Here is a 144,179-nt window from a genome sequence, read left to right as displayed (position 1 = left end):
TCAGTCATCAACGGTTAAGTGTGAAGAACTTGCACTATTCTTTAACAACAAAATAACCTTGATCAGGGCCAGCATTACTCATGATGGAAATAAAGTTGATTGCGGCAAACCGTGCAATGTAACCATGAGAAGTTTCACATGCATCACATTAGATGTACTCTGCAAAACTGTCTCAGAATGTAACTCCTCCACCTCAGACATTGACCCTATACCTACAGCTTTCTTCAAACGGGTATTTAATAGTGTTTCAAGCCCTGTGCTAGACATCATAAAAACGTCCCTTAGGACTGGTATTTTCCCGGATGCCTTTAAAACAGCAGTTGTAAAGCCATTACTAAAAAAACCTAACTTGGATAGTAATGAAATGGCAAATTATCGTCCAATATCCAACCTACCATTCATTAGTAAAGTACTTGAAAAGATAGTTTCAGTTCAAATAAATTCCTTTCTTGAAGAAAACAACATATTAGAAGAATTTCAGTCAGGATTCAGAAAATATCATAGCACTGAAACTGCCCTCACCAAAATAATCAGTGACCTCAGACTAAACTCTGACGAGAATAAGATCTCCATCCTTATCCTGTTAGATCTCAGTGCAGCATTTGATACAATCGATCACGATATTCTAATCGATCGTCTTGAAAACCATGTCGGTTTCTCAGACCATGTGCTAGGCTGGTTTAAAACATACATCAGAGGGAGGAAATTCTATGTTAAACTAGGAGATCACAAGTCTGATATATACGACAACAACTATGGAGTTGCACAAGGGAGTTGCTTAGGTCCTTTACTCTTCTCCCTTTACATGTTACCGCTGGGTGATATCATCAGAGAACATAATGTAGATTTCCATAGCTATGCGGATGATACACAACTGTACATATCTGCTGAACCAAATGATACAGCGATTAGCTCCATTACAGACTGCTTACTGGCAATAAATAAATGGATGAGTAAGAACTTCCTTAAACTAAACGAGAACAAAACTGAAATTCTAATTATCGGCTCCAAAACTAAAAAAGAAACATTAATAAAGAACCTGGGGGGACTAACTCCTTGGATCAAATCTGAGGTCACTAGTCTTGGGGTTGTCATAGATTCAGAACTGAACTTCAATTCTCATATTAGCAAAGTGACGAAAACATCGTTCTTCCATCTCAGAAATATAGCAAAAGTACGACCATTTTCACTTTTCACAGGTCTCCCTAAGAAAACCACAGAGAGGCTTCAGCTAATCCAAAACTCTGCAGCCCGACTGCTAACTAGAACCAAAAGGAGAGAGCACATTAGTCCAGTCTTAGCCGCTTTACACTGGCTTCCTGTAACATTTAGAATTGACTTTAAGGTCCTTCTCCTTACATACAAAGCTCTAAATGGACAGGGACCTAGCTACATCGCCAACACTCTAATAAATTACACACCAGCAAGAACACTGCGATCATCAGCTGCTGGACTACTAGAGGCTCCCAGAAGCAGTCAAAAGAGGATCGGTAATGCAGCCTTTATCAACTATGCCCCAAAACTATGGAACAAACTACCCCAAAACATCAGGGAAGCCAACTCGCTAGACATCTTTAAAAGACAGCTTAAAACCTATCTCTTTGCTCAGGCATTTCACTGATAGATATCTGCTACCACCTAGTGGCAAGAGGAAACATCAGGGATATCCTGACACAACTTGTATTTATTCTTACCCTGCCTACTCTTTTACACTGCCTATCAAATTCATGTGTCGGTTATTGCACTTTTTACCTCTTACTGATGACTATTTTTAAACTGAATCATTTTAAACTATTCTTATTATTTGCTATGCTCGCTCATGCCTGTATTTTTTATGTCCGTCGGTTATTGCACTTTTTAATTACTGAATAGAGAGCCTATTAGGATGCTAGATCCTAATGTGAAACACTATGCTTATGGCAGATCAATCAGCATGGATTGTCTGTAAACTTTAATACATGGCAGTTTGGTTTGTTAGAACAGACTGTAATCTTATGCTTATGGCAGATCAATCAGCATGGATTGTCTGTAAACTTTAATACATGGCAGTTTGGTTTGTTAGAACAGACTGTAATCTTCACTTGCTTATGGCAGATCAATCAGCATGGATTGTCTGTAAACTTTTCACTTGCTTATGGCAGATCAATCAGCATGGATTGTCTGTAAACTTTCGCTTGCTTATGGCAGATCAATCAGCATGGATTGTCTGTAAACTTTATGCATTGTTGTCACTTGCCATATCTTGCTATGCTCGCTCATGCCTGTATTTTTTATGTCCGTTCTATTTTATAATTTTTTATTTTATTTTATTTTATTTTTATTTTACTATTTTTAAACTGAATCATTTTAAACTATTTTTACTATTTGTGTTACTCAAAACTGTAAGCGGAGAGCCTATTGGGATGCTAGATCCTAATGTGAAACACTGTGATTCTACCTGTCTATCTTTTTATGCCTGTATTTTTTACTGTTGTGAAGCACTTTGAACTGCAACCTCTGTATGAAAAGTGCTATACAAATAAAGTTATTATTATTATTATTATTATTATATAACGTTGAGGAACAAATTATAACGTGTGTGGGTGTGTGTTTTTGTGAACATTGGACTGCAAACAGAAAATGCATCACAGTTACAGACAGTAGCTACTGTTAGCTGCCCTTCCGGATTAGCTTTGAGCTAACTATCTTTCCCGACCCATGTATTCATTCCATTCTAAACATAACGTTAGTTTACAAAACATGACCCGTCTATATAACGTTGAGGAACAAATTATATAGACGGGTAATGTTTTGAACAACTAACGTTACGTTTAGAATGGAATGCATCGGCAAAGATCGTTAGCTCAAAGCTATTCCGGCCAGTTTATCAACTTCCTGTCATTTAGAAATATGATTTTATAGTGAAAATCATTACCAAAACGTCCGGAAAAACCTCACGGGAGCATTATAGACTGTCATACAAATGTACAAATGCTATAAGGTGGCAAGAAATGCACTATAAACAATAATTTGCGGCGTCGTTTCTTGCGCTAGCTTCTGTTAGCCAGCATTAGCCTTAATTAGCGTGAGCAAGTAAACTAACAGTGAACGTTTTTACATGAAATACAGCCCAAAAACCCTGCTGACAAACGTTTGCTTATTAAATACATTCTATACTATAATAATACAAACGTTTCATTGCCTCTCTGTGACGACAAAGTTGTTTAAATAAGGGGAGAAAAGTAGCTAAAACCAATGTATTTGGATGGGACAGGAAGTACCATTCGCAACTGGAAGTCAGCCGGAAGTGCCTACTTTCAGGTTGTGCAAGTGGAGAATTAGTCACTTTCATGTTCCTGTCTAATTGTGTTATGCGTTATGTGTACTCCTGTGTTCCTTTCATGTCCGTCTCAATATATCTCTTGAATCTCTGTGTCCTTTAAAAAAATATATATATTTAATCACTTTCGGTATAATTATCTCGTATGTGCCTTATCATCTTCTTCCTGCATACGTCTCTTTCATGTTTTCATTTTCTTGTATTGTGTGCGTCATATGTATATCAGTCTAATGCAGTGTTTCTCAAAGTGTGGGGCGCGCCCCCCAGGGGGGGCGCAGAGGCATGACAGGGGGGGCCTTGAGATAATTATTTTTTCTTTTTTTCTTTTTTTTGGATTACAGAAAATTATCACTAAAGTGCTATCTGTTGCAGCTGCACTGTTCTCCATCAAAATACCATATTTGGATAAGTTTGACCATTTCTCAAAATCTGAAAATCATTATTTAATAAAACACAGAAAAGGATCACCAAGTTACTCTGGATAAAAAAAAACTTTACAGACAACATTGAGACAAAGCTTCCTGACACATCTCCATCCAAACTCTTGGAAGAACTCATTGAAATCTCATCTGATACCACCTGGAGAGCTAGTTTCAGAGTGTGGTGCTGAGTACCAAGTATCTCATGATGCAGCAGTTAAGGTGTTGATACCATTCAGCACCACATATCTGTGTGAAGCTGGCTTTTCATCCATGACAGCTCTGAAAACAAAATATAGGGCCAAGTTGAGCCTTGAGGATAGGGTGACCACCTGTCCCGCGACTCGCGGGACAGTCCTGATATTGGGCCGTTTGTCCCGCGTCCCGCAACAACAAAGCAATGTCCTGCAATTCAAAGATAAAAAAAAAAAAATATATATATATATATTTTATATTTTTTATTTTTTATTTTTTATCTTTCAAAGATTATTATTTAAATTTTTTTTTAAATGTTGTTAATTTAATGCCTCGTTCCAATACCCTCTTATATTTAAAATAAAAAAATCGGGCGACGTCACAAACCAATGCATTGCGCAGCCGAGCAATAGTATCCATCTGCAGGACCACAGCACCGACACATTTAGGACCGCGACACTTTGCGGACCCACACTCTCCAGACCCTCGCTCCCATTGGCTGATTTGGGTCACGTGACCGTCCCACCCAATGGCTGAGTGGAGAGTGTGGGTCCGCAAAGTGTCACGGTCCTGAGAGTGTCGGTGCTGTGGTCTTGCAGCAGGATGCATCTCCAGCCGAGGCTGCTGAGCAGCTCACTCGAGTCGCGCTGCCTGTCACCTGTCCGAGCCGGTGTTCTGCGAAATTCTACTACTCTGCTGAGAACTGCTGCCGTAGCGCGAATCGCCTATATGTTTGGACAGCTGGGTGACGTCACCCTATAGTTCACTCCGAATTCCAACAGGTGTACCGACATTTTATCATCTACAAATACATTCGGCTGCAAAGCCAATTACATGCAAATATTTACATGCATATACAGTTCAAAAGGTGCAATGAAAAACATATGTTTAAGATATTGTTTAAGATATATCAACAACAAGACTCAACAAGACGTTCGTCAGCAAGGTGGCAGGATATTGTAGTGTGAACGATTGTGGGTCATGCGAATGCGTGCGCCATGCGTGCCAGCAGGTATAGTAGAATTTCACAGAACACCGTTTCAGATGATCCCCAAAAGGTAGAATGCAGGATCTGCCACTGACAGGAGCTTCACCATCACACATGGAGGAGAGGGGGACGTCACATATAGTTGTTCAGCAAGTCTGGCCCGACTAATATTGAGAACTGAATCAATCAGAGGGTCGGTTTGTTATAATAACAGAATACACGGGGAGTATCGCCGGGACACTGTCCAGAGGGAAGGGGGCAATAGAATCCGGAGGCTAATATCCCCAAAACCGGAGGTGAGTTTAATAAGATTAATAACAAAATGAGCTATATATAGCCTACCGTCTGCGTCGAATATGATATATAGGCATTTAAATAATAAATACATGTATTTAATTTTAATTAGCAATAAAAAAAAATGTTATTTTTTTTTTTTTTTTTTTTCACCCTCAACCCCCCCCTCCCCCTCCTTCGTGTCCCGCATTGTCCCGCAAAAGCAGTGCTGCTGTCCTGCGACTGAACCATTTTGACCTGGTCACCCTACTTGAGGATGACATGCGTGTTGCCTTGTCAAAGACTGACAGCAATAAAGACTGTTTGCTTTTTTCCTATGTTCGCTTTGTAAATTCCCAGTCACTGAGTGAAGATCTGCTATTTTGCAAATATGTCAAAAACAGAGCGACAGCTGATGAGCTCTTCAAAATTATTGACAGTTACCTGACAGAACATGGACTGAAATGAGAGAACTGTGTGGGCTTTTGCTCTGACGGTGCGCAGGCCATGGCAGGGAAAAGGAGGGGGGTACAGGCGCTCATCAAGGGGGTCTCGCCAAATGCGCAATGGACGCAATGTAAATTCACAGAGGCGCTAGCGTCAAGACAGCTTAGCCCTGAGCTGAATGAGGTTTTGACAGAAGTTATAAACGTGGTAAATTTCATCAAAATCCGACCTCTGAAAGCGCGCCTGTTCTCTGCGCTGTGTGAGGAGATGGGAGCTGACCATTCTGCAGTGCTGTTTCACAGCAAGGCAAGGTGGCTCTCGTGAGGGAAGGTGTTGTCAATTTGAAAGGTCACGATATTGGTGTTATTTCAATAAATTTAAACATGGCCCATTTCATGACTATTTTGTTGGGGCGAGGGGGGGGGAGGGGGGGCCAAAATATTTTGGTCCGCCAAAGGGGGGCCCGACAGAAAAAGTTTGAGAAGCACTGGTCTAATGTGTCTCGAATCTCTATGTCCTCCTTTAGAATTTTTGGTTTAATTATCTCGTATGTACTTTACTATCTTCTCATTGCATCAGTCCTTCACCTGTTTACCTTAATCTGTATTGTGCGTGTATTGTACTTATCCTCCCTTTGATCACCGTGTCCCCTCTCGTCTCCTCTCCGCCCCCCTTCTCTGTGTCTTTGCGTCCTTCTCAGTTGATTTTCTTTGAATCGATTCAGATCTCCTTCACCTTCCCGTTCTCCTCGCCTCCTCCTCGCCTTTCGACTCTGGTCCATCTCCTCGCCCTCTCCAACCTCTGCAACAGCGTCGGTCTCTCGTCCTCCGCTCCCGGCACCTTCCATCCTCTCTGGTTCATGTCCCTCCCTGCCTCCCGCACGTCGCCGTACACCTTTACGCCTTCATTCCAATGGACCTTCAGCGTGGTCATTGGTGATTGAAATCTGATTCCTCCTTCCTTCAGTGTTTTTTTATCTGAACATAGCTCAGACGCTTTACCGCCACCTATGTTGCATAATCATGGTCGAAGGTTACTCTTTCCCTCCACCTCCACCCTCTTCTGCCAGGCTGCTCTAAGAATGTTCTCTTTGACCTCGAATTCCAAGAAGTTGACTATAACTGCTCTCGGTGGCTTGTCCCACCTCGGCTTCGGCGCCAGTGTCCTGTGTGCTCTTTGAATTCCTGTCTTGTCGAGTTCTGTCATCTTCAATTCTTTTCGAATTAGGCTGTCTACCAATTTGATCATCGAGTCTCCTTCCATCCCCTCTTTCAGTCCCCATATCTGTATGTTGTTTCTCCTCGACCTCCCCTCCAAGTCCATTCACTTTTCTCTCAACATGTTCTGTTGTTCGAGTGTCTCCTTTAGAATATCATGTATTTCTGTATTCCATTCTTCCGTTTCAGCTGTCCTTTCTTCCAACATCTTTGTCTTTCTCTTGTTCCTGTAGTTTTCCATCCATTGTCTCGAGTCCTTTATCCATTTCCCCTCTGAGCTCGTCCTGTCCCCTCTTCAACTCTTCCCTCAATCCATCAATGCTGCTTTGTATATTCTGCGTGTTCTCCTGGTTAGCCATTGCATTAGCTTGTATGCTAGTTTGTAGCTCTTGATTAGCTGTCGTGTTAGCCTGTTGGTTAGTCAACGCGCCAGCTTGTATGTTCTGCATGCTGGTTTGTACGCTAGCTTGTATGCTATTTTGTATAGCTTGAATAGCTTTTGCGTTGGCCTGTATGTCAGCCCGTAGTTCAGTCCGTAATTCTTGTACGCTGGCTATCATGGTCGCTACCCAGGTGGGCTCCACGTTCTCCACGCCTCTGGCTACCTGTGTCATGCTCGCCTGAGCCACCTCTTCCGTCTTTCCCTCGTGTCGAGATATTTCCTCCGGTGTTTGTACGTCCTCCGGAGTCTTCTTTCTCTCGCTTTTCTTGTGATCATCCTTCCTTTTCTCTTATTTCTTTGAATTACCACTTTTTATTTTGTTTTAGACAGCTTTAGATAGTTTTACTTCCTTCTTTCGATATTGTTTGACCGGCAGCTCTTTCAATGGTCGCCTACCCACACATCTCCAAACCGGAAGTCTGTTTTTATGTTTTAAACCTTTTTATTCTTATCTTTTTATTTTTATTAATTTGAATGTTTTCTTGTTTTAAACCTTTTTATTCTATTTTTTATTTAGTTTTCCTTCTGCTGTGAAGCACCTTGAGAGCTCACTGAGTTTAAAGCGTGCTATATAAATGAAATCTATTATTATTATTATTATTATTATTATTAGATGGTTTAGTGTGTCAAAGCAGTGCAGGGCTAGAAAAGCTTTTCCAATGTAAGTTGAAAGTGCTGCATCTCTACAGCTCTGGTCAAATCATGATGCTCATTAATCTTCTGTTGTTTCTCCTCAGGTCTCCAGGCTCAAACTACAAGCACAGTAACAGGTCAACCAACCGATAAAGCAACTGCTAACTCAACTGCTAACTCAACAGGTAACCCAACAGACAACACAACAGACAACACAACAGACAACACAACAGACAACACAACAGACAACACAACAGACAACACAACAGACAACACAACAGACGACACAACAGACGACACAACAGACGACACAACAGACAAAATAACAGACAACACAACAGACAAAATAACAGACAACACAACAGACAACACAACAGACAAAATAACAGACAACACAACAGACAACACACCAGACAACACAACAGACAACACCACAGACAACACAACAGACAACACAACAGACAAAATAACAGACAACACAACAGGTAACCCAACAGACAACACAACAGACAACACACCAGACAACACAACAGACAACACAACAGACAACACAGCACAACATTGATTGATTGATTGAAAACTATTAACAGATTGCAGAATGGGTACAATACAGTATGGCTCAATACAAACAACTGTAAGAGGATTAAGACTTTTGTCTTGTTTACAAGGGTCCTCCATTTTCAACACACAAACAAATGAACAAAGAAACAAAGAACCACAGGGATTAAGCAACAGTATGAAGACAAAGGACATACAACCACGGGTAACAAGTAACAGATACAGAGTCCAGTAGGGGAACAGTCAGGGAAGTAGGGAAACCGAGGGCGAGGAGGGGGAGGCAGGAGAGAGGAGAGAAAGTAGGGAAGGGGAGGGGAGGTGGTAGGTTGGAGGAGGGTGGTTATGGGTAGGGATGGTTGAATGCCAGGGAGAACAGGTAGGTATTGAGTCAGGATTTAAAGGTGGAGAGTGAGGGAGAGTCTCGGACAGTCTGAGGGAGGGTGTTCCACAGTCTGGGTGCAGCTCATGAGAAAGCCCGGTCACCAAAACGTTTAAGTTTGGATGACGGGACAGTGAGGGAAAGAGTGGAAGAGGACCGGAGGGAACGGGTGGGGCGATAGGGGAGAAGGAGGTCAGTCAGGTAGGGGGGGGCCATGCTATGGAGGGCTTTAATAGGGCTTTCAGATAACATTCTGAAGTTTCTGATACAATAGTGCTAATGAAATAGAGTAACATAGGTCTGAACTTGAGTTGTAGAAAATCTTGTTACTCAAGTTTTTCTGTAGTAGTTGCAATATCCAAAAGTATATATCCCTGGTATGAGCTGGAACCGCTGAAGGGATTTTGTTGCCTGAAACGGCAATCGACAGGCAACAAATAGGGCTTCAATTAGCTAGAGGTCGCCAAAGTGGCGTGTCGCGCCGGTGGGCAAATTGTCCTCAAGAGGGCCCGGAGCCGGGCCGTTTACAGACAAACCAACAGCTAAACCATTATGAATGTTTTGTTAGCAGAGTTACGTAACTCACAGGGCGGTCAGGTGGCATAGCGGAGATTTGCGCTCGTCACCAATGCAGGAGACGCTGGGTTCGAGCCCAGCTCTCGGCGTTGCTACCAGCTTGGCACAATGACTAATTGGGACGGGGAGAAAATCTGAGAAAAATAGGAGAAAGAGATAAAAAAATATATATATAGTTACATAACTCTATATTATAGTTTAATTAACAGTGTTACATAGCTCTATATTATAGTTTAGTTAGCAGTGATACATAGCTCTATATAGTTTAGTTAGCAGTGTTACATAGCTCTATATTATTGTTTAGTTAGCAGTGTTACATAATTGTATATTATAGTTTAGTTAGCACTAGCAATGTTACATACCGCTATTATAGTTGAATTAGCAGTGTTACATAGCTCTATATTATAGTTTAATTAAAAGTGTTACATAGTTTTATATTATAGTTTAATTAGCAGTGTTACATAGCTCAGTCTATATTATAGTTGAATTAGCAGTGTTACATAGCTCTAGTCTATATTATAGTTTAGTTAGCAGTGTTACATGGCTATATATTATAGTTAAATTAAAAGTGTTACATCGTTTTATATTATAGATTAGTTAGTAGTGTTACATATTTTTATATTATAGTTTAGTTAGCAGTGTTATATACCTCTATATTATAGTTTAGTTAGCAGTGTTACATATTTTTATATTATAGTTTAGTTAGCAGTGTTATATAGCTCTATATTATAGTTTAGTTAACAGTATTACATATTTTTTTATTATAGTTTAGTTAGCAGTAGGGGTGTAACGGTACGCAAAAACCACGGTTCGGTACGTACCTCGGATTTGAAGTCTAGGTTCGGTACGGGTTTTCGGTACAGTGGGGGAAAGTTTGGCTTTCCATGTTCCACTCAGGGGTGATGTAGTGTGCAGTAACTAATTGTACTTGTAGGGCTGACAACGAATATTCTATATTGAAATTAATAATCGACTTGTAATTATATATATTTTTTAAATAATTATATTAGATTGTGAAAAAAACAGCCCCCGGTGGGCGGTTGTTAGTGGTTAACATACCGTTGTATTCGTTCGGTACACAGCCGTTCGGTACGGTACGGTACACACTGAAACAATTTGGTACTGATACGTACCTTTACACCCCTAGTTAGCAGTATTACATAGCTCTATATTATAGTTTAATTAGCAGTGTTACATATTTTTATATTATAGTTTAATTAGCAGTGTTACATAGCTCTATATTATAGTTTAATTAGCAGTGTTACATATTTTTATATTATAGTTTAATTAGCAGTGTTACATAGCTCTATATTATAGTTTAGTTAGCAGTGTTAATTAGCTCTATATTATAGTTTAGTTAGCAGTGTTACATAGCTCTATATTATAGTTTAGTTAGCAGTGTTACACTTCTATCTAAAGCCCTAATAATAATAGTGATGTATTCAGGTAAACTTATATCTAAAGCCATAATAATAATAGTGATGTATTCAGGTAAACTTCTATCTAAAGCCCTAATAATAATAGTGATGTATTCAGGTAAACTTCTATCTAAAGCCCTAATAATAATAGTGATGTATTCAGCTAAATTTCTATCTAAAGCCCCAATAATAATAGTGATATATTCAGGTAAATTTACATCTAAAGCCCTAATAATAATAGTGATGTATTCAGGTAAACTTCTATCTAAAGCCCTAATAATAATAGTGATGTATTCAGCTAAATTTCTATCTAAAGCCCCAATAATAATAGTGATATATTCAGGTAAATTTACATCTAAAGCCCTAATAATAATAGTGATGTATTCAGGTAAACTTCTATCTAAAGCCCTAATAATAATAGTGGATGTATTCAGGTAAACCTCTATGTAAAGCCGTAATAATAATAATAATAATAATAATAATAATAATAATAATAATAATAATAATAATAATAATAATAATAATAATAATAATAATAATAATAATAATAATAATAATAATAATAATAATAATAATAATAATAATAATAATAATAATAATAATAATAATAATAATAGTGATGTATTCAGGTACACTTCAATCCAAAGCCCTAATAATAATAGTGATGTATTCAAGTAGACTTCTATCTAAAGCCCTAATAATAATATTAATAATAGGTATGGATACATGCATAAAATACACACAAGGAGGCCAGTTCAAAGTGACAAATCAGTAGGTAACACTAAGATAAGATATTCCTTTATTGATGCCCTTGGGGAACTGAGGGCATCATAGCAGCATGGGGGAGAGGTTCACTGTGTACCTTCACTGTCTGCCCCCTTGTTTCATTTATCTCTTTCGAGATTAACCTGATTTATTAAATTCATGTCTCGATTATGCTGGATTTTCTTTTAACAGACATCACATTTGATCACAAATACCACTTTTATTCATAAATGTGATCTAGCAGAGGTAAATGCGAAACCTTAAGCATATTTGCTTTTTAAATTGCTTGTAATTGAGATGAACATATATATCATCTATTTATATAAATTGTTATGGATTTATTGTTTTAAAATCCCAATATTGTTGTCGGTCCACCAGACCCATGAACTTTGGGTGAGTAACATAAATGCAAACACCATACAAGGGTTAATAGAGAACAGAAGTATTTTTTATTTTTTTTCCCCTCCTTTTTCCTCCGATTTTCTCCCATCCCAATGTTAGTCGTTATGCCAATTCCCAATCCCCTTCCTGGTCGCCTATAGCTTATTCCCAGCGGAAGAGTGCTGCCGAGTGCTTCCGCGCTGAGCAGGCGCCCCAACCGAACTGTAGGAGTCGCTGTTTACAACGACCCGGACCCACCCCGCCAGCTTTCCCACCCTCTAATACAGCCAATTGTATTAGTGTGAACGGCCAGCCAAGCTGGTGACAACGCCGGAGCTGTGAGCTGGATTCGAACAGGCGAATCCAGCGTCTCCAGTGTTGGTGACGAACGCAATCTCCGCTACGCCACCTGACCGCCCCAGAGATCAGACGTTTTAAATATTACGAAGATGAAGGTGATCTTTGATGTGTCAATCAAATGAGAGAGAAGGATGAAAATCAGTTTTATCAGCATTTAGGAGCAACACATTTAATGACATCCCATTTTTTATTACAGATAAACATGCCTCTAAATGTAGTCGTTTCTCTCTTGTTTCTGTGCAGAACATGATGATGTGAAGTTGGTGCACGGAGGCAGCCGCTGTGCTGGGAGGCTGGAGATCAACCACCAGGGAGTCTGGAGACCTACAGGAGAGTCCCAGTGGGAATCATCATCATGGACCATGAAGACAGCAGCTGTAGTGTGCAGACAGCTGGACTGTGGCTCTGCTGTTTCAACAGAATGGAGTTATGGTTCTAAACAACCTGCATGGAGGTTTCTCACTGTCTGTTCTGGCTCTGAGTCTGCACTGAGGGAGTGTAGAGAACCAGTGCAGTCTGCTAACTCCTCTGACATCCTGAACGTGACCTGCTCAGGTAACTCTAAACACTAACATCATATTCAGCTGCTGATCTTTACAGTCTCACATTCCTTCTGTCACAATGACTGTCAGTGGTTTACATCTGCATTGTTAATTTATTAGGTGACTTAGGTCACACACACTCTTGTCATCTATCGTATATATTCTTCTTTATTATTATTCCACCACTTTCTCACAATGCTACTCCTCCCAGAGTTTAGGATTGGCATTTGTTTGACAGTGACGCTACACATACACACATATTTCTTTATTTTGCACCATTTCAGCAAAACAGTAAAAATTAAACATTGACCATGACAGAAAGTGTATAAGGTGCTGAGTAGAGGCAAGAGACCCAGATGGGCCAATACGGGGCCTCAACTCATGAATGAAATCATTGGATAATTTTTGTGAAAGTAAAATAAGTTCATCATTTTTTTTTCATAATATTAAAATAATAATAATAATAATAATAATAACAATAATAATCGACGTAATATTAATAATAATAACAAAAACAACAACATTAATAATTAGTCAAAACAAATATTTAAGCCTGGATTTGAGTGATGAAATAGATTAGCACTTTTATATTATAGAGGGTTTTGAATTCCAAATTGTAGGAACTCTAAATCTTATACTGAACTGACCTAATGTTGTGTGGAAGAAATTATGATGAATATTATTTGATTGCCTCGTTGGATATGAACATTGGCGTATTTAGACCACTATCAGTAGGGCACAATCAACAGCGGGGTGTATTAGAAGGCTATGGTGAAGAGGTACGTTTTTAGCTTATTTCTGAAAATATTAAGAGATCTAGCTTCCCTAATGTCCATAGGTAGTGTGTTCCATAACTTTGGTGCATAGTTAGCAAAGGCTGCATCCCCGATTTTCTTTAGACTGTGGCTTGGAACCTTCAATAGTAGATGATCGCAATGTTTATACTTTGTATATAAGGAGGAGGACCTTGAAATCAATTCTAAATGTTACCGGAAGCCAGTGTAGGTTATTTACTTGTAACTTTGGGTTTGATCCAAGGAGTAAGTTGCCCCATATTGCTCTGTAACATTTCTCTTTTTGTTATAGGACCGACTAGTAGGATTTCAGTTTTGCCCTCATTTAATTTTAGGAAGTTGTTCGTCATCCATTTGTTTATTGCTAAGAGACAGGCGGAAATGGAGTTTATAGCTGTGTGATAATTTGGTTCAGCGGAGATGTACAATTGTGTGTAATCTGCGTAACTATGGAAACATACATTGTGCTTTCTAATGATGTCTCCTCAATGTTCAATGTTCAATGCAAGTAAAGCACTTTAAACTTTAAGTATGACTAAATGCTTTCTTGACTATATATATAGTAACTGTTCCAAAATGCATAGATTTCTATGTATTTTAGGGGTTTGGGGGGCTAGCTCTTTTTAATATAAATGTCAGATTGTTTTATTTATTTCATAGATTTCTATGCATTTCAGGAGTTTGGGGGGCTGGCTCCCCCAAATAATTAAATAACATAACCCTAACCTAACCCTAAAACCGAAAAAATTGTTACAAAATCCACCCATTTTCGCCCACAAACCGGCCACATTTTTGCTGGGTCTAGATACGCCCCTGGATATGAATGAATACTGGAGTTTGGCATGAAATAATTATGGAAAACAATCTAAATTAAAGGTGCAGTTAAACATAACAATACATATCTGGTATACAATAATATCAAAGATTGATAGTATTTTAAGTTGCCTAAAAAGAGGAGCAGATTCATTAGAAGTAGTGGCAAGCCTTATGAATTTATTTTGCAATATAAAAAGTTTATGAAGAGAAGTATGAAAAGTGCTGTCCCAAATAATATTACAATAGGATAAATATGGGTATATAAAACTATAATAAAGTGTCAAAAGACAAGAGCGATTCACAAGAGAAGAAATCCTTCTAATAATGCCATAATATATATATTGTGGGAAGTTGAAGGAAGAGGCGAATCAATAACGCGCGTGACAGGTCCTTCAGTGACTTCCTACTTTATTCATTCACAGAATCAACCACGTACACACACCTACTACTCCCCTATATCCCCTCCCCTGTGACGCGTCAACTCTGGCGTGAAAGACTCCCATAATGTGACACCACACAGGCCCCCCCCGAACACCCAGAGTAGACATACCCTGCAACCCCAACCCATACCAAAAAAAACCCCCCAAAGTACTCAGCCCCTCGTAGGAGGCCTGACTACCCGACCATAACGACTGCGCTTAACAGTCAGGGGGGAAGGGGGAAGGGCACGAGCCGGCGGCCGTCCGCGCCGGCGGCGAGGCTGGACTGGGGGAGAGTCCGGGTCTGCTGCCGGGGTAGAGGCAGACATGGGCCGCAAACTTGCGGCAGGAGTGGGGTTGGGTGGACGGCCGCGCCGTCGGGGCTGAGCCAGCTCCACCGGCCCGACCGGGTCCACGTGTGCAGGCTTCAAACGGTCCACCGATATCCGCTCCTGAAGCCCCCCTCTGTCCACCATAAAGCTCTTGGGTCCCGCTTCCAGGACCCGGAAGGGCCCATCGTATGGAGCCTGGAGTGGAGATCGGTGGGCATCGCGGCGGATGAACACGTACGGGGCTGACATCAAGTCCTTGGGGATGTAGGACAGGGGAAGACAGTGATGTGCGGGCACGGGAGCGAAAGTGCTGGCGGCGTCTCGGATGGCCAAGCGATGAGTCGCAGCTGACCAGGGGGCTGTGGCACCTGGGAGGAACTCCCCAGGGACTCTCAGCGGCTGACCCAACACGAGCTCAGCCGAAGAAGACTGCAGATCCTCCTTTGGGGCCGAGCGCAGGCCTAGCATGACCCACGGCAAACGGTCAACCCAATTACTGTCCGTAAGAGCCGCCCGGAGAGCAGCCTTCATAGTGCGGTGGAAACGCTCACAGAGACCATTTGCCTGCGGGTTGTATGCCACGGTGCGGTGGAGTTTCACCCCCAAACTCTCCGCCACGGCGCTCCACAACTCTGACGTGAACTGGGGCCCTCTGTCCGAAGTTAGATCCGCAGGGGTACCGAAACGGGCCACCCAGGTGGAGATGAACGCCCGAGCCACGTCCGCCGATGTAGTGGATGACAGGGGCACAGCCTCCGGCCACCTGGTGGTCCTGTCCACCATGGTCAGCAGGTGAGTGAACCCCTGGGAGGGGGGCAGCGGGCCCACCAGGTCCACGTTAACATGATCGAACCGTCTCTCCGGGATGAGAAATGGCCCCAGCGGGGCCTTAGTGTGCCGATGCACCTTGGCGCGCTGGCACGCTACACAAGAGGCAGCCCACCCCTTGACGTCCTTCCTGAGGCCCGGCCAGACGAACCTAGCCCCCACCAGCTTAACTGATGCCTTCACCCCCGGGTGCGACAAAGCATGTATAGCATCGTAAATGCGGCGGCGCCAGCCAGCGGGGACCATCGGGCGAGGTCGGCCTGTGGAGACATCGCAGAGGAGCGTGGCCTTACTGTCCTGGAACACCACATCCTCCAGTCTCAGTCCTGTCGTGGCTGTCCTGAATGCCTGGATGTCCATGTCCGTGCACTGGTCAACTGCCATGGCTGCGTAGTCCACACCCAGGTGCACAGTGTTGACCCGCACTCTGGAGAGGCAGTCAGCCACCAGGTTGTCCTTGCCCGCCACATGCTGCAGGTCCGTGGTAAATTCCGAAATGGCGGACAGTTGGCGCTGCTGCCGTGCCGACCATGGTTCCGTGGTCTTAGCCATGGCAAAGGTCAGAGGCTTGTGGTCCACGAAAGCGGTGAACTCCCGGCCCTCCAACAGGAACCTAAAATGACGCGTGGCGAGGAAAAGGGCCAGCAGCTCCCTGTCAAACGTGCTGTATTTCCTCTCATTGTCCCGCAGTGTCCTGCTGAAAAAGGCCAGAGGCTGCCAGGCGCCAGCCACCCACTGATCACACACCGCCCCCACAGCATAGTCCGAGGCATCGGTCGTGAGGGCTATTGGAGCGGCCGGGTACGGGTGTGCCAGCATAGTAGCGTTAGCGAGAGCAGCCTTAGCACTATCAAACGCCTGGACCCTCTCAGGGGACCAGTCCACCTCCTGATTGTCCTTCTTGCCCCTTAGTGCCTCGTACAGGGGGTGCATCAAGAGAGCCGCTCCTGGTATGAATCGGTTATAAAAATTGACCATACCGAGGAACTCCTGTAGGGGCTTGATGGTGCGAGGACGTGGGAAGGCAGTGATCGCCTCCACCTTGGTGGGCAGAGGCACAGCTCCCTGTGAAGAGATGTGATGGCCCAGGAAGTCTATGTCTGGCCGGCCGAACTGACACTTGGCTGGGTTAACAATCAGCCCATGTTCATTCAGCCGCTGAAACAGCTGTCGGAGGTGCAAACAATGCTCCTCAGCAGATGTGCTGGCCACCAGGATGTCGTCTAAATACACAAACAAAAACGACAACCCTCGCAGCACAGAGTCCATCAACCGCTGGAAGGTCTGCGCTGCCCCCTTGAGTCCAAAAGGCATCCTTAAAAACTCGAAAAGTCCAAACGGGGTAATAACGGCGGTCTTGGGCACGTCTCTGGGATGGACTGGCACCTGGTGGTAGCCCCGCACCAAATCCACCTTGGAGAAAATGGTGGTCCCGGCCAGGTGAACAGAAAAGTCCTGGATGTGCGGGACAGGGTAGCGGTCATGATCCGTGGCACTATTGAGGCGCCGGAAATCTCCACACGGGCGCCACTTCCCATCAGCCTTCGGAACCATATGCAAAGGTGAGGCCCACGGGCTGTCGGAGCGCCGCACAATGCCGAGCTGCTCCATTGTGTCAAACTCCCCTTTAGCGATGGCCAGTTTAGCGGCGTCAAGGCGGCGTGCGCGCGCGAAAACTGGCGGACCGGCCGTGGGGATATAATGCTCCACCCCATGTTTTGCGACCATAGCAGAAAACGTGGGCACAGTCAGAGCGGGGAAATCAGCGAGAAGCCGCTGGTACACGTCCCCCGTGGCGAGGATGTTGGCGAGGGCGAGCCGGCCCCCCCCCCCCAGAGTGCAGGGGTAAGTGGCAAATGACACTGCGTCAATTAAGCGACGGTTCGCCACATCCACCAAAAGTCTATGAGCACATAAAAAATCCGCGCCTAGTATAGGCATTGACACAGAAGCGATCACAAAATCCCAATTAAAAGCATGTCCATTGAAACAAACAGTCACTGACCTGGTGCAGAAGGTGCGAATCGGAGTTCCATTGGCGGCGTCCAGCGGGGGGCCGTGACTGCCACTCAAGCCGTCCGCAGCTGAAGCTGGCAGGATACTCCGCTGGGCTCCCGAATCCACCAGCAAGCGCCTACTGGACAACGTGTCCTCAATGAACAGCAGCCTCGTCGTATCGCCAGCACTCACAGCTGCTAATGAGCGCCGGCTCTGGCATTTCCCTGGCCGGAAAAAGAGCAAGGCTGCTCACATCGCCTGGCTTTGGCACCATAACGCCGATGAAAAAAACAAAGTTCATTCTCCCTCCGGCGATCCGATACCGCAGCTCCCGTCATCTCCCCCGCCGGCAGCGCAGCGTTAACGTTAACGCTGTAGTGGCGGGTTGCCAGCAATATCCTGTCAGCCTCTTCTGCCATCCCCCGATAATCCTTGGCTCTCACGAGCGGCGAGCTGGCCAAGGCAGTGCGTACTGGAGGTGGGAGCTGACGCAGAAATAACTGTATAAACAAAAATGATGCGTCACCTGAGCCGAGCAACGCCAACATGTTCTCCATGAGCTCGGTTGGTTTACTGTCACCTAAACCGTTCAGTGACAACAGGCGCTCCGCCCGCTCCGTATCTGACAGCTGAAACAGCCGTAACAGCTGTTGTTTGAGAGCGGCGTATTTCCCCATGGCCGGCGGCTCTCGTAAAAATCCCATGACGCGACGGGTGGTCTGTGCATCCAATGCAGCGACGACATGATAGTATTTCGTGTCGTCCACTGTGACACCTCGCAGATGGAATTGAGCCTCGACATGTTGGAACCATGGGTCCGGGTCGTGCTGCCAAAACTCGGGCAACTTGACAGACACCGCAGCCGCCACCGCAGCGGGCCGAACAGCGTTTTCTTCGTTATCACTCATAATAATAATAACAATAACAATAATAATCCAACGATCAGGGTCACCAATGTGGGAAGTTGAAGGAAGAGGCGAATCAATAACGCGCGTGACAGGTCCTTCAGTGACTTCCTACTTTATTCATTCACAGAATCAACCACGTACACACACCTACTACTCCCCTATATCCCCTCCCCTGTGACGCGTCAACTCTGGCGTGAAAGACTCCCATAATGTGACACCACAATATTATGATTTCATAACTTTTTTGCACATGAATGGACTCCCCACTGTAGCTGAATTCTCTTAAAGAGACAGGACCATGAATGAGCCTCATACACTTCCACTGGAGAAACACACAAACAACTATGGGACGTGTCAATCAACTCAGTACAGACTTATACATGAATTGGTCTGGGTTAAACACGCCCCTATTCTGAAACCACACCCAAACTCCCTTTCATATCTCATGAAGACTCAAGAGACTCGTGGGTGGCACCATTGGACTCATATCGGCTTTCATTGGTCTATGTTTGCGCCGGCCCTACACTTAAGTACCGCCCCTTTTCCGTATCTTGTGAATTGATTGTCATAGAGACTCGCGGGTGGCGCCATTAGACTCAGTGGGGATAGCTGCTTTCATTAGTCTATGTTTGCCCTGCCCCACGCAGATCTAGGTGTTTATTTGACACTCAAGAAGTCATCCACACAAAATATTGAAAATGTTGCACAAAGTATTCTCTCTTATTTCAGAAAGATGAGTCCAGGCATTTTAATCTTTCAGTTTAACTTTGAGTTAAATCCCCACACAGGGTTTCCATTAAAGGAAGGAGAGGAACAGAGGCTTTTGTATCACATAAATGTATTTAACTCACACTGTAAAAACATACAACAGAGCTGACAATGACAAAAGAGCTGCTTATTCTGTTAGAGGAAAAAGTGATCACAGCGGAACTTTAAATCAAAAAGACTAGACTGATCTGGGGAGCACACTAGAGTAGATAGAGAAACGATAGGAAATATAGAAATAGTTAAATATATAGAGAAGATATGCATTTCTTAGAGAAAACTCATTTCAATATATATATTCTTACTTCCGCACACTGCCAGCCAGCCTGTATGCGATGGAGAGATACACTTTAAATGTTGATGGAGAGAAGAGAATCTCCCGATTCAGATACAATTGAACACAAACATATATAAAATATATTTAATGTGTTTCTGCATTGGCAGTGATGATGACAATCATAGTATTTGATGCGTATGAAGCTTTGGTTTGAAGTGTTCTCACAACTTATCATTTATTGTGCAACTTGAATGAAAATCACCTATTGATGATTCAGTTGTGTAACTATGATAAAGAAAAATCTATTTTACATTTACATTTACATTTAGTCATTTAGCTGACGCTTTTATCCAAAGCGACTTACAAGTCGAACAGAGAAACGCAATGGTTTGAAAGCTCTGCATTGCTAATAAACATTTTAAATATTATTTTATAAACTGCTGGTCAACACTGCTCAAAACGGCTTTAGCTGACTGATGCGCCTTGTACGACGAGCGTTTCGCCAGTTCTTCAGAGTTAATTATGGGATTTTATTGTCAAAAGACAGAATTATTACAAAGAATTATATTACAAAGAATTATATTCTTATTCTTGAAATGGTAAATGGCTGTTTTCTTTTTTACAATTTGTGCACATTTTACCCATAGGAAAATCCTGCTCGTTGTACAAGTATCGCAGAGAAAATTCAAAGGTACTCACAGTTGCATGAGGGTTTCGGACAGAGAAACGCAATGGTTTGAAAGCTCGGCATTGCTAATAAACATTTTAAATATTATTTTATAAACTTCTGGTCAACACTGCTCAAAACGGCTTTAGCTGACTGATGCGCCTTGTATGACGAGCGTTTCGCCAGTTCTTCAGAGTTAATTATGGGATTTTATTGTCAAAAGACAGAATTATTACAAAGAATTATATTACAAAGAATTATATTCTTATTCTTGAAATGGTAAATTGCTGTTTTCTTTTTTACAATTTGTGCACATTTGACCCATAGGAAAATCCCATATTAACTCTGAAGAACTGGTCCTCTGCGAAACGCTCGTTGTACAAGTATCACAGAGAAAATTCAAAGGTACACAGTTGCACGAGAGTTTCGGACAGAGAAACGCAATGGTTTGAAAGCTCGGCGTTGCTAATAAACATTTTAAATATTATTTTATAAACTGCTGGTCAACACTGCTCAAAACGGCAAAACTAAGACAAAGTAATCATATTCGTAAGTAAAATGGTAAATGGCTTTTTTTTGTTTTTTTTTCTTTTTTTATACAATTTGTGCACATTTTACCCATTCACACACCGACGGCAGTGGCAACCATGCAAGGTGACAACCTGCTCATCGGGAGCATGTAGGGGTTAAGTGTCTTGCTCAAGGACACATCGACACGCTGCCCGGGGAGGAGCGGGAATCTCCGGATTGCCAGACGACTGCTCTACCTCCCAAGCCACTGTCGCCATGAAACTAGTACTTCCAGGTCTTACCCGAAAATGGAACCAATGAATACACTTTATGCACTCAAAATAACAAAAGAGGCGCAGGGACGACAGGAGCATGACAATTGTCTTTGCAGACCATTCAAAGTCTATGAGTTTCCGAAGAAGGGTGTTCACGTGAGGGGACGACAGGAGCATGACAATTGTCTTTGCAGACCATTCAAAGTCTATGAGCTTCCGAAGAAGGGTGTTCACGTCAGGGGACGACAGGAGAAGGACAATTGTCTTTGCAGACCATTCAAAGTCTATGAGCTTCCGAAGAAGGGTGTTCACGTCAGGGGACGACAGGAGAAGGACAATTGTCTTTGCAGACCATTCAAAGTTTATGAGCTTACTTACGAAGAAGGGTGTTCACGTCAGGGGACGACAGGAGAAGGACGATTGTCTATGCAGACCATTCAAAGTCTATGAGCTTACGAAGACGGGTGGTCACTTGAGGGTTGATGGCGCTTCGCTTCTTTGCCCTGGAGCCTTTCTCCGGGTTGATGCCCAAGAAGCACCTGTTAATAAGCAAAGATACGTTTCAGTTTTAAATAGACTCAGCATTTATCAAGGTGCTCACCTGTGTTTTTTACCACACCACACCTTGATGAAGACTGCTACTAGTTCAAACTTGTTGGATCATCCTCACAGTACAAATATTTGTTTAGCCTAGCAGAGTGCCTCATGGTACCTCTAACATAATGTTTACTTATCCGAATTTTGAAGCCATACTATAATGTGAATTAAACCATTATGTCAATTTCTTAACAAGATAGCACATCAACATCAAGTGCATTCCTGCAAGGACATGACACAGAACCCTGCAGTTCAGGTGACAGCACTTTTCTACTCCACCATCAGATGGGTATAGGCTATACTTATCAGGCTGTAAAAGCTTCAGAGTCCCTGTGCAGATAGGAAAATCCGGCTAAAGGACAAAGCAACTCCTAGCCCTCCGGTTACAAGCGCAGATGGAATGGAGACATGCCAGCTCAGGATATTATTTATAAGCGTCATATGTGTGCCGTATCACAAACTGGACTTGATGGGGGTGCGAGAGATGCAATGCCTTCTGTCAGTTTTCCCCCTTGATGCAAAGGAACACACAAGCTCTTTTTTAGTATCCTATACCTCATTGATAGTGGAGCAGAGTCTATAGCAGAGTATATAGCCACGCAGGTCGCGTGTATGCTTTACCCAACGCAGTTGTGTTTCCGGGTTCCCGTTTTGCGCTCTGATTGGCCACTGACCTACACGCGTACGCCCCCCTCGCTATCGCCTTTGGGGCGTGAGATATGAAGACAGATATAACTGGGTATAGGAAGCGAGTACCATACGAGCCGCAAATTGACTGCGACAACAACCCAATAATAAACACTCGAAAAACAGCTATTACCAGACAATTACAACAGCAGTGGTGCCTGCTTCAAATGTCACGTATTATAGGCTATAAGCCCATGTAGATCTATTCGGAATAATAAACATCGCCACCCTCTAGCAAAACATGACACAATGTGATCCTATCTCCGATAGAGCGGCTGGTCGCAGAGACGCGAGTTGAACGAACACATCGGGAGGAGAATGAATGAATGAGAACTTTATTATATTCTCCGAGAATGAATGAATGAACCTGATGTAAACAAGACAAGTCTTTCTCTGGTCTGCATCCCCTTAACAAGTGTGTGTATTGAGCCGTACTGTATTGTACCCATTCTGCAATCTGTTAAATAAAGTTCTCATTCATTCATTCATTCTCCTCCCGATGTGTTCGTTCAACTCGCGTCTCTGCGACCAGCCGCTCTATCGGAGATAGGATCACATTGTGTCATGTTTTGCTAGAGAGTTTCCCATTAATTATCTAGACTGTGGCGGCCCACCACAGTCTAATTAGTCCCACCACAGTTGTATAATGAACCAACTTTATTTTTTTTTATAAAAAAAAACAAGTTTTCAAAAAATATATGTATTTATTTATTATTATAATTTGTTTCAATTATTTTTAAATATAAAGTTTGCCAATAGGGATGTATCAGTAGTATTGGCAGTGGTAGTAGTCATAATAGTAATCCACTATATTTTTTTATTTTCTAAAAAATAAACCAGTTCAACACAGGTAACCACTTTTGCTTAATTTCTTTGATGGCTCAAATGTATGCTCTAGTCCAGGGGTTCCCAAACTTTTCAGGCCGCGACCCCAGAAATAACAGTGTCAGAGAGCCGCGACCGCCACTATTACAGGAGGTAAACATTTTTTTTTTAAATTTATAATTTTTGTGGAAATGTATGGTTGAAACATGCAAACGTTCAAACGTTCAAACGCACACACACTAATAAGCATTGGAGGCTTTTAACCAGGGCCAGACTGGGTAAATCATTCAGGCCAAGAAATATAGTGCGAATTATAGCCTCAGTCAAACCACTTTTTAAGCGGGGGTCTGGGGGTCCCCACCAGGACATTTAGTTACAAAGACTTCATTTCCTGCATTCTGGTGCAGGAATTGTTTTATTTGTACCCTTTAAATGCCAGTGTTTGTGATGACATGACTGAAAAAAATAAATAAATAAAAAAATAATTGGGATTTTATTATTATTATTATTATTTTTTAAATCATCTGGGGGGCCGCAAAATATCATCCAGCGGGCCGCAATTGGACCGCGAGTTTGAGACCCCTGGTTTAGAGGGTCTATCACAGTGTTTAGAGGGTCTATCACAGTGTTTGTAGGGTTTGTAATCACTCGTTTAGCATTTCAAATATTTTAATATTTAAATAAATAAAACTTACATCAACTCCGAGCAGCAGTTTCTCCGTAGGCTCCTTGAAGTACACCATAAGGAGTCTTCTCCGAAGCCTCTGGATAATATCTGGCCAGAACTTCCCTGATCTCCGGGTTGTCCAGTTTCTGGCAGAACTGCAGGATGGTCCGTCCTCTCTGACCCAGGGCATCTTGGATCTTTTGAAGGGCATCGGTGTCTGTCAGGAGGCCAAAGTGGGAGAAAAGCCCCGTCTGAGCGAAGAGAAAGGCCATTCTTCTTTGAGCTCCACCATCGTTGGTGCAGGCATTTTGTTCAAGAACCGCTGCAGGATGACGTAGGTCCTCTCCATAAGAACTTCTGCTCTCTGCCCCACCCATCCCGTCCTCTGTGTACAGACATACAAATACATGTAATGAGTACCCAAGTAACAACAATTAAATTTGATGTCGCCACCTCTGGGAAATTGACTGGCAAACCTTTAATTTCATGCTCTCTCATCATTACTCATTCTGAATATTAAGGTGGCCTTTTTGCTTAATGTGGGATGTTTATTCATGTGTCAATTCACCAAAAGTCAAGTAGATTGCATGCCTTAGTAGATGTTCCGCAGATCCCTTTTCAAAGCCCCCAAGGCTTCCTCTGTCTCCCCATCCGGTATGTCTGCTGGGCCCCACCTCACACACCTATAGGGAATCATAGGTTAACTCAATACTATTGGGGGAAATTATATTTTACAAAATCTATACATAATTTAAACATTCAATCCAAATAACCTAAGTTAGTCTAGCATGGCAGTGCCCCTGTAACCCCTAATTGCTCCCAATGGAGTGTGAATGGAGAGGACACTGGCGCTGTTTTGCCACCCCTACACATACCCGTATTGGTTAACAGGACCTCTCGTCAGTCTGGACTCTCCTGCCACTCCAGTGTGTCATCTTCCTCTCTGCGGCGTCTAGCCTTCTTTAAATACAAGGAGACTAACACTAAACAGCAAAAAAAAATATGATGCTGTTAAATTAGTTTACAATTTGACTGTAGACCCCTCTACCATGAACCTGAAACACAGAACCAATAATTTCACTCATCACTGCAGTGTTGAGCTTACTTCTGTTCATCACCTATGGGGCATAAGATCTCTCCCTGTGCAAGCTGTGTAAGGATGATGAACCTTCAACCTATTAAAGAAAAGAAAAAAAATGTTAGAATCAGTGAAGCAAATGTGACCACTGTGTTTCTGTCCTGTGTGAATAACGGACACAGGAGTCGAGATGGATGCAGCACTTCTCTTTTACTGAGCTGTGAATGGGACACACAACCAGCAGTTTAACCTGTTCCACCCGAGTGTTGCATAAAATTTGCGTTTTTAATATCAAACGTATTCAAGTATTAACATCACCAACATGTCACAAAAGCATGTAGAATGTATATTATCATCAATACGTTAGTTTAGCAATAGGTTAAAAGTGCCATTAGATAGATTTAACTTTTCGATTTGCTGAAGTATATTCTGAGAGGGCGACCATTTTGAAAACATTTTACCGTGGGAATTTTTCTGAACTACACTTCCTGGAAGATTATAATGGGATTCAAGGTTCAGAGTTCTGTATAAATTATTTCAATAACTGTTATTATTCGGGATAATAAGCCACAAAAGGTAACGTTTTTGACAAATTTTAAAACGCAGTTAGTTTATCTTCCCTCTTGTTAACATGTAGGAACAATTAGATCTGAAATTAGTTTCAAAACGGTTGCACTGTGGGAGAAATAAAAAAGTACAGTCGATTACAGTAGATATCAGTATCTGTTATTATGCACGCCTGGTGATACTAAATCCAAATTGAACTCGGGCATTTGAAAGATACTATATGTATATATATATATATATATAAATGTGCGAATTGGCTATAATAAGGTCATGTATAAGCATATATTCTATAATAATATTTCAAATAGCATTGGTCCGGATGGGAGAATTCAGTACTGTATCTACAGAACCTTCGGTTTTATCATCTTCCCTTTATTAATTTCCTTAGATTTTTTTGTACACATGATCTCAAGAGGGTACTGAACGAGGTCAGTGTCAGTTTTTTTTTACTTTGGTCATTATTATCATGGTGTTATTCACTGTCAAAGATGCAAAGAAAAATCATAATTCATATTCTCCTTTGTTTCATCACAATTTACTCATAGCATATTACCAGACACAATATTAATAACACTGGGAATACATTCCCTGAGTTCCATAGATGTTCCTAGATACCAAGAACATGCAAATGGTCCTTGTAGAACTGGAGCAATCTTCCCTTTTACTTGGGTATGTAGGCAAATTTTTGAAAAATTCCTGTCAAACAGTACTGGATGAGGTGATTAATCTCAGGTGTACTGCACAGAAAACAATAGTCTATAAACTACGATTATACCCCCCCCCCCCCCCCCCAAAGCACCTTTTAGCAAGCAAGCATATATGGTATAGCAATGCTATTAGGCCCTGTCCACACAAGAGCTGGATTTAATATAACCGAAGTTTGAAAAAAATAAAACTCCGTCCACACAGGTGAACACAGGTGAACAACCGTGTATAACTGCGTACCCACGGCACCAGCAACCGTTACATGTAGTACAATGCCAAAACAGTAGGCGGCGATGTTGTTCAGACATGAAGGCCATTTCAACCAATCAGAAAAGGCTGAACGCTCACTAAACTTCCTGTTTAAAAACACAGCTGGACCCTTGATCATTTTGCCAACGGAACATATATTTTCAACAAAGAAAGAAACTGCAATAAACAAACGGATACATTCACTGTGTGTTCTGCCTCTCATTTTGTTTATGAAACAAAACCACCAGCAACACAATTTACCACCAAGAGCGGATAGTTTAGTCTCACAAAAGACCGCCGGTGTTGTTAGCTTAAATGCTAACGTAATGTGGTAACGTTACCGCTATGAATGGATGCAAAACGTTATTTAACACATTGCAGAATGGGTACAATACAATACGGCTCAATACAAACAATTGTTAAGGGGATGCAGTCTGGACTGGGTTCCTTATAACAATAACTTAACACATGAGTTTAGTTTAGCCGCAGCTACATTTTTACTCTCAGCGTCAGGTCAGGAATGCGACAACAGACATCAGTCGATCACAACACTCTTCAACACAGACGATACGTTTCGAACAAAAGTTTGTTACAATCATTTTCATATAACGCTACTTGGGACAGCTCTGCTGTAAACACTGGTGTAGCTGGCTCTGCTTAATCTCTCTACCCCGCGGTCTGCCGTGAACATGGGAAATAATTGCGACAGCTCTGCTGTAAACACTGGGAATAACCTCGGTTGCTATGCCCACACGCAACCGCAAAACCGCAAAACTTCACCCTGGCCACCGGTTTTCAAGGCCGTGGTTGTAGTGTAGCAAATCCCCGGTTGTGTGTGCCCGAACAGTGCAACTGCGCACATACAATCATGGTTATATTAAATCCAGCGCTCGTGTGGACGGGGCCCAGGCTTGGGCCTACTACTACAGTTAGCTCCCAACGATAGCCACGTTAGTTAGCCAGCGTCAGCCAGCTACTACCGTTAGCTCCCAACGATACATTTACATTTACATTTAGTCATTTAGCTGACGCTTTTATCCAAAGCGACTTACAAGTTCTGTTCATGCACTACTCACGTATTATTGGTCTTAACAATGCAGAGAGACACGAGGATACGGCAATCCAGGAAGTTAGTTGCAGCACAGCGAGGTCCATTATGGGAGGCGGGGCACAGATGTAGTGCGCATTCTGGGAGGCGCCCAGGAAGCTGATACGCTGCACGTGTGAGGTCTGGACAAGTCTGAACATGTTTGTACTCTACTATAGTGGCCCCAATACGCAGGTGCAGAACGGGTACTGATTGATTGATTGATTGAAAACTTTATTAACAGATTGCAGAATGGGTACAATACAGAACAGCTCAATACACACAATTGTTAAGGGGATGCAGACCAGAGAAAGACTTTCGTCTTGTTTACATCAGGGTCCTCCATTTTCAATTCATCAGGATAGACATACATCATCATCATCATTTATTTATTCGTACATGGAATTACCACAGTCCAACAGTACATATTCATATAATTCACCAAATACCATGGCCGAAAGGAACAGGAAGAAGAAAAAATCTTATATATACCTGCCCCTACACACACACAACACACCAATAGACTTATTGTGTAAAACCAAACAGAATATACCCATTTTGCAAAAATGGAAACATCAACACAACCAAATTAAATCAACATAAATAAACCCATTTTGTGCATCTATCAGCAAACTACATATTTCGGTTCATTCATTTACACACACACACACACACACACACACACACACACACACACACACACACACACACACACACACACACACACACACACACACACACACACACACACACACACACACACACACACACACACACACACACACACACACACACACATACATGACATACAGATAGACAGTACTGCTACATCTATACATTTATGAAACCGTACATTAGGTGTGGTGGGGGGGGGCTGTACATTGGAGGTGGTTGGGTGGGTGGGGTGGGGGGGTTGGGTAGGTTGGGTATAGGAGGGGTGGGTGGACACTGTACAACTGTACAAGCACATTGGAATATTGACAACCATGTTTGGTAATTTACTGTACATTGGAGGGGGTTGGGTTAGGACATTTACAGGGGCCAGTTTCGAATTGCAGTCTCCCGTATAGGTGTTCTTTGAGAGCGGTTTTGAAAGTGGGTAGTGATTCACATTCCTTTACAGCTTTGGGTAGGGCGTTCCACATTGATGTGGCATAATTGTGAAACGTGTTTAGTCCCTGATTGAGCCGAATCTGGGTACCAGGCCCATTGCAAGTTGCTGTACTCTGTCGTCTACTCTAAGCCATCCTAGGTTGTCAAAGTGGGCAGGGGTGAGGTGGGTTCTAGGAGTAAGGTCAAGCATGTAGTCTGTCCAGTTTGTTTTGAGATGTTTGTGTAGCAGGGTGGATTATCCCTACTTTATGAGAGTAGATGTACACTTTCACCAGGTAGGGGGAACGCAGCATGCAGATCTGAGTCCAACTGAATCCCTGACTTTAGTGCAGGAGTAGAGTGGAGCTTTAGCAGAGGGAGTGGATGGGGCCTATAGGATTTACTAACCTAGGGGTAGTGCGCTGGTCCTTCTTGCCCTCCAGGGTGACTCGCAGTAATTCCCCACACACCCACACTTCTCCTAATACTACCCGCACCCTCCCACACCCGGTGGCAGTAGTGATAGATGATATACTTTCTCCCCAAAGCAGTACCTTTCCTTGCTGATGAGCAGAGACCTGTCCCAATGATGCCTAGGCTCCCCTGTTAGGGAAGTTTAGGCTGCAGAGGACTATGATGGTCCAGTTCTACACTGCCATCATCCAGTCCATCCTCACCCTCTCCATCATCACCTGGTTCCCTGCAGCCACGGTCAGGGACAAGGCCAAGCTGCAGCGGGTGATACGATCAGCGGAGAGTGTGATCGGCTGCCCCCTTCCCTCCCTCGAGTCCCTACATTCCTCCAGGGCCTTGAGGAGGGCGAGGAAGATCATGGCAGACCTCGCCCACCTGGGTCACGACCTCTTCACCATGCTTTTCACCCTAGCAACCACCTAGAAACACCCTAGCAACTACCTATAACACCCTAGCAACCGCCTAGAAACACCCTAGCAACCACCCATAACACCCTGCAACCACCTAGAAACACCCTAGCAACCACATATAACACCCTAGCAACCACCTAGAAACACCCTAGCAACCACTTATAACACCCTAGCAACCACCTAGAAACACCCTAGCAACCACATATAACACCCTAGCAACCACCTAGAAACACCCAGCAAACACTTATAACACCCTAGCAACCGACTAGAAACACCGTAGCAACCACATATAACACCCTAGCAACCACCTAGAAACACCCTAGCAACCACTTATAACACCCTAGCAACCACCTAGAAACACCCTAGCAACCACATATAACACCCTAGCAACCACCTAGAAACACCCTAGCAACCACTTATAACACCCTAGCAACCACCTAGAAACACCCTAGCAACCACATATAACACCCTAGCAACCACCTACAACCACTGCAACTGGCGCTGCTCTGATGGCTGCCTTTCTGATCGCTCCGACGAGACTGTGCTTTATTTTGTTAATTTTTATAGTATTAGGAGTTTTATTTGCACCAACTGTTGGTGCATTATATGTGTATGACCGTCAGTCAATCATTGACATTGGATTAAGAAAAACTTACCGTTTGGATTGCTCTCTGGATCGGATCGCTGAACAGCAGAAATGGCCCGCCGAGATCCTTTGTTATGCCGGCCATGGCCAAGACCAGAAGCCGCGAAGACGAGGAAAGAGAGCCGGGGTCCGGAACAGACTGAGGTCCAAACGACACAGAACCACATTGCCCAGCATATTGTTGGCCAATGTGCAATCGATAGGAAACAAATTGGACGACATCAGAGCAAGGATCCAATTCCAGAGGGACATTCGGGATTGTAACGTCCTCTGTTTCACAGAAACTTGGCTGAGTCCAGATGTCCCGAATCACGCAATAGAACCGGCAGACCACTTCTTCGTTCTCCGCAAAGACCGGACGGCAGAAGAGTCACTAAAGACGAGAGGAGGCGGCATTGCCTTCATGATAAACAAGGAGTGGTGCGATTTAGGCAACACAAAGGAACTGTCTAACCACTGCTCCCCAGACCTGGAGTTTATCACGATAAAATGTCGACCCTTCTTCCTCCCAAGAGAGTTAACGTCCATCATCCTCATCGGAGTGTACATTCCACCACACGCGAACACTGGGGTCGCACTTTCAAAACTTCACGACGAGGTAAACAAACTCCAGGCAGCTAATGTTGACGCTGCCATTTTGGTCTTGGGGGATTTCAACAGCGCGCGTCTTAAAAAGGTGCTGCCGAATTTCTATCAGCATGTGACCTGTCCCACCAGAGGCGAGAACATATTAGACCATGTATACTCGCAATTTAAGAATGGGTACAAGTCACAGGCTCTTAGTCCATTCGGTAAAAGCGACCACGCCGCCATATTCCTTTTGCCAAAGTACAAACAGAGTCTCAAGCGAACGCCGGTGGTCTCGCGAGAGGTTAAGCGTTGGGCCGTGACGTCAGTGGAGTCACTCCAAGCAGTGCTGGGAAGCACAGAATGGAGTGTATTCCGTGATAACACAGCCAATATTAACGAATACACCGAAACGGTGATTGACTATGTCTGTACTCAGGTAGAAGTAATAATCCCCTCCACCAAAATTAATATCTACCCAAATCAAAAGCCCTGGGTAGACAAATCCGTCCGTGAGGCTCTGAAAGTGCGCACATCAGCATACAACACCGGGCTGGTGACAGGCAACATGGAAGAACACAAGATGGCAAGATACAACGTCAGGAGAGCAGTAATAGAGGCAAAACGGCGTTACAGGGATAAAGTTGAACTTCAGTTTGAACAGGCTGACCCTAGAGGCATGTGGCAGGGCCTCAGAACAATGACAGACTACAAAGGAACCCCCCTCAAACTGAACAGTGACATCTCCTTAGCAAATGATCTCAACTCCTTCTATGCGAGGTTTGAGGCTGTGAATAACAACACCAGCCTACAAACCACGGCAATGGGGGGGGGGGGGGTCTGCTGATGGAGACTCAGTGTTCAGGGTAACAGAGCATGAGGTGAGACGGATCTTTAAAAAAGTGGATATCAGGAAGGCAGCAGGACCGGACGGCATCCCCGGCCGCGTCCTAAAAGTCTGTGCCGACCAACTGGCCCCGGTATTCACTGACATCTTCAACCTGTCCTTGGAACAGGCCGTCATCCCCACCTGTCTGAAGAAGTCCACCATCATCCCTGTACCCAAAAAATCTACGCCCGCTTGCCTCAACGACTACCGCCCTGTAGCCCTCACCTCCATAGCCATGAAGTGCTTTGAGAAGCTAGTGAAGGGCTACATCTGTTCCTCCCTCCCCATCAACCTGGACCCTCTGCAATTTGCATATCGCCCTAACAGGTCCACGGAGGACGCCATAGCCCATGTGCTGCACACAGCAGCATCACATCTGGACAAGAGGCAGGGGAACTATGTGAGAATGCTGTTCATCGATACCATAGTCCCCTCCAAACGCATAGCCAAGCTCAGGGACCTGGGCTTGAACTATGACCTGTGCCAGTGGGTCTTGGACTTCCTGACGGGCAGACCCCAGGTGGTAAGAGCCGGCAACTGCACCTCCTCATCCATCACGCTCAACATAGGGGCCCCCCAGGGCTGTGTTCTGAGCCCCCTCCTCTACTCCCTGTACACACATGACTGCGTAGCACAGCGGAACAACAACACCATCATCAAATTTGCTGATGACACAGTAGTGGTGGGCCTGATCTCTGCCAACGACGAAAGGGCCTACCTGGAAGAGGTAGAGAACCTGTCACAGTGGTGTCAGGAGAACTGCCTCTCCCTGAACGTCAGCAAAACAAAAGAGATGATTGTGGACTTCAGGAGGTCGGGGGTCAAGGACTACAGCCCCCTCAGCATCGACGGGGCACCAGTTGAGAGAGTGAACAGTTTCAAGTACCTCGGAGCCCACATATCCGAGGACTTGACATGGACCACACACATTGACAGTGTTGTGAAGAAGGCACGACAACGCCTCTACTTCCTCAGGCGCCTAAGGAAGTTCCAAGTCAGTCAGAAGATCCTTAGGAACTTCTACTCATGTACAATAGAGAGCATCCTGACCGGCAACATCACCTCCTGGTTTGGGAATAGCACTGCACAAGACCGTAGCAGACTACAAAGAGTGACACGTTCAGCCGAACGCACAATTAGAGGGGGGCTTCCCACCCTCCAGAACATTTACAACAAGCGGTGCAAGGGGAAGGCTAAGAGAATTATTAAGGACTCGAGCCACCCGAACAACTGCCTCTTTGAACTGCTGCCGTCAGGCAAGCGATACCGGAGTCTTATGGCGAGCACAGAAAGACTCAGAAGGAGCTTCTATCCCCAGGCCATCAGGCTGCTAAACGAACAATAATCGCTAAACGAACAATAATCACTATGCAACAACCATCAAATGCACACAGCACACACACCCACACGCACACACTCACTCAAACAAACAACACACTGCAGCACCCACTCTCCACACTTTAGATCACACAAACACACTTACACTTTATATTTATTGATAAAGGATTTGCACTACAACTCGTACACCTACTGTGAATTGTACCTAAACTGCACCTCGTCCATTTATGCCTTGCACTATATAGTATTGTATATTAGTACACTGCACAGTATTGTATATTGTATGGTAACTACGTCTACGAACATTGTACATATGTCTAAACTGAACACTGTGACCTCTTTTTTTACTTCTAATTTTTACTATGTTTTTATTTCATACTTATCTTGTCATGCACAGTCTCTGGAGCGCAACAGTAAGAAGCATTTTGTACAAAAGTATTCTGTACTTCTGTATGACAACTATTAAAGAAACTTGAAACTTGAAACTTGAAACCTAGAAACACCCTAGCAACCAGCTATAACACCCTAGCAACCACCTAGAAACACCCTAGCAACCACTTATAACACCCTAGCAACCACCTAGAAACACCCTAGCAACCACATATAACACCCTAGCAACCACCTAGAAACACCCTAGCAACCACATATAACACCCTAGCAACCACCTAGAAACACCCTAGCAACCACTTATAACACCATAGCAACCACCTAGAAACACCCTAGCAACCACATATAACACCCTAGCAACCACCTAGAAACACCCTAGCAACCACATATAACACCCTAGCAACCACCTAGAAACACCCTAGCAACCACTTATAACACCCTAGCAACCACCTAGAAACACCCTAGCAACCACTTATAACACCGTAGCAACCACCTACAAACACCCTAGTAACCACATATAACACCCTAGCAACCACCTAGAAACACCCTAGCAACCACTTATAACACCGTAGCAACCACCTAGAAACACCCTAGCAACCACATATAACACCCTAGCAACCACCTAGAAACACCCTAGCAACCACTTATAACACCCTAGCAACCACCTAGAAACACCCTAGCCACCACATATAACACCCTAGCAACCACCTAGAAACACCCTAGCAACCATATAATAGAATCAAAAGAAGAAAACAACATTGTGCAGTAACAGGTAACAGGTAACATGGAGTGACATCTCGGTATCTGTACATAGTTATTTACAGAGGATGTGGGACATGCTAGTTAGCTTTGGTAGTGCAATACACTGTTCCTGTTATTCTAATTTAAAGTGTCCTTTCCTTTGGCCATAAGTGTGCGTGTGTGCGACATGAGTGTGTGCCCGCTCATGTTAAAGTGTTAAGTGGCTGCTCGTGTGTGAGCGTGCACAGTGTGCGTGTCGTGTGTGTGTTCATCTGTGCTTGTGTGTGGACAGTTCAATGTTCTGAGCACTCAATGTTCATTGTTCATGGCTCTGATGGCCTGGGGGAAGAAGCTGAGCCTAAGCCGCTCTATCCTAGTAGCTGGGGTTCGCACGCGTCTGCCTGACCTCAGCAGCTGAAACAGGCTGTTATTGGGGTGGTGAGGGTCTTTCATTATCCTGCAGGCTCTGGATTTGCACCTCTTGTTGTATAGAACCTGCAGGGGGGGTAGTGCAATACCCGTGGTACGCTCGGCTGAGCGCACCACTCTCTGTAGGGCCTTCTTGTCCTGTGCCGTGCTGTTTCCATACCAGGCAGTGATGTTTCCGGTCAGGATGCTCTCTACAGCTCCTGAGTAGAAGGACTGGAGTATCTTTCCCAATACTCTGAACTTCCTTAACTGTCTCAGGTGGTAGAGACGCTGTTTCGCCTTCTTTACTACTGTGTCTATGTGTGTTGACCATGTCAGGTCCTCTGAGATGTGGACCCCCAGGTACTTGAAGCTGCTCACCCTGTCCACGGTAGCCCCGTTAATCATCAGTGGTGTGTGCGTCTCCTGCTGTCCTCTCCTATAATCCACGATCAGCTCCTTGGTTTTACCAATGTTCAGGAGCAGGCTGTTGTCCTGGCACCAGCGTTCCAGTACCTCAACCTCCTCCCGGTAGGCCTTCTCGTCGTTGTCCGAGATCAGCCCCACCACCACCGTGTCATCTGCGAACTTCACTATGGAGTTGGAGCTGAACTTGGCCACACAGTCGTGTGTGTAGAGTGAGTACAGCAGGGGGCTCAGAACACAGCCCTGGGGGGACCCGATGCTCAGGGTGATGGTGTTGGAGGTCTGACCCCCCACCCTGACCGCCTGGGGTCTTTCGCTCAGAAAGTCCAGTACCCAGGCGCTCAGGGCGGAGCTCAGACCTAGCTCGATCAGCTTGTCCACCAGTCTGGTGGGGACTATGGTGTTGAACGCTGAGCTGTAGTCAATGAACAACAGTCTCACATAGCCCCCCTTCTGACGGTCAAGGTGCGAGAGGGTGCTGTGCAGTACCTGGGAGACCGCGTCGTCGGTGGACCTGTTTGTCCTGTATGCAAATTGCATAGGGTCCATATCACTGGGGAGGGAGGCACAAATGTGGTCCTTGACCAGCCTCTCGAAACATTTCATGACCACAGAGGTGAGTGCCACCGGTCTGTAGTCATTTGGACATGTTGGGGAGGGTTTCTTCGGCAAAGGGATGATGGTAGACATCTTGAAGCAGGCAGGGACCACTGACTCCGCCAGTGATTGATTAAATATGGCGGTGAACACAGGGGCCAGCTGGTTGGCACAGGTCTTGAGTATGCGTCCTGTTATGCCATCTGGGCCAGCAGCCTTCCTGGTGTTCACCTGCATAAATGCTCTTCTCACACTGTGTTCCGACAACGAGAGAGCGCCCCCCCCCCCCCCCCCCCCCCCCCCCCCGCGCGGTTGCCCCCCCCCCTCCACAACAGCCGGCGCGCCAGTGACGTCACTAGCCGGAGAGCCAGCAGCGCCACTGTCTACACCAAACCGAGCGTAGAAGATGTTGAGCTTGTCCGCGAGGGAGGCGTCGTTGCTCCCCATTACAACATCTGATGTGATATTACAGAGAAAGACTTTCGTCTTGTTTTGTACAAAATTACAATATTTTATTGTGAAATAAGAATAATATAATGTGATATGTTGATATGCTACTGTGAGATTACAACATCTGATGTGATATTACAGAGGATTTTGATTGCAATATTTTATTGTGAAATAATAAATAAATTATGTGAAATATTCATATGCTACTGTGAGATTACAACATCTGATGTGATATTACAAGGATTTTGATTGTGGTATTTTATTGTGAAATAAGAATAATATAATGTGAAATCAAAAGATACTGTCTTTTTTACATGTATTTGTTGGGATATTACAGGAGGCCTTAATTACAATATGTTACTGTAAGATAATACTGTTAAATGTTGTGAAAAGCTGGTTAATTTTTACAGTGTAGTTTTGATGTCAGTCCTAAAGGTAGTTTTTACAGAAGTAAATTAACATTGACTTAGTCAAGTGCAACAGAGTAATTAGAAAACATTCTTGAGCATTTAAAATCAATAAACTTGTTAAGACAGCTGTGAGACACCAGATGGCTGATGTGAATTGCTGACAATGAATTTGCCTGCCTGTGGATTTGTCAGAATAATGAGACCATACTAAGGTTCAGATTTAAGATTCAGAGTTTGTGTTAAAAAATGTTGCCATAGATGAGTGCATTGTTATCTTTACTATGAAAGTGAGATTACAGGTCTTACCATCTAAACTGAATCTCTCCATCTGGTTTCCAGGCAATCATACTCCTCACTGTATTCATCATGGTAATGAACAAATAGCTGAAACCATGTCCCACATCTTAAATGGTTGCCATTAGGGATGCCCCGATCACGTTTTTTGCCACCGATACCGATTACCGATCGTCGTGAGCCATATCGGCCGATACCGATCTGATACCGATCGTTTTTGATTAAAAAGAAATTAAAAATTATTTTATATAAATTTTTTTTTTTTTTAATAAAATATATATATTATATAATTAGACTTGTAGTTGTATTATCTGCGAGACATCGCCACCACGCAACAAGTCAAAATGCTCGCTATCTGCAAACAGCTCCACTGTCTGTGTGTACTCTAGTAGCCCTAGCTCCAAAAAGGATTCTCCGGCGCTGCAGCGGGACCCTATTGGTAACGTTATGCTTTGGTCATTTCACATTCAGCAAGCCCTCAGCTCGAATACGCATTCAATCAATGTTTTAAGACATTGATATCAGGAGCTATCTGTAGCTACTGCTAGCCGGCTAGATGACGTTAAGACAACTATTTAGTTCAATCGGACATTTCGTTTTGAACCGTGAACTAACGTCAGCTAACGCGAGCTAACGCAAGCTAACGGAGATATCAACATGGGCTACTGGACTTCCTGTGGCATTTGTTGATATCCGGAGCTATCAGTAGCTAGCCGGCTAAATACCGTTAGACAATGCCTACTAAAAGTGAATAGTTGACTGGGTAATTTTGTTTAAACAGTAACGATAGCTAGGTAGCTAACGTTAGCTCAGGTCGAATGCACTATCTAGACTCAGCAGAGGAGGTCCGCCTCCGTGTTTACAAACTCTACACGGGTACGGGCGGGGCTAGGGAGGAGGAGCAGTTTGCAGGTCCTGTGCGTCTGAGACAAGCGAGTGAGATATCCACTTGATCAGTTTCCGCGATCGGCGAATATGACTAATTATCGGAATTCCCCGATCGCATATTTATACTGATTATCGGCCGATAACGATCGGGGGCCGATCGATCAGGGCATCCCTAGTTGCCATATATACAGGGGCCTTTACATAAGTAGGCATGACAGAATAGTAGATTTGATAGCGAAAGATATCTCTTCTATTTTTAGGTCCTCCATCATGCTGTTTAACCATTCTACTGTGAAGCCAAGCATGTTTAACCTGTGCAATGATGATTCTGTGTTCTCTAATATTACAGCTAACATCCCAGCTTCTATCCCCAGGCCATCAGGCTGCTAAACGAACAATAATCACTATGCAACAACCATCAAATGCACACAGCACACACACCCACACGCACACACTCACTCAAACAAACAACACACTGCAGCACCCACTCTCCACACTTTAGATCACACAAACACACTTACACTTTATATTTATTGATAAAGGATTTGCACTACAACTCGTACACCTACTGTGAATTGTACCTAAATTGCACCTCGTCCCATTTCTCCATTTCTGCCTTGCACTATATAGTATTGTATATTAGTACACTGCACAGTATTGTATATTGTATGGTAACTACGTCTATTCTGCATCGAACATTGTACATATGTCTAAACTGAACACTGTGACCTCATTTTTTTACTTCTAATTTTACTATGTTATTTTATTTCATACTTATCTTGTCTTGCACAGTCTCTGGAGCGCAACAGTAAGAAGCATTTTGTATAAAAGTATTCTGTACTTCTGTATGACAACTATTAAAGAAACTTGAACTTGAAACTTGAGATGTATTTGTTGTAAATGAACACCTTAGGGAGGTGTCCATTCTTGAGGTTGGCTGTACTTTTGATTACAGCTTAGAAGAAGCCTTTCTAACCAAAGTGTTGAAATACCAACAGCTACAGCAGACCATCTCACAGCTAGACTACAGATGTGAACTTCTAGTTTTTATCTTTGGCAGCCTAGGGCATGTGCACAAGTTGGTTATGAGGGGCCTACAAATAGCCGGTCTCCCCAAAAGGAAGGCCAAGCAGTTAGCAAGGTACTGCTCAGTATCAGTTATTATAGGAAGCCGCTCAATTTGGAGGAGGCGCTGTTTCCTTTACCCATGATTCATGTCCGATGTGTCCGACGAGTAGTTCAGCCATACTGTATGTAACAGCGTTCTGCCGTCCATGCACTTTGTAACTGGCTGTTCTTTCATACTTTCTGACTGCACTGGCAGTGTTTATGTCCTTTTTATGAGGCTTCCTTGTACTTATGTTCATGTGGACATAAATAAACATTTCAAATGTGTGTGTGTGTGTGTGTGTGTGTGTGTGTGTGTGTGTGTGTGTGTGTGTACAGAGTCTGTGAGGCTTGTGAATGGATCTGGTCTGTGTTCAGGCAGAGTGGAGATGAAGTCTGATCAGGCGTGGAGGTCACTATGTGAAGCTGACTTTGACAAGCAGGATGCAGAGGTGGTCTGTAGGCAGCTTGGCTGTGGGGCTCCTTCAGCCCTCCAGGGGGCGCTCTATGGAGAAGGAGACGCTCCAATCGGGACCAAAGAACTCCAGTGTAAAGGCAACGAGTCCCGTCTCCTGGACTGTGTCACCTCAGACTCAGATAGAAACACCAGCTCACCTGGCAAGACTGTTGGCCTCACCTGCTCAGGTATGGAAAACATTATGAATTACTCATTGGTTTAATTAGGATTTACACTTTTAATAATGATAAGTATAGTATTTTCATTTATTTATTTACTTGACTATATTCAAAACATTATTTCATGTTTTTTAATAAAAATAAATATAAGTGTCCCAATCAAGCTGATTTAATATTGAGTATTGGGGAATGGGGGGTGAAAGTTGATGCAGCAGCATGTATAGTGAAATTCCCAGGGTTGGTTTGCCCTAGCATCTGTGTGAATGTGACTACCTGGTGTTACGGTGGGGTAGGTGTGTTGAACCCAAGTGCAGAGTAGAACAGAGGAGGTGGAATGCAAAGGTGCTCTTTCAAAATAACAAGGTCCTTTATTGTGCACAACGGAGCATAACGAGAAAACAAAACTTTGAAAAGGGGAAAAGAAAGAAGAGGCAGTAGCCTCCAAAACGGGATAACAACTGAACGTCGGTATGAAAAGGCGAGACAACTCAGTCTCCACAATTCACTACAGGAAAACAAACTTTGGATAATACTAAAGAATACAATAATGGCAAGCACAATACCGGCCGCGGTATCACAGTTAACCTCCAAGTGGGAGCGATAACACCGGCTTCAGGAAGTACTCATGTATGGTTCCGTGAAGAGCTGACAATGAGAGAATACAACAGGTGAGCATTATGAAGGAGTCAACTACACACAGCAGCCATTAATTAGCAATCAGGACAAATTAGAAGAGAGGAAAGGGTGAAATACTCCTCAGTGAGAGCAAAAGCCCAAACGTTACAGTATCTCCCCGATGAACGGCACCTGACGTTAACTCTAACCCTAACCCCCTAACCCTAACCTGTCCAGTTCTGACAGTAGGGTGAAAGGTGTGACACTTGTCGTTCACACGCTTAATAGTGATTGTTTTTAAAAAACAAACATGGATTATTGTAATGTGAGTCCAAGATGTGATACTGAGCTACTTTTTTGGCATATACATAAAATCTAGCCAACGCTATCCACAAACACATGTAAAAAAAGGGCTTTTTGACCACAACTGCGACAAAGGTGACTGTAGGGTTAAGTACTAGCGATTTTCGAATAGCACTTTTGCTAGAAAGTCCCATCCCTAATCATAACCACAACTATTTTCATAAGGGATGATGTGGTTCATTCTGTAGTGGTCAGCTTGTAGGTAATATCATAACCACAACTATTTTCATAAGGGATGATGTGGTTCATTCTGTAGTGGTCAGCTTGTAGGTAATATCATAACCACAACTATTTTCATAAGGGATGACGTGGTTCATTCTGTAGTGGTCAGCTTGTAGGTAATATCATAACCACAACTATTTTCATAAGTGAGGATGTGGTTCATTCTGTAGTGGTCAGCTTGTAGGTAATATCATAACTATTTTCATAAGTGGAGCGCTGCCCCATGACACTATCCTGCGGCACCAACACACAGGAATATGGCCCCGTCTAGCGACCAGTTGTCACATGAAAGGTGGTAACAAAGAATGATAATAATAATTGTGGTAACCTCTAATAATAATAAAGCCACACAACACGCTTGTGATCCCTTGGGTTTGGTAGTTTAGTGGAAACGGGAGCAATGGAAGGTTGTACAGTACAGGTGCGTCTTACTCTCAGCGCACGTTAGTCATACAGGTAAGAACTCAGGTACCGGATGCGGAGAATACCCCACGTATATATCTGTAGTCACAAAATTATATCCCTTGAGCGATAACTCCCTCTAGTGGGAAAACATAGATACTGCATCAATATTAATCCTAGGTATATATAAGGCTGACATTATAACACCCCTCCCCCTTTACATTTCAACATTACCAAATGTCCATGCAATACAAAAATAATAACAGTAGTGTCTTACCCTTGTACACTTTCCAAAAATATATATTGAAATTATTTGATTGGGAAAACCACATTGAGATACAGTATCTCGTTTTCGATACCATACCAATATTTCGAGATATATACCAAAAAATGACTTAGCAACAGCTTACCAAATAAGGCACTTGAAAAACATATTACCAACAGTCATTACACTCATAACTGTCTCGTTAAATGTTCAGTCTGTCGGCAGGTCTGCGATCACGCTGTGACCTGCGCAATACCGCTGGTGACCTCGGACACACCACAGGTGACCGAGGTTTGGGCGGCTCTGGTGTTGAGAGCATGAGACGAGTCTGAGTGTCAACTCTTCTTGGGGACACAGACACCTCTCCTGGTGAGTCTGACACTGGTACAGTAGTCACTGGCAAACAACATTCTCCCATAGTCTGTTCCCCACGGGTATCCACCGTGGTGCGATCCGTCTCTGAACTTGTGTCGTGGCGTAGGCGTACATGGTCCTGGTGTCTACGGAAAACACGTCCATCAGTCACAATGAAACTGGGCCACTCTGTTTCAGAATAACGGCAGGCAGCCACTGTTGCTTGTTGATAGTCCTGAAGTTCCTCACATAGACATTGTCCTCAGGTTCTAATTGTCTCTCTTTTGCGTGCTGATCATGATGCTCCTTCTGCTTCTCCTGCTTCCTCTGTACTTTCGCCTTCATGTCTGGACGCAGCAAGTCCAATCTCGCCTTGGGCCTACGCCCCATCAGCATCTCTGCTGGTGTGCGCGCCGTTGTCGTTTGAGGCGTGAGGCGATAGGTAAACAGGAAACGTGAACGTCTAGTGGTTAGAGAGTCTCCTGTCATCCTCTTCAACCCCTCTTTCACTGTCTGAACAGCCCACTCAGCCAAACCATTTGAGGCTGGGTGGAACGGCGCCGTCCTAACGTGATTAATGCCATTCTGGTGCATAAATTCACTGAATAGCTCACTGGTGAATGTTGGGCCATTATCCGTGACCAGGGTGTCTGGCAACCCATGGACTGCGAACACTTGTCTGAGTTGGTCTATGGTTGTGGGGGCTGTGATATTGTTCATGATATGGGCTTCTATCCATTTTGAGTGTGCGTCTACCATGATCAGAAACATCTGTCCCATAAAGGGTCCTGCAAAGTCTACATGCAGCCTAGACCAGGGGCGGTCTGGCCACTCCCATGGGTGCAACGGAGCAGGCGGTGGATTGTTCTGATTAGTCTGACACTGTGGGCATGATTTTACCTTGCTCTCCAGATCATCGTCCATTCTTGGCCACCAGACGTATGATCTCGCTAGGCTTTTCATCCGGGAGACTACTGGATGAGTCTCATGTACCTCCTCCACAACTTGTGACCATCCTGGGGGCGGTACGATGACCCTTGACCCCCAGAAAATGCAGCCTTCCTGCAGGCTCAGTTCTGTTTTGCGTTTAGCATACAGCCTCAGTTCCTCTCCCTCCACGACACTGGGCCAACCTTGCAAAAGGAAGGTCTTGACTCGAGACAGGACCGGGTCGCTCTCTGTCCACTGTTTAATCTGTGTCGCTTTTATAGGTGTCTCTGCTAGCCTCTCCAATGAAAATACAGTCTCTGGAGGCACATATGTAGCGGCGGGTGTCTCTGGTAACGGCAGTCGACTCAGTGCGTCAGCATTTGCGTTATCCTTGCCCGCTTTGAACACTATAGTGTACTGGTAGGCTGAGAGTGTGAGAGCCCAACGCTGTATCCTGGCTGAGGCCAGTGGTGGGATGCATTTTGTCTCACTGAACAAACTCATCAGAGGTTTATGGTCCATTGTGATAGTGAATGCCCGTCCGTATAGGTATTGATGGAAACGCTTCACAGCAAGAACAACAGCTAGACCCTCTTTATCCAACTGAGAGTACCCCTTCTCCGCTGCTGTTAGGGTACGTGAAGCAAAAACAACAGGCTTCTCATCCCCATCCTCCATGATGTGTGAGAGCACTGCTCCGACTCCATAAGGCGAGGCATCACTCGAGACGATGATCTCTTTGTCTGGGTCGTAGTGAACGAGCAGCTTTGCAGACTGGAGCAGCTCCTTCACTTCCTTAAAAACTCTCTGCTGCTCTCCACTCCACTCCCACTTAGTGTCAATGTGCAGTAGCTTGTACAGCGGGGCTAAAACATTTGATAAATCCGGCAGAAACTTGCCATAATAATTCACCATGCCCAAAAACGATCTTAGTTCATGGACACTCTTTGGGCTTGGAGCCTCCTTTATGGCTCTCACCTTGTCTTCCAAAGGGCTGAGCCCCTGTGCGCTGATCCTGTGTCCCAGGTAGGTCACGCTCGGTGCCAGGAACACACACTTGGCACGCTTCAAACGCAGCCCTGCGTCTGAGAGTCGTTTCAACACCTGCGCTAGGTTAGCCAGATGCTCCGCCTCCGTGGCCCCTGTGATGAGGATATCATCCAGATATACCGCTACGTGCGGGATATCCTGTAACAGTGTGTCCATTGTTCTCTGAAAAATGGCGGGGCTGGATGCCACTCCAAACACAAGGCGATTGTATTTGAATAAGCCCTTGTGAGTGTTGATGGTGACATACTCTTTTGACTCTTCGTCAAGTTGCAGTTGCTGGTAAGCATGGCTCATGTCTAGCTTTGTGAAAAGCTTCCCCCCTGACAAGGTTGCAAACAGGTCTCTTGGTAGTGGATACTCCTCCAGTTTAGAGACCTGATTTACCGTCACCTTGTAGTCTCCACATGTGCGTGCTGTATTATCCTCTTTCAGGATTGGAACAATGGGAGCCGCCCACCTTGAAAATTGGACGGGTTCAATGATGCCTTGCTTCTGCAAACGTTCCAGCTCCTCCTATGGCAGACAGCCTCTTTGAATCTGCAGCAATTTGCATAATGCGACGACCCCCCACACCTAAAACATTCCCCCCCCCTTATTTAAACACTTCATTTTTACCAGTCTCTTTATAGGCATGATCCTTTCTGACTTGGTGCACTGTCGCTGTCTGTGACAACCCATTCCCCCTCTGTATGTCCCTAGCATTGTTTGCAGCCATCTCCATACCTTGGGAAATCTCCAGGGCTTTTTTAAAAGTGAGTGGTGGGGCTTCCCCCAGCAGGCGGCGCTGTATGGGGTCATTATTAATGCCGCAAACGAATCTGTCACGGAGCATATCGTCCAACACTCCCCCGAATTCACAATGTTCCGACAGTTGGCTTAGTTCAGCTACAAAGTTGGCTACAGACTGACCTTGCTTCCTGAACAGACTGTGGAATTTGAAACGTTGCACTATCACAGAGGGTCTTGGGTTGTGGTGGTTCCCCACGAGCTTGACTAAGTCTTCATATGGAATCTCCCCCAGTTTCAGTGGTGTGGCTAAATTCCTTATCAGCTTATAAGTCTTAGCCCCACACATACTCAGGAGAATAGAGCGCTTTTTCGCCACTTCAGTAATTCCATTTGCATTGAAAAAATTTCCCAACATTTCCTCGTACTCCGTCCAGTCCTCATTCGCTTCCACAAACTCACACAGTCCCAAACGTCGCCATCTGCGCGCGAGGCTCCCCTTCCAAACTCGGCTCGTCTTCCAAACTCGGCTCGTCTCCCTCATCCGATGCTCTCCCGTCCCCGTGCGATGCCCCTTCACTGCCGGCGTCGCTCATACGTCAGCTGTCCAGCCAGCTAGCTTTAGCCTAACTCACGCTAACAACAAACAAAAAGAACCGGGATGACACGTCGCCAATCCAGTTTATCCTCGTCGCCAAAAATATGTGGTAACCTCTAATAATAATAAAGCCACACAACACGCTTGTGATCCCTTGGGTTTGGTAGTTTAGTGGAAACGGGAGCAATGGAAGGTTGTACAGTACAGGTGCATCTTACTCTCAGCGCACGTTAGTCATACAGGTAAGAACTCAGGTACCGGATGCAGAGAATACCCCACGTATATATCTGTAGTCACAAAATTATATCCCTTGAGCGATAACTCCCTCTAGTGGGAAAACATAGATACTGCATCAATATTAATCCTAGGTATATATAAGGCTGACATTATAACAATAATGATAACAATAATAATAATAGGCTACATGTTTTAGGTCAAATTAATATAATATGCAATGTGAGAAGATGCATTCTTTATCTTAGAGAGTTTTTGTATAAAGCTCACGGTACCTCACCTGGCTACCCTGGACTCGTACACCAGTCTCCAGAACAAACCACAACACTGCATCGCATACTGCGGGATAAAGGCATTTTTGGCAGATGGAAATGTAGGCTCTCAACCTTTCTGCTGCCAAGCCACCCCTGTGTCCAATAAAATATTCCAGGGCACCCCTACATACGATAAAGACTTTTCCGGTCCTGTCTTTTTTGCTACAATGATGACAAAAGTGCTTGCTTTCAAAATAACGTTTATTTAACCCATTGAAACCGGGAAACACATTTGTGTGTATATGCAGGCTATATAATGCATTATTAGCAGGCGTTTCAGGTATAAATGTAAAAATAAATATAGCAATAGTGTGACCATTTCTCAAATAGAAAATCATGTATTTTTCTTTTAAATACAGAAAAAGATCAATAAAGTGCTATCTGTTGCAGCTGCACTGTTTTCCATAAAAATAACAGTGTGACCATTTCTCAAAAATCAAAGGATCACCAAGTTACCATTTTTCAAAAAATATAAATAAATACAGAAAATAAGCACTTGTGGACATTTCTAGCTCAGTGCGAGGTCTGCTGCTGCTGCTGGCTAATGATACGGTCAATACGTGGGGAGATCGATGACAAGGCAACACGCATGTCATCCTCAAGGCTCAACTTGAACCTATATTTGGTTTTCAGAGCTGTCGAGGATGAAAATCCAGCTTCACACAAATATGTGGTGCTGAATGGTATCAACACCTTAAGTGCTGCATCGTGAGTTACTTGGTACTCAGCACCACACTCTTACCAAAATGTTTCCAGGGGCACTTCACCTAAACGAGCTCTCCAGGTGGCATCAGATGATATATCAATGAGTTCTTCCAAGAGTTTGGATGGATATGTGTCAGGAAGCTTCATCTCGATGGCGTCTGTAAAGGGGTTCTTTATCCACAGGTAGGTAGCTACTTCCTCCTCGCTGAGTTCAGGGAAATAACTGTTGAACTTGTCCAACATCCCTGACAAGTGTGCTGTTACCTGGCGCTTAATGGTTCTGAAATACATGTTTTTCTCCTGAAGGAAGGCATGCAACTGTTTGAACATATCGGTGATTCTTGATGAGGCTCGATTTTTCCACATTTGTAACTTTCTTTTGAAAGCCTCCACTCTTTCATGCTGGGTAATGATGTTTGTGTTTCCACCCTGCATTGTTTTGTTGAGTTTGTTTGTTTCATTAAAGATGTCTGCAAGGTAGCTGAGTTGAGCCAACCACTTCTCATCCTTGAGGAGCTCAGCCAGTTCAGGTTTCTTGTCTGAAAGGAAGGTATGCAGTTCCTCCCTGAGGCTGAACAGGCGCATCAACATGTTTCCCCGGGACAGCCATCTTACCTCAGTATGCATGAGCAGGGAATGATGGTCAGAACCCACCTCTTCACAGAGGGCAGTGAATAACCTGGAGTTTGTGGCTCTTGCTTCAACAAAGTTCACAATGGTCACAGCATTGTTCAAAACTTCGTGGAGCCTGGGATCAATGTCCTTTGCGGCAAGCGCGTCTCTGTGCAGAACACAATGCATTGAGACGGCACGGGGAGCGACAGCTTTTATTCTTTGAACTACTCCGGTGTGTCTGCCTGTCATTGCCGCAGCTCCATCTGTGCACACTCCAATGCAGTTGCTCCAGCTTATTCCATTTGACCTCATGAAATCATCCAGTGCTTCAAAAACATCTTTTGCCGTTGTAGTCATCTTGAGCTCTTTACAAAACAAAAAGTCTTCCCTTATCTCCTTTTCCCATTCATAGCGAACGTATGAGAGTATAGATGGGACATTTTAGACACGTCTGTTGACTCGTCTAATTGGATGGCGAAATCATTTCCATGAAGGCATGCTGCGCACTGTACCATTATATCCTCCGACATTGACGAGATGCGGCGTTTAATGGTGTCATTTGACATCGGTATTTTTGATAACTGCTTGGCCTTTTCCTCTCCAAACAATTCTCTGACTATCTCAGTTGCACAAGGCATAACCAAAGTTTCCCCGATAGTATGAGGCTTTTTATCTTGAGCTATCTTCTGGGCCACGACATATGATATTTTAAGCAGTTTCTTATCCACAGCGCCGGCGGTACTCTCTCTAATCCCTGCTTGTGTACCACATAGCTCTTTTGTCTTTCGCTCAAAAAATGCCCTGGTCTTGTCCTTGTAATGGCCATGTTTTGTCTGTAAATGTCTGATCAACTTGGAGGGTGCCAAAGACGTGTTGGATAGCACTTGAGAACAAATGACACATTGTGGTTGTGGTGAGCTTTTGCTCCCAGGGAATACAACAAAGCCATAATTAAGGTAAACGTCTTCATATTTCTGACATTTTGCCAGTTTTGCTTTAGCCAAGCATTTTAGCTTTTTATTAACACATTGAGTGCCACGGACGCGTTTTGTTGTCTTATCAGATGTATGGAGTGCCGACCGACGCAAAATGTCTTTGTTTGCCGTATTTTTTTTATTGGCGATTTGAATTCATATTTCATCAATCGAGCCATGGGTTAGTGCTGCAGAGTCTCTCTGAGCTCAATTGGGAAGATACCGCCCCCTATCGTCTCTCCCTGTGTAACTGCACCCATCAGCTCAGACTGATGCAGGGGGAGTGGTCAGTTCGCTCATTTTATTTTTCCGTCAAGGCATCTGAAGAGACCAAGTGATCGCCGGCCCTCAGAACAGCGACGATTATGTATTTACAGAATAGAATAGATCTTTATTGTCATTGTTACAGTTGTCACAACGAGATTTAACATACAGCTCATTATAGTAATATTCCACAATTATTACATTGATAGTAATAATGGCACACAGTCATAAATTCACCAACATGCGCATTTGTTATACATGCAGGACTCTTTGAGACAGACGTATGCATACATGCAGCTCGAGGCAGATATGCCGCATATGGTCAGATTTGGTCAATTTAGTTTAATCATCGTCACCATCATCGTACCCCCTATTAGCACGGTACGGTGGCATCTTAATTTTCACGTCCCTAATTTCCGACGTGATGTCCAGAATGGCCTGAGACGGCGACAGTTCCTCTGCATGGTTAGAAGCAAGTCTCTCAAGAATAGTCTTCAAGCACTATTGTTTGTCTACATGGTAGATTTCGCCCCGTTCCAACATGGTCTTGGAGCTCAGTTGTTCATCACCGCGCAGGGTACTGAGGTCAGCGATCTTTTTAAACAGTTCCATTTGGTTGTCCTTGATCCCGGCCATATCCCTGGCCAGGGGAATCAACTTCTTCCGAATTAGATTCAGACAGTACCAGATCCAACAGCTGACGGAGCCCAAGCCGAGCAGCATTACAATTAGAAGATATACGTCCTCAACGTCGTTTATCTCCAGCGGGAAAAAGCATATCGCGAGCCAGGTCCCGTATGAATTTATGGTGTATCCCGCCTGATAGCTCCCAAGAGGGCATAATGGGTCATCCGCATTCTGCCTCCTTGTCGAGAATATGCGATCAATCGCTGTAAAAGCCCAGCTTATTAGATCCATATTACGGTCAAAAGTCGAGTCGAGTTGAGGATTCTGTTGTAAAAAGAAAAAGAAGAAAAAGGTCAAAAACGTCCGAGCGTCTCTAGCGAGGGCAGATCCAGGCTCTGGGGAAAGGAGCTGTAAGGGCTGGTACGGACGTCTCCAAGCGGATAAGAGAGAGGCCTTGAGGTGTTCTCTGGGGGTGGGAGAGGAGATAAAAATGCAACTGCTTCTGGGAAGGGTGTGAAGGTAGTACCAACACTGTAATCAATAAGCGTGATCGATATTTGGAATGGCGATCAGGAATTGGAAAAATCTTTTTGGATAACATCTGATCTCAGATAAGGAATCTATTTTACCAGTCTTAGGATAATCAGACCTGTTTTCACGGAGATTTCAGCGTTTGCCCTATGTATGATGTGGCTGTTTGGCTCTGATAGCTGATGAGGAAATAAGAGAATAGATTTTTCAGCTCGCGTCTATAGCGGGCATAAGTACACATATACTATCGATAATCTAGTGTTTATTTGAAAACGATTCATAAATAGGCCGACAAATGACAATGTGTCTAGTGTATTCGAGAATATTCCAATAAATGCTGTTTATGGGGGCATCTTTAAATTTTCTGAAAATTTTCGAGAGAACGATAGCTTTTGGAAATGCTATAAAAAGGATATGAACCGATTAAAAAAAACAATCCGTTTCGACAATGTTGACTGCAAACAAGTCATTGATAAGCGACGGGCAGATTAGACACATAGCCATAATTTAAAACATAGATTAGGTGTTTTTAACGCTAACATTGAAGTGGATGATGGCATTCAACAGGGTAAAAATGTAAACAAGGTCGGCACTGAAACTGTTTGAGAGCCAGTCCGTGTTTTCCTTTTTACCCCCTTGATGCCCAAACCCACTCCAATGTTAATTTAATATCGCCTAATCTATGTTTTAAATTATGGCTATGTGTCTAATCTGCCCGTCGCTTATCAAAGACTCATTTTCCAGTCAACATTGTCAAGGCAGATTGTTTTTTTATTGCTTCATTTCCGTTTGATAGCATTTTGAAAATCACTAGTTTTCGCGAAAAAAAACTACCCATTCTATGATAATCGCCTTTTACTGGAATATTCCAGAAAGTTGTCATTTGTCGGCCTATTTATGAATCGTTTTCAAATAAACGCTAGATGATCGATAGTATATGTGCGCGCATGCACGCTCGTGCCGCGCGCTGATAATCGCTGCTCTCATTTCCTGATGGCTTTTACAGTGAAACAGCAATATCACATATAGTGGAAACGCTTATATCTCCGTGAAAACGAGTCTGATTATCCTAAGACTGATAACATAGATTCCTTACCTGACATCAGATGGTATCCAAATGGTATATTCCAATTCCTGATCACCATTCGAAAAAATCGATAATTGTATTGATCCACCGTATGTACAGTATAACACATGATCCGCGCGGCTCAGAGGCTCCAGAATGAACTCTGGTAACCCCGGCTGCATCAGTGAGACGTAAAATGTGGAGTCAGAAATCCTTTAACCCATTCACTTTCATTGAGTCCAATCCAAAAGGGTGATTTACCATGTGGGGCGGCTTTGGCTCAGGGGTAGAGCGGGTCGTCCAATGATCGAAGGGTTGGTGGTTCGAATCTACTTGCCTCGTATGAATGTGTATGCATGTGAATGAATGTTGGTGGTGGTCGGAGGGGCCGTAGGCGATGATTATTCGCCACGCTTCCGTGAGTCTGCCTCAGGGCAGCTCTGGCTGCAATTGTAGCTTACCACCACCGGTATGACTGTGTATGAACGAATAATGGACTCTGTGAAGCGCTCTGGGTGTCATGAAGAGCGCTATATAAATCCAAGTCATTATTATTATTATTATTATCTGGGAGACGATAGGGGGCGCTTTTTTCACATCTGAGATCCTGGGGTGACTGGAATATCCAACGGTAGGCTCGCTTGATGCAATATGAATCAGATCGCTAATAAAAAAATAAAACGAATTCAACCAGCGGGGGGGGGGGGGGGGGGGGGGGGGGGGGGGGAGGGAGGGTAAACCAGAGAAATCTCGGGCATGGCAATCAAAGTGTTAACAGCTTCTGTGTCATCATCTGTGTCCGAGACAGAAATCTCAGTGGTCGAATTGGTACTGGAAGGTACTGAATTGGTATTGGTAACTGTAACCTGTTTCGATGGACGAGTTAAAAACGTTTAAATTCAGCTTTGCGGTTCAGGTTGGAAATATTATTCTAGCGAGGTGACGATTGATTATGACATCACATCCTGTCATTCTTTGTTGATGGTCAGCAATACAATGTTGACGTATAAAACAGCTATATATAAATGTAATCTGCAGAGTGCCTTTTACATGCAGCTTACGAAAGCACTGGACAAAAGTGTACATTTAACGAATAATAAAACCTCTATTAAGTTAACCTCTGAAGTCGGAGCTATCGTGCATGTGAGAAATAGTACAACGTTTCTCTGGTCTCCATCCCCTTAACAATTGTGTGTATTGAGCCGTACTCAAGGCCAGATTAAGACTTCAGAGGCCCCTGGGCCAGATTCTTGTGGAGGCCCCCCCACACACATACACGTGCACGCACGCACGGTGGCGTTTTTATATGTCACTTTAAAAAATATATAGAATATTTAGAAGTGGTGGGCTCTGAGGGCCAAGCTAAAAGGACTTTGATCACCCCTGCCCACTTTGACAACCTAGGATGGTTTAGAGTAGACGACAGAGTACAGCAACTTGCAATGGGCCTGGTCTACAAGATACACTACACGACCAAGGTACCCATGTACATGTCAAAATACTTCCCAAAGGTCACTGAATACCACGATCACAACACCAGAGGGAGCTCCACAAATCATGTTAAACCCAGATTCGGCTCAAACAAGGGACTAAACACGTTTCGCAATTATGCCACATCAATATGGAACGCCCTACCCAAAGCTGTAAAGGAATGTGAATCACTACCCACTTTCAAAAACACTCTCAAAGAACACCTACGGGAGACTGCAATTCGAAACTGGCCCCTGTAAATGTCCTAACACAACCCCCTCCAATGTACAGTAAATGACCAAGTATGGTTTTGTCAATATTCCAATGTACAGTTTTGCTTGTACAGTTGTACAGTGTCCGCCCCCCACCCACCCCTCCCACCCACACCGAACCACCTCCAATGTACAGTCCCCCCCAACCCCCCCCCACCTACCCAACCTCCTCCAATGTACAGTTTCTACGTCAAATGTATATACTCTCTTTTCTGGACTCTTTTCGTATCACAAACGGTACTGTATTTGCAAATCTGGTATGTCATAAATGTATAGATGTAGCACTACTGTCTATCTGTATGTCATGTATGTCATATATGTTATGATGAATTGAAAATGGGGGACCCTGATGTAAACAAGATGAAAGTCTTTCTCTGGTCTGCATCCCCTTAAAAAATATTGAGCTGTACTGTACTGTACAAATTCTACAATCTGTTAATAAAGTTTTCAATCAATCAAGAAGAGAAAAGAAACACATCATGTTTAGATGGGGGGATGGCGCCATCTTCAGGAAGAAAAAAAACATGCACACACTTTGGAGACAAGAATATAATATTAGAATAGTAAGCTTACTTTTACGTGAATGTCAATTTAAATTATAATTAGGGAAGGGAGGGGGTTGAAATGTGTTTTTGTCCTGTGTTACTGTCTGTGAATGAATGAATTAATGAAAATTGTATTTAACAGATTGCAGAATGGGTCCAAATAATACAGTACGGCTCAATACACACAATTGTTAAGGGGATGCAGACCAGAGAAAGACGTTTGTCTTGTTTACATCAGGGTCCCCCATTTTCAATTTATAGTGACATGAATGACATGCACAACATATATGACATCATGACATTTATGGCATAGGGACATACATGACATACAGGTATATAGTACTGTTACATTTGTGACATATATGATATGCAAATATACAGTACTGTTACCCATATATCCTGACAGAGAGTATATACATATGATGGGGAGGGGACTGTACATTAGGAGGGGGTGGGTGGGTGGGAGAGAAATATACATACGGTGGGGAGAGAATATATACATTACATACGGTGGTGAGGGGACTGTCTATTAGGTGGGGGTGGGGCTGTATGTATGTATGTATGTATGTATGTATGTATGTATGTATGTATGTATGTATGTATGTATGTATGTATGTATGTATGTATGTATGTATGTATGTATGTATGTATGTATGTATGTATGTATGTATGTATAAAAGAAAAAAAATACAATCGAAATATTGATTGACGTTTCTTAGTTCTCTTTCGAAGTTGGTTAAGGTTAGAGTATGGAATCAGGGGTGGTGTTCTATCGCCGTGCTCTAAGACAAACTCTAACCTTAACCAACTTCGAAAGAGTGCCTAAGCTTAACCGGTGAAAGAAAGAGGCGTCACACGATTGGCGCTACCAGAAACGTCAGTGGCCAATCAGAGCGCAGAACGCGAACACGGAACTGGAAATCCGTTGGTAAAAGTATTCAGGCGTCGGGGCTGGGATGTGGAGATGCAAGTTTTGACTTTTTATTGCTGTTTTTATCTCAAACGGAAAACCTCAAACTCTTATGAAGAGGAGAAAAAATACTCAAGATTAGCCACTTGCAGACGGCAGGGTGTGACATACTGTATATTTTAGTTGATGAAATATTTTTGTTGACTAAATATTTTAGTTGATGAAATATGTTTTCATTTAAGTGTCACAGTATGACATCGATCTCCAAAATAAGAAAAAAAATAAAAATAAAATGTGGGGCCTCTAGTGACGAGGGGCCTTCAAAAAAATTCAATATAAAAGTTTAAAAAAAATATTGTACCCATTTTGCAATCTGTTAAATAACGTTTTCATTCATTCATTCATTCACATTTTGTATCATAATAATCATAACACAGCGGCTGATACACTCACTTGCTCTGCACTTGGTGAGTAGACCATCGCCGTCGGAAGCGTGTAATTAGCACTTTTCAGAAGCTGTGTGGTCCGGTCTTGAACTTTCCATAACGTGTCTCGATAAATCCATTTGATTAGATCCAGCACTGAATGCATTTAGTGATTATTATCAATTTTCGATGACAATGATTGCCGATAGCCGCTTGGCATTTCCTGGTTGATAACGGACATAGGACCCGTGATGTCACACGAATGCGACTGCTCTCCCGCAGGCGTGTAGCATAATGACAAGCAAGCAGTGCAAAAATGCGGAAGCATTCGTCACCGCACGCCACTACGGTAAAGCGCCTTTCTTTTCAGGCCCGCTTTGGGAGCTGTCGCGCGGAAATAGGCTGTCTATTGCCATTCTCTTTGACAAACTCTAACCTTAACCAGCTCCTTAACAGCGCCTAAACTTAACCGTTCTAACCTTAACCAACTCCGAAACAATGCCTAACCTTAACCTTAACCTTAACCATGCCTAACCTTAACCGGCGAAAGAATACACGTTAAAAAAAAAATCATGTTAAAAAAATAATATTTGATGGGATTCGAACTCGCCAGCAACGAGCCGTAGGATCCACAGCCATGCAGTCTTGCCAATTGAGCTATTTCTGGATAGTGAATAAGGGGCGGTTTCTGGCATCCGCTCGTGTCGAACCAAGGCGGGATCTCATGCGCATGCGCGGGCACCTCGCGAGCACGCCGGCGCACGCACGCACCTGAGCGAGCACGCCGCCGCCGGTGCACGCACCTGGGCGCTGGGCGAAGGAAAATGAAAGGCGCATTACCGCACGCCACTACGGTACCTGCGGTGACGAATGCTTCCGCATTCTTGCACTGCTTGCTTGACATTAAGGAATAGGCCTCCCGCGTACGTTAAGTTGGTGAAGTTGATTTGTCAGAACAGTAGGTGGCAGTATGCGCCTTTGTGTGGTTGCGACCCCATAGAATAAGAAGAAGAGATTTGTCAAATGAGAGCTGCGTGAAGCGCAGCTATGTCCCTATTTTCAGAGCAAGACATTTTGATCGATTTCTTTTTTAGTTCATGTTATTAGTAGTGCTGTCAAACGATTAAAATATTTAACTCGATTAATCGCATGATTGTCCATAGTTAACTCGCGATTAATCGCAAATTAATCGCATTTTTTTTTCCCCCCTTAAACAGATCTTTTTCAAGTTCCAAGTTTTAATACTCTTATCAACATGCGAGTCAACAAATGCTTGCTTTGTGCAGCCATTTAACACAAAAGGATGACCCTCATGCATTGCAAATTTGCATCAAATTCAAAACAGAGTGATGCACAAAATAACTTAAAAGAAAATAATAATTTAAAACAATGAATAAAGTGTGCATGAAATAATAGGGGAAAGAAAACGTTAGGAACTTGTTACATTCACACACACAAGGGCTGATTAATCACACACCCCCCTCTCTCCCTCACACACACACTCTCCCAGCTCTTTTTCTCTTTTGCCCCTTCCTCATCTCTCTCACCCCCCTCTCTCTCTATATCTCACACACACACACACACACACACACACACACACACACACACACACACACACACACACACACACACACACACACACACACACACACACACACACACACACACACACACACACACACACACACACTTCAGAAACAAACATAGTATCAATGAGAGCATCAATAATACACCTGAGTGAAGTCTAGTAAAAAAAAGGATTTTTTTTTTTTTTTTTTTTTTTTTAGTTAATCTTGAGTTAAAAAAATTAGTGGCATTAATAGAATCGGGAGTTAACGCGATATTAACGCGATATATTTGACAGCCTTAGTTATTAGATTAGGTAATTATTGTATACACATGAAGCACTAGATAGACTATTTGTTTAGTTAAATAGTTGTCATTCTATATATATATATTTTTTTTATATATTTTTGCACAAATCTTATACATCTTCATGGAAGAACTTTCAACAGCATAACATGCAAAGTCAAAGATTTGTCTTTTTCTTTTTCCTATAGACATACAAAACCTACATAGGACTTATACAGACATACCAAAAACAGACATGGAAATTAAAAAAGTACACAAAAAAAAAAAAATAACAGTACTATATATTATGCATATATAACCAAGACGTATATACGTTACATGAAGTCCAATTCTACCTGCGATGCAAGTATGTGCTGCATTTCTATCGGGATGCCATCTTTCTCCATAGTGCATGTGAGAGGATGTATCTCAGATATATGTAAGTGTGTGTGAGAATGTGTATGAATGTGTGTCTCAGATATGTGTATGTGGGTACGTGCCTCACGTATGTATGTGTGTATGTCTCATATGTGTATGTGTGTGTACTTCTCAGATATGTGACTGTGAATCTACATGTGTGTGAGTGTATATCTCAGATGTGTATATGTATCTGTGTCTCAGCTATGTATGTGTGTGTGTCCCATATGCATGTGTATATCCCCGATATGTGTAAGTGAGAGTGTGATAGAGCAAGTGGCTAGGCCATAGATACACCATTCGGACATACAATATATGTATATAGATACATAATACAAAATAAAATATAGGTACCATCAGGTCAGATCCTACTTTTCACATTTATCATCGATAATACTGAAACACCGCCTCAATCATTCATCACCAGACCGTTCAGTTAGGTAAAATTATCCCATATCTCAGCAAAGATATCCTCTCTCCCTGCAACTCTATATGTCACCCTTTCATATGATGCTGTCCGGAACATTAGTTCCATCCATTCCTTAAAAGTAATATGGGTGATAGTGACATCCTGATATCATGGCCATTCTATACCACATTCCTTGGTACTTAGACAGTTTAATCTCTTTCGGTATATACCCAATACGCATGCCGTTGGGGAGTTATTCACCTTTACATTCAGAACTTTACTTAGGAATATCACAATTTGATCCCACATTTTCCAAACTTTCTCACATTCATATAACATAGTAGAGTACCTGTCTCCTTCTCACATCTCCAGCAGATGTCACTGTTTCTTAATTTTAGTCTGGCTAGTTTACTAGGCGTCCAATAGCTTCTGTTTAAGACTTTGTAAAAGATAAGTTGTGACTGTGCCTCCCGAGAGAATTTACCCCATTTGGACACCAGCTTGTCCCATATTTCTTCAGTAATATCCTCACGTACATCGTTCTCCCAGCTCAACCTCAGACCCACCAATTTGGGTGCATTGTGTTCCCTTATAACATCATAGAACCTTGATGCACCGCCTTTCCTACGCCATCCTTTATAAAATATTTCTTGATTTGCAGTAATCGGGCCACATTTTGACATTTGTATACTGATGACGATATACAATGTCTAATCTGCAGGAATCTATAGACTTTTTTATTATCTATGCCAGAATCATTTTTAATATCCTCAAATGGTAATACCCCATCTTCCCCGGCTATATCACCTAGTACATGTATCCCCTTTTTAACCCAGTCATCCCATATGACTGATTTCTTACCAATCTTTCGTTTTTTATTAAACCATATAGAGGCTCTTGCAGTTAGATATGGGTTAGCTCTAGTTAGCCTGTGTGATTAATTCCAAGTTTCTCTGGTAAATGCCAGGGCCCGCATTTATCAACAATTCTTAGAAAGTGTTCTAGTTTCGTACTTAAGCACAGAATTTAGAATGTGTGTACGCACAGAAATATTGGGATTTATCAACCGTGCGTACACGGGTCCTACGCTCTTCCGTGTTGATAAATACCATTTATTCTTACCGTCAATGCTTGTGCATGATTATCCATATATGGTAATGAAACACCCCCCATGGGATGTGAAATAATGGACTGACCCGAGCGAACTCTGAGAAACTCCACGAGCGAGATTGTTTACGGAGGCGCTGTCAAACCAAGAAGACACAACCCGTGTTATGGGATAAATAAAAGGCTGGCGGACTTGTACACGGTGATGTCAGATATCAACAACTCCCTAAGACCATTGTTGCAATTCTGCCTGGACAGCTCAAAATACTAATAAAGACCGTTCGTTAACCACTGTTTGGCGTTGGTGTGTCATTCTAACCATGCTGGAATATAACTGTATTATATAGGGATGCCCCGATCGATCGGCCACCGATCGTTATCTGCCGATAATCAGTATAAATATGCGATCAGTGAATTCCGATAATGAGTCATATTCGCCGATCGCGGAAACCGATCAAGCGGAGATCTCACTTGCTGTCTGTCTCAGACACACAGGACCTGCAAACTGCCGCTGCTCCTCCTCCCTAGTCCCGCCCGCACCCGTGTACAGTTTGTAAACACAGAGGAGGAGGCTCCTCTGCTCAGTCAATAGTATAGTGCATTCTGAGCTAACGTTAGCTACCTAGCTATCGTTACTGTTTAAACAAAATTACCCAGTCAACTATTCACTTTTAGTAGGCATTGTCTAACGGTATCTAGCCGGCTAGCTACTGATAGCTCCTGATATCAACAAATGCTCCAGCAAGTCTTGTAGTGCATGTTGATACCTCCGTTAGCTCGCGTTAGCTGACGTTAGTTCACTGTTCAAAACGAAATGTCCCATTCAACTAAATAGTTCACTGAGGCGTCGTCTTAACGTTATATATCCGGCTAGCAGTAGCTACAGATAGCTCCTGATATCAATGTCTTATAACATTGACTCGATGCATATTCGAGCTGAGGACTTGCTGAATGTGATTTAACGTTATACCATTACTAGGGTCCAGCTGCAGCGCCGGAGGGTCCAGCTGCAGCGCCGGAGAATCCTGGTCGTAGCTGGAGGCTACTAGTACACACAGACAGTGGAGCTGTTTGCAGATAGCGAGCATTTTGACTTGTTGCGTGGTGGCGATGTCTCGCAGATAATACAAGTACAAGTCTAATTATATAATATATATATTTTATTAAAAACATTTTATATAAAATTATTTTTTATTTTTTTTTAATAAAAGATTATCGGTATCGTATCGGTCGATATGGCTCACGACGATCGGTGATCGGTATCGGTGGCAAAAAACGTGATCGGGGCATCCCTAGTATTATATATATGGAATATAACTGTATTCGTTTTGTTCGATTGGCTACCGGGTATAATATGATTTGTACTAGAGGCATACAATCTATTTTGTTGTCGGTATTAGGTAGCCTATATGAATTACATATAATAGCAGCCATAGCCTACATTATGCAACAATAACTTGCGCATATATAATATATCATATCATATTCCTATAGGCTATGTCTCCCAGGAATCGTGGGGCTCTGGGGAATAAAGGTTGGGAACCCCTGCTATAGCCATTATCCTTTATAATGTTATAGGCTATTTTATTTACAGTTTACTCCTTCAGCCTACCCAGCATGTAATATGTTCTTTGTTAGAACTCAACTCGTTATTGTTTTGCGCATGGATTGCAGAAGTGCGGGAACGTTTTGATTTATGTTTGGAAGGCTTTGACATTGTGGGACGGGGTGGGTGGAGTTTCGAAGTTATGTAAGCAGAATACAAGTCATATCACCCACACGATATATGCTACCTGTATCCAGAGCATGTATGCTTTTCATTCATTTAAGACACATTTATTGCAAGGGTTTTGTAATACACATAAACTCAACAAATAACCTCTGTTCTCGTTGCAATGCGTTTTTAATTCTTTCTTATACCAGGGCTGTACGTTAACTTTTTTTGCACATAGCACTGGTGCTACAGAGGTTGATAGTTTTGTAGCACAGGCCAAAATCTTGTAGCACAAGTATAAAACATGTTATATTTGTAACAGTCACAAATGTGCCTATTGTATTTGTGTTATTTAGTTGCAGTGCCATGTTTGGCTGTCATTTTCATGCTGACAAGTTGACGTCACACAGCCAGACACGTTACGTGTAAGGAATTATGGGATTTGGTGTTGGGTGTATGGACTCTACTAGGGGTGGGAATCACCAGTTTCATCACGATACGATATAGATTCTTTGGACAACGATACGATATTTGCCGATATCTGCCACGATACGATACAATGCAGGTGCCTGCAATCGATATGAGATGATATAAGCCCATTTAACACAATCAGTAACATTTAGATAAACTCAAAAGGTAACAAATATAATTTGGAAAATTTTTTTTTAGCTCTTCCAGACATTTAAATGAAAAACTATTTATTGTTTTGAATACAAATAGACCTCCTGTTGATTTTGATTGGGATGAAGTCTGGGCAAACGTTCGGCTGTCGTCACGCAACCCGGATCATCAACAGATTCATCTTAATTTTATTCATAGGACTTACTTAACTCCTAGACGTTTGCACATAATGGGGCTTAAACAAGACCCTCAATGCTCCTTGTGTTTAAACAGTGATATTGGTACATTTATGCATATGTATTGGGAATGCCCTCCTGTTAAGATATTCTGGGAAGAAGTAACCACTCAATTATCAGAATTTTTATTTTTGACCATACCTGTACTGCCTTCTGTATTGTTGTTGAATGATGTTTCTCAGTTATCAACCTCTGTACATGTAAAGATACTAATTTTGTCCGGTCTCACGGCTGCCAAAAAGCTGATAGCATCACGCTGGATTCAACCGGATAAAATGTGCCGGAAGGTATGGGTTCTTACCTATCTCGATGTGATTTATCTAGAGATATCTACCGCACGAATTTGAGGTGTTAACACTATGGGGACCAGCCACGAGTTGGAAAAAAAAATGTTTACCGTCTAGGGGCGTTTCATATTAGCCTGATCCCAAACAAAGAGCCTGCACCGTGGATCACGTTTCGAAGCGCAGATTTCAGCCTGGAATAAGTGGATTTATGATCAGCCAATGGACATATCGATCTACCAGATGCCACTCGATAACGGGGAAATGCTGCCGGCTATCACACGTCCTGACGGTAAGACCCTTTTCACCTAAATTATAGCCGGATTGGAGCTTGCTGTGCAACGCAAGCAATCGATCTGTGAATGTGGCTACATACACGGACACTGTATTGGTAATCAATAATACTATTCGGCGTCCCCCGCCGCCCCCATTTCATCCATAGATGCTCTGGAATAGTCCGGATCATAAGCAGTTTGTTTTATTTCATTAGCATATATACAACAGAAATGCCGTTGAATATAACGTTAGTAGCCTTTAGCGCCATAACTAGCTTCCCATAAAATATATGAGACGAAAACTGCAATAAAGCTTATATTCACGGCGCTATACCTAACGATGGATTTTTTTTAATCTTTAAGCCATTTTGAAAGGACGGTTTATGCACTCAAGTGACAATGAGAATGGACAGATAGCAATACTATAAAGTATAGATATAGCACTACAAAGACACATCGTTTTCTTGACAAACCTTGGTCCTCTAGCACCATATTAGAAGGCGCCGAACGGTCGTCAAAGTGTTAATGAAGCCAGCATAGCAATCTGGTTAGATGTGGTGGAGAAGATAAAGGATAGCATATGAACTTGTAATCCCTGGCGTTAAACGGAATAATGGATGGAAGTCCAAGAGGGGGTCCTGAGGGGGGGGGGGGTTTGGGGGAAGGGAAGGAGAAGGAAAGAGTGAGGAAGAGCAAGCAAGAGCATGTGTTGTATTGTGTATATCTTTTAATCTACATTTATTTTGATTTAAGTACTGGACAGTCATTATTGTTATTATTATGTCGGTCATATTCCTGTGATTTATTGTGGATTTCTACTGTTAATGTATTGTGTGTCTAGTTTTATGTTAAAAAAAATGTTTTATGTTGCATGATGATCATGCATACATTTATTATGTATTGTATTTTTTATGTTTAAATATCAACATCATCTGTCCACCCTCAGTACATTTACTATCAATATAATATACTCGTCTGACTTCATCATATCTTTTCAAACGCACACACACAGAGGGAGAATGCCCCTCCTTCCCGCGTCTATGCCAAATACAACGCAGTTCGGTTTCCGGGTTTCTCTGATTGGCCACTAAGCCCACGTGACCGTGGCTAGCACGGCCCCCTTATCGCCCGCTGCCGCACTGTGAAGCGGAAGAGCCAGCGAGGCGGTGGTTTCAGCAGCAGCGGCCGTCTTCTTCCGAGGCGGCTCGTTCTTATTAATCCCTAATGTCATGTATGTTGTGTATGTCATAAATGTCGATATGAATTGAAAATGGGGGACCCTGATGTAAACAAAACGAAAGTCTTTCTCTGGTCTGGATCCCCTTAACAATTTTCATTCATTCATTTCTCCCCCACTACTCCCAAAAGTAACACTAAATAGATAATGTACAACAACGCCAGACTCAAGAAACTGTGTTCCCTTTGGCGCAATACACACAATTGCTACTGAGACAAGTACTGTTGTGTCAGAGCCGTGTGCTGTGGAGCGGATATGAGTCACGACACCACGGATTTTCAAAATAAGAGTATCGAAATGAACTGAGCGTTGCTAGCTGCCGCAGCCATAGTTATTATAGCTGGAGCTGCGCTTAGGCGGAAATGAGACCCGCAACAGGATTTTCAAAATAAGAGTATCGATATGAACCGAATGCCTATCGCACCAGTGCTACTGAAGTAAATCCATTCATCGCACAGACCGCTGTTGCTGTAGCATGTGCAATATATATCGCACTGTACAGCCCTGCTTATACAGTAGGAAGGGGGAAGAACACTATATTGTGCGTGTTCATACTGTATGACTTGTATTCTGCTTACAGCTTCGGCGTTCCACTTGTTTCGTTTAACATTATGGCAAAGCCTTTTGAATGTGGTTGGGGCGTTCCCGTGTTTCTGCGGTCTGTGCGCAAAATAATAACGAGTTGAGTTAAGCAGAGCGCAGTCAGTACACCCCGTATATTCCGATAACGCTATATATAAACCATGCTGCATTCATTCAGAGAGAAATACCTATTATTCCAAATGCTATTTATAGGGTTTTGACCATAATTACACTAATGTTGCTATTTTACAATGAACTATAATGAATTACGGGCCATACAGAACACGCCAGTGTTGAAACTAATGCACGGAAGCTTATTTCCGCGTTGCAATATTCATATTCTACCACCGGGCGCCAGGTATGCATGCTCCGAGCTGTGCGTAGATATATACACAAAGTCAAGCACAAGTTCAAATTGATAAGTCCCACACTTTGCTTAGAAATGGTCATACGCACGGGTTACGCACATATCTGTGCGTACGCAACGTTGATAAATGGGGGCCCAGGAGAGGGTTCTTAAAAGGTATAGGTCTGTCTGATTGTGTCAGGAAGGATTCCAGAGATGAGGGATATACCATTTCCTCCTCCACCTTGACCCAAGCAGGTGCTTCTTCAGCCGGTTCATTTTGGAGAGAAAGCGGAGAACCCTGCCTCGTCCCCCGTCCTAGGTTGAAGGGCGAGGATACGATCCCGTTAGTCAGGACAGAGGCCATAGGATTTGTGTATAACAGTTTTACCCATCCAACAAACGATGGTCCGAATCCGAAACGTTCTACCGTGTGAAACACGCAAACTCCACTTTATCAAAGGCCTTTTCGGCGTCTAATGAGAAGGCCACTGTAGGCTCTACATCGTTCCTAACCTTTCACATTATGTGTAGGAGTCTGCGAATATTATCAGCTGAATTTCTCCTTCACGAAACCCACTTGATCTGAGTGTACCAAACTCGGTATCTATCTATCTAGGTCGTCCTCGGACGGGCCCTCCATCGGTGCTTCCAGTCATCCCGATCCTCCATGCATCTGGCTAGCTCGCCAGTGCATTCTGTTCCCACATCTCTACTGAGTACGTCCACCTAGGTTAATGTGGGACGTCCTCGTGATCGATGCCCGTGTGTTGGTTCCCACAGCACAAGTTTGCTGGTTGGCATCTCATGATGTCTCTGGCAGTGACCTGCCAGCCTCATTCTCCTGACTGCCACTTTCTCGCTCACCCTTAGCACCCCCCCATACAAGTTTGCATTAGTGACATGCTCATCCCTGTTGATGTTGAGCACCACACGCATCATTCTAGTGTAGCACCCATCCAAGGACTTCTGCAGGGTGGGCTTCAAGGTCCAGTATTCACTGCCATACAAAAGGACAGACTCAACTGTTGCATGAAAGAAGTTGAGCTTGATTTGACGGGGGAGGTTGGATTTCCACACACTGGTCATGCCGTTCAGAGCCCTCCACGCAAGCGCCTTCCTCACTTTAATGTCTTGCTCGCACGAGTTGACCCACAAGCCCAGGTATTTGAAATCACCGACTTCCTTTAGAGCAGAGCTTCCTGTTGTCCTTAGAGGTGGATGATCCGGGAGGATGTTATACATTATGACCTCGGTTTTCTTGGCATTTAGCCTAAGGCCAACCTTGGCGCACTCCGTCTCCACTCTGCACAGGAGTTCCTGTGCCTGCTCCACGTGGTCAGAGAGCAGGCTGATGTCGTCCGCGTAGTCAAGGTCTGTTAGGACTATGGCGGGGTGTCGTCTCGATCTCCTTGGGGTTATTGTGAGACCAAGTTCCTGCTCCCGTCCATTGATGGCCTTCCTGAGTGCATAGTCGAGGACTATGACGAAAAGGAAGGGGGCAAGGGTGTCCCCTTGCATCACTCCAGCCAGGATGTCAAATTCTTCACTGTTGTTGTGGTAGTACATCCTCTATTCTATTTGCTAGTATTTTTGCTAATACCTTTTCTTCTAAATTACTCAGGGAAATAGGCCTATAGTTCCCACAATATTGAGGGTCTTTGCCCTTTTTCTGTAGCAAAGTAATAGTTGCCTACCTCAAGCTAGTGGGCAAGCTCCCTTTTAATAGCGAGTCTTGATATACTTTTAATAATCTTGGAGAAATTATATCACTGAATTGTTTGTAGAAATCGGCAGTAAACCCATCGTCTCCTGGTGCTTTACCTAATTTAAGGCTACTGATTGCCGCGTGTATTTCCTCTATCGAGACATCCCCCTCCATTGACTTCACTTGTTGTTTCGATAGCGATGGTAGCTTAATCTTGGTGAAGAACGCATCCATTTTTACCTGATCCACCGCCGCCTGTGGGGTATATAGATCCTGGTAGAAGCACCTGAAAACATTGTTAATTTCCTTTTTGTCTGTAATAATTTTGTCGTCTTTATTATGAATTGAGGATATAATATTTTGATTTTGCATTTGTTTTACCCGATTCGCTAATATAATACCCGCTCTCTCCTTGTTCATAATATCGTTGGTTGGTTCTAAATAGAGCAAACTCAGCCTTTTTTGGTATGTTATTCATCTCATATTTGGATTTGTTCAGTGACCTCCATGTTTCTGGGTCTGGTCTTTGGCTGTGCTGTTTCGAGAGTTTTAATTTCTTGATCTAATGCTGTCATTTTCTGTTTCTCTGCCTTTTTTAGTATTGCACTGTATTGTATGAGTCGTCCTCTCATGCTTTACATGTGTCCCACATTATGCCACTATCATCTATTGATCCCTCATTAAGTTCCCAGAATTCCTTAAATATAGTTCTAATGTATGCACATGATACCTCGTAATTCAGCATTAGGTTGTTGAAGAGCCATCTCAAGGACCGCTGCCCTTCCTCTACGGATGTGATTATCAATTCAACTGGAGCATGATCAGACAGTACAATGTTCCCTATCCTACTATCTGCTACTTGTTCCACCAGTGTGCTAGAGATCAGAAAATAGTCTATTCTAGAGTATGAGGCAATGTGGGTGAGAGTAAAACGTGTAGTCTCTTTCCTGTGTGTTCAAGACCCTCCAAATATCCACTAAGCCCAGTTCATCTACCAATACACTGATCGCCAACCTCCCTGTATTGTCAGTGTTCCTGGGTTGAGAGGATTTATCTAGTAAGGTGTCTCCAACTAGGTTGAAGTCCCCCCTATGATTACGTTGATATTCCCTATTTTCCTAATCACCTCACACACTTCATGGAAAAAGTCTGAGGACGTTATGTTGGGTGCATAGATATTAGCTAATGTAGTTCTCTGTCCTTCCAAATCTGCATCCAATATAACCCATCTCCCCTCATCATGAGAAAAACTAGTGTGTACCTTAAAGTCTATGTTTTTTCTCACTAATATTGCCACCCCCCTCTTCCTAGAAGAGAAGGTACTATAAAATATTTGTCCCACCCAGTCCCTCTTAAGTTTGGCCGATTCCTCCTCATTCAAGTGTGACTCTTGGATTAGTGCAATATCCGTCTTTTTTGATTTCAAGAATTGTTCTCCTTTTAATGGGATGATGACATCCGTCTATATTCCATGATACTATTTTAATCAGCCTCATTGCCCTTGTATTGTATCTCTTCTGTGCAATCCAGCATCTAATGCTTCTATGCCCGGCGCGTTATACCTCTTATTTCCATATCTAGGACCTGAGATTGTGATGATATACATAAAACAATTATAGTACATATCGAAATAAAAAGGAACATATAAAAACATAAATACATTCCACCCCCACACTTACCCAAGCTACGTTCGATAGGTGTCTGGAACTTGACATTCTTCTCCTTCATTATTCTCTTGTATTTCAGTATTTCAGTGGGAAAATCATGGTCGACATAAAAGCGTGTATTGTCACAGGAGACGTTTTTCTTCTGCCACGTCCGGCGTATTATCTCTTCTTTTATTTTGTAGCTCCCGAACTTAACCACGATTGACCGTGGCTTCAGCTGTGGGTTGCTAGGCCTTGGGGCTAATGCCCGGTGTGCTCGTTCGATACACAGGTCCATGTCATGAGGCAGGCCAAGTGCGTCCTTAAACAGGTTGTCTAGAAATCTGTGCATGTCTTTCCCCTCCTTTTCCTCCAGGATACCGTAAACCCGTGGGTTCTCCCTCCTCGTTCTGCCCTCCTGGTCGAGTAGCTTAGCTTCTACGCTAGCCTGCCTCTGTATTAGCTTCTTGATTAAAACCGTTGCCGCATCGAGCACATTTTCATTTTCTCCGATTCTCCCCTCCGCCTCACCGAGTCTATTGTTCATCTTGTTCATTTCACTTTTAACTTCCCGAAACTGACGCTCATTGTCTCTTCTGAATTCTTTGAGCTCCTTGTAAATGTTCATCAGCGTGGCTTCACGTTCAGGTTCATCGTCGCCATTTTTTCCTCCTGTTGCATTGTCATTCGCTGCCATTCCGTCTTCTTTTTCAGTTGTAATCGTGTTTGCCCTACGTCTTGTGATAGCCCCTTCTTTCATCACTATTAAATAAATACCCTGGTGTTGTCGATATACCTTTTCCGGGGCTATATCATTTCGCTATCGGGGAGCTTGTGAGTTAGTCTGCCATGTTCTTCCGCGGTCAAACCGGAAGTCATCATTCTATATTTTTAAAGAAACATTCCCAGGCATCTCTGCGGCACCCCTGGCAGCTCTACCTGTTGAGAACCGCTGGGCTACATGACATGACATTTAATGGGGGCAGAGGTAATGCCTGGCACACACTAGAAGATATTCCATGTTTATCACCTCGTGCTTCCCTCCTTGGAGACCTGTTTCAGAACCACAACCCGAGATGCTTCTATCCACCTACGACTCAGGAACATGGCGTTTTGTCTGAATCTACACACAGTGGTGGCATTGTGCCGCCTTTGCTGGATTCAGTGTAAATAAGCAAAGCCGGCAGAATGAGGGGTCTGTCTGTTGCATTTCTGTGTAAAAAAGGCTTGTGTCTATCACTCCGCTCGCCAGTTCTACCGACTATGCATTAAAACTCTCTGAGGTCAACATAATTTCTTCCTATTTTAGTTGTAATTGTGTAATGATAGATGTATAACCTGAACACTGTACATATCTGTTTTCAGGAAACACTGGGCTATACAAATATGTATGCTGTGATGTCACATGTATAAATACTTATATGGCCATGCATTTAATCTCTCTCTTTTTTATAAAATCATTGTAGCCAACATTCAATATATCCCATTGATTGGTACAATGGGACAGACATTTGTTATATACAGCTATAAACTGCATTCTTTCAAAAATATCATTAATCAATAAAACAGATATTAGAATACACTATGTAGCCTACGTGTCTAATGAATGAACAGTAGGCTTATATTATTCAGTTCAGTTACTGTGCATTAAGGTTTTCAGTTTTCAATCCATAATAAGTTAACAGAAAAATAAGTACACAACCACGTTATTTCAATCTAATAAAACTATGTTCATTGTCATTGTTTTAAGAACACAAGTTTACTTGGTAATATTCAAATTTTGAGAAAAAAAAATGGCTTAACATGTGCAATGTTCAATGAAATAGAAAAATAAATAATAAAATGTGTTGATTAATCCCACTGGTCACAATGGTGACCGTAATAATGTTTTTGTTATAAGGCTCTGCAAATGTTACTGAATGATGTAGCAATGTATTTCCAGCTAAATTGAAATAATAAACAAATAAAGGGTCTCAATTAAATGTAGTAGTAAAAAGAACCTGTGGGAGGATTTCAACAAGATAAATGCGACAACAGTGCAAAATATTTCACTATAATATTTCAAAGCAAAATATATATATATATATATTTTTTTATATATATAATTTGTTTAAACATAACATAAAATTAGACACACAACCATTAACAGTAAATATCCTAAGTTAATCACAGGATTATACATTCCATTTAAATCAATATAAATGTAGTTTACGAGATATATACCTAATACTTGCAATCCAATACAATACATGCTCTTGCTCGCTCCCCCCCCCCCCCCCCCCCCCCGGACCCCCATTTGGATATTCCATCCATTTTCATTCGTTTCTGACAAGGAACTACAATTTATATGCTAGCCTTTATTCTCTCCACCACTTCTAACCAGATTGCAATGTTGGTTTCACTGATACCTAAAATTCTTGCTGTAGATATCTCTAGATAGATCACATCGAGATAGGTGAGAACCCATACCTTCCGGCAATTTTTTTCCAGTTGAATCCATCGTGATGCTATCAGCTTTTTAGCAGCTGTCAGACCGGATAAAACTAGTCTCTTTAGCTGTATAGGGGCTACAAACTGAAAGACATCATTCAACAGCAATACAGAGGGATGTATAGGTATGTTCAGAAGTAAGAATTCTGATAAATGCAGGGTCACTTCTTCCCAGAATATCTTAACAGGTGGGCAATCCCAATACATATGCATAAATGTACCCTCATCACCATTTGTACACAAAGAACATATAGAATCTTGTCTAAGTCCCATTCTGTTCAATCTTATAGGAGTCAAGTATGTCCTATGAATATAATTAAGATTAATTTGTTGATGATCCGGGTTGCGTGACGCAATTCGAACGTTTGCCCAGACTTCTTGCCAATCAAAATCTACTTCCAAATCTGGTATATCCCTCCTCCATACTAAGTCTAGGGGAAGGATTCCATACGAAGACGTTAGTAAGTGATGATAAAAATCAGATATGAAGCCTCTCGATATCTCTCTTTCATAGAAGAATTTGTGATATCTGTGATGCTCAATTGGTGTTTTTAATGGGACTCCATGAGCCTTCAAACATTTCAATAACTGTGCGTAAAAATTATGTGTGGAACTGGTGAGGTTACATTTGTTATGTATATCTTGATAGCTACAAAAAACCCTTTTGTTGAAAACATCTCCCAATGTATGTATGCCCTGCTTTTCCCATTTGGGGTATCTGATAGGTCGTTTTCCAATAAGGAGTGCATTGTTATTGAATAGGGGAGTATGGCTATGCCAATTATGTTGGTTAGAATATTTTTTTTGTGTTTCTCGCCATATCCGAATCACATGTGTAATAATAGGGCCAAATTTCACTTCGCATTGCTTAATTGATAGTGTGGTGTATACTATGTCCTGCAGTCTATGTGGAGCTACTATATTTTCTTCTAAGTTTCTCCATGATACAGATGCTTGGGAGTCAAACCAGGTTATAAGTGGTCTTAAAGAGTACGCTTTAAAATAAGGGTAAAAGTCTGGAGATGCTAATCCTCCGTCGGCTTTGTTTCTCTGTGCTGTGGATCTTTTTATTCTTGGAGGTTTATTATTCCAAATAAATGTATATGCTGTGGAGTGTAATTTTTGCCAAAAATAAATAAATATATATATATATATATATATATATATATATATATATATATATATATATATATATATATATATAAAAAAAATTTATGCTGCCCCCTGTGCCTATGCAAATGCAGGCACGCGTGCCTAGGGTTGCCTACCCCTTGACTATACAGTACTGCAAGCGTGTGTGTGTGTGTGTGTGTATGCGCTGCGGCAGGTGGCCATGAGCTGTAGTAGCCTGTATATATATATTTAAAAAATATGTTATAATAATTTTTTTTATCCCAATTTAGTCGTTATGCCAATTCCCTTCCTGGTCGTCGGCCTAGGGAGGGTGTAGACTACCACATGCCTCCTCCGATACATGTGGAGTCGCCAGCCGCTTCTTTTCTTTTTTTAAAACTTACATTTTTATTTAACATGTATAGACATACAACACTTAGACAATACTTACAATGACATCCATAACATAACGATATACAGATATGGGTCCCTTGAATATGGCGTTGTTCAGCCGCTTATACCCCCATAAGAGGGCCCCCCCCACCCTTTCGCCATCCACCCCTAGAAACCGGGCTCCCCCACATCCCAGGTCCGTCCCACGCGGGGCCAAGCACTCAGCGACACGTGTCCCTTGAATTTGATTGGGCCAGGCCCAGTAGAGGGGCGAGGGGAGGTACTCCCCCCCCCCCCCCCCCCCCCACCGAGCCAAGCCCAGTACCTCCCATGTCACCAAGCACCCCACCCCACGCACCACAAACCCACAACCCACGAGAATTTGTATCTTTTATATGATAGTACAGTTCCAGAGCTCCCGGTCAGGTCTCCGAATGTGTTCCCCCATCTTCTTGGTTGTGCTTCATGTGTGTTAGTGTCTACAGTTTAGTCTAGTACGTGTTATTTATATTATATGTCCCGAATCAAGACCCAATTTTCCCAACTAATGTGTTCACCTTGTCTGTATTCCCAGTGGTCTGTGTGTGTTATCTGCAGTGTCTCGAGTCCTAACATCCATTCACTATCAAATAATATGTATATGTGGTATTGAATCTTGGTCGGTGTGTGTGACCTCAGTGCTCGAGTCCTGTTTGGTGTGTGAGATCTCGTTATTTGAATCCTGGCTGGTCTGGCTGGTCTCGGTGCTCGGCTCCCGGTTGGTGTGTGTGGCCTCAATGCTCGAATCTTGGCCGGTCTGGGCGATCTCCTTGCTTGCATCTTGGATGATCCGGTTGGCCTTGGTGCCAGAGTCCTGGTTGGTCCGGTTGTATCCAGCGTCTCTTTGTCCCTCTTTTGGGGGTCACTTGTTTTATTTCTTGAATGAATGAATGAATGAATGAATGAATGAATGAATGAATGAATGAATGAATGAATGAATGAATGAATGAATGAATGAATGAATGAATGAATGAATGAATGAATGAATGAAAACTTTATTTAACAGATTGCAGAATGTACAATACACTACGGCCCAATACACACAATTGTTAAGGGGATGCAGACCAGAGAAAGACTTTCATGTTGTTTACATCAGGGTCCCCCATTTTCAATTCATAGTGACATTAATGACATACACAACATACATGACATCATGACATTTATGGCATAGGGACATACATGACATACAGGTGTATAGTACTGTGACATTTGTGACATATACGATATGCAAATATACAGTACTGTTACCCCTAGATCCTGACAGAGTATATACATATGATGGGGAAGAGACTGTACATTAGGAGGGGGTGGGTGGGTGGGAGAGAAATATACATACGGCGGGGAGAGATTATATACATACGGTCTATACGAGGCGGAGGCTCACTGTTGTGAAGGGCCAGATTAAACCGAATATATATATTTATTATATATATATATTTAATTGTATTTGTATATTCTCTAATATTCCCTGATATCCCTTGTATATTCCTTGTACAATATGCATTGAATATCCATTCTAGCCTACTGAACATCCCATAATAGTCTCCATTCTACTATTGGTCGAGACCTTGGTGCCAGGCTGCCATACCCCCCAGACCCAGTTCAAACGTACCGCTCAACATGTACGAACAAGTCCTAGTTCCGCGTAGGAATCTGGCTACCGCACCACTAATGGGACTATTTGTTCATAGTGCGTATATATACTGCGCTACTAAAGTAGGACTTCCTTTTTCAGTCCAGTTTCTTACCCTCCAATAGAGTCACAGACGTAAAGCCTCCCCGCGACGCCACGTGTGGGAGTAAGGCCAAGTTCGGCTTACCATCGGTATTGAGACATCGTGTATATTAATATTTGAATAGTCATATTTGGCACTATATCGTCGAGTTGGACGTAGTCTATTAAGCTAATAATAGTCTGTTAATATATAGTGCTTCGTGCGGTGAGAATACTACCATAGTCAGTACCCCATCGTTTCGGGCAGAAAACTGGCTGTTTATCCAGGGTGGTTGACCCCACGTGAAGCTGCACCCGAGGAGCCCCAGAGCCGACGAGCAAGTGGACCTGTATACCGGATTATTCTACCGACGACAGCCCGCCTTCCCCGGCACGGATTATGCTTTGTATACGTTGATTATTCCATGGATAAAGACCCCCGACACTGCCGTGTGTTGGAACCCCCCCCCCCCCTGGAGAGGACGCAAGGTGAGGAGACGCTCTGCAAGACGAGGTCGCTTCACGTCTCTCCTCCGTGGACCGGAGGACGCCGGCCCACAAAGAGTCCACCTGCTTTCATCTGTGGTCCAAGGATCGCCGGCGCATTGAACGGCACTACAGTGGGTTCACCTGGGATACCCTTGGCCGGATGAGGCAGCCGGATTCTACCCCCCCCCCTTCCTACTCCTGTCGGCTTACAAGCGACCGGATTAACCCCCCCTAGTGTATCCAGTCTATAATCATTGAAGTATCATTGCTGTTATTCCTTAAACTATTCCAGGTCGTATATGTACCACCTGCGCCTTCAGAGATTGGACATTCTCTATTGATATACCGACGAATACTCTTGCCATAAAAGTGCTTACTAATTCCCATTCATAAATGTGATTGATTAGATTAAGTGCTTGCTCTACACACCATCGCTGTGTAGAAATAAAGACCTATTTCTAATTCGTACATTTGTGTTGGATCCGTTTCATCTACGTGACAGTGTTCATCATAATATATTTATGCCGAGTACTGGGTGGCCGAATATTAAGTACAAAGGTAGTGGTAGTAAGTATCATATCTAGTAATACAGTCAGGGAATTGTACCCCTCAGTTACAATTGGTCCTTCGAGCCGGAGGGTAATTAGTGTAATATTAATATAGTGTTATTAATATTGAAATGGCCTATGATGAACACTCCACGAAACGATCCTCCTAACCAACGCCCGCAGCGCGAACGACGGCTCCCTCAGTACTTAGAGGCTTACGCTGTCAGTCAACAACCTAGTCTTCTACTAACAGTAAACGCGGTAAAACTAGAAAGTAAAAGTATGTCTAACCCCAACGCCCAGACTACCCCGACCATAGAGGCCCCTACGGGTTCTAATGTAACTGACCAAGTTCACGGTGGGGACCAGTGAGAACCAGACATGACTTCACACCCCGCCAGTACCGAAGAAGTAGTCCCCGATGAGTCCCGGGAGGAATACAACGCCACCGAGACAGAACTCGGCACGGAAGAAGACGGGGAGAGCACCGTGGAGATAGAGCTCCAAGGCTCCGCAAGGAGTACCCCGAGGGAAGGCTCCCCTATACAACCGCCTTCTCCCAGCGAGGCAGAGAGGACCCTACAGCAGGCCTTCCTCATCAGCCTGAACGCCGCTGCTGAACGCGACCGACTGCAGATCCAGCAGCGGAGCGAAGAAGAGCATATACGTCTAGAAATAAGATGCATTCAGAGAGAAGAGAATGTGGCCCGAGACCGAGCAGACAGCCAGCGAGCAGCTGCTGGTGCTCTACGGGACGCAGAGCGCGACAGACAGCAAGCGCAACTAATAGAACAGCTGATCAGACGGACAACACCCTCTCCCTCCGCCAGAGGCTCCAGGAACTCGTCTAGACACACCTCCAGGGCGGCATCCCCTAGCCGAGTAAACAACCCTGAACTTGACCAACAGACGAGGTCTATACCCCCCACAGACCACCTCCCCCCACCGGTCCAAGCGAGACCTAGCAACCGGGAAGGAGCAGCATATCCTGTGGAGAGGCTAAACCAGAGACTACAAGCACTGGATGACCTAACTGAAGACGAAGAGGAAGAGGAGGAGAACCACGCCCGACGACAGCACAGTACTCTACCGGACCAGGAGGTCCGGTACAGCCCAGGCTATACTCCCGCGGAGCTGCGCTACAGACCCCCGACTCTATACCCGGGTGAGCACGACGCACGACCCGCACCGAGGAACAGCACCTGGACAAGCGGGCCATGGTACACTGCCGGTACCAGCCCATACCAAGGAGCGGGAGGAGACTCGCCTAGGAGGCCTCTCCCCCAACGCTCGCCGATGTATCCACAGTCAGCGTCATACATTGGCACGCCTATGGTACCCGACTTCACCCAAGAGAACCGGGCCCAGTATACAGAACTCCGCATGTGTCTGGTGTCATGTGTCCGCATGTGTTGGTGGATGTATTGGATGAACGCCATAAATACGCCATCCTACTGAAGCACTTAAAGGTACCCCGCGCACATAATATAGCGCTCGCCTACGAGACTTCCACCACCCCATACACAGCAGCGCTGGTAGCATTGGACCAGAGGTATGGGCGCATATGGGATTACGTGATCCAGGAGATCCGACACATCGACCGCTTACCCCCAGCAATAGACAATCGAGCACTGGACGACCTGTCCATCAGAGTGCAGTCCCTGGTAGGGATGTTGGGAGCGCAGAGAGAGAAGGGGAGGCATGAACTTTACGCCAACTCAAATGTGGAAAGGATCTTGGAGAAGCTGCCGCCCGCTCGACAGGAGCGTTTTAGGCGGCAGAGAGACCACCGAGACCCGAATGGCCCCGAACCGAACCTCCTCGATCTAGCAGACTTCCTGGCGAGAGAAGTCAGCAGCCTACGGCTAGATACATTCGGACGGAGCACCCCTGGCTCCAGAGAAGGAACCAGACGACTAAATGATGGAAGAAGATCGGTGACTGTGATGCACCAATCGGAGTCAGTACCGAGCAGCAGGAGCCACAGTACCCCCTCCAGAACGGAGAAGTGGAAGATAGTGTGCCCCTACTGTGAGAAAGAACACTGGCTAGCGCAATGTGACTCCTTCCCCAAGCTGAACGCGGAGGAAGCAAGTCAATGGATAAAGTCCAACAAGCGCTGTTTTCGCTGTGCGCGCTCACACATGGCAGCCGAATGCCGCTTAAAGAAAAGGTGCACCAAGTGCGATGGAGCCCATCTGGACATACTTCACGACAGTAACAGACGGCGCCCTTCACCCGCACCATCCAGCAGCAAAGCGAGCGTCATGTACATCGATCCCGCCAGCAGCAGTGGAGCCCGAGTACTCCTAAAAGTAGTGCGTGTGACACTAAGCTACCAGAATAAAGTCCTGGACACTTACGCCGTCCTCGATGACGGGTCAGAGAAGACCCTTCTGCTCGCCTCCGCTGCGGCCCAGCTAGGGCTGCGGGGAAGCGAAACCCAAATGACAATTCGGACAATAAGACGAGATTTGAAGACGATAAAGGGCGAGAATGTCTCATTCTCTATCGCAGCAAGCGGCCAGCCTGAGCGACGGTACCAGATTACAGACGCTTTCACCAGCCAAGAAATAGGACTGTCGCGGTACACATACCCCGTCGCCAAGCTGATGGAGAAATATGCACATCTGCGCAAGTTACCGATCCCGCTCATAGACAATGCTATCCCGACCCTGTTGATAGGCTCCGACCATGCAGACCTCATTGTCCCGATAGACCGGGTTCATACCGGACCCCGAGGCTGTCCTGCAGCAGTCGAGACCCGTTTGGGATGGACTCTCCAAGGCCCGCTCGCCAAATCTCTCAACCGAAGTACAGCCACTAGATGTCTCCACTCCCGAGTCACAGAGGGAGAAACCGCACTCCTGCAACACATAGAGCGGCTATGGACCTTGGAACAAATGCCCTTTAAGAACGGAAAGAAAGACATTCGCTCTAAAGATGACATTTACGCCATTCACCTCCTCGAGACAGGGACCAAGAGAGTCCCGGTCAACGGCGTGTTGAGATACGCCACGCCACTCCTGCGGCGAGAAGGAATGCCTACTTTCCACGCCAAGACAGACGCCACAGAACGGTACCTGCTGAACACGGAGCGGCGCTTAGCCAAGAACCCCGCCCAAGAGAGTGTATACCGCGCTGAGATTGAGAAGCTCATCACAGCGGGACACGTCACAAAGATGGACATTAAAGAGGCTGACCAGACCACTGAATCGTGGTACGTGCCTCACCACAAGGTCCATCACAACGGTAAAGACCGCATAGTATTTAACTGCAGCTACCAGATCGGATCCCAAAATCTGAATAAAGAGTTACTGCCCGGTCCCACACTCGGCCCCTCCCTACTCGGCGTTCTACTCCGCTTCCGCCAGGAAAAGGTGGCCATCAGCGGGGACATTAAAGGAATGTTCCTGCAGGTGAGATTAGTAGAGGAGGACAAGCCCCTATTACGGTTCCTATGGAGAGAGAAGCCAGGAGATGAGCACCCAGCCATCTACCAATGGGAAGTCCTCCCCTTCGGAACGACGTGCAGCCCCTGCTGTGCTACATTTGCACTACAGAAACATGTAGCAGAGGACCCAGCAGCGGACGAAGAGGTCCGACACAGCGTAAAGAACAGCTTCTACGTAGACAACTGTCTACAAAGCCTTTCAACCCAGGAAGAAGCCGAGGCTCTCCTGATTAAACTCCGCGCCTCATTGATCAAAGGCGGCTTTGATCTCAGGCAGTGGGCCAGCAGCGATCCGCAAGTACTGCGCAGCCTCTCCTCCGAGGACAAGGCAGCCAGCAGCGAGACCTGGATGGCTACAATCCCGGGAGAAGCCCAGGAGATGACCCTGGGATTGGTGTGGCGATTCAAAACAGATTTGCTTCACTACAGACACAAGCCCCTGACTACGGAGCAGGGAAGGCCGGCGGCGGCGCCGACCACCAGACGGAGTGTGTACACAACACTCGCCCGACAATATGACCCGCTAGGATGTATTCTACCGTACACCACCAGGGCAAAAATGATTGTACGAGCATTGTGGGACAAGGACCAGGGCTGGGACGACCCCATTCCCGCACACCTTGCATCCACCTGGAGAGAGTGGAAGATGGAGCTCCACTCACTCCCAGGCGTTAATATGCGCCGAAGCTACTTCCCACCCACGGTGAGGCCAGAGACATGTAAAATGGACTTACACGTCTTCAGTGACGCCTCAGAGGTCGCATACGGATCAGTAGCCTACTTGCGGGCCCAAGAAAGGGGGGGAGAGATCTACACAGCATTTGTCCTCGCCCGCTCGAGAATAGCCCCACGCAAGCAACAATCTATCCCCCGCCTAGAGCTCTGCGCAGCCCTAGCCGGAGCGCACCTAGCCACGCTCATCCAACGTGAGCTCACCATACCGGTGTCTAGAACAACCCTGTGGTCAGATTCCACGACAGTACTCGCCTGGATCAAATCGGACTCATGCAAGTACAAAGTCTTCGTGGGAGTCAGAGTCACCGAGATTCAAGACTTAACCGAAGAGTTAACCGGAGAAACAGAGTGGCGCTACGTTGATACAAAACAGAACCCAGCTGACGTCATCACCCGGGGAATTCCCCTAGATGACCTCACCCGTCGCAATGTCTACAGTGACGGCCCCGCATTCCTAAGACTCCCGGAAGGACAGTGGCCCATGCCTATCCCGAGGGAAGCCAGTCAGGAGGAGGCTGAGAATAAGAAGCCTGTGTTCTGTGGATTGAGCACTGTTATCTCCGCAGACCCCAACACACTCCTGATGGGGCGGCTAGATCCTGCATTACCCCAGACAATGTACCGGCCTGAAGAAGCGAACGGCCGACGAATGTGGAGGTACAGCCAAGTATTAGCCGACAAGTTTTGGAGCAGTTTCCTACTGCACTACCTACCGTCTCTACAGACCCGCCAGAAGTGGGTAAAGGAGAGAGACAATTTGACAGAAGGAACAGTCGTCATGATTATTGATCAATCACTGCCCAGAGCTATGTGGCCGGCCGGCCGCGTAAGCAAAGTGATCACCGGTGCCGACGGCAAGGTCCGAGCAGCTGAAGTGCTCGTCCAGGGTCGCACTTACACCCGTCCCGTGGCGAGGCTCATAGAACTGCCCCGACTCCCAGACACAATCGATGATGACCATGACCCTATAACCATATGACTTTGTGAAGTTGACTGACCCCTACAGCAAACCCTTATGTGTAAATAGACAACGCGATTAATCTGTCTCTGTTTAACTGATTAGGTCTGGGACCAATCAGGGGGTGGCTGTTGTGAAGGGCCAGATTAAACCGAATATATATATTTATTATATATATATATTTAATTGTATTTGTATATTCTCTAATATTCCCTGATATCCCTTGTATATTCCTTGTACAATATGCATTGAATATCCATTCTAGCCTACTGAACATCCCATAATAGTCTCCATTCTACTATTGGTCGAGACCTTGGTGCCAGGCTGCCATACCCCCCAGACCCAGTTCAAACGTACCGCTCAACATGTACGAACAAGTCCTAGTTCCGCGTAGGAATCTGGCTACCGCACCACTAATGGGACTATTTGTTCATAGTGCGTATATATACTGCGCTACTAAAGTAGGACTTCCTTTTTCAGTCCAGTTTCTTACCCTCCAATAGAGTCACAGACGTAAAGCCTCCCCGCGACGCCACGTGTGGGAGTAAGGCCAAGTTCGGCTTACCATCGGTATTGAGACATCGTGTATATTAATATTTGAATAGTCATATTTGGCACTATATCGTCGAGTTGGACGTAGTCTATTAAGCTAATAATAGTCTGTTAATATATAGTGCTTCGTGCGGTGAGAATACTACCGTAGTCAGTACCCCATCGTTTCGGGCAGAAAACTGGCTGTTTATCCAGGGTGGTTGACCCCACGTGAAGCTGCACCCGAGGAGCCCCAGAGCCGACGAGCGAGTGGACCTGTATACCGGATTATTCTACCGACGACAGCCCGCCTTCCCCGGCACGGATTATGCTTTGTATACGTTGATTATTCCATGGATAAAGACCCCCGACACTGCCGTGTGTTGGAACCCCCCCCCCTGGAGAGGACGCAAGGTGAGGAGACGCTCTGCAAGACGAGGTCGCTTCACGTCTCTCCTCCGTGGACCGGAGGACGCCGGCCCACAAAGAGTCCACCTGCTTTCATCTGTGGTCCAAGGATCGCCGGCGCATTGAACGGCACTACAGTGGGTTCACCTGGGATACCCTTGGCCGGATGAGGCAGCCGAATTCTACCCCCCCCCCTTCCTACTCCTGTCGGCTTACAAGCGACCGGATTAACCCCCCCTAGTGTATCCAGTCTATAATCATTGAAGTATCATTGCTGTTATTCCTTAAACTATTCCAGGTCGTATATGTACCACCTGCGCCTTCAGAGATTGGACATTCTCTATTGATATACCGACGAATACTCTTGCCATAAAAGTGCATACTAATTCCCATTCATAAATGTGATTGATTTGATTAAGTGCTTGCTCTACACACCATCGCTGTGTAGAAATAAAGACCTATTTCTAATTCGTACATTTGTGTTGGATCCGTTTCATCTACGTGACAGTGTTCATCATAATATATTTATGCCGAGTACTGGGTGGCCGAATATTAAGTACAAAGGTAGTGGTAGTAAGTATCATATCTAGTAATACAGTCAGGGAATTGTACCCCTCAGTTACACTCACCATACGAGAAATATTCAGTTTCAATCTGTTTGCGCATTTAGTATACAGTCACAGTGTTCGACTTACGTAATGATTTGCTCCATTTTGATGTAAACGCAGAAGAATAATCCTCACAATGTTATCCAATATCCAGCCTGAATTTTTTTTCATTGAAACGACAAACGAGGCATTCGAAAAAGCCGCCTCCCCCAACATGTCGTATACGTCATGCCGAGGAACCGTGGCCCGTGGGCACTGGATCAAACCATTAAAGTGGGGGGTCACACAATCTTTGGAAACTTAAAAACTTGCTATTAAGTGTCATTGCGTATTATTAATTTGATTGAAATTACGTAGTTATGGTTGGATTTATATATTGGGGGGGGGGGGGGGGGGATATATCATATTTTTCATATGATCAAAAAGTGGGGGAGCAAGAGCATACGTTTGCTCCCCCAAGGTCAATAGTGGGGGAGCAGCTGCTTCGAGTGCTCTATTGCGCAGACGTCTATGCCCATGGGGGATATGACTAAAACGTCATACCACAACACACATGATTAGGTTCGAGGACCCCCGCCAAGTGTAACGCCAGTACCAAGTCTTCAATAGACAAAATGGAACTTCAAGCACCGCCGCTGTTCTCCGGGCTAAACACCAGGAGGCAGCGGGGTCAAATCATATTACAATAATAATAGGACGGTGGGGGGTCACTGGACAAACCTACCATACAACAGTCCCCTGTTGAGAAAAAGACATGCAAAAATGCCTACCACCTAGCTTTTCAACCCCTAGGAGAAAAGGTAATCGTGGTATACCCAACAAAAACTGGGTCAATCCGAAGGAAGTGAAGATACTCTCCTGTTCATGCTCACCGGACGGACGCAGCCATGATAATAGCCGGCGATTTCAATCAGGCGAATCTGAAGAAAGTGATGCCAAACTTTTTTCAGCACATCACTTGCTCCACCAGGGGAGGAAATACGCGTGACCATTGCTACACCCTGTTTAGAGCCGGTTACAAAGCAGTACCGGTTCCTCCATTAGCTGGTCCAACAAGCACATCGGATCATGACGCCATCTTGCTCATACCCGCATACAGGCATAGATCACGTGACGCTGTCGTGTCACGTGAGGTAAAGAAGTGGTCCGACCAATCAGAGGCCATGCTACAGGACGCACTCGATGACGTCGACTGGGGAATGCTCCAGGCGAGCTCCAGTGGCGTCAGTGAGTTCGCAGATGTTGTTGTTAGCTTCATAGCAACACTAGCGGATAGCATTGTACCCACGAAAAAGGTTTGGGTCTTACCGAACCAGAAACCGTGGGTTGACAGTACTATCCGAGCAGCTCTGAAAGCTTGCACCACTGCTTTTAACCTGGGCAGAGCGTCAGGAAACATGGAGGAGTATAAGGCTACAGTCTATACTCTGCGCAAGGCTGTAAAACTTGCTAAGAGGACATACGCTGACAAGATGGAGGCACAAATGGCCCAGAACGACACAAGAGGTTTATGGCGAGGACTACGGACGATAACTGACTACAAAGTCATTGAGAAGGCCTACCGGGAGGAGGTTGAGGTTCTGGAACGCTGGTGTCAGGACAATAGCCTGCTCCTGAACATTGGTAAAACCAAGGAGCTGATCGTGGATTTTAGGAGAACACAGCAGGGGACGGACACACCACTGAGGATAAACGGGGCTACCATGGACAGGGTGAGCAGCTTCAAGTACCTGGGGGTCCACATCTCAGAGGATCTGACATGGACAACACACATAGACTCAGTCGTAAAGAAGGCGAAGCAGCGCCTCTACCACCTGAGACAGTTAAGGAAGTTCAGAGTATCGGGGAAGATACTCCAGTCCTTCTACTCCGGAGCTGTAGAGAGCATCTTGACTGGAAACATCACTGCCTGGTATGGAAACAAGGCACAGGACAAGAAGGCCCTACAGAGAGTGGTGTGCTCAGCTGAGCGTACTACGGGTTTATTTGTTTATTAGCAAAGGATCCCCATTAGCTGACGCCAAGACGTCAACTAGTCTTCCTGGGGTCCGAGACAACATTAAAACATTACAATATACATTGCAATTAAAACATAATACAATTAAAACATAGCAAGACATACCAACCAAGGAAACACCACATAGCAAGATGTACCAACTGAGGAAACACAACAACATTAACACACAAACAAATTATATCTAAATATATACATCAACAGTAACATATTGCATAACTCAACATTATCAATATTGGCTCACATGTAAGATTTTAATTTATTGTTGAAGCTTGCTACACCTCTTATGTCACGTATGTCACTTGGAAGATAATTCCATGCCCTGATAGCCCTATATAAAACTGTTCTTTGCATACTGTTAGTATTTGCATGGGGTAGAATAATCTGCCCTCTACTTGCCCCTCTGGTAAAATGCATGTGCACATTTGAGCTGTAAATGATTTTATCCGTGATATATTTAGGACTGTGGGTTGTGATCACTTTATGAAAACAAATTAATTAATAAGTTGGCAGAAAGTCTTTTCTCAACACTCCGCCAACTAAGACGTTCATGCATTTGAACAACACTAGTCCTATATGAACAACCAAGAACAAGTCTTGCTGCCTTATTTTGTACCACTTGTAACCTATTTAGCAACTGTTTTGAAGCAGAAGCCCACACTACAGAACAGTAATCCAAGTGGCACAAAACCAGCCGGGTATTGCACTACCACCCCTGCAGGTCTTATATAACAAGAGGTGCAAATCCAGAGCCTGCAGAATAATGAAAGACCCTCACCACCCCAACAACAGCCTGTTCAAGCTGCTGCGGTCAGGCAAACGCCTGCGAACACCAGCAACTAGGACAGAGAGACTTCGGCTCAGCTTCTTCCCCCAGGCCATCAGAATCTTGAACACTGAACTCTCCACACACAAGCACACATGAGTACACACACAACACACACACTGTATACGCTCACACACTAACAGTCACTTAGCATGAACACACACACACATGCTGCACACGCTCACACTCAGCGGTCACCTTACACAATGGAAAGGTCACTTCCGTTTGGCTCAATATAACGTTAGCTACGTTAGCTAGCCGGCCCGCTTGGCTCAACATAACATCTACGACAGCTAGCCGGCCCGCTAGCTCAACATAACGTTGGCTACAATAGTTAGCCGGCCCGCTAGCTCAACATAACATTAGCTACGATAGCTAGCCGGCCCGCTAGCTCAACATAAGGTTAGCAACGATAGCTAGCCGGCCCGCTGGTCCAACAGAACGTCAGCTACGATAGCTAGCTGGCCCGCTGGCTCCACATAACGTTAGCCAACATAACGTTAGCCATGATAGCTAGCCGGCCCGAGAGAGAGAGAGAGAGAGAGAGAGAGAGAGAGATATCTCCACGGCGGGAATAGAATAGAGTGCATTAAAAACTCACCAAACGTCCAAGAGGATGGAGACAACCGCGTGGAGTTGACGAAGTTCATCTGCCGAACGACCATCCTCTTCATCTTGTCATAACAATGCTGCACGTGCTCTCTCTAGGTTAGCTAACGCTAGTTAGCCTTTAGCTAAGCTACTAGCCGACATGGCTATCCCGACTGAACCACACGTTAGCACTCGATATTATAACGTAGCTAAAGCTAACTAGCTGTCCCTGCCTTTAGCTAAGCCGACATGGCTAGCCTGACTGAACTGTCTAACATGCAACAACTTTCATCTTCAGTCCATCTGCCGAACGACCGTCCTCTTCCTCTTGGCTGGCATAACCTCCAATGCTGCACGCGCGAAATAGTCAGACGCAGCTGACGCACGCCGGCCGACTGTCACGCCGGCCGACTGTACACATGTAACCCCTCCCTTCGTTGAAACCAATAGTATGTCTGCTGCAGAGCTCCAATAGTGAGTGTCTGCTGCAGAGCCGCAGAGCCAGGAACAAGTCAGACACATTCTACAAACGTGTCTAATGTGAAATATATAAGCATATAAGCAAAACTAGATTTTAGGGCTGTGATGAAAAAGGGCCTCGCAGGAAGGGGGGCCCCGCAAAAAAATAAAAAAATAATAAAAAAAAGAATAAAAAGAATAAATAATTTTTTTTTTTTTTTTATTTTTTGTGCGAGGCCCCCCTTCCAGCGAGGCCCTGTGCGACCGCACTGCTCGCACACCCCCTGAGGCGGCCCTGTATAAATATATACATATATGTCTAAATCCATAATTCCCTGTTGTTGTGACATAACACGAGTGGGGATTGTGATGTAGTCTTATAGTCTTATTTACCCCAGCGTACCCCATTTTCAATTTCACCATATATATATAAAAAACAAAATTACCTACTTTTTCTCCTCCTTTTTCTGTGATTTTTCTCCCATCCCAATTTCCTCTTGTGCCAATTCTCCCTCCCCTGTCCTGATCGTTGCTCGCACTGGCCGGTCGTAGGGAGGGTAGAAGCCCATCACATGTCCACTCCAATACATGTGGAGGCAGCGAGCCACTTCTTTTTCACCTGCCAGCGCGGACTCTTATTGGCGAGGTGTAACGTGTGGGAGGCTCACACTGCCCCCGCCATCTCCTGTCTTTGCTGTGCAGGCGCCCTGACCGACCTGTAGGAGTCGCTGTTTACAACGACCAGATTACCACCCATCGACTTCCCTCCCGCTGACTCTGCCAATTGAGTCAGTATGACGGCCGGCCCAAGCCGGAGGCAACGCTGACAGCCGGATTCAAGACCGGTGTCTCTTGCGTTGGTGACGAGTGCAATGTCTGCTGCGCCACCCAGCAGCACCTATACATATATAAATATATGTCTAAACATACAATTCCCTGTTGTCGTGAGACATAACACAGGGGGAAACCAGGCCGTCGCTACCCCTTTAAAGAAGTGCGGTCACCGGTCACAAGAGAAAACAGAGCATTTAACCATTAGGAGTCGAAAGTCCTGTTTGAACCCGTGGGCGGAGAACAAAAGGATTTAGAATTTCTCCCAAATGCTCAAAAAGTACCTATTTTCAGAAATCTGTAAAAATAGAAAAATTACATTTTCGAGTGCTTTGAGATGTTATGTATCCTTACTTGCTAAACTTAATACGACTTGTAAATACGTTTAATTCTTGCTAGATGGTATGAATGTAATTATCTCCGTTTGCCAGAGAACTACATCTCGAGCTGCTTCTATGCACGAAAGCTCTGTGAGCAGCGGTTCCAATAGTCTAACATGCTTTGCATCCTCGCCAGTCCTGTACTATACCCAAGCCGCGCTAAAACATTAACTACTGTAATGTTATCGGCTAACTGAGTATTCCAACTAAGCTAAGCAGAATAATGTAATGTGTGTGTGTGTGTGTGCATGTGTGTGCGCTGGGCTGCTTCACAGAATAATGTGCTGAATGGCAGAGTGCGTATGTGTATATGAGTTATGAATCATCTCTCGCAGTTCATTCAAGCGGGCTACGTGAACTACAGTATCAGCCACTGCTGTGTGACGAGTATGGTGTTTTGGCCATCCGCAAACACGGACTGCTTTCCAATTGACAGCTTACGCATCGATGCGCTCTGTGAAGGAAAGATTACGTCGCCTAGCTAACCCGCACTGTGTGTGTGTGCCGATCTTGTGTATAAGTGTAGATATAGTGTACTTGTATTCGGAAGTCTTAGCCATGTATACAAATGCACAATGACCGGTCTGAGAATTGCTGCAATTGTACAATACAGGGTTGATCTCACTCTTTCTGTCTCTCTGTCTCTGTCTATATCTCTGTATCTCTCTCTTTCATTCATTCATTCATTCTCTCTCTCTCTCTCTCTCTCTCTCTCTCTCTCTCTCTCTCTCTCTCTCTCTCTCTCTCTCTCTCTCTCTAATAATAGCCCTAATAATAGTAACAGGATTTTGTGAGACTGTGGTGGGTGAACCTCGGCCCCTCTAGGGGGGTCCGGGGGAATGCCCCCCATAACTTTTTTTTTGTACATTTGAAAGTTAAATGCATCAATCTGGTGCACTTTGAGAGCAAAATAAAGAGGCCAGATCTATAATGAACTTAAGTTGAATTATCATCAGATTTTGTTTTGATGTTTTGTTGCTAACTGCCGTGCCCTTTTGTTGGTAAAATGTTTATCATTTATATCTGTCTATTTTTATCGGTCTATTTTTATCTGTCTATCTTTGTATCTCTCTCTCTCTCTTTCATTCTTTCTTTCTAAATATATATAATAATACTAATATAAATATATATAATACTAATATAATATATATATATATCCAATACAACAATATGGAATAACAACAATATCAGTCTGTGTGTGTGTGTGTAACCAAATGCATACCTACATGTATGACCTATATCTATCTATAACTTTTGGATATGATAATTATTTTTTTGTTTGCGTTAAAGTTTAAAGTAAGTTTGCTTGAAGTACCCTCTAAATGGGCCAACACTTATGGAACATACAGTGACAGATTGATTGATGTTTTTTATTTGTGTGTCTTACATACAGGTGTATGCCCAGCCCATATGGGCTTACAAGACACATAACAATACGTATATAATATTATACAATGTCAATGGAAATACCAGTGACAATGGAAATACCAGAGCCAATGGATGCCTGAACACAGAATGACACCAGTATCACTTTATCTTTATTAAGGATCCACATTTGTCATTACCGCAGCAACAACTAGACTTACTGGGGTCCACACACAACAAAAACAGTACATACATACATAACATTATAGTAGCATACATTAAAAAATATATTCCAATATTCCTACATATAAAAATAATTCCAAATAGCATTACAGTACACAGAGTATCAGATCACAGAAAATACAATAAAAGGGATTAAACTATCAGACAGTCATATCTTTACAGTGTAAACTACAGTATCTGTGTTTTTCTTTAATGTAAACACATTTATTTTTCTCTCAATGCTCTTTAGCCTATAGAAAATTATTCTATTTAATAATAATTATAATAATTATTATTATATTAAATCTCTCTCTCTATGGCGGCTAGGTGGTGCAGTGGGCAAGGTGCTCGCCACCAACACAGGAGATGCTGGGTTCGAGCCCAGCTCTCGGCGTTGCTACCAGCTTGGCTGGTCGTTCATACAAATACAATTGGCAGTATTAGGGGGTGGGAAGCTGGTGGGTGGGGATCGGACGTTGTGGACAGCGACACCTACAGGTCGGTTGGTGCGCCTGCGCAGTAGAATCAGGAAGCGACGAGGGCGGCGTGTCCCTCCCACGCAGACCCTCGCCGCTGTGCAGGTGAACGCAGAGATCGCGCTGTGCAGGTGAAAAGATGCGACGGCTGCCTCCTCGAGTACCGGAGGGGACACGTGATTTTCTTGGGTGAAGGCGCAATTAACCCCATAACGCCACACAAGAGTAAAAAGGCCTTTGGAGGGGAGCACGCCAGGGAAGACAAACAAGTCTTTCCCCTGGTTCGATAGCCTGGAATTGTCCTTCGACGAGGAATTGCCGGTCTGCTAGGAAAAACTCCATATGAGCAGCGGCACCCCAATCGCTTCCCTTTCCGAATGTGCCGGGGAAGTCCTGAAAAAAGGACTCCGGTGGAATATCCTTACAGCTCTTACCTAACTAACTAACTAAAACTTTACATTTCCAATACTGCCGAAGGCCTGTGAGCGCAACGTTTCGTTGAAATAATGAGGAAGGGGGAGTTGACCGCCACACCTGGGCTATAAGCCGGCCGGAGGTGGGCATGGTCGGACAGATGGAAGGTGCATGTGAGAAGTTTCAAGTAGGTGCGCGTACGTGCGTGAGGACATCCCATAGGCGAAGCAGAAAGCGTAGCCAATGAAATATAACTGTTTCTGATCCCGGATCGCTTCAACATTTACATAGTTACATAGTTTTATATTATATAATATAATATATATGATTTATATTATAGTTTAATTATCAGTGTTACATAACTCGATTATAGTTTAATTAGCAGTGTTACATAGCTCTATATTATAGTTTAATGAAAAGTGTTACATAGCTCTATATTATAGTTTAGTTAGCAGAGATGCATAGCTTTATATTATAGTTTAGTTAACAGTGTTACATAGTTGTATATTATAGTTTAGTTAGCAGTGTTACATAGCTCTATATTATAGTTGAATTAAACGTGTTACATTGTTTTATATTATAGTTTAGTTAGCAGTGTTACATAGCTCTATATTATAGTTTAATTAAAAGTGTTACATTGTTTTATATTATAGTTTAGTTAGCAGTGTTACATAGCTCTATATTATAGTTTAGTTAGCAGTGTTACATAGCTCTATATTATAGTTTAGTATAGTTTAATTATCAGTGTTACATAACTCTATATTATAGTTCCGTTAGCAGTGTTACATAGCTCTATATTATAGTTTAGTTAGCAGTGTTACGTAACTCTATATTATAGTTTAAGGCGAGACACTACAGGTGAATAAGGTAAAACATTTAACTAATAGATATCACAATGACACTTCCCCAGTTGATTACTTATATTAAGACAAGACTTTTTTGTATTACAAGTTCTGAAATTGTATGTTTAAATATGCAAATGAGGCATGATCTACTTAAATATGCACTAATTTGCATATAATTCCAGGACAGAAATCTGAACATTGGATAAAGCCATTTTCTAAATTATAGTTTCATTTTGTTGACATATTAGAGCCAAAGGTTATTACAGAGGGGATTTTGGATATCTCTTTTTATCACTCCATAAATCAGATAATACTTTTTTTTATGGTAAAATTCCATATTTCACCGTGTTTTTAGGAATAGAATGTGATATAAATCAGGGTATGAATGCGATATCAACAAACCCTTCTGTAAATACCTTCAGAACATAGATATGAATAGAACTGGAAGGTTTGGTGTATGTGAGTGGTACTGAAGTGGAGATTTCTGGCTCAGAGTATGAGGAAAAACTCTTAAAACTATTTTTTTGGGAAAACGCCTTCAAAGTTCTGTATTGTAAAATGGCATACTTTTTTTTAAACAGATATTTACAAACACAATACCTAATCAAACCATTAGTAATAGACAACCTAAACACATGCCTGATAACTGAATAATAATAATAATAATAATAATAATAATAATAATAATAATAATAATAATAATAATAATAATAATAATAATAATAATAATAATAATAATAATAATAATAATAATAATAATAATAATAATAATAATAATAATAATAATAATAATAATACTAATAATAATACTAATAATAATACTAATACTAATACTAATAATAATAATAATAATAATGATGTTATTGAACTGAACATAACTACACAGAGGCTACAAACAGTGTAGTACAGTGCAGTACCCCCTAATAGGCAAAACATATTTGAATATATATCACTATGAAACTGTTGCAGTTTGTTATGTACATATAAACTAAGAAAAATATATTGCAAGTTTTCTGAATTTTATGTTTATGTATGCAAATGAGGCACTTCCCCATTAAATATGTGCACATTTATGGATGCAATAAGGCAAAATGAAGTAAAATAAGGCGCCCAAAGGAGACATTTCACCCCCCTCCAGTGTTACCTGGGCGGGACGGGATACTCGTCTCTACCGGGCCTTCAAATAAGAACCCGTCTGCCTCTACCATGTAATCCTCTGTTTCCATCGGGCAGGTAGAGACCGACACATCCTCATTGGGCTCCAGCAACTCACCAAACCCAGGCCGTTCGCGTCTGCAAGCCACCATCTTGCGACGGGAGCGAGCAGACGCAAAAAGTTTGCGTCTCAAATCCTCCCGAACCAAAGGAACCGGCCGCTCAACAGCGGACGATTCCCCGGAAGCAGAGGAACCAGAGCTACGACCAGGCCATCGCAGAGGCGACGGCACCGGTGCACCAGCTCCTTGGAGAGGCAAACTACCCATCGGACGCCTACCGGGCGTGGCTGTCAACCACGAAAGAGGCAACAGCCCTGCATCAGGACACACGACAGAGGCGGAAATGGAGAACCGCTGGTGGAGAGTGGCTCTGCGACTCTCCGAAGTAGACATTATGACTTAGATTTTTCTATCGAATATTTATGAGCGAAGAAAAAAATAAGCACAATATAAACACGTCTCAACTTTCTTCAACTAACAACCTCGTCAAATGGGGATCTACCGAAGGCACTTCTTTGTGGTGAAAGCGAAGAAGGAGGCGAGTAGATGACCACACACCTGCTTATGAAGGTAAGCGGATGGGGGTGTGGCCAGACGAATATTGGGATGTAAAGGTACATGGTGGAATTTTTTATTCAGTGCACATGCACGAAGTGAAGTACAGTGCAAGTGTGATGCTGAGCGAGATCCATTACGAAATAGAACGTATGTTATGTCAGTCTTTTCATACGGAGCAGAAGCATGGACGCTGAATGAAGAGGCAAAGAGGATGATAGACTCTTTTGAAATGTGGACGCTGATGAAGATGCTGAAGATAACATGGAAGGATAAGATCAAGAATGAGGAGGTACTGAGAAGAGTGGATATGCAAGGAGGACAGCTGCTGGAGAGGTTGAAAAAGAGAAAGATGGAGTTGTGCTGTTCTGAGAGGATCCAGCGGGGAGATGTTCAAGAAGGTGGTGATGGGGAAGGTGGATGGAAAGAGAGGAAGTGGAAGACCAAGAAGAGGCTGGGTAGACGACGTCTGTGATTGTAGCGGAGTGAGAGGCGGAGTCACAGAGTTGGAGAGAAGAAGTGGGGACAGAATGGGTTGGAGAGTGATAGGCAACCTTCGGAACGAAGAAGCCACCTAATGATGATGATAGCTCTATATTATAGTTTAATTAAAAGTGTTACATTGTTTTATATTATAGTTTAGTTAGCAGTGTTACATAGCTCTATATTATAGTTTAGTTACTAGTGTTACATAGCTCTATATTATAGTTTAATTAACAGTGTTACATAGTTGTATATTATAGTTGAATTAGCAGTGTTAAATAACTATATATTATAGTTTATTAGCAGTGTTACATAGCTCTATATTATAGTTTAATTAAAAGTGTTACATTGTTTTATATTATAGTTTAGTTAGCAGTGTTACATAGCTCTATATTATAGTTTAATTATAAGTGTTACATTGTTTTATATTATAGTTTAGTTAGCAGTGTTACATAGCTCTATATTATAGTTTAGTTAGCAGTGTTACATAACTCTATATTATAGTTTAATTAAAATTGTTACATATCTCTATATTATAGTTTAGTTAGCAGTGTTACATAGCTCTATATTATAGTTTAATGAAAAGTGTTACATAGCTCTATATTATAGTTGAGTTACTAGTGTTACATAGCTCTATATTATAGTTTAGTTAGCAGTGTTACATAGCTCTATATTATAGTTTAGTTAGCAGTGTTACATAACTCTATATTATAGTTTAATTAAAATTGTTACATATCTCTATATTATAGTTTAGTTAGCAGTGTTACATAGTGTTATGGTTTGACACCGACCCCAAACGCAACAACACAAGAGAGTAGGATTCAGAGTTGCCAAAAACAGGGGCTTGTTTATTGAGACTAATTAAACAGCATAGAATAGGAAGAGTCTAAACAAGACAGGAATTCAAGCAAGGATGAAAATGTTCTGCTGCTCTGCAGCTTCTCCCGAGGTGGTAGTAGGGGGTAGCAGATGCTGACGTCAGAGCCGCTCTGCAGACTTCTCTCGGCAGAATCTCCGAGGTGATGCGGGACCGAGAGAGAGAGAGAGGGAGCGAGTCAACACAGGGTGCAGGTAGAACGAGCAGGAGAACAGGAGAGGTGACTTGTACCCAAAAACAAAAGTTATCCAAGTGAACTAATCTTCGTGTAAACACACACAGTGAGCAATGTTCCAAAACACAATCCCAAGTGAAAAATATCTTCGGTGCAAAAATAGACACTGAGAGCGAAGTCCAAAATACAATCCAATGTGATAATATCTTCGGTGTGATAAACACACAGTGGGAGATGTTAGGTCAAAATATTATCCCAGTGAAACAATCAAAAAGGCAACCGCTGGGTGAGTGACTGTCTGATAAAAAGGTGGTAATCTTCAGTGTTATAAAAACACACGAAAACGGAATTTGATCAAAGACAGTCATTAAAAACTCACCCAGGCGTTGTGCGTAAAGAGCGCTGGGACAGCAGCGGAGCGAGCGCGTCGCCACGGGAAAAAGGTGTCCAAGAGGAAGGCTTCTTGGATATCCTGGAGGTAAAGCACAGGGAACAACAGCAGCAGCAGGAACGGCGAATGCAAACAGAAAATATCAAAACGATCCAACAAAACTTGAGTGGGGAAACGGGGTATAAATAATACGGGATTGATTGATTGACAAGCAGTGACAGCTGGGGGATGTGATTGAAAAGCGTGTGGACGGGAGAGAACCAATCAACGACGTCTCTGGGAAGAAGCGTGTGAATGGGGGATTGAAATGATTAACAGAAACAAATGGAAAACAGAGCGAGGTGGTTTAAAGGAACAGAGCGAGTAAGTGAGCAAGGACAGAAACCTCACACATAGCTCTATATTATAGTTTAATGAAAAGTGTTACATAGCTCTATATTATAGTTTAGTTAGCAGAGTTACATAGCTTTATATTACAGTTTAGTTAGCAGTGATACATAGCTCTATATTATAGTTTAGTTAACAGTGTTACATAGTTGTATAATATAGTTTAGTTAGCAGTATTACACAGCTCTATATTATAGTTTAGTTAGCAGTGTTACATAGCTCTATATTATAGTTTAGTTAGCACTGATACATAGCTCTATATTATAGTTTAGTTAACAGTGTTACATAGTTATTATAGTTTAGTTAGCAGTATTAAATAGCTCTATATTATAGTTTAGTTAGCAGTGTTACATAGCTCTATATTATAGTTTAGTTAGCAGTATTATATACCTCTATATTATAGTTGAATTAAAAGTGTTACATTGTTTTATATTATAGTTTAGTTAGCAGTGTTACATAGCTCTATATTATAGTTTAATGAAAAGTGTTACATAGCTCTATATTATAGTTTAGTTAACAGTGTTACATAGTTGTATATTATTATAGTTTAGTTAGCAGTGTTACATAGCTATATATTATAGTTTAGTTAGCAGTGTTACATAGCTCTATATTATAGTTTAGTTAGCAGTGTTACATAACTCTATATTATAGTTTCGTTAGCAGTGTTACATAGCTCTATATTATAGTTTAGTTAGCAGTGTTATGTAACTCTATATTATAGTTTAATGACACGTGTTAAATAGCTCTATATTATTGTTTAGTTTGCAGATTTACATAGCTCTATATTATACTTTAATTAACAGTGTTACATAGTTGTATATTATAGATTTTATATAGTTTAGTTAGCAGTGTTACATAGTTTTATATTAGGGCGGCTAAGTGGCGCAGTGGGCAAGGCGCTCGCCACTAACGCAGGAGATGCTGGGTTCGAGCCCAGCTCTCGGCATTGCTTCCGGCTTGGCTGGTCGTTCATACTAATACAATTGGCAGTATTAGGGGGTGGGAAAGCCGGTGGGTGGGGATCGGATGTTGTGGACAGCGACTCCTACAGGTCGGTCGGTGCGCCTGTACAGCAGAATCAGGAAGTATCAGGGGCAGCGTGAGCCTCCCACGCGTTACTCCTCGCCACTGAGAGATCGCGCTGTGCAGGTGAAAAGATGCGACGGCTGCCTCCTCGTGTACTGGAGGGGATACGTGATGCAAGGCTTCGTCCACATTGCAGCCGGCATGTAGGAGGCATGGTCTAACAACGTTCGAGACTGGGGAGGGTAGAATTGGATAACACGAAATTGGGATGGGAGAAAAAATAGAAAATGGGGAGAAAAAGTTGATAAAAAAACATAGTTTTATATTATAGTTTAATTAACAGTGTTACATAACTCTATATTATAGTTTAATTAACAGTGTTACATAGTTGTATATTATAGTTGAATTAGCAGTGTTGCATGACTATATATTATAGTTTATTAGCAGTGTTACATATCTGTATATTATAGTTTAGTTAATAGTGTTACATAGCTCTATATTATAGTTTAGTTAGCAGTGTTACATAGCTCTATATTATAGTTTAGTTAGCAGTGTTACATAACTCTATATTATAGTTTAATTAAAATTGTTACATATCTCTATATTATAGTTTAGTTAGCAGTGTTACATAGCTCTATATTATAGTTGAATGACAAGTGTTACATAGCTCTATATTATAGTTTAGTTAGCAGAGTTACATAGCTCTATATTATAGTTTAGTTAACAGTGTTACACATAGTTGTATATTATAGTTTAGTTAGCAGTGTTACATAGCTCTATATTATAGTTGAATGACAAGTGTTACATAGCTCTATATTATAGTTTAGTTAGCAGAGTTACATAGCTCTATATTATAGTTTAGTTAACAGTGTTACACATAGTTGTATATTATAGTTTAGTTAGCAGTGTTATATATCGTATTTGCATCGCGTCCCGCTCTGAGCCTTACGAGATACTTCTATCTCCTGTGATACTTAATGTATCTCCCACGAATAAAAAACACATGCACCCCACCTGTATGGGGCCCCGCCCCTTACGGTGGCACCACCCATATAACCATGACTCTGGTCATGAAACACCCTTCCTCTGTTTTCGTCCCAGCGTATTGGATGCGTGCACCATACGAGACTAGCGGAATGAAAAGATTAAGGAAGATTAATAATGTTGGAAGCTTACCGGAGGTTGCTGGCCCCTGGCATCTTCGACGCATGTTTTTGGCGACACGACGGGCCTGTGTTGATGTTCCTCGTTTGATGACTGCACATCGAGGTTCAGCTGTACAAGGCTGGCTGTCGGGCCAGCTTGTACTCAGGTAGGCCCTGTGTCTTCAGGCATGGGTATTAGTGTTAGTAATGCTGGTTTGTTTTGTTAACACAACCATGTTGTGTGTTGGCGCCGGGGGCAGGATGGTTTGGTGAACGTTCTCTGCAGGGAACGGTTTCCAAGCTGTCTTGGGCGTGCTGCTAAAACATCTGAAGCTATGCTACATGCTATCGCTACTGCCGCATGCTATTACTACTGCTAATTGCTATGCTGTTTTAATGTCTCCGCCGTGAGATGTTGTCACTCTCCCGCCTCTTGCCCGGTTCATCAATGAAGGTCAGTCGGTAGCTGTTGTGGGGCTTTTTGAGTTCTATTTACCTTTTTCGGGTAAATGGGTTGACAACGGGGTAGGTCGTGGCTAGGTTCCTAGCCAGGTATTTTACCTTGTGTTCCGGCAGGGTTTGTTGAACGGTGTTCCCATCTGGGTTGGCGTCGGGTAGTGGGGCTATGGGTCCAGCCGACATGATAAACATGTTGCGTGTCTGTGCACAGGCAATTGTTGTCTTGGGTCCCACATTGCCTGGCGTTAGGCTGCTGTAGTATAAGGGCAGGGCCGCCTGGGAGAAATGTGAGGCCCTGTGAGTTTTTAGACGCGAGGCCCCCCACCTCCTGGGGCGGCCCTGTGTAGGGGGCTATTGTTTCGTTTTGTCACTCTGCTATGAGAAGGTCTGTCTTGCTACAGCTTTCTCTCCTCTCAAACCATTCATACTGACGGTCAATCGGTATACTGGGGGAGTAGTGCAGGGGGGGGGCTTTGTTTACCTTTTTTGGTAAATGGGCTAAACTAGGGCTGGTGTTCTGTTGTGAATATTTTGAATGAAGACGGGTCTGGTCCGTCTCCCCTTAAACTTTGTGTGTATGGGTTTGCTCATTTTACAGTTTTTTGTGGTTTAGCTCTTTTATTCATTTAACCCTTTCATGGTGCACACCACAGTGGAGGGTGCTGTTTGCAATCACCACTGGTGCTCCATGTTAACGTCAGTCCTTTGTTTTTGATATATTGAAACAATGCCCCGCCCGGCCGACACCATGGGTGGGTCGGCCTGGCGAGTGGCTGGTGGGCTGTTAAGGCTTGTACCGCCATGGTATGGAATTGGCAACGATTAGAACTGTGTTCGAATTGCTGGTTTTTTCTATTAAAAAAATGGTGTCTGGTGGAGGGGCCTTGAGGGCCAGCCGACGTCGACACATCGTGCGAGGTTGTTGACGTTATTAGCTTTGACCCAGCCGCAAGCTATAACCGCTCAGGGTTCCCCTCTCCGCAGGGGATTTTGGTCTTCTGCTGGAGCGCGGGCGGTATTGTCCTAGGCCCTACACCGCCTCACACCGCGCAGCCAGAAGAAGAGAGAGCACGGCCTCGTCAGCGGCGATGCCGGGGTCCTCGACAGGCGGCCATGTTTTTCCCCCGCCAGAGGTATCCTGGGCGTTGATTCGACAGGTGTCCACAAGGCCGACAGCCTTGGCGGCCGAGGGATCGGCCATGTAGGATGGGTTCGGCTTGAACAAACAAGCCGTCACCGTCCTGCCGCGAGCAGCCCGCTCTCCGATCACTCCCTTCCCCAACACCAGCGGAAGAAGTGGGCTCTGATTGTTTCCTTTGGCTGCGGGCCGCGTGCCTTCGTTGATGCGCGGGCGGCCCCCCTTTTTTCGCTTCTCATGGGGACAGGGGCTGACACCCAGTTGATGGCTGAGCCTGGGTCTGTCCGTGAGAATGTTGTGCTGTCAAGCGGCTCCCACACCTTGAACTGTGTTGGTTGAGCCTGGTGTTACGTCTGTCAACTTAAGTGTTGTCAGCAGGGGGGCTCGAAACCTTTTGAGGCACACAGTGCGGGCTTCCCCGGCCTCGCCTTCGCCAGGCCAGGTATCATGTTGGTGCCTCCCACTCCTGAAATATTGGCAAGTGGTCGCAGCTCACATGGTTTGGGGTGGTAGTAATATCACTGCAGGGCTACGGTGTGTAGGAACCCATGGGGGCCTTACACCTTGCATGTCCGGCTGCAGAACAACTCCTTCAGCATGTTCTGGAGGGGTGTTCAGTGGGGGGGCTTTTTTCATCGGAAGCCCCCCGTATTATCAGATCGGCCCTTTCTGTCGGGGTTCCCCCTTGGGTGCGATTGCCTCGTGGGTGTGTCAGGGTCAGGTTTTCCGACACGGAACGTGCTCCTCGCACGGTTCCGGGGTTGTCTACGCACAGCGGGGGGACCGGGCCAACTATCTACAGTTCCTGGCGGACCTGCGCCACGTGACGGCGGGTGCGTTGGGAGTGTCGTCACATATGACTACGGCAGTACCATATGTCGAGGTAGATGGAGAGAACGGTGAGGCGGGGACTTGTGTTTACACAACCCCACCCGTTTTCAGGTTTGGTACAGACCCTGTTGTCGGGGTCTCCAGCAGGGACAGCTCTGGTCAACGAGATCCAATCTCTGTGGACGAAGCAAGCCATCGTCGTGGCGTTCTCCTCCCGGTGTTCTCAGCCCGAGAGGGAGGGAGGGAGGGGTGTAAGACCCAGGCTGGACCTGTCCCATGGGAAGGTTCAGCATTTTTTGGATCGTCTCCTACCTGTTGAACACTGTCAGGTGGGGGTCTGGTTCTCCTCCATAGACCTGTAGGATGCGTATGCGCATCCCCGATCTTCCATCCTAGGGCTTACCTACGCTTCCTTTGCAGGGTTAGCGTATGAGTACCAGAGGCTGCCGTTCGGTTTTCTCTGGCTCCCCGCATCTTCACCAAGTGCGTGGAGGCCGCACTGGGGCCTCTGCGTCGTCTGGGGTTACGGAGTGTTCTGCCCTGATGACGTTCTGGTCCTTCGCGGTCAAGGTGGATCGTCAGGTCTCATACCAGGCAGGTCTCTACCAGCCTGGGGTTGCTGTAGACTGGATGTAGAGTATTCCTCTTCCCAGTCAACGGTTGGAGGGCTATGGGCATCCATCTCAGAGCGTGTTGTCAACACGCTCGGGAGGTTCCGTCCTAGGACGGTTACGGCGCTGTCTCACGTCGCGTTTTCACCGACGCCTCCCTCGCTGGTGATGCGCCGGGCCAACGCAGTAGGGGGCAGCTGGCAAACCATGCTGCCCGGTCTGCGCTACGTTCAATGTGTTGGTGTTGAAAGCGGTCCTTCTGGTCCACAAATGGTGTTGATCCGGACGGACGATACGACGTCAGTGTCGTGTATCGACAGACAGGGAGGAGTACGCTCCCCCTGTCTGCACCAGGCGGCGGGCGGCTGGCTATGGGCGTCCTCCATCTGCGCGGCCTGAGGGCTCCCCACATCCCCGGCAGGGAGAATGTGGGTGCAGGTGTACTGTCGCGGGGCGGCCCTCATCCTGACGGGTGAGGATTGCGTCTGGACATGGCCAGGCAGGTCTGGGACCGATGCCGTGCCGCCAGGGATTCTTCCCCATACATCTGTTAGGTCAGTTGTTGGGACGGGTACGTTGAGGGGCGCAGGTTCTTGATCCTGATGGTGTTACCATCTGGAATGCGCATGCTCCCTCCACTGTCGCGCTTACGCGGGCAGATGACGTATGTTCCAAGTGTGGTGTAAGGCGGGGGGCCGGGACTCAGTCTCCTGCCCCCTGGATGCTGTCCTTGGTTACCTCCAGTCTCTCCTTGATAGACTGTCGGCTTCGACGGTGAGGGTATATGCAGCAGCTATATCCTCCTATCATGAGGGGTTTGAGGGGATGTCTTGTTCAGCCACCCTCTTGTGAAGCGTTTCCTGCTTGGCGCTCGACGCGTTAAGCCGGTGCAACGCTCCTTGGCTCCGACTTGGGATCTTCAATTGGTCCTCGGTCGGTTGTCCTTGGCCCCGTTTGAGCCGCTCGAGCAGGCGCTGTGGGGACAGCTGTCCTTCAGGACCGCGTTCCTTCTGGCTGTCACTTCCGCTAAACGCGTAGGTGAGCTCTGTGCTCTCTCGGTACGTCCAGAGTGCCTGTCTTTTCGGACCGATTGCGGTGTCACTCTGCGACCTGATCTTGCTTTCGTGCCTAAGAATATCCGGAGTTCCTTCCGCTCCCGGGATATTGTGGTTCAGGCGTTTCGTCCTCCTCCTCACACTAGTGAGTTAGATGCGGGCCTTCACCTGTCATGTCCAGTCTGTGCTTGGGGATTTACCTCAGCCGTACTCAGGATTTCAGGGTTACCGTCCAGCTTTTTGTCTGTTACGGTGGGGCTCGTGCTGGTAAGGCACTGTCGGAGAAGCGCCTGTCCCATTGGTTGTGCGAGGGTGGTACCCGCTGCTACACGTTGGCTGGGCAGGATCCCCCTGGGGGCGTCAGGGCGCACTCCACTCGTGGGGTGGCTGCCTCTGCCGCTCTCCTGGGTGGGGCCTCGGTGGAGGCCATCTATGCTGCAGCTTCATGGTCCTCCCCGGGCTCCTTTGTAAGGTTTTTCCTCATGGACATGACCGGGGGTTCTGTCTCCCAGGCGGTTCTGGGGTCTGTGGCCTTTCCTGCTTCCCGTCCTTTGGTCGGGTAGCAGGAGTGTATGGGTATGGGCCACAGTGTGTTGAGTCACACGTGGTTCCGCCTGTACGGTGTGTTCAAGGGGTTCTAGTTTCCCTCTTGTTCGCATTCAGGTGGAGTTGACTGCGCCCCCCCTTCATTAGGGAGGATGGGGTGACAGGGCTCCCCGCACCCCTTGATGTGGGCTTACGGGTCCTCAGGGGGTACATCTGTCGGGTCTCGCGCCCGCTCTTCCCCATTATCTCGTAAGGCTCAGAGCGGGACGCGATGCAAATACGATATATAACGATAGGTTATGTAGATAACCTAGTTATATTAGTATTGGCTGAGCGTCCCGCTCTGCGCGGCCCTGAGTTCCCTCTTGAGGGATCTTTTCCTGGGACGGGTTTTGGCGAGGAAGGGTGTTTCATGACCAGAGTCATGGTTATATGGGTGGTGCCACCATAAGGGGCGGGGCCCCATACAGGTGGGGTGCATGTGTTTTTTATTCGTGGGAGATACATTAAGTATCACAGGAGATAGAAGTATCTCGTAAGGCTCAGAGCGGGACGCTCAGTCAATACTAATATAACTAGGTTATCTACATAACCTATCGTTACATAGCTCTATATTATAGTTTAGTTAGCAGTGTTACATAGCTCTATATTATAGTTTAGTTAGCAGTGTTACATAGCTCTATATTATAGTTTAGTTAGCAGTGTTACATAGCTCTATATTATTGTTGAATTAAAAGTGTTACATTGTTTTATATTATAGTTTAGTTAGCAGTGTTACATAGCTCTATATCAGGGGTGGGCAATTATTTTTCCCAGGGGGCCAAATGAGCAACTGAAAATATTTTGGTGGGCCGGGCCAAAATTCCGAACTCAATTATGCATAATATACATTTTATTTCTATATAAAAAGCAGTAAATGGCATTGTTTTGACCGCTGGTAAGAGTGTATGTTATTATTTGGCAATTAAAATGTGAGGTTAGCTTTAAAAAATATCATTTATTCAAATAGAATTTCCAAAATGATAAACAAAATGTGAAACATTTAACTCATTTTCAGTCACATTAATAACAAAGGGCATTTTGAGTTTCATATACTATTGAAACAAAGATTTTGTTAGCTTTCTAAAGACATCACATCATCTTTGTAGCCAAAATAAACAAGACATGTCACGGAACTGTGTAACTGTGTAAAGAAAAGTGTCCCAGTTTTGTAGCCTTTTTGACTTTACATGCCTATATTAAACATTTAATGTTTTCAGAACTGTGCAAAACAAATAAAAAATCATGTGTCCCATTTCACTTGTTATATTTCCACATGTTAGTGTTCTTCAGTTCTTTTTTTTTACTGTGTAGAAAAAAAGAAAAGGATCAAGTGTCCCATGTCACTTGTTATATTCCCACATTTTAGTGTTCTTCAGTTCTTTTTTTTTCATTCAGTGTGAGAAATCCAGTCTCTTTTGAGCTTTAACAAGTCCATCAAAGTCAAGTTGAATGTCTGAGGTGGAGATGCGAAGCACAGCTGACAGATGTTCATCAGTGAGAGAGGATCTGTACCTGGATTTGGTAAACGTCATGACTGAGAATGTCTGTTCACATATGTAGGTCGATCCAAAGAGAACCAACATCTTCTGCGCATGTCTCCTCATGTTTGGAAAGTTCTCCTCCTTGAGAGCATAGTAGAACTCTAGCAGTGATGCTGACTTAAAGTGCTCTTTCAGTAGTGAATCAGACTGCAGGTCAATGAGTTCAAGCTGAACATCAGTGGGTGCACTATCAACACTGCAGGTAAAGAGAGAGGAAACCAGCTTCATTTCATCCTCAACCTTTTTGAAATCTTGAAAACACCTTGAAAATTCATCATGCAGTGCTCCCAACATGGATGAGTACCTCTGCCGGTGATCAGCTGATGGTTTGACTTCTTTCAGGGTTTTCATGTGTTTGAGATTGTTGCTGCCTAGTTACCTTGAAATTAATTGCAACTTTGTCATGAAGGCTTTCACATGGCTATGCATTTCATGAGCAAAAATGCCCTTGCAGTGTGTGTTCAGTAGGGATGGGTACCGTTCACATTTGAACCGATACGGTACCGGTACTTGTGAATCGATACCGGTACCCAACGGTACCTTTTTTCAGTACTTTAGTCTCTAAAAATGTAATCTACCTACCTCAGTTGTGAAAAAAAAATCCAAACTTCAAATAACCACACTTTCGACCCTACAATGCCCAGGTCTGCTCTATATTATAGTTTAATGAAAAGTGTTACATAGCTCTATATTATAGTTTAGTTAACAGTGTTACATAGTTGTATATTGTAGTTTAGTTAGCAGTGTTACATAGCTCTATATTATAGTTTAGTTAGCAGTGTTACATAGCTCTATATTATAGTTTAGTTAGCAGTGTTACATAGCTCTATATTATAGTTTAGTTAGCAGTGTTACATAGCTCTATATTATAGTTTCGTTAGCAGTGTTGCATAGCTCTCCATTTGTTCCGAAGATTTGCATGTTTCTGATCATGACTGTATAATGTTTAATCTATCATTTGAGTTGACCTTCGTGCCCGGTAAACATGTAAAGTCCTCTTGTGTCCTTGGTAAACTCTCTGCGGAGACATTTTCCTCAGCTTTTGATCAAAGCGCGGTGCAGTCCTCACAAGCTGATGTAGACTCTCTGGTCAGCGCATTTAATTTACATTTTACATTTACATTTAGTCATTTAGCTGACGCTTTTATCCAAAGCGACTTACAAGTTCTGTACGACAAGCCATCAGGAAGGGCACAACTCTATCAGCTGAGCAACAATGTTCATAAAAGTGTTGAGTGCTACAGTGTAGGTTAGTTTATTAGGACAAGTGCATGACAGTACGGTTAGTTAGGGTTCGATTTTTTTTTATTGTTTTTTTTTTTTTAATTCAGATAATGGTTGAAGAAATGCGTCTTTAGTCGACGGTGAAAGATTGGACGTGATTCGGCTGTCCTAACTGGGGTGGGTAGTTCATTCCACCATTGTGGGGCAAGGACTGAGAATAGGCGACTTCTCTTTGATGACCCTCCCGGAGCTTGGATAGGAGTAGGTCTGAGGCGGCCAGAAGATGCAGAGCGTAGGGGTCTTGAGGGTGTGTAGTTAGAGACCATTGACCGGAGGTAGGCGGGAGCGGTTCCCTTTGCCGCACGGTATGCTAGGTCGAGGGCCTTGAAGCGGATTCGTGCAGCAATGGGGAGCCAGTGCAGGTCCAATAAAGACGCGCATCATTCCGTCAGTAAAACCATATCCCTGGTTAAATGATGCCATTCGTTGTTTCAGGCGTACATGTCGGAAGGTGGAGCGTTTATGGAAATCCACAAAACTCCAAGTCCACCGCCTCCACTACAAGGAACTGTTAACCGATTTTAACAATATGGTCAAGGACATGAGAGTCTCCTATTTTTCCAATCTGATTAGAACCAGTAAGCGAAATCCAAAATGTTTATTTGACACCATCGCCAATATTGTCACCGCCGCTCCCCCGGTTGTACCCATATTCTCAAAGAAGGATTGTAGTGATTTCCTCTCCTTCTTTGTGAACAAGGTTGAATATGTTAGGGCCAACATCATCCCCTCCCTCACTTTCCCTCCAACCACACCCTCCCGCCCATCAATTCTTAATGATTTCCTTCCCATCTCCCTGACGGACCTCATAAAACTAGTGGGATCTATGAAAACCTCCTCAAGCCCATTAGATATCATACTGACATGCATGCTAAAAAATGAAGGCGTACTCACCTCCATTGCTCCGTGTCTGGTTGCCATTATAAACTGCTCACTTCAAACTGGTTGTGTCCCAGTATATTTTAAACAAGCAGTTGTTAAATAAAATGTTCATCTAAAGCCCTAATAATAATAGTGATGTATTCAGGTAAACTTCTATCTAAAGCCCTAATAATAATATTAATAATAGGTATGGATACATGCATAAAATACACACAAGGAGGCCAGATACCATGCAGTTGAAAGTGACAAATCAGTAGGTAACACTAAGATAAGATATTCCTTTATTGATGCCCTTGGGGAAATGAGGGCATCATAGCAGCATGGGGGAGAGGTTCACTGTGTACCTTCACTGTCTGCCTCCACCTTGTTTCATTTATCTCTTTCGAGATTAACGTGATTTATTAAATTCATGTCTCGATTATGCTGGACATCACATTTGATCACAAATACCACTTTTATTCATAAATGTGATCTAGCAGAAACATTGTATCTTCTATTTTTATATAAATTGTTATGGATTTATTGTTTTAAAATCCCAATATTGTTGTCGGTCTAACAGACCCTTGAACTTTGGGTGAGTAACATAAATGCAAACACCTTACAAGGGTTAATAGAGATCAGAAGTTTTAAATATTATGAAGATGAAGGTGATCTTTGATCAAATGAGAGAGAAGGATGAAAATCAGTTTTATCAGCATTTAGGAGCAACCCATTTAAGTTCAAGTTCAAGTTTCAAGTTTCTTTAATAGTTGTCATACAGAAGTACAGAATACTTTTATACAAAATGCTTCTTACTGTTGCGCTCCAGAGACTGTGCAAGACAAGATAAGTATGAAATAAAATAACATAGTAAAATTAGAAGTAAAAAAATGAGGTCACAGTGTTCAGTTTAGACATATGTACAATGTTCGATGCAGAATAGACATAGTTACCATACAATATACAATACTGTGCAGTGTACTAATATACAATACTATATAGTGCAAGGCAGAAATGGAGAAATGGGACGAGGTGCAATTTAGGTACAATTCACAGTAGGTGTACGAGTTGTAGTGCAAATCCTTTATCAATAAATATAAAGTGTAAGTGTGTTTGTGTGATCTAAAGTGTGGAGAGTGGGTGCTGCAGTGTGTTGTTTGTTTGAGTGAGTGTGTGCGTGTGGGTGTGTGTGCTGTGTGCATTTGATGGTTGTTGCATAGTGATTATTGTTCGTTTAGCGATTATTGTTCGTTTAGCAGCCTGATGGCCTGGGGATAGAAGCTTCTTCTGAGTCTTTCTGTGCTCGCCTTAAGACTCCGGTATCGCTTGCCTGACCGCAGCAGTTCAAAGAGGCAGTTGTTCGGGTGGCTCGAGTCCTTAATAATTCTCTTAGCTTTCCCCTTGCACCGCTTGTTGTAAATGTTCTGGAGGGTGGGAAGCCCCCCTCCAATTGTGCGTTCGGCTGAACGTGTCACTCTTTGTAGTCTGCTACGGTCTTGTGCAGTGCTATTCCCAAACCAGGAGGTGATGTTGCCGGTCAGGATGCTCTCTATTGTACATGAGTAGAAGTTCCTAAGGATCTTCTGACTGACTTGGAACTTCCTTAGGCGCCTGAGGAAGTAGAGGCGTTGTCGTGCCTTCTTCACAACACTGTCAATGTGTGTGGTCCATGTCAAGTCCTCGGATATGTGGGCTCCGAGGTACTTGAAACTGTTCACTCTCTCAACCGGTGCCCCGTCGATGCTGAGGGGGCTGTAGTCCTTGACCCCCGACCTCCTGAAGTCCACAATCATCTCTTTTGTTTTGCTGACATTCAGGGAGAGGCAGTTCTCCTGACACCACTGTGACAGGTTCTCTACCTCTTCCAGGTAGGCCCTTTCGTCGTTGGCAGAGATCAGGCCCACCACTACTGTGTCATCAGCAAATTTGATGATGGTGTTGTTGTTCCGCTGTGCTACGCAGTCATGTGTGTACAGGGAGTAGAGGAGGGGGCTCAGAACACAGCCCTGGGGGGCCCCTATGTTGAGCGTGATGGATGAGGAGGTGCAGTTGCCGGCTCTTACCACCTGGGGTCTGCCCGTCAGGAAGTCCAAGACCCACTGGCAGAGGTCATAGTTCAAGCCCAGGTCCCTGAGCTTGGCTATGAGTTTGGAGGGGACTATGGTATTGAATGCTGAGCTGTAATGACATCCCATTTGTAATTACAGATAAACATGCCTTTAAATGTAGTTGTTTCTCTCTTGTTTCTGTGCAGAACCTGATGATGTGAGGTTGGTGGGCGGAGGCAGCCGCTGTGCTGGGAGACTGGAGATCAACCACCAGGGAGTCTGGAGACCTGCAAGAGAGTCGTCATCATCATGGACCATGAAGACAGCAGCTGTAGTGTGCAGACAGCTGGACTGTGGCTCTGCTATTTCAATAGAACAGAGTGATGGTTCTTACCGGCAACCTGCATGGAGGTTTACATCTGACTGTTCTGGCTCTGAGTCTGCACTGAGGGAGTGTAGAGGACCAGTGCGGTCTGCTTATTCCACTGTCAGCCTGAAGGTGACCTGCTCAGGTAACTCTAAACAATAACATCACATTCAGCTGCTGATCTTTACAGTCTCACATTCCCTCTGTCACAATGACTGTCAGTGGTTTACATCTGCATTGTTAATTTATTAGGTGACCTAGGTAACACACACTCTTGTCATCTATCGTATATATTCTTCTTTATTATTATTCCACCACTTTCTCACAATGCTACTCCTCCCAGAGCGTAGGATTGGCATTTGTTTGACAGTGACGCTACACATACACACCTATTTCTTTATTTTGCACCATTTCAGCAAAACAGTACAAATTAAACATTGACCATGACAGAAAGTGTATAAAGGTGCTGAGTAGAGGTAAGAGACCCAGATGGGCCTATACGGGGCCTAACTCATGAATTATATCGTTGGATATTATTATTATTATTATTATTATTATTATTATTATTATTATTATTATTATTATTATTATTATTATTATTATTATTATTATTATTATTATTATTATTATTATTATTATTATTATTATTATTATTATTATTATTATTATTATTATTATTATTATTATTATATTAAAGTAAAATAAGTTCATACAAATGTTTCATAATATTAAGATAATGATAATAATAATAACAATAATAATCTAAGTAATATTAATAATAATAACAAAAACAACAACATTAATAATTTGTCAAAACAGATATTTAAGCCTGGATTTGAGTGATGAAATAGATTAGCACTTTTTTTATTATAGAGCGTTTTGAATTCCAAATTGTAGGAACTCTAAATCTTATACTAAACTGACCTAATGTTGTGTGGAAGAAATGATGATGAATATTATTTGATTGCCTTGTTGGATATGAATGAATACTGGAGTTTGGCATGAAAGAATTATGAAAAACAATAGGATATAAATATAAATTAAAGGTGCAGTTAAACATAACAATACATATCTGGTATACAATAATATCAAAGATTGATAGTATTTTATGTTAAGTTGCCTAAAAAGAGGAGCAGATTCATTAGAAGTAGTGGCAAGCCTTATTAATTTATTTTGCAATATGAAAAGTTTATGAAGAGAATTAGGAAAAGTACTGGCTCAAATAATATTATAATACGATAAATATGGGTATATCAAACTATAATAAAGTGTCAAAAGACAGGAGTGATTCACAAGAGAAGAAATCCTTCTAATAAGGCCATATGATTTCATAACTTTTTTGCACATGAATGTAGCTGAATTATCTTAACTCAATCAGTGCCACGCTATTAGACGGGCCTGTCATAGCAATGCCATGCTTTAAAAGATAGGAGTGTGTCACCTTGTTTGTAGAGCTATAACTATATTCTATATTATAGCTATGTATCCAATGTCATTGTCGATTTACAGTATGAACCTTCCCTTCAATATGCCATAAATAAATATTTTTTTCATCAATACGTTCCCGTTTTATGCCGTGATGAATATGAGTGATGATCTGGGATAATTCCTGCAAGGCTACTTATAAGGCGCTAAGCTACTAATTTTAAATCCATTGGCGTTTCGGCCCTACACAAGCTAGAGTTAAAAATCCAAATGCATTTGATCTGTATTATGTTCCACCATGAATTCATGAAAGGGGGGGGGGGGGGGGTCGTTTCTGATAATTGATTACTAGTAACGGCATTAGTATTGAATGCTAAAAATACTAATCAACTGGATCGGTATGAGAACGTTGCACAATCAAGCCAGAATTTACGTCAGATAGTCCTGACGTAACCTGTGGCCGGGAGTATTCCAAATATAATATTCCAATTGTTTGATTGCCATCTGGTACATCCAATGTCGATTAGGGCCAGGGCATAATCAATCACAGCATATGGATCGGATGTTGCGTAGACGTTTCGATGCGACCGATTGAACCTCTAGCCTCGCCGTCTACTGAATATCTGTGCCTGGAGACCTTACAGTATAACACAAGGGTCTGGGACAGGGTTTACTGCAGCTCGATACCGCCACCTGGGAGAATCTGGCCGGTACTGCACCCTTGGCGCATAATTACTGCACGTAACGGCAACATACTGGTCCCTGGCATTAAATAGGATATTTAAATCGAGAAAAAAAAATCAAAATTAATTAAACGCGTAATATTACGTGGTCTGGCACCCAACGGTTGTCGGGCAATCACGTAATATTACGTGGATGGCCCCCATTGAGTTAAAGAGACAGTATCATGAATGAGCCTCATACACTTCCACTGGAGAAACACACAGACACTAGGGATGTGCATCTCCATCACTGAGGCCGATGCGATGCGCATCTCGATACGTTGCCAACGATACGATACATTAACGATAGATTTGAAGCACCGGGCGATGCGATACGATTCACCCCTGTTGAGATACAGTTAACTGTTCGATATGATTTGATTCAACATAATGCGATTCGGGACAATACGATGCGATTCAACACAATGCAAAATAATGATACAATTCTATGGTATGACAGAGGATTTGGGTGTATTCCTTATGCAGCTTATATTATTATTAAAAATTCAATAATCTACTGTAAGACAATTTATACAAAAACTAGGGATGCTCGATATTGGCTTTTTTACCGATACCGATATTCCGATATTGTCCAACTCTTAATTTCCGATACCGATACCGATATCAACCGATACCGATATATGCAGGGTTTCCCCCCAAAAAAACGGAATAATTTCAGGTAACTAATAATTTCACTGGATGCATTCAAAAGGCTTTCTAAATGTAAGCATTATCTGTGCAAAATATGATAATTAAAAAAGTAAAAATTAACATTACATATCTCTTGTTGTTGAATTAAACCAACATGCATACTTTTGACAATAAATAAAATAAGACTTGGTTCTTACTTGCTTGCCTGGGTAAATAAAGGTTAAATAAATGTAAAAAAAAAAAAAAAAAAAATTGTTATTGTTTTTTTTAGTTTTTTTACCGATACCGATATTTTCCGATATCACATTTTACTGCCGATATCGGCCGATAATATCGGTCGGCCGATAATATCGGACATCCCTAACAAAAACTCTTGGGTGCCTAAGACTTTTGCACAGTACTGTGTTTCTAAACACACACACAATTTATATATACACACTACTGTGAGAAAATAGATAGAGGCTTACCTGTAAACATTACATATAATAGTATAGAATATAATAGAGAGAGAGAGAGAGAGAGAGAGAGAGAGAGAGAGAGAGAGAGAGAGAGAGAGAGAGAGAGAGAGAGAGAGAGAGAGAGAGAGAGAGAGAGAGAGAGAGAGAGAGAGAGAGAGAGAGAGAGAGTGTGTGTGATGGGGGTGTGTGAGTGATGGGGGTGCTTGGCACTTCACCCCCCCCTGTTCTTAATCCACCTCAGTGCTCCCTCTCCTCCTTTGCACCTGTTGACGCTCTCCAGGTGGCTAAGCTAGTCACCAAGGCTAAGGCCTCCACCTGCTCCCTTGACCCCTTACCCACAGTCCTGGTCAAAGCTGGCCTACCTGCCGTGTGACCTACCATAGTGGGAATAATGTATTCCTCCCTGGAATTGGGCAGGGTACCCCCCAGCTTCAAGACAGCATCAGTCAGCCCATCCTGAAGAAGCCTGGTCTGGACCCAGATGACCTTGGGAATTACCGGCCGATCTCCAACCTTCCTTTCCTGAGCAAGATCCTGGAAAGAGCAGTGGCTGCCCAACTGCACCAACACATGTCCTACCATGAGCTCTATGAACTCTTTCAATCTGGCTTCAGGAAACACCACAGCACAGAGACTGCCCTCACCAAGGTCACCAACGACCTCCTCATTGCCTCCGACTCCGGTCACATAAGCCTTCTCATCCTCTTTGATCTATCTGTGGCCTTTGACACTGTCTCCCATTCCATTCTCCTCAACTGCCTCTCTGACCACCTGGGTGTTACTGGGACCACTCTCACCTGGTTCGAGTCCTACCTCACTGACCGAAAACAGTTCATCTCCATCTGCAACTCCACCTCCACCCCTGCCCCAGTCAACCAAGATGTGCCGCAGGGCTCCGTTCTTGGTCCACTCTTCTTCACAATCTACCTGGTCACTTCATCCGGAAACATGGTCTCAATTTCCACTCCTACGCTGATGACCCTCAGCTCTACATCAGCACCTCACCCTCCACTCCTCTCCACCCACAGCACCTCGTCAACTGTCTCCTTGACATCAAGGCCTGGATGTCATCCAATTTCCTGAAGCTAAATAGCAAGAAAACTGAGCTCATGGTTGTGGCCAAGCAGTCACTGCTCCGGAAGGTTGGAGACCTCCTCCTTGAAGTGGACGGCTGCCTAATCCACCCTTCCCCAGAAGTTCGCAACCTGGGCGTCATACTGGACTCCACCCTCTCCTTTCATTCCCACATCAAAACAATAACCAAATCAGCCTTTTCCCATCTCAGGAACATTTCCAGACTCCGGCCATCTCTCCCCGACTCCGTAGCAGAGACTCTCATCCACACTTTCGTCACCTCCCGTCTGGACTATGCAAACTCTGTTCTCATAGGGCTACCCAGTAATGCCCTGAACAGGCTACAATATGTCCAAAATTCTGCTGCCAGGGTTCTCACCCGCACCAAGTCCTGGCACCACATTACTTCCAGTCAAGTCCCGCATCAATTTCAAGATCCTCCTCATCACCTACAAAGCCCTCCACTCCCTTGCCCCCCAGTACCTAGCGAACCTCCTCCATCCCTACATTCCGCCCCGGAGGCTGCGGTCCTCTGACTCCTCTCCATCCCCACCACCAACATGCAGACTGTTGGTCCCAGAGCCTTCTCTGTGGCCGCACCCACCCTCTGGAACTCACTCTCTCCAAACATCCGTAGTGCTACATCCCTGCACTCTCTTAAATCCCAACTCAAAACCCACCTTTTCACCAAATTTGTAAATGACTCTGCCTGATTTCCCCTTTTTCTTTCGTTTTCTTTCTTTTCTTTCCTTTTGATTAATATTTTGTTGTTATGTTGTTCCCTGTCCCCCTCCCTTAGCTGTTAAGCACCTTGGGTCTCCTGAAAGGCGCTATATAAATTCAAGATATTATTATTATACCAGATCTACAAATATACAGTACTGTTTGTGTACAAAAGGAATCTGAAAAGAGAGTATACATTTGAGGGGGAAGAAACTGTACATTGGAGGAGGTTGGGTAGGTGGGGTGGGAAACTGTACATTGGAGGTTGTTCGGGTGGGTGGAGTGGGGGGGTGGGGGGGGGGGGGGGGGTTGGGTAGGCGGGGTGGGGAAACTGTACATTGGAGGGGGTTGGGTGGGTGGAGTGGGGGGGGGTTCGGTAGGTGGGGTGGGAAACTGTACATTGGAGGTGGTTGGGTGGGTAGAGTGGGGGGGGTTGGGTAGGCGGGGTGGGGGAAACTGTACATTGGAGGGGGTTGGGTTTAGACATTTGCAGGGGCCAGTTTCGAATTGCAGTCTCCCGTAGGTTCTCTTTGAGAGTGGTTTTGGAAGTGGGTAGTGATTCACATTCCTTTACAGCTGTGGGTAGGGCGTTCCACATTGGCATAATTGCAAAACGTGTTTAGTCCCTTGTTTGAGCCAAATCTGGGTTTAACATGATTTGTGGAGCTCCCTCTGGTGTTGTGGTCGTGGTATTCATTCACTGACCTTTGGGAAGTATTTTGACATGTACATGGGTACCTTAGTGGTGTAGTATATCTTGTAGACCAGGCCCATTGCAAGTTGCTGTACTCTGTCATCTACTCTAAGCCATCCTAGGTTGTCAAAGTGGGCAGGGGTGAGGTGGGTTCTAGGAGTCAGGTCAAGTAGTAGTCTGACCAGTTTGTTTTGTGATGTTTTTAATCTTGTTTTTAGCGCCTTTGAGGTGCTTTGGTACCATGAGGTGCAAGCATAGTCGTAGTACCCTTGAATGAGTGCTCCTGCCAGAGTCTTCAGGGTATTCTTGTTTACCAGAGAGGAGATCCGGTACAGGAATCTAGTTCATTGGTTGACTTCTTTGATTACATTGGATGCCATTTTGTCACAGGAAAGATTTGCCTCTAGGATGGAACCCAGGTATGTAATTTCATCTTTCCTTGTGATAATATTGTCACCAATGTTCCCTCTAATTTTTTTTCGGTCTGAGCAAACACTCAAACCTCCTGAGCAGACATCAGCAACTACTGAGCAACATACGTCACCTTCCGATTAACCGGTTGGTTGATAAGCGGCGGTTTGTAAAAAATTATTTACCTTAATATCCAACATAAAAATCTACACATTTTGCTGATACACAGAAATACACAAAATATGTATTTGACCATTGACGATACAGAGCAACGTCCTCCCTCCCTCTTCTTTCTCTCCCTCCCTCTCGTCCTCTAAACCTCTCACCTTCCCCTCTGCTTCATTCCTCCTTTCTGTTATTCAGATACACATCATTAAAAGAAAGTCACTTGTTTCCAGACTCCTCTGGTCTGGTCTTAGCTCTTACTTAGTCCTTTCTGTTAGTCTGTGTGCACACTGCAAATAAGAACACCTGTACATGAGAACACTGCACATCAGAACACTGCACATGAGAACACTGCACATCAGAACACTGCACATCAGAACACTGCACATCAGAACACCTGCACATCAGAACACTGCACATGAGAACACTGCACATCAGAACACTGCACATGAGAACACTGCACATCAGAACACTGCACATGAGAACACTGCACATGAGAACACTGCACATCAGAACACTGCACATCAGAACACCTGCACATCAGAACACCTGCACATCAGAACACCTGCACATCAGAACACTGCACATCAGAACACTGCACATCAGAACACCTGCACATCAGAACACCTGCACATCAGAACACCTGCACATCAGAACACTGCACATCAGAACACCTGCACATCAGAACACCTGCACATCAGAACACTGCACATGAGAACACCTGCACATCAGAACACTGCACATCAGAACACTGCACATCAGAACACCTGCACATCAGAACACTGCACATGAGAACACTGCACATCAGAACACTGCACATCAGAACACTGCACATCAGAACACCTGCACATCAGAACACCTGCACATCAGAACACCTGCACATCAGAACACTGCACATCAGAACACTGCACATCAGAACACTGCACATGAGAACACTGCACATCAGAACACCTGCACATCAGAACACCTGCACATCAGAACACCTGCACATCAGAACACTGCACATCAGAACACCTGCACATCAGAACACCTGCACATCAGAACACCTGCACATCAGAACACCTGCACATCAAAACACCTGCACATCAGAACACTGCACATCAGAACACTGCACATCAGAACACTGCACATCAGAACACCTGCACATCAGAACACCTGCACATCAGAACACCTGCACATCAGAACACTGCACATCAGAAAAGAGTCACTTGTTTACTCCTCTGTTCCTCAAAAAATAATAAATAAAATAATCCAAAGGCAGCTCTTCTCCTCTGGTCTGGTCTTAGCTCTTACTTAGTCCTTTCTGTTAGTCTGTGTGCACACTGCACATCAGAACACTGCACATCAGAAAATAGTCACTTGTTTACTCCTCTTTCCAAAATCTGGGGATTTTGTATAGGAAAAAACATTAATCTTCACTCTTATAGAGTGTAGTGTCACCAAACTCACTGCAGTGACTGCACACATCAATGTTATCCTACTGGTTATCCTCTTGACTAGCTCGTAGAGGGGGTGGGAGGGATTCTCCAGGATAGCAGCCAGCTTCCTTCTCATCCCCCTCTCTGCCATCACCTCTAGTCTGACCAGCTCGACTCCCACCACAGAGCTCAGCTTATTCAGTTTGTTGGTGTCCCTTGAGTTGATGTAGCCCCCCCAGCATAGAAGAGGATGCTGGCCACTACATACTAGAATGACTGTCTGCAGCAGTGACACAGACCAGTGTTGAATTAACTCCCAGAGTTACTTTCAACTCTTTTTCAGGGTTTATATAGCTCCAATATAAAAATCCACTTGTAAAATAGTTAAACATTTAACACTATGCCAGTTCCTTCTTTAACTCAAAAATAGAGTTAAATTAACACTAAGGGGATTAGACAAATAACACTGCTCAGAGTAACATTTTTACTATTTGGGAGTGTTAATTGCACTCCCTAAAGTGCATTACTGAGGCACCATCAGAGGTCAGCATCACCATTCTCTGCATGTCTAATTCATGTTTGGAATAAAACTGCGTGATGGCCTCAACAATAGCTGGAGCAGTGCATGACGTTAATTAACTGAATGATGCATCATGCCACCAAACTCAGTTTTGTAGTTGACATCATTTTCCTCCCTGTATTTTATATACAGAACTAGCATTTTGTACACTGTGATGTCTGTGCTCTCATCTACTATCAAAGTATGAAACGGGGCATTTCGAATATTGCACATAGTCTCATTCTTTACAATTGCACTGATTGACTTCACAAACTCAAAGGCATAGTTCTTGCTCCGCCAGTGTTCTGGGATACTCACATATTTTGCCACATGATCATAGATCTGTTGAACAGACAGCATCGATGCGTTCATTTGTATAATTGTCAATGAGCACTTTCACTTGCTGGCTGTCAGATCTGTTCTTTTGCAACTTATTCCTGTCGTCGCGGACTCGCGTCTCGCCCGTCCGCGTGTATATTTTCCCTAAAACGCTTTCACTTCCGCGTCGGCTGCTGCAGATTCAGGAAGGGCCAAACGTTTAGGCAAATCACAGACGCCGATACTAAAACGTCTCTCTGTGGTGCCACGCAATAGGTTGGATCGTATCCAAGAGCTAGCCAACCCAGAACATGTAAATTACGTGCATCCAAACAAACTTATTTTTTTTTTTTTTTTTTACAAACGTTTCTCTGCGCGACAGATTTCAGATGTGCGCGGGAGCATTTGGCCATGTGCGCGCGCGCACGGGCGCACCTTAGGGGGAACATTGATTGTCACCCACTGTAACTGAGAAGCCGTCGGCCTTGCTGAGTTTGTTATTTGAACCAAAGAGAATGGACTCTGTTTTACCCAGGTGTAATGATAGTTTGTTATAAGCGAGCCAGGTGCAGATTCTGCCTAGTTCCGGGCTGAGGTTTTCTTTCAACCTGTAACTTGTTCTTGTCAGAGATAAAAGATAGTGTATGATACTTTACACTGTACCAGAAATAAAAGGTAGGTTCCCCTGAATGATCAAAAGTATACAACTTGATACCCACTCAAAGAATAAGCTCATAAAATGTAACACTACTGTATTTCCAGATGAACCTTTGTCTATGTAGGCGTGTAGGTTAAAGGAAGTCACATTCAATCCAGCAAAGGTTTTTTCGAACCTAATATTAATTGGAAATGCAATTGTTGTGCCTTCAAAGCAAATCGATTTAATATTGGCAGATAATTAATTATGAATATACATGTCTACCTTCTCATACTATACTTGTCATCTGTACGTGTGCTCTCTATCTATATATATTTATTTTTAACTAAACTTATGAACAGCAGTCCTACAGGTAGTTTTGATGTCAGTCCTACAGGTAGTTTTGACAGAAATCAATTAACATAGACTTAGTCAAGTGCAACAGAGTAATTAGAAAACATTCTTGAGCATTTAAAATCAATAAATCCGTTAAGACAGCTGTATTACACCAGATGGCTGATGTGAATTGCTGACAATGCATTAGCCTGCGTGTGGATTTGCCAGAATAATGAGACCGTACTAAGGTTGCCGCGGTGATGTGAAATTTCCCATGACTAATAAACTCATGACAACACCGGTATTACCATTACCAGTGACATAGGACATTTGACATAATGACGCTCAATATGTAAAGTGGCTAAATTGTTCCGCTGTGTCTAGTCTGTTTTTAATTCCTTTTCAATGTATCCATTTGGTACTACACTCTGCAGACATGCTCTGCTCTCACTCTCTGTTTCTGACTATTTTTTCTCTCTCTGACTGTGTGTGTGTGTGTGTGTGTGTGTGTGTGTGTGTGTGTGTGTGTGTGTGTGTGTGTGTGTGTGTGTGTGTGTGTGTGTGTGTGTGTGTGTGTGTGTGTGTGTGTGTGTGTGTGTGTGTGTGTGTGTGTGTGTGTGTGTGTGTGTGTGTGTGTGTGTGTGTGTGTGTGTGTGTGTGTGTGTGTGCGTGTAGAGTCTGTGAGGCTTGTGAATGGATCTGGTCTGTGTTCAGGCATAGTGGAGATGAAGTCTGATCAGGCGTGGAGGTCACTATGTGAAGCTGACTTTGACAAGCAGGATGCAGAGGTGGTCTGTAGGCAGCTTGGCTGTGGGGCTCCTTCAGCCCTCCAGGTGGCGCTCTATGGAGAGGGAGACGCTTCAATCGGGACCAAAGAACTCCAGTGTAAAGGCAGCGAGTCCAGCTCACCTGGCAAGACTGTTGGCCTCACCTGCTCAGGTATGGAAAACATTATGAATTACTCATTGGTTTAATTAGGATTTACACTTTTAATAATGATATAACTGGTTTAAGTATAGTATTTTCATTTATTTATTTACTGACTGTATTCAAAACATTATTTCATGTTTTTTTAATAAAAACAGTATGTCCCAATCAAGCTGATTTAATAAATCAAATAAAATCAAATGTATGTGTAAGGCCCGACAACACACGTTAAAGTCCCCATGGGCTGGACACGTCTTCTTTAAACAATTCAAGAAGAAACATCACAATAGGTCAAGAACAAAACACCATAAAGTCCAAACAATTTCAAATAAATGCAAAATAAATGCAACACTCCCAGACATACCCAACGCGAAGGTAAGGAAAAACTCACTAAAACGTAGCAATAGGAAAAAATGCACTACAGGCAATGTGGAGGAGAGAAACCTTAGAAGGGCCATTCAAGGGGGGGATCTCCCTTCTTAGATGTCGGTGATAGTAGTGTTGCAGTAAAACAGGCGAGCAGTTGGTAAAGCATGCACTCACATGTGTGAGTGAGTGCATGCGATAGCAACTGAACATTTTGAAAGATTAAAGATAGAGCTGATAGCGGATCTATTTGAGGCAAAGGGGCGGCGCAGAGGGTCACATCCTCCCGGTCATCATCACGGGACGTCCAACACTCCAGTCATCACTCCAAGACAGCCAGAGACAGGGAGACAGGGAGACAGGACAGGCGTAGACAGTTCGCGTGATTGTGATGGGCGGACATAGCAATAGATACAAGTGGTAAGCATATATGTGAATAGAATATATATATGTATTAAGCATATTATGTGAATAGAATAGAAGTACTTAACCCAGCAATGAACTCCACGTCTGAACCACGTTGACAGACCACGGACAGAAGACGGTAAGAAGCTGATCCATGGCCTCCGTGGTGCACGTAGAACAGTCACTGCAATCTTGGCCAAGACCCTGAGACATCCACCACCTTAGTCAGCACTACGAGACAACCACTCAAAAAGATGGGGGGGGGGGGTTGGGACAGGGGTTAGAGAGTTCCCATGTTTGTAGTGGGCGGAGATGGAGCAATAAATACATGTGGTGAGCATATGCATACCAGTGGAGGCTGCTGACCAAATTTTTAGGTGAAGCACAAATTATTATATTATATTATATATTAAATTATATTTTTAAAACATCCCCCACTGTGTGTCAGTGGTCAGTGGACACAGATGAAAACATATTAACATTAGGTGACAGCGCACCTGACCAGATGAAATCATATTAGGCGACAGCGCACCTGACCAGATGAAATCATATTAGGTGACAGCCCACCTGACCAGATCAAAACATATTAAGTGACAGCGCACCTGATCAGATCAAAACATTTTAGGTGACAGCGCACCTGATCAGATCAAAACATTTTAGGTGACAGCGCACCTGACCAGATCAAAACATATTAGGTGAAGGTGACAAGGAAGCCACAGACTCATACCCCCCCGACACTCAACTAACCGCCTCGGACAGTCCTTCATACCAGTGGCCATCAGGCTCCACAACAGTGGGCAGCAACTGCTGCCAGACATCGACCTGGGACTTATAGGAACCCAAGGAGGACAACTTACACTACCTTAGGCATACTGCACCTTATGTGGATACTGTGATACTGTGAATAATGAATAATGTATATTTCAGTTAGTTAGATAGTAAATTATAACACTACCTTATGCATACTGCACCTTATGTGACACTGTGAAAATATATTTCAGTTAGTTAGATAGTAAATTATATTGACCTATTTGTTTACACTGCTTGTGTTGTTTTCACTACCTGTACCCCACCCCCCCCTTCCCCCATGCTGCTATGATGCCTGAATTTCCCCAAGGGGATCAATAAAGGAATATCTTATCTTATCTTAAAAGGAAAGATGAAATTCCCTACCTGGGTTCCATCCTATAGAGGCAAATCATTCCTGTGACAAAATGGGATCCAATGTAATAAAACTAAGTCAACCAACGAACTAGATTCCTGTACCGGATCTCCTCTCTGGTAAACAAGAATACCTTGAAGACTCTAACAGGAGCACTCATTCAAGGGTACTACGACTATGCTTGCACCTCATGGTACCAAAGCACCTCAAAGGCACTAAAAACAAGATTACAAACATCACAAAACAAACTGGTCAGACTACTGCTTGACCTTACTCCTAAAACCCACCTCACCCCTGCCCACTTTGACAACCTAGGATGGCTTAGAGAGTAGACGACAGAGTACAGCAACTTGCAATGGGCCTGGTCTACAAGATACACTACACCACTAAGATACCCATGTGCATGTCGGAATACTTCCCAAAGGTCAGTGAATACCACGACCACAACACCAGAGGGAGTTCCACAAATCATGTTCAACCCAGATAAAATAATTTAAAAAGTAAAAAAAAAAAAAAAAAAAAAAAAAAAAAATCATAACTTAGAAATGAGATTGCATAGGTCTATGAATCGATATCGCGATTCTGTTTTGATTAATTGCCCAGCCCTACAGTGTGTACAGTAAGTTAGCTTGGTGATTATCATTGTGATGTAGGCTAAGAAGATGGCTAGCTACTGTTAGCATACAAGCTTTTACAAACACTAGCCTACTTACTTTTTCATCCACAACGTTTTTTCTGATCCACTTCTTCATGTTGCTCAGTTGCTGGTTTATACTTCGGTCCTAATGTTGGCGCAAAGTTTAATTTAGCCTGACTTTACTTGTTATAGCTGTACAGCTTACTTCTACTAAACAACAACTAAACTACTTCCTTGCTCTTTCAAACAGTCAAAATGGGTCCATCTGCAGGGTCGGAGGTTAGGTTTAGCTCTGGCCAATCTCAAGTTTCTCAAGTTTCTTTATTAGTTGTCATACAGAAGTACAGAATACTTTTATACAAAATGCTTATTTCAGTTACATTTTGTATAAAAGTATTCTGTACTTCTGTATGACAACTAATAAAGAAACTTGAGAAACTTGAGATTGGCCAGAGCTAAACCTACCCTGCAGATGGACCCGTTTTGACTTTGCAATGCAGCAATCTCTGATTGGATTTGCAAGGCTGCCAATCATATTCAACCTCCATGTATTGGATGGCAAGGGCTGTCAATCATTCAATCCTCCATTCAATGGCGAGAGTTTAACTGCACAGACCGTGCTTAGACGAAGTTAATAGCCTATTTCGATTGGCTGTTATTTATTATTTATATAACATTGGGTCACACCTGTGAAGTTTTCTTCACGAATAATTACTGCAGTCATTACTGCAGTGCAGGCCTGCTCAGAGCTGTCAATTTTGGCCATTTTTTAAAAAGAAAAAATTCACTGAAATTTTTTTTACAGAGGAAAACTTTTCTAATAAAAAAATATAAAATAATAATAATTAAAAAAATAATTTTTTTATATATATATAAATAAAATAAATGTATATATAAATTAATAATAATTATGAATTATGAGTGAATTTGTGTTTCACGTGTTGTCATAGAGAAACCTCCACTGATGCATACATGGTGACAGTTGAATCATAGTATATAAGAAAATAGTGAAATTGAGTAATAGATAGAACTACTGCAAGCGTATGGATACAGGATGAGATACAAGACAATAGCTCAGGGCCGTATGCCCCGGGGGGCAGGAGAAGCCGCTCAGAAGGTTCAGCACTGCAGGTCAGACAGAAGGCGGTATGAAGCTGTTCCATGGGACCGGTTGAGACAGAGACAGAGGTTAAAAAGGTTCTCCCAGGTCTGCAGAAAAGCACCATTTGCATATTCTTGGTATCTAGGGACATCTGTGGACCTCAGTGAATGTATTCCAAGTGTCAGAAATATTGTGTATATTACTAGGCTTGCTTAAATTGTGATGAACACCATGCTAATAATGACCAAACATTAAAAACTGCCACTGATCTCGTTCAGTACCTTCTTGAGATCATGTGTACAAAAAATCGAAGGAAATGAATAAAGGGAAGATGATTAAACAGAAGGTTCTGTAGATACAGTACTGAATTCTCATATCCGGACCAATGCAATTTGAAATATTATTATAGAATATAGAATAGCAGGCTTATAAATTACCTTATTATAGCAAATTCGCACATTTATATATATACATATATTATCTTTCAAATAGCCGAGTTCAATTTGGATTTAGTATCACCAGGCGTGCAGATAATGAAATCGACTGTACTTTTTTCGAGACAGGGGAGGGTAGAATTGGACGATACGAAATTGGGATGGGAGAAACATTTTAAATGGGAGAAAAAGTAGATACAAAAAATATGTCCACTACATAATGGCAGCAAAAAACTACAATTCCCATGATTCAAGGTTTTCCAAAATGGTCGACTCTCGCAAAATATACAGACATTTCGAAAAGGAAAATCTATCTAGTAACACTTTAACCTATTCTTAAACTAACGTATTTATGATAATATACATTATACATGCTGTTGTGACATGGTTATGATGTTTATACTTGAATACGTTTGAAAATAAAATCGCTACTTTTATAGAACAATCTGGAGATATTGATTTATGATCAGATGTAATTTGGGCGGAAAATGTTAATCTAAGGGTCAGTCCCCGACAAGGTGAGATCAGGGTAGGTTGAAGGAGAGAGAGAAAAGATGGGTCTTAAGCAGGGATTTAAAAGCTTCGTCAGAGCAGGCGCCCATGACGACGGCAGGTAATTTGTTCCACAGGTAGGGAGCGCGGTAGACAAAGGCTCTATGGCCGGCGGATTTCTTTTTAACCCTAGGAATCGATAGAAGCCCTGCATTTTTGTGAGCACAGAACACGAGCGGGCGAGTATCGAGATATGAGATCGGATAGATAGAGCGGTGCAAGCCCATTTAAAATGTTGTAGGTGAGGAGTAGCACTTTAAAGTCAGATCGGGCTTGAATAGGAAGCCAGTGTAGGGTGGACAAAACTGGTGTGATGTGATAAAATTTTCTAGTTTTAGTTAGTATCTGTGCAGCCGCATTTTGCACGAGTTGAAGATGTTTGATGCTTGAATTAGGTAAGCCTGAAAAAGTGCATTACAGTAGTCTAGACGTTAGTCTGGTGCTGATCCTGTCTGTGTAGTATGTGTCCTTGTCTGTTGTTACTTTAGTTTATTCTTCATTTCATCCATGGTAATTATTTCATTAAATATTTCTTATAAAACTACTTTGACTGCCGTCTCCTTGTTGTGTTGCATTGACTCAACATCGAGCTTAAAGAATGTCAATGGTAGGGGGCGGCTAGGTGGTGTAGTGGGCAAGGCACTCGCCACCAGTATGGAGACGCTAGGATTCGCGTGTTCGAATCCAGCTCTCCACATTGTTTTCAGTTTAGCTGGTCGTCCGCAGTAATACACATTGGCCGTATTACGGGGAGGGAAAACTGAAGGGTGGGGATCGAACGTTGTGAACAAGCGACTCCTACAAGTCGGTTGGTGCGCCTGCGCAGTAGAATCAGGAAGTGTCGGGGGCAGCGTGAGCCTCCCACGCGTTACTCCTCGACACTGAGAGATCGAGCTGCGCAGGTGAAAAGATGCGACTGCTGTTACCTCAAGTACCGGAGGGGACTTGTGCTATGTATGACTTAGTCCACATTGCAGCCGGCTTGTGGGAGGCAAGAAACAGCGTTCGTGACAGGGGAGGGTTGAATTGGATGATACGAAATTGGGATGGGAGAAAATATAGAAAAAATGGGAGAAAAAGTGGATAAAAAAAAAAAATGTCAATGGCTACATAACATGGGGGCTCGTGCCAAACTGGTTTGAGCAAATAATTTGGTGGTGACTGCTAAGCTTGACCCACACTGTGAAGTATGGTTGGCAGTGTTGTGTGTGTGGCCCATATTTTAGACCCCCTTGGCAAATGATTCTCCAATAGGGAGTGTTCTCAACCAGCTAGGGCAGCTGGACCATTTTCTATGGTGCCTTCCGTCGCCTGGGGACACACCATATGCGGTCGGGATTTTAGAAAAATCCTGTTAGGCTCCTCCTAGGCCGGCGTATGTCTAGCTTTAGTTACATAGGGGGCATTGTAGTGAGGGATGAGAATGTTTGGGGATGGGCTTAGGTTTTTTTTTTTTTTACACACAACAGTTGTTAATTTGCAAATACTTTTAGGTTAGGCGTTCATACCAGTGCTCTCCTATATTTTTTATGTATAGTGACAGTGTTTTGTGGTTGGTGGTTGGGACTGCCATAAGCACTGCGGTAGTGGAGCGGTGGCCAAAGTATGTAGGAACAGACTATACAGACGTATAGGGTGAAGCCGTTTTTTTGTTTTGTTGTTTTCTCTTTTTTGTGTATATTGATCATATCATTGGTCATATTCGGTGGTAGGGGCGGATCCGGTTTTTTGTTCTCCTGTTTTTTTTTTTTTTTCTTCCCACCCCCCTATTTATTCCTGAGTGGCGCAAAGATGCCGGTAAAAGTAGGAGACTTTGTGGGTAGGCCAACAGTGGGCTTGTTGGGCGTATCCACAAAAGAGGAGTTGGCGGGGATAGAGGAGCACTATGGGGTTAAGCTTGTACAGGGCATGAGGAAGGAGCAGCAGCGGGTAGCACTGGTGGAGGCTCTGACCGCCCAGGAGGTGATGCAGTGCTCTGTTGGCGAGGAGGAGGAGTTAGACCCAGTCTATGATAGCTCACTAGTGCTGCGGAAATTAGAACTACAGTTTAAGTTCCAACAGTTAAAATATGCAGAGGCGGAACGTGTGCGCGCAGAGGCGGAACGAAATCACGCGCATGAGTTGGAGCGTGTCGACCGTGACCAAGCCGAGGCGGAACTCACTCACGCGCACAAGCTCGAACTCAGGAGGCTTGGGGTAGAGGCGCGGGCGGCACATCCTGAGGAAACTAGGTTTGATGTCACTAAGTACCTGCGTCTAGTACCACAGTTTCTAGAAAAGGATGTGGATAAATATCTTTCCATGTTCGAGAATGTAGCCACGACACTGAGGTGGCCTGTTGAACAGTGGACGTTGCTGCTCCAGAGCGCACTTACCGATAAAGCGCAACATGTCTATGCGTCGCTATGCCCAAATACTCAGGACTACGCTGTGGTGAAGGCTGTAATTCTCAGGGCATATGAGCTGGTACCAGAGGCATACAGGCAGAGGTTCCGTGCTCTGAGGAAGAACAGCCTGCAAACCTATGTGGAGTTTGCATATGAAAAGGAATTGTTGTTTGATCGGTGTTGCGTGTCGGAGAAAGTGGACACCCTGGCTAAAATGCGGGAGCTCATTCTTTTGGAGGAATTCAAGTCATATTGTTTGCCCAAGAATGTAGCGATGTACATCAATGAACGGAAGGTTGCTGAGTGCTCGGTGGCTGCGGGCGTTGCGGATGAGTTTGTTTTAACACACAGGGTGCTGTTTGTCAAGCCTGACTGCCCTAGTGGAGAGGACAGACCGGGGTGGAGCTCCGGTGGCAAACTCTGGCAGTAGCGAGCAGTTAAAACATGCGGACGCAGGTGGAGTTAGTGAGCGAGGAATGGGGGGGGGGACATTTGCGTGTGTTTTTACTGTGGGAAGAAAGGGCACATCAACGACAATTGTTATGCTCTCCTTCACAGGGTTAACAGTCCTACCACGCAGATGCCACAAATATCGTTGGTTGCGACGCCCACTGCTATGGGTAAAGGCATGGCAACCTATTTAGCTTTTATTAGCAGAGGGTTGGTATCATTTTGCAAAGGTGGTAGGAAAGTTCCTGTAACCATCTTACGAGACACTGCTGCGTCTCAATCGGTTATCAGTAGGAATGTGTTACCCTTTGATAACAGATCAAAGGCACATGCTGGGATAAGGGTCAGAGCTTTTGGTAGACATGTTATGAGAATGCCGCTACACAATATTAATTTAGTGTCGGATCTGGTGTCGGGACCGGTCGTAATCGGGGTGGATAGCCGTTTTCCGGTCGAGGGAGTGTCATTGATCCTCGGTAACGACCTGGCAGGGGGTAAGATGTTAATAAAATCAGATGTCATTTGCGTTTCAGCAGGGCCTGTTGTCGCGGACGTTCTGGCGAATGTGCATACAGGAGTTGTTCCATCAGATGCACTTACGATGACCATGACGGGTAGTGCTGGAGGGAATTTATTTGACATAGGTGTATCGGTCAGTGACGCGGTGCCTGATGGTACTGGCCCTGCTTTGCCCATGGATGACGTGGGACGTGTACCTATGCCCAATATGCCGGTGTCAGCCTTGGTGGTGGCTCCACCTGGAGTTGACAATGATAATGACAGTATTTGTGTTTCAGAAGAGGGGGAGCTGGAGAATGAGGTCATTGTTCCATCCGGGGCAGACTGGGGAGCTTTGAGTGGTTGGTTGGCCTTGACCATCGTCTTGGCCGTTTTTCACACCCGGGCCAGGTGGGACTGTCCTCGTGGTTTGGGTTGGGTGCCACAGTCAGACCCGGCTAGACCATCTCTGACCCTGGTCGACTGGACATAGTTTCTCTCTGGACCCTGTTGGTATTTTTGGTTCAATGGCAATGTTATGCATAATGCGTATTGAGAGAAGGTATTCAGAATGTGTCTACTTTTTCTTTTGTGGTGATATACTCTGTTGGTCCTGCTGGTTAAAAACATTGTTCTGTTTTCAGGGGTCGGGCGTGACGTGGAGTGATCTGGGAGCCTCTGGGTTTTCGGATTGAGGCTGCCCATTTTCTCGACCACGGTTTTCCCCTGTTGATATTTATGTACTGTTATGGGCGTCAATACAATGCTAATGTTGGTACAGTTAGTTTTTTTTGGTGACTGTTTCATTATTGGTGTTGACAATATGGTTATTAGTATCATTGTCCCATGATTTTTTTTGTTTTCTGCTCTGTTTATGTTCATTCCCCCATTACGACTTGGGGTTATGGCCATACATTTGAGGGGGGGGGGGGGGGTGTTATGTGTGGGTCTATGTTTGTGCCCTGATCATCGCTCCTAATGTGATTTGTCATGTCTAGTTGTAGTTCTCTGTCCTGGTGTTGTAGTCCCTATCGTTCTTTCCCCAGCTGTACCCAATTACAATTAACCCAGGTGTGTCTTGTCTCGTCATCCCCTCATTTATAAGTATTCTGTCTTCCCTTTAGTCTGGTGCTGATCCTGTCTGTGTAGTAGGGCTGTCCCCGACTAAGGATTTGGATGGTCGACTAGGATTGGCCAAAATGTGCTGTTAGTCGACTATTGGTAAAAAAAAAAAAAAAAAAAAATAAGTAACATGTTTAAAATATATATATATTTTTTTAACTTTTTTATCATTCCATTTGGGCTGTGGGGGGTGCTTAATGTCTGAAGGAGTCGACTGAAGGCTTCTTGTGCTCTGCAAAAGCATGCAATTGGTCCACTGATGGATACATCTTGATATTTGTCTAGTCTAGTCTCTTTCAGTGCCTCTGTGCCTGTTTTCGTAGGCAGTTAGCCTCTGGTATGCATGTCATTAGCGTCAGCCACGCTTCTAGGCCTCTTTTCTTTTGGAAAGAATGATACTTTTTTTTTTTTTTTTTTATATTCGACTAAGAGGTTGGCCAGTCGACTACGGCTCCTTTCGACCGATTAGTCGACTAATCGATTAATAGGGGTCAGCCCTACTGTGTAGTATGTGTTCTTGTCTGTCGTTACTTTAGTTTATTCTTCATTTCATCCATGGTAATTATTTCATTAAATATTTCTTATAAAACTACTTTGACTGCCGTCTCCTTGTTGTGTTGCATTGACTCTACATCAAGCTTAAAGAATGTCAATGGCTACATAACAGGGGTGAAAGTTGATGCAGCATTATGCCGGCAGCAGGTATAGTGAAATTCCCAGGGTTGGTTTGCCCCAGCGTCTGTGTGAATGGGACTACCTGGCATTGCAGCACAAAGGTGTGATGCTTTGTAATGTAATTCTGTGGTGGTTAGTTTGTAGGTAATATCATAACCACAACTATTTTCATAACTAATGATGTGGTTCATTCTGTAGTGGTTAGCTTGTAGGTAATATCATAACCACAAGTGATGATGTGGTTCATTCTGTAGTGGTTAGCTTGTAGGTAATATCATAACCACAACTATTTTCATAAGTGATGATGTGGTTCATTCTGTAGTGGTCAGCTTGTAGGTAATAGCATAACTATTTTCATAAGTGGAGCGCTGCCCCATGACACTATCCTGTGCCACCAACACACAGGAATATGGCCCTGTCTAGCGACCAGTTGTCACATGAAAGGTGGTAACAAAGACTGATAATAATAATGATAACAATAATAATGATAATAGGCTACATGTTTTAGGTCCAATTAATATAATATGCAATGTGAGAAGATGCAATCTTTATCTTAGAGAGATTTTGTATAAAGCTCACGGTACCTCACCTGGCTGCCCTGGACTCGTACATCAGTCTCCAGAACAAACCACAAAACGCGGGATAAAGGCATTTTTGGCAGATGGAAATGTAGAAATGTACCCACCCCAGTTAGGACAGCCGAAACCCGTCCAATCTTTCGCCGTCGACTAAAGACGCACTTCTTCAACCATTATCTGAAATAATAATAATAAAAATATATATATAAATAAATAAATAATTCAAATCTAACCCTAACTAACCTCACTGTCATGCACTTGTCCTAATAAACTAACCTACACTGTAGCACTCAACACTTTGATGAACATTGTTACTCAGCTGATAGAGTTGTGCCCTTCCTGATGACTTGTCGTACAGAACTTGTAAGTCGCTTTGGATAAAAGCGTTAGCTAAATGACTAAATGTAAATGTAGGCTACATGACATGACATTTAATGGTGGCAGAGGTAATGCCTGGCATGCACTAGAAGATATTCCATGTTTATCACCTCGTGCTTCCCTCCTTGGAGACCTGTTTCAGAACCACAACCCGAGATGCTTCTATCCACCTACGACTCAGGAACATGGCGTTCTGTCTGAATCTACACACAGTGGTGGCATTGTGCCATCTTTGCTGGGTTCAGTGTAAATAAGCAAAGCCGGCAGAATGAGGGGTCTTCTTTGCTGCATTATTATTTATTGCATTTCTGTGTAAAAAAGGCTTGTGTCTATCACTATCAGAGAGCATTAAAACGCTCTGAGGTCAACATAATTTCTTCCTATTTTGGTTGTAATTGGGTAATGGTAGATGTATAACCTGAACACTGTACTTATCTGTTTTCAGGAAACACTGGGCTATATAAATATGTATGCTGTGATGCAGTGGCGGCTGCTGACCAATTTTGTTTGGTGAAGCACAAATTATTATATTATATATTAAATTATATTTTTAAAACATCCCCCACTGTGTGTGTCAGTGGTCAGTGGACACAGACATAGACGCCTGCGCATAAGAGCACGCGATGCAGCTGCTCTATGACTATTGAACATGGGGGGGCAAACATCTGATTTTGCTCCCCCACTTTTTGATCATATGAAAAATATGATATACCCCCCCCCTCCCATATATAAATCTAACCATAACTACGTAATTTCAATCAAATTAATAATACGCAATGACACTTAATAGCAAGTTTTTAACTTTTTGATCCAGTGCCCACGGGCCACGGTTCGTCGGCATGACGTATACGACATGTTGGGGGAGGCGGCTTTTTCGAAAGCCCTTGAAAAATTCAGGCTGGATATTGGATAACATTGTGAGGATTATTCTTCAGCGTTTACATCAAAATGGAGCAAATCATCACGTAAGTCGAACACTGTGACTGTATACTAAATGCGCAAACAGATTGAAACTGAATATTTCTCGTATGGTGAGCCTCGGCGCTGCACAGAGTGAATCCAGAGATACAGGATGGTGCGCAGGCGCTGTGATCACCCAACGGCGGAAATAATGCCGCTTTGAGCAGTTTATAAAAAAATATTAAAAATATTTATTAGCAACGCCAAGCTTTCAAACCATCCCGTATCTCTGTGCGAACCCCTCGTGCAACTGTGAGCACCTTTGTAATGTCTCTGTGATACTTGTATAACAAACGGTTCGGCCAGAACCAGTCCTTCATGGTAAATCTAGGTTGGTTTCCCATTGAGGAGCAAGTGACCGTGGATTCACTCGGTGCAGCACAGTCACGAAAGGGGACCCTGATGTAAACAAGACAAACGTCTTTCTCTGGTCTGCATCCCCTTAACAATTGTGTGTATTGAGTGAATGAATGAATGAATGAATGAATGAATGAATGAATGAAAACTTTATTTAACAGATTGCAGAATGGGTACAATACAGTACGGCTCAATACATACAATTGTTAAGGGGATGCAGACCTGAGAAAGACGTTTGTCTTGTTTCCATCAGGGTCCCCCTGTTTCCATCAGGGTCCCCCTAGCCTAGCCGTACTGTATTGTACCCATTCTGCAATCTGTTAAATAAAGTTTTGATTCATTCAGCCGCCACGCTCACTGGGGCTATTGATAGCGTCAATTAGTTGTTGTTGTTGTTGGTGCTGCGGATGTGAACGGGGCTGGAGGGGCTTTGGGAGGATGGGAAAGTTATTATTATTATTATTATAATAGTAATTGGCTATCATACGTGCCTAGCTAGCGTTAGCTAAAAGAGCCCTCGCAGTGAAGTTATTATTATTATAGCTATCATACTGCAATATAAACTGAGTTTTATAGTGAAAAGAGCAGCTTTATTTTGGTCAAGATTGAAGGCTCTATATTGCAGGAAATTGCACATACAGGTGTTCATTAAATGTAAAAAAATCTGCCGTGGAGGGGGTCGTGCCGGACCCCCTCCAAACCACCCCTTGCAAAAAAAAAAAATAAATAAAATGTAAAAAAAAAAAGAATAAAAAAAAAATTGCACCCCCACTTTCGACTATAACTAGGCGGCCATGGACACAGATGAAAACATATTAACATTAGGTGACGGCGCACCTGACCAGACACAGATGCAAAAGATTACATATTCGGTGACGGCACACCTGACCAGACAGATGAAAACATATTAGGTGATGCGTGACGGCACACCTAACCAGACACAGATCAAAACATATTAGGTGACAGCTCACCTGACCAGATCAAAACATATTAGGTGACAGCGCACCTGACCAGATCAAAACATATTAGGTAACAGCGCACCTGACCAGATCAAAACATATTAGGTGACAGCGCACCTGACCAGATCAAAACATATTAGGTGACAGCGCACCTGACCAGATCAAAACATATTAGGTGAAGGTGACAAGGAAGCCACAGACTCATACCCCCCGACACTCAACTAACCGCCTCGGACAGTCCTTCATACCAGCGGCCATCAGGCTCCACAACAGTGGGCAGGGACTGCTGCCAGACATCAACCTAGAACTAATAGGAACCCAAGTAGGACAATAACACTATACCTTATGCATACTGCACCTTATGTGGATACTGTGATACTGTGAATAATGTATATTTCAGTTAGTTAGATAGTAAATTATAACACTACCTTATGCATACTGCAGATTATGTGACACTGTGAATACTGTGAATATATATTTCAGTTAGTTAGATAGTAAATTATATTGACCTATTTGTTTACACTGCTTGTGTTGTTTTCACTACCTGTACCCCCCCTCCTTCCCCCATGCTGCTATGATGCCTGAATTTCCCCAAGGGGATCAATAAAGGAATATCTTATCTTATCTTAAAAGGAAAGATGAAATTACGTACATGGGTTCCATCCTAGAGGCAAATCTTTCCTGTGACAAAATGCGATCCAATGTAATAAAACTAAGTCAACCAACGAACTAGATTCCTGTACCAGATCTCCTCTCTGGTAAACAAGAATACCTTGAAGACTCTAACAGGAGCACTCATTGAAGGGTACTACAACTATGCTTGCACCTCATTGTACCAAAGCACCTCAAATACCATGTGCATGTCAAAATACTTCCCAAAGGTCAGTGAATACCATGACCACAACACCAGAGGGAGTTCCACAAATCATGTTCAACCCAGATAAAATCATTTAATAATATTGCATTGCATAGGTCTATGAATCGATATTGCGATTTTGTTTTGATTAATTGCCCAGCCCTACTGTGTACAGTAAGTTAGCTTGGTGATCATCATTGTGATGTAATATAAGCTAAGCTAAAGCAAGGTAGCTAACAAATTGTCTAGTTACTGTTAGCATACAAGCTTTTATAAACACTGTACTTACTTTTTCATCCACAACTTTTTTTCTGATCCATATTCATAAGTCCTCTCCATGTTGCTGATTTATACTTCGGTCCTTTGGTGCAAAGTTTCATTTAGCCTACAGTGCTACTGCTAATGTTACTGACTGGGCTCTCCAAGCCCTCTCAAAGCAGGAAATAGGAAATAGGAAATGGTGTTCTCTGATTGGTGTAAAAAAAAGTGTCAGAACTGTCAATCATTCAAGCCCCATTCAAATGTATGAGTGAGGTTTAGTCTCACTAACCGCCTTTTTTAAACTCAAATACCCTATTTTGATTGGATAATTATATTCTTAAGCCCAACCTGTGCACCTATTTTAGCACTGAGTGATTGACATCTGGCCATTACTGCAGTTATGGGATCAGGCCAGATCACAGAGCTCAGAGCTGTCACTTGGACATTTTTGAAGAATAAAAAAAATTCACTGGCATTGTTTTTTTCATAGAGGAAAACATTTAGAATAAAATAATAATAATAATAATAATAATTAAAAAAAAATATATATATATATATTAATAATACTAATAAAACAAGTCATTAGAATAATATAAGCCTACTGCGTTCATTCATTACGCACGTAGACTATACAGTACTGCAAGCGTGTGTGTGTGTGTGTATGCGTGTGTGCACTGCGGAAGGTGGCCATGAGCTGTAATAGCCTGTATATATTTAAAAAAAAAAAATGCTATAATATTTTTTTTGTACAGTACAGGCACGGGTATCAATAGTTAAGATGGATGTTTTACCTAGAATCAACTTCATTAGCTCAATGTTACCGTTACCCCCTCCTGATGGTTACTGGAAAGAATTACACTCCACCGCATACAAATTTATTTGGAATAACAAACCTCCACGTATAAAAAGATCCACCGCACAGAGAAATAAAGCCGACGGAGGTATGGCATTTCCAGATTTGTACCACTATTTTAAAGCGTAGGCTACTCTTTAAGACCACTGACAACCTGGTTTGATTCCCAAGCATCTGTATCCTGGAGAAACTTAGAAGTAAATATAGTAGCACCACATAGACTGCAGGACATAGTATACACCATATTATCAATTAAGCAATGCGAATTGAAATTTGGCCCCCTTATTACTCATGTGATCCGAATATGGCGTGAAACACAAAAAAAATATTCTAACCAACATAAATGGCATAGTCATACTCCCCTATTCAATAACAATGCACTCCTGATTGGAAAACGACCTATAAGATACCCTAAATGGGAAAAGCAGGGCATACACACATTAGGAGATGTTTTCAACAAACTGGGTTTTTGTAGCTATAAAGACATACATAAAAAATGTAATCTCACCAGTTCCACATATTATTTTTACGCACAGTTATTGGTTTGTTTCAAGGCTCATGGAGTCCCATTAAGGATACCAATTGAGCACCACAGATATCACAAATTCTTCTATGAAAGAGAGACATCGAGAGGTTTCGTATCTGATTTTTATCATCACTTACTAACGTCCTCGTATGGAATCCTCCCCCTAGACTCAGTCTGGAGGAGGGATATACCAGACTTGGAAATACATTTTGATTGGCAAGAAGTCTGGGCAAACGTTTGAATTGCGTCACGTAACCCGGACCATCAACAAATTAATCTTAATTATATTCATAGGACATACCTGACTCCTATAAGATTGAACAGAATGGGACTTAAACAAGACTCCAGATGTTCCTTATGTACAAATGGGGATGAGGGTACATTTATGCACATGTATTGGGATTGCCCACCAGTTAAGATATTCTGGAAAGAAGTGGCCCAGCAATTATCAAAATTCTTATTTCTGAACATACCTGTACACCCCTCTGTATTGCTGTTGAATGATGTTTTTCAGTATGCAGCCCCTATACAGCTAAAGAGATTAGTTTTATCTGGTATCACAGCGGCTAAAAAGCTGATAGCATCACGATGGTTTCAACCGGAAGAAATGTGTCGGAAGGTATGGGTTCTTACATATCTCGATGTGATCTATCTAGAAATATCTACAGCAAGAATTTTAGGTGTCAGTGAAGCCAAAATTGCAACCTGGTTAGAAGTGGTGGAGAGAATAAAAGCTAGCATATATGAATTTTAGTGCCTGGTTAGGAACGAATGATAATGGATGGATTAGCCAAGTGGGGGTCCGGGGGGGGGTGAGCGAGCGAGAGCATAATGTAGGGTATTAGATAGCAAGTATTAGGTGTATATCTCGTATACTACATTTATTTAAATGGTGATTTCATTGGATGTTTACTGTTAATGCTTGTATGTCTAATTTTATGTTATGTTTAAAAAATAATAAAAAAAAAAAAAAAAAAAAAAAAAAATTTGTATCCCAATTTAGTTGTTATGCCAATTTCCTTCCTGGTCGTTGCGCGCATTGCCCCACTGTCGGCCTAGGGAGGGTGTAGACTACCACATGCCTCCTCCAATACATGTGGAGTCGCCAGCCGCTTCTTTTCACTTGATAGCGAGGACTCTCACTCGGGGAACGTAACACATGCAGAGGTTCACGCTATTTCCCCCCGATCCCCTCCCTGCTGAACAGGCGCCCCGACCGACCAGTAGGAACTGCAGTTTACAACGACCAGGACACATACCCCACTAGCTTCCCACCCGCTAACACTGCCAATTGTGTTAGTAGGGACGACTGACCAAGCCAGAGGTATACCGCTGACAGCTGGATTCGATTCCAGAGTCTCTGCGGTGGTAGGCGAGTGCAGTCTCCACTGCGCTACCCAGCCGCACCTGTAGCCTGTATATATTTTTTATTATCATTTTCCCCCTCTTCTTTTTTCCGATTTTTCTCCCATCCCACTGTTAGTCGTTATGCCAATTCCCAACTCCCTTCCTGGTTGTTGCGCGCCCCCCCCCCCCCTACTGTTCGTCCGAGAGGCCGGAGACTATCACATGCTATCCTCCGACACATGCGCAGCCAGCCGGCAGCCAGCCTGGCAGCTCATGTTCTCACTGGAAGAGTGTAACGTGTGGAAGGTCACACTACCTCCCTCCAGATCCTTCCTTTGCTGAGCAGGCGCCCCGACCGAACTGTAGGAGTATTTTTCTGTTTACAACGCCCAGGACCCACCCATCAGCTTTCCCACCCTCTAATACTGCCAATTGTATTAGTACGGACGACCAGCCAAACTGAAAACAATGTGGAGAGCTGGATTCGAACACGCGAACCCAGCGTCTCCAGCATTGGTGGTGAGTGCCTTGCCCACTGCACCACCTAGCCGCCCTGTAGCCTGTATATATGATGACAATACATTAATCTAAAATTATTATTTTCTTTTAAGTTATTTTGTGCATCACTCTGTTTTGAATTTGATGCAAATTTGCAATACATTAGGGTCGTCCTTTTGTGCTAAGTGGCTGCATAAAGCAAGCATTTGTTGACTCATGTTGATAAGAGTATTAAAACTTGAAAAAGAACCAATTTAAGGTAGATTTAGAAAATAATATTTTTTTTGATTAATTTGCGATTAATCGTGAGTTAACTATGGACAATCATGCGATTAATCAGATTAAATATTTGAATCGAGTGACAGCACTAATATGGACATATGGATAAATGACCACACAAGACATTCACAGTTGGATTTTTTCGTTTTATAAAGTCTCCTAAAAGAAAATGCTTTTCCATGCTGGATTACAGAGCTTCTGAAAGGGCTATGATCATCACACCCGGTGGCTCTTTGGAAAGCTACAACAGTAAGCTAATGTATCTCCCATTGTAAGCAGCTAGCATGCAGCGTTGCAGAGATATTCAACATTTTTGTAATGATAGTAATGTGAGTGCTCCTGCAGCGGGATGCAGAAGGGGTTCCAGCTCCAAGGGCCGCACCTCTTCTTTTCAGAGGAGGAACCCCCAGAAGGTTCCGATGGGGACCACGGTCCTCTCCCGGATTTATGACAGCGTCCTACCCCCCCCCCCCCCCCCCCCCGCCAGGGCCACTGCGCTACTTATCGAGCAGAGCGCAGAGAGAGGGAGTGCGCACGTGCTTGACCGTGGGTCACAGAGGGTGCCACAAGGGCCAGCTGTCCGAAACAGCTCCGCCGCTGGGTGTACCCCCCCCTGTGACGGTAAGTCTGCCACACCCATTCTTACACTGGAAAGTTCTGGGCCAGGTCTGCCGAGGCAGCCGCCAGTGAGCTTCCTAGGAATGCTGGGGCCTACAGGTGACCAGTACAGCAGAGCATGGTTGACACCTGGTGGACACTAGGTTAAGACTGGCCCCGCCCCGGCACGGCCAGGATGAGTCCTGCGTCCCCCAACGCAGCTGCCCTCCGTAAAAACAGACGTGTCATGCAGCCTACATTTCATTCTGCCAAAAATGTCTTTATCCCACAGTATGCGATGCAGTTAATTAAAAGTGTTAATGTTGACCGGAGTGTCGGACGTCCCGTGATGAAGACCGGGAGGATGCGACCCTCTCTGCGTGCCCTCCTATCTCCGGCTGTCTCGTAGTGATGACCGGAGTGCTGGACGTCCCGCGATGATAATGGGGGACGCATTAATTTTTATAGTATTAGGAGTTTTATTTGCACCAACTGTTGGTGCATTATATGTGTATGACCGTCAGTCAATCATTGACATTGGATTAAGGAAAACTTACCGTTTGGATTGCTCTCTGGATCGGATCGCTGAACAGCAGAAATGGCCCGCCGAGATCCTTTGTTATCATGGCCAAGACCAGGAGGAGAAACCGCCGCGAAGACGTGGAAAGAGAGCGGGGGTCCGAAACAGACTGAGGTCCAAACGACACAGAACTACATTGCCCAGCATATTGTTGGCCAATGTGCAATCGATAGGAAATAAACTGGATGACATCAGAGCACGGATCCAATTCCAGAGGGACATTCGGGATTGTAACGTCCTCTGTTTCACAGAAACTTGGCTGAGTCCAGATGTCCCGAATCACGCAATAGAACCGGCAGACCACTTCTTCGTTCTCCGCAAGGACCGGACGGCAGAAGAGTCACTAAAGACGAGAGGAGGCGGCATTGCCTTCATGATAAACAAGGAGTGGTGCGATTTAGGCAACACAAAGGAACTGTCTAACCACTGCTCCCCAGACCTGGAGTTTATCACGATAAAATGTCGACCCTTCTTCCTCCCAAGAGAGTTAACGTCCATCATCCTCATCGGAGTGTACATTCCACCACACGCGAACACTGGGGTCGCACTTTCAAAACTTCACGACGAGGTAAACAAACTCCAGGCAGCTAATGTTGACGCTGCCATTTTGGTTCTGGGTGATTTTAACAGCGCGCGTCTTAAAAAGGTGCTGCCGAATTTCTATCAGCATGTGACCTGTCCCACCAGAGGCGAGAACATATTAGACCATGTATACTCGCAATTTAAGAATGGGTACAAGTCACAGGCTCTTAGTCCATTCGGTAAAAGCGATCACGCTGCAATATTTCTTTTGCCAAAGTACAAACAAAGTCTCAAGCGAACGCCGGTGGTCTCGCGAGAGGTTAAGCGTTGGGCCGTGACGTCAGAGGAGTCACTCCAAGCTGTACTGGGAAGTACAGACTGGAGTGTATTCCGTGATAACACAGCCAATATTAACGAATACACCGAAACGGTGATTGACTATGTCTGTACTCAGGTAGAAGAAACAATCCCCTCCACCAAAATTAAAATCTACCCAAATCAAAAGCCCTGGGTAGACAAATCCGTCCGTGAGGCTCTGAAAGTGCGCACATCAGCATACAACACCGGGCTGGTGACAGGCAACATGGAAGAACACAAGATGGCAAGATACAACGTCAGGAGAGCAGTAATAGAGGCAAAACGGCGTTACAGGGATAACGTTGAACTTCAGTTTGAACAGGCTGACTCTAGAGGCATGTGGCAGGGCCTCAGAACAATGACAGACTACAAAGGAACCCCCCTCAAACTGAACAGTGACATCTCCTTAGCAAATGATCTCAATTCCTTCTATGCAAGGTTTGAGGCTGTGAATAACAACACCAGCCTACAAACCACGGCAATGGGGGGGGGGGGGTCTGCTGATGGAGACTCAGTGTTCAGGGTAACAGAGCATGAGGTGAGACGGATCTTTAAAAAAGTGAATATCAGGAAGGCAGCAGGACCGGACGGCATCCCCGGCCGCGTCCTAAAAGTCTGTGCCGACCAACTGGCCCCGGTATTCACTGACATCTTCAACCTGTCCTTGGAACAGGCTGTCATCCCCACCTGTCTGAAGAAGTCCACCATCATCCCTGTACCCAAAAAATCTACGCCCGCTTGCCTCAACGACTACCGCCCTGTAGCCCTCACCTCCATAGCCATGAAGTGCTTTGAGAAGCTAGTGAAGGGCTACATCTGTTCCTCCCTCCCCATCAACCTGGACCCTCTGCAATTTGCATATCGCCCCAACAGGTCCACGGAGGACGCCATAGCCCATGTGCTGCACACAGCAGCATCACATCTGAACAAGAGGCAGGGGAACTATGTGAGAATGCTGTTCATCGACTACAGCTCAGCATTCAATACCATAGTCCCCTCCAAACTCATAGCCAAGCTCAGGGACCTGGGCTTGAACTATGACCTGTGCCAGTGGGTCTTGGACTTCCTGACGGGCAGACCCCAGGTGGTAAGAGCCGGCAACTGCACCTCCTCATCCATCACGCTCAACATAGGGGCCCCCCAGGGCTGTGTTCTGAGCCCCCTGCTCTACTCCCTGTACACACATGACTGCGTAGCACAGCGGAACAACAACACCATCATCAAATTTGCTGATGACACAGTAGTGGTGGGCCTGATCTCTGCCAACGACGAAAGGGCCTACCTGGAAGAGGTAGAGAACCTGTCACAGTGGTGTCAGGAGAACTGCCTCTCCCTGAACGTCAGCAAAACAAAAGAGATGATTGTGGACTTCAGGAGGTCGGGGGTCAAGGACTACAGCCCCCTCAGCATCGACGGGGCACCGGTTGAGAGAGTGAACAGTTTCAAGTACCTCGGAGCCCACATATCCGAGGACTTGACATGGACCACACACATTGACAGTGTTGTGAAGAAGGCACGACAACGCCTCTACTTCCTCAGGCGCCTAAGGAAGTTCCAAGTCAGTCAGAAGATCCTTAGGAACTTCTACTCATGTACAATAGAGAGCATCCTGACCGGCAACATCACCTCCTGGTTTGGGAATAGCACTGCACAAGACCGTAGCAGACTACAAAGAGTGACACGTTCAGCCGAACGCACAATTGGAGGGGGGCTTCCCACCCTCCAGAACATTTACATCAAGCGGTGCAAGGGGAAGGCTAAGAGAATTATTAAGGACTCGAGCCACCCGAACAACTGCCTCTTTGAACTGCTGCGGTCAGGCAAGCGATACCGGAGTCTTAAGGCGAGCACAGAAAGACTCAGAAGAAGCTTCTATCCCCAGGCCATCAGGCTGCTAAACGAACAATAATCGCTAAACGAACAATAATCACTATGCAACAACCATCAAATGCACACAGCACACACACCCACACGCACACACTCACTCAAACAAACAACACACTGCAGCACCCACTCTCCACACTTTAGATCACACAAACACACTTACACTTTATATTTATTGATAAAGGATTTGCACTACAACTCGTACACCTACTGTGAATTGTACCTAAATTGCACCTCGTCCCATTTCTCCATTTCTGCCTTGCACTATATAGTATTGTATATTAGTACACTGCACAGTATTGTATATTGTATGGTAACTACGTCTATTCTGCATCGAACATTGTACATATGTCTAAACTGAACACTGTGACCTCTTTTTTTACTTCTAATTTTACTATGTTTTTATTTCATACTTATCTTGTCTTGCACAGTCTCTGGAGCGCAACAGTAAGAAGCATTTTGTACAAAAGTATTCTGTACTTCTGTATGACAACTATTAAAGAAACTTGAAACTTGAAACTTGAGGTTGTGACCCTCTCTAAGCCGCCCCCATCTCCCTGTCTCAGCTGTCTCGGAGCGCTGACCGGAGTGTTGAACGTCTTGTGATTAAGACGGTGAGGACGTGACCCTCTTTGGACCGCCCCTCTGCCTCAAATAGATCCGCTATCAGCTCTATCTTTAATCTTTCAAAATGTTCAGTTGCTATCGCTATCAGCTCTATCTTACATTTTTCAAAATATTCAGTTGCTATTGCATGCACTCATCTGTGTTTCACTACACACATGAGTTCATGTTTACCAACTGTCCGTCTGCAACACTACTATCACCAACATCTAAGAAGGGAGATCCCCCCTTGAATGGCCCTTCTAAGGTTTCTCTCCTCCACAATGCCTGTGGTGCATTTTTTTTCTATTAGGTTTTAGTGAGTTTTTCCTTACCTTCACGTGGGGTATGTCTGGGAGTGTTTGCATTCATTCATTTATTTAGCTTTATTTTTATTTTTATTTTTTTTTACCTTATGGTGTTCTTGTTTTGTTCTTGACTTATTGTTATGTTTCTTCTTGACTTGTTTAAAGAAGACGTGTCCGGCCCATGGGGAAGACGTGTTGACGGGCCGTATAAATAAATTTGATTTGATTTACAAATAAATTTGATTTATATTATAGTTTAGTTAGCAGTGTTACATAGCTCTATATTATAGTTTAATTAACAGGGTTACATAGTTGTATAATTATTATAGTTTAATTAATAGTGTTGCATAGTTTTATATAGTTTAGTTAGCAGTGTTACATAGTTTTATATTATAGTTTAATTAACAGTGTTACATAACTCTATATTATAGTTTAATTAACAGTGTTACATTGTTGTATATTATAGTTGAATTAGCAGTGTTACATAACTATATATTATAGTTTATTAGCAGTGTTAGCCCTAATGATACTAGTGATGTATTCAGGTAAACTTCTATATAAAACCCTAATAATAATAGTGATGTATTCAGGTAAACTTCTATCTAAAGCCCTAATAATAATAATAATAATAATAATAATAATAGTGATGTATTCAGGTAAACTTCTATCTAAAGCCCTAATAATAGTGATGTATTCAGGTAAACTTCTATCTAAAGCCCTAATAATAATAGTGATGTATTTAAGCATTCCATCATGCGCAGGAGTGTGTTATACTCATTAGATCACGCCGAGGGGTGGTTGTTAGGACCGACGCGCAGTGGAGGGGCGTTAGACCCCCCTAGGACTGATCTAATGAGTATAACACACGACTTCAAGTTATGTAATGCTTTTACACAATGGCCCAATTCACCCAACCTTATTGCTATACAATAAACACACAGTAATTGAAGCATAATCGAGATTTATTCACAAAACCATCCACAGAGAAAGTAGATCCAATAGTAGATCCAATGGTCTGACAAAAAAAAGAAAATAAAAAAATCGATTGCCATTTTTCTTACATTTTTTAAAATCCGCGATTTTTCTTTTGTTTCACAATGGGTCATGACAAACCAATTAGATAATCCAACATATGTGTAACGAACCTACATATTCCAGTTGACTATCTTTTTTGGAGGATTCGTTCAAAGGCTATTCATACTTCCATTTGTCTATCTATGGCGTACACATTAAAAAAAAAAAAAAAGTAATTCGGTTGTGGGAGGGATATTGTTTAACCTTTATTTACCCAGGGTAGGTTCGCTGAGCACAGATGCTCTTTTTCAGCTACGCCCTGCTTCACATTCACACAGTTCCATTCACACCTGGGAGCTGCCCAGTACAACCACAGTCTGACATCATTGGCCACTGAGCAACTCCACTGGAGCAGTTGGGGGTTAGGTGCCTTGCTCAAGGGCACTTCAGCGGCAGATTTTTCCTGCCGGTCCCGGGGATCGAACCGGCGACCTTCCGGTCACAAACCCGCTTCTCTAACCATTAGGCCACCGCTGCCCCAAATCAGAATCAAAATATTTTCATGCCATTGTATAATCAGGTACATTTCTATCTAAAGCCCTAATAATAATAATAATAATAGTAATGTATTCAGGTAAAACACTATCTAAAGCCCTAATAATAATAGTGATGTATTCAGATAAACTTATATCTAACTTATATCTAAAAAGAACTCATGTACATATACCGATATGCCCTACTCTGATTACTTGTATTATTGCACAATGTCGTTCTATTGGATTCTTATTATATTATTATTATTGTATTATGCACAATCTTTGCGGGCAAGACCCCCCGCATTTCACTGTATACTTGTATGCCGTGACAAATAAAACTCTTGACTTGACTTGATCTAAAGCCCTAATAATAATAACAATAATAATAATAGTGATGTATTCAGGTACATTTCTATCTAAAGCCCTAATAATAATAGTGATGTATTCAGGTAAACTTCAATCTAAAACCCTAATAATAATAGTGATGTATTCAGGTAAACTTCAATCTAAAGCCCTAATAATAATAGTGATGTATTCAGGTAAACTTCTATCTAAAACCCTAATAATAATAGTGATGTATTCAGCTAAACTTCTATCTAAAGCCTTAATAATAATAGTGATGTATTCGGGTAAACCTCTATCTAAAGCCCCAATAATAATAATAGTGATGTATTCAGGTAAATTTCTATCTAAATCCCTAATAATAGTTGTTGTGAAGGGCCAGATTAAACCGAATATATATATTTATTTATATATATATATTTAATTGTATTTGTATATTCTCTAATATTCCCTGATATCCCTTGTATATTCCTTGTACAATATGCATTGAATATCCATTCTAGCCTACTGAACATCCCATAATAGTCTCCATTCTACTATTGGTCGAGACCTTGGTGCCAGGCTGCCATACCCCTCAGACCCAGTTCAAACGTACCGCTCGACATGTACGAACAAGTCCTAGTTCCGCGTAGGAATTTGGCTACCGCACCACTAATGGGACTATTTGTTCATAGTGCGTATATATACTGCGCTACTAAAGTAGGACTTTCTTTTCAGTCCAGTTTCTTACCCTCCAATAGAGTCACAGACGTAAAGCCTCCCCGCGACGCCACGTGTGGGAGTAAGGCCAAGTTCGGCCTACCATCGGTATTGAGACATCGTGTATATTAATATTTGAATAGTCATATTTGGCACTATATCGTCGAGTTGGACGTAGTCTATTAAGCTAATAATAGTCTGTTAATATATAGTGCTTCGTGCGGTGAGAATACTACCGTAGTCAGTACCCCATCGTTTCGGGCAGAGAACTGGCTGCTTACCCAGGGTGGTTGACCCTATGTGAAGCTGCACCCGAGGAGCCCCAGAGCCGACGAGCGAGTGGACCTGTATACCGGATTATTCTACCGACGACAGCCCGCCTTCCCAGGCACGGATTATGCTTTGGATACTTTGATTATTCTATGGATAAAGACCCCCGACACTGCTGTGTGTTGGAACCCCCCCCCCTGGAGAGGACGCAAGGTGAGGAGACGCTCTGCAAGACGAGGTCTCTTCACGTCTCTCCCCCGTGGACCGGAGAGAGCCGGCCCACAAAGAGTCCACCTGCTTTCATCTGTGGTCCAAGGATCGCCGGCGCATTGAACGGCACTACAGTGGGTTCTCCTGGGATACCCTTGGCCGGACGAGGCAGCTGGATTCTACCCCCCCCCCCCTCCTACTCCTGTCGGCTTACAAGCGACCGGATTAACCCCCTCTAGTGTATCCAGCCTATAATCATTAAAGTATCATTGCTGTTATTCCTTAACTATTCCAGGTCGTATATTTACCACCTGCGCCTTCAGAGACTGGACATTCTCTATTGATATACCGACGAATACTCCTTGCCATAAAAGTGCATACTATTTCAATTCATAAATGTAATTAAGTGATTAAGTGTTTATTCTACACACCATCGCTGTGTAGGAAATAAAGACCTGTTTCTAATTCGTACATTTGTGTTGGATCCGTTTCATCTACGTGAGAGTGTTCATGATAATATATTTATGCCGTGTACTGGGTGGCCGAATATTAAGTACAAAGGTAGTGGTAGTAAGTATCATATCTAGTAATACAGTCAGGGAATTGTACCCCTCAGTTACAATTGGTCCTTCGAGCCGGATGGTAATTAGTGTAATATTAATATAGTGTTATTAATATTGAAATGGCCTATGATGAACACTCCACGAAACGATCCTCCTAACCAACGCCCGCAGCGCGAACGACGGCTCCCTCAGTACTTAGAGGCTTACGCTGTCAGTCAACAACCTAGTCTTCTACTAACAGTAAACGCGGTAAAACTAGAAAGTAAAAGTATGTCTAACCCCAACGCCCAGACTACCCCGACCATAGAGGCCCCTACGGGCTCTAATGTAACTGACCAAGTTCACGGTGGGGACCAGTGGGAACCAGACATGACTTCACACCCCGCCAGTACTGAAGAAGTAGTCCCCGATGAGTCCCGGGAGGAATACAACGCTACCGAGAGAGAACTCGGCACGGAAGAAGACGGGGAGAGCACCGTGGAGATAGAGCTCCAAGGCTCCGCAAGGAGTACCCCGAGGGAAGGCTCCCCTATACAACCGCCTTCTCCCAGCGAGGCAGAGAGGACCCTACAGCAGGCATTCCTCGTCAGCCTGAAAGCCTCTACTGAATGCGATAGACTCCAGGGTGAACGCGATCGATTGCAGCTACAGCAACGGAGCGAAGAAGAGCACATACGCCTGGAAATAAGACGCATTCAGATGGAAGAGAATGTGGCCCGAGACCGAGCAGACAGCCAGCGAGCAGCTGCTGGTGCTCTACGGGACGCAGAGCGCGACAGACAGCAAGCGCAACTAATAGAACAGCTGATCAGACGGACAACACCCTCTCCCTCCGCCAGAGGCTCCAGGAACTCGTCTAGACACACCTCCAGGGCGGCATCCCCTAGCCGAGTAAACAACCCTGAACTTGACCAACAGACGAGGTCTATACCCCCCACAGACCACCTCCCCCCACCGGTCCAAGCGAGACCTAGCAACCGGGAAGGAGCAGCATATCCTGTGGAGAGGCTAAACCAGAGACTACAAGCACTGGATGACCTAACTGAAGACGAAGAGGAAGAGGAGGAGAACCACGCCCGAAGACAGCACAGTACTCTACCGGACCAGGAGGTCCGGTACAGCCCAGGCTATACTCCCGCGGAGCTGCGCTACAGACCCCCGACTCTATACACGGGTGAGCACGACGCACGACCCGCACCGAGGAACAGCACCTGGACAAGCGGGCCATGGTACACTGCCGGTACCAGCCCATACCAAGGAGCGGGAGGAGACTCGCCTAGGAGGCCTCTCCCCCAACGCTCGCCGATGTATCCACAGTCAGCGTCATACATTGGCACGCCTATGGTACCCGACTTCACCCAAGAGAACCGGGCCCAGTATACAGAACTCCGCATGTGTCTGGAGACCATGTTGGTGGATGTATTGGATGAACGCCACAAATACGCCATCCTACTGCAGCACTTAAAGGTGCCCCGCGCACATAATATAGCGCTCGCCTACGCGACTTCCACCACCCCATACACAGCAGCGCTGGTAGCATTGGTCCAGAGGTATGGGCGCATATGGGATTACGTGATCCAGGAGATCCGACACATCGACCGCTTACCCCCAGCAATAGACAATCGAGCACTGGACGACCTGTCCATCAGAGTGCAGTCCCTGGTAGGGATGTTGGGAGCGCAAAGAGAGAAGGGGAAGTATGAACTTTACGCCAACTCAAATGTGGAAAGGATTCTGGAGAAGCTGCCGCCCGCTCGTCAGGAGCGCTTTAGGCGGCAGAGGGACCACAGAGACCCGAATGGCCCCGAACCGAAACTCCTCGATCTAGCCGACTTCCTGGCGAGAGAAGTCAGCAGCCTACGGCTAGATACATTCGGACGGAGCACCCCTGGCTCCAGAGAAGGAACCAGACGACTAAATGATGGAAGAAGATCGGTGACTGTGATGCACCAATCGGAG

The 144,179-nt window shown here is 43.9% G+C and overlaps 1 protein-coding gene across 1 annotated transcript; it reads left to right on the top strand.

Moving 5' to 3' along the window:
• Positions 1-48,870: 48,870 nt before the first annotated feature.
• LOC311237272 (scavenger receptor cysteine-rich type 1 protein M130-like) lies at positions 48,871-121,994 on the top strand (the record flags this gene model as incomplete). Its single annotated transcript, XM_084325077.1, has 5 exons — positions 48,871-48,931; positions 105,415-105,707; positions 109,249-109,735; positions 115,881-116,105; positions 121,978-121,994. 5 exons carry the CDS (start codon positions 48,871-48,873, stop codon positions 121,992-121,994), a joined length of 1,083 nt encoding a protein of 360 aa, XP_084181203.1.
• Between the last annotated feature and the right edge of the window lie 22,185 nt (positions 121,995-144,179).

Source organism: Notolepis coatsorum (genome assembly GCF_963971535.1).
Source record: "Notolepis coatsorum genome assembly, chromosome: 11".
NCBI classification, from domain to species: domain Eukaryota; kingdom Metazoa; phylum Chordata; class Actinopteri; order Aulopiformes; family Paralepididae; genus Notolepis; species Notolepis coatsorum.
This window is presented reverse-complemented; position numbering and strand designations above follow the sequence as displayed.